Here is a 144,179-nt window from a genome sequence, read left to right as displayed (position 1 = left end):
AAAAAATTTGACTTCCCTGCCGTAGCTGTGGAGACCAGGTCCGAGAGACCCTCCCCAAACAATTCCTCACCCTTGTAAGGTAAAACCTCCATGTGCCTTTTTGAGTCGGCATCACCTGTCCATTGCCGAGTCCACAGGACCCTTCTGGCAGAAATCGACATAGCATTTATTCTAGAACCTAGTAGGCTAATGTCTCTCTGAGCATCTCTCATATAAAGGACAGCATCTTTAATATGCCCCAGGGTCATTAATATAGTATCCTTGTCTAAGGTATCCAGATCCTCAGATAAGGTATCCGTCCATGCTGCTACAGCACTACACACCCAAGCCGACGCGATTGCCGGCCTCAGTAAGGTACCTGAATGTGTATAAATGGACTTCAGGGTAACCTCCTGTTTGCGATCCGCAGCATCTTTGAAGGTAGCCGTATCCTGTGACGGCAGCGCTACCTTCTTGGATAAGCATGTCAAAGCTTTGTCCACCCTAGGGGAGGATTCCCAGCGTAACCTGTCCGTTAGCGGGAAAGGATACGCCATAAGAATCTTCTTGGAAATCTGCAGTTTGCAGTTTTTTATCTGGAGATTCCCAAGCCTTTTCACATAACTCATTGAGCTCGTGTGAGGGGGGAAAAGTTACCTGCGGCTTCTTTTCCCCATACATATGAACCCTCTTGTCAGGGACTGGGGTTTCCTCTGTGATGTGCAACACATCCTTAATAGCTATAATCATATAACGGATAAATTTAGCCAATTGCATCATCGTAATCGACACTGGAGTCAGAATCCATGTCGGTATCCGTATCAATAATTTGGGATAGTGGGCGCTTCTGAGACCCTGTCGGTCTCTGCGACATAGGATCAGGCATGGGTTGGGACCCTGACTATCCTGAGGTTTCAGCTTTGTCTAACCTTTTATGCAAGGAATTAACATTATCATTTAAAACCTTCCACATATCCATCCTATCAGGTGTCGGTGCCGTCGGCAGAGACACCACATTCATTTGCTCCCGCTCTGCTTCCACATAGCCTTCCTCATCAGACATGTCGACACAAGCGTACCGACACACCACACACACAGGGAATGCCCTTTTTGAAGACAGTTCCCCCACAAGGCCCTTTGGTGAGACAGAGAGAGAGTATGCCAGCACACACCCCAGCGCTATATAACCCAGGAATAACACAGTAACTTAATGTTAACCCAGTAGCTGCTGTATTTGTGTTTTTAGCGCCCAATTATGTGCCCCCCCTCTCTTTTTACCCTTTTTCTACCGTGATCTGCAGGGGAGAGCCTGGGGAGCTTCTTCTCAGCGGAGCTGTGGAGAAAAAATGGCGCTGGTGAGTGCTGAGGGAGAAGCCCCGCCCCCTCGACGGCGGGCTTCTGTCCCGCTAAAATACATATCTTTTTGGCGGGGGCTCATACATATATACAGTGCCCAACTGTATATATGTTTACTTTTGCCAACAGAGGTCCATATGCTGCCCAGGGTGCCCCCCCCCCCCCTGCGCCCTGCACCCTTACAGTGACCGGAGTATGTGAGGTGTGTATCGAGCAATGGCGCACAGCTGCAGTGCTGTGCGTTACCTCATGTGAAGAACGGAGTCTTCTGCCGCCGATTTCGAAGTCTTCTTTGCTTCTCATACTCACCCGGCTTCTGTCTTCCGGCTCTGCGAGGGGGACGGCGGCGCGGCTCTGGGATCGGACGACGAGGGTGAGATCCTGTGTACGATCCCTCTGGAGCTAATGGTGTCCAGTAGCCTAAGAAGCAGGACCTAGCTTCAGAGAGTAGGGCTGCTTATCTCCCCTCAGTCCCACGATGCAGGGAGTCTGTTGCCAGCAGAGCTCCCTGAAAATAAAAAACCTAACAAAATACTTTCTTATAGCAAGCTCAGGAGAGCTCACTGAACAGCACCCAGCTCGTCCGGGCACAGATTCAAACTGAGGTCTGGAGGAGGGACATAGAGGGAGGAGCCAGAGCACACGAGAATCTAAATTCTTTCTTAAAGTGCCCATGTCTCCTGCAGAGCCCATCTATTCCCCATGGTCCTTACGGAGTCCCCAGCATCCACTAGGACGTTAGAGAAAATTCTATTACTCTAGGTTGCCATGATTCAGAAGAGTTTTGGAACCATTGGTATACAGTGTTAATACCATTTCTTATTAAGATAACCACAAATTCTACAATCAGTGCTGGATTTCCAGGCTGGGGCGATCACCCTGGGCCCCCCACATAAGGATGGCCCCAGTGGGAGTATTAACAGAGGCCCCTCCTCTGTAGCTGTGCCTGTCAGCGCAATATAGTCTGTGCACTAGAGGGGCACAGACTCTATTGCGCATGAGCAAATCTCCAGGGAAATGGTGTGGTGGACATTTTCCAAGAGATTTCCTTACTGTGCATGGTACCCTATTGCTATAGGTTGTCGGCTTTTTGACAGAATTATAACTAACTCTTAAAATAGAGACATCTGCATCTTAAACACTAACACATGCTGTTTCTAATAATTGAGACTGTTTCACTTTGTCTGGCTTGTAACAGAAATGTAACACCTGACAAAGATAAAGCTGTGGATTTAATCCTGTCTAATATGACAGAATAATAATGCTGCTTTCACATCGCAAAACCTGGTTTTGAAACGGTTCTTTAAACGGTTCTTAAAACGGGTCTGAGCAGTTAAACCCCCTTCACATCGCATGTTGTAACCAGTATATTGGTTCTCATTCCGAGTTGATCGCTAAGAGTCATCGCATCGCAAATGTCCGAAATGTAAGTATCTGCGCATGCGCAAATGCGTGATTACGCATGCGCGAAGACATACGTACGACAACTGTGCAAAATTACTTTGGACAAAAAAAGCCGTAACTGCCAAACGAAAACAAGGAGTGGCGTGGGCGTGGCGGAGGCGAGACTTCGCAATGCTCCGACATGGGCGTGAAAGTGGGCGTACTGTGTGGGAGTATGCAACTTGCAATGGGCGTGTTTTTCGCACATAAACTTTGTCGCTGTTAAAACTAACATAGGAAACCGTAGCAACATTCACGCAGCAGCAGAGTAGGTCTGCAGTTACTCTACATTTGCGAAGTACTGGTACAAGTGTGTATGCAGTAATTAGCAGTTAATTGGAGAGCACATTCATCTGATGTTCAATTACTTGTTAATTACTGAGCCCATGAAAGTTACCAACCAGCAATTGACTGAACACACATTACATGTTTATTCTACTCACATATTAATCTCACACACTGTTAAATAAGGTTGTTATTTGTGTTTAACTTGGTGTGTAAGCATTGTGCAGAAATGTTTGAATGTGTGTTAGACTACTAAATACAAACAAGTTACATTTTTATTTAAAGTTATATAATTTTGCAACATTCTGATCAATTAACCAACACCCACATAATGCCGCATACACTATGATTTATTTTTAAAAGTCACAATAATATATGTTTTTAACATCTGTCAATGTTTTCAATGATGTCATGTTGTCCAAAGATATTTTATCAAGTTGTCGTGTCTGTTTTATTAATATGGACATTAAAGTGTGGTGCAAAACATACCTTTTTTTTTTTTTTTTTTTTAAATCTGAAGGAGAATTAGCAGATTGGTCACCAAGTGTCTATATGTTGACATAATCTTTTTGTAAGTAAGATTTTGCTAATGCATTACCTTCAAGAAATTGCACACATTTTGAATTTATATTTTTTATTTCAGAAATAATATGATCCAACATTTAAACATGGCTCCACATGAGTCTCACAGGCAGAGATAGACCAAGCACCAAGCAGATGGCACTGACAAAAATTATATTGCAGAACTCAGTACTCTGCAAATTTCTGCTTCTGACAAAAGTATCTTATAAATTCATAAATTCAACATATTTCACACCCTGCCACACAAAAATGTGACACAAACTGAGAAATAATTAGTATCCACCACACAAACACAACAATACACAGCACACTAGTGAGAGGAAGATGGCTCTGTTGTTTTTTAAAAGAAACTCACAGGCTACAATTCCTCCAAACAGAAAAAAGACATTTCACTAAGAGGGAGTGATCCATTCTGGCCACACAAGCCAAGTCCAAAATAACATAGAGGCAACTACAAAAACATGGGTGCTGCCCATCTGGAGAGACATCACTTTCTTCTTTTTCGCCCCGCCTGAGGCTGATCTTCTTTGCTTGGTCTGCGGAGTGACCTTCGTTGGGCCTGCCCAGTGTCCTGTTCTTCCTGGGCAGGGGCAGGGGAGGGAGCCGATGTGGTTGGCTCTCTGCCACTGTGGGCAAGGGAGACAGCGATGGCCTGGAGCCCTTGCAAGATGTTAGTTGCAAGGCTTTGGTTTGAGGAGGCCAGTTGTTCTTGGGCCTGCCTGATCTCTGCCAGACTTTGGCAGAGTTGAGCAACACCTTGCTCAACACAGGTTCGGATCTCAGTGAGCCGGACAGTTATCTGGCTTACCTCCCGGATGACCCCGTCTTGAAATGTGTTTAGGCTCTCACCATACCTAGCAATGTCAAGCAGGATCTCCGGGATAGCAGAGGGTTGGGTGGGGGGGCCAGTAGGAACCTGCATAGGTGGGTTTTGTTGGCCCACACTGGCAGACCCACTAGGTCCCTCCACCTCAGCCTCAACCACATAACCGGCCTGTGACTCAAACTGTTCACCCCCCTGTGCTGTGTTTTGTGGCAAGCAAATAGAAGAATGTGTGGGGGAAAAGTTGGAGTCAAAATTAGTTTAAGATTATTAATACAGTTCAAATTTCAGACAAATACATGTGTAAACTTACCTTCCAAGTCATGTCCCGTCAGAATCTCAGGCAGGTCCGTGTCCATATGAGACACCCCTTGGCCCTCCTCATAACTCACACAGGCCATCGCCATCTCCTCCAAGTCAGTATACTCCACAGCGACAGGTGGTCCCCCCCCCTGTTGCCCTTGAGGCATTCCACTCCGCAGCCCTCTTTGCCTTCAGGCGGGATTTGAAGTCGGCCCACCTACATAAATATTGTGAAAGAGGGAAAAAGTTGAGTCTTCTTATTGTTCAAAGTAAATATATAGCACACATGTTCTGCTTGTGTTTGCTAGACATAACATGACATGTAACTACATTTTTTATGCAACTTAGCACAGAAAAAGGATTGTCAAGATGCACTTACCGTCGTCTCACTTCCTGTGATGTTCTGACGACAGAGCCAACTTCATTCACAGATTTTGTGATGTCTCTCCAGATGCGTTCTTTGGAAGCAGCCCCCATGTTTTTGGGGCCCCTATGTATTTTGGACATGGCCTGCGTGACCAAGACACGCAACTCCCTCTTAGTGAATGCAGGCTGTCTTTTTTTCCGTCTGGAGGTAGCCTGTGAGGTTTCTTCAGGTTGGTCATCTCCATCTTCCTCCTCACTAGCAGCTTCTGTCTGCTGTGTTTGTGTGGCTAAAGTCAATTCTCCCTCAGTTTGCTCACTATGTGTGTGTGGCAGGGTATCCACACTCAATTGTTGAGGTTCAGAAGCAGAAATTTGCAGAGTACTAGGTCCTGCATTAACCTCCGCAGAGGCGTATTCTAACAAGCGCCTTTGACACTCTATCCGTTGTTTCTGCAATGCCATCTGCTGCTCTGCAATGCGGTCTATCTCTGCTGCGATTTGCTCACGAGAAGCCATGTTTGTGATGACGTGTGTACGCCGAGGTGTGTGCGCTTATATACCTACGTGCGACTCGTTAATTCACACAGGTGTACACTGTTATTCTGTTGAATGATTGCACTGCTTATTTAAGGGCCTACTGTGCATGCTGTAAGTGTTGGGAGTTTGGCGTTTGAGTTGTTGGCTTGTGCGGGAAGGTGATAGTGGAATTGGCAGAGTGAGTAATTGTCAAGCATACCTTTGTCCTTTTCTTTGCGTTTTGAATATAGACAGTGGCATTTTTTGTGGGTATTTTCGTTTGTGAGTATTCTGTTTTTTTTTTTTTTTTTTTGTGTTGGCAAGTTTTTTTAATACATTTTAATATTTTAATTTTTATAACACATATATATTTTGCAAGTCCATTTGTGAAAATATTCCCGTGCTTCTTTGTTTTGACTGTCATTAGTGTTCTCTTGTAGGAATTTACTTTTTGGTGAGAAAAACCAATTTTGTCTTCATTTTTGGGTGTGGTCCACAAAAACAAGACTTTATTTCTTTAGGAGCAGGTAAGTGTCGTTGGCCTGTGTTGGAGCTTGTTTGTTGGAAGTGTCTGTATGCTGTTTTTGACTGTCATTTGTGTTCTCTTGTAGGAGTTTTTTTTTTGGTGAGAAAAACCAATTTTGTCTTCATTTTTGGGTGTGGTCCACAAAAACAAGACTTTATTTCTTTAGGAGCAGGTAAGTGTCGTTGGCCTGTGTTGGAGCTTGTTTGTTGGAAGTGTCTGTATGCTGTTTTTGACTGTCATTTGTGTTCTCTTGTAGGAGTTTTTTTTTTGGTGAGAAAAACCAATTTTGTCTTCATTTTTGGGTGTGGTCCACAAAAACAAGACTTTATTTCTTTAGGAGCAGGTAAGTGTCCTTGGCCTGTGTTGGTGCTTGTTTGTGTTTGTTAATTTTTTTTTATTTTTTTTTTGTAAAGTTTGCGAAACAAAGTGTTTGGGTTTTCCAGGATTGATCTGCAAAGTAGTGTTTGTCTTTCCTGGACTAGGTACTAAATTTCTTATTTTTTTGGTTATTTTTTTTTATAAAGTTTTTTTGCATTAATATATGTTTTTTATATCCAAATATTAAATTTAGTTTTATTTGCTTTTTATTTTTGCATTTTGGACATGAATTCAACACAGAAAAAATGTACGCTCCTGCAGTAAGTTGACACCACAATTGTAAAAACAGTTATTGTGTAAAATTTTGGAAAACTTTGAATTTTTTTTTTTTTACATTTCTTAACATTCTCTCCAAAAAGTGTGTGATGTCAATACATATTGCGGCAGAAGCCCTACCTCCCCAACCCACGCCAGCACTCCCACCCCAACCGCCAGCCCCACAACCACAGCCGGCTCCTCATCAACCAAGGCAACGGAGGCGTGCTAGGCCACCAATTTTCAGAACCCGTGTCATACTTTTTGGGATGCCAGATGATGTGGTGGTGCGTAGATACCGGCTGCCACCACATCTAATCCTAGACACTCTCTCCATAATAGAGAGTGATCTGGAGTCTGAAATTCGGTATCCTACAGCAATACCACCATTGACACAATTCCTTGCAGTGTTACATTTTTTGGCCACAGGATCATTCCAGCATGTTGTTGGAGACCTGGTTGGCATGTCGCAGGGCCAGTTCAGTAAGGTCCTGCGACGTGTCTGCCAGGCTTTCATCAAGCGTGTTAAGCAATTTATTGCTATGCCTTTGGATGTTGGTGCCCTAGATGTGGTGAAGCGGCAATTTGCGGAAGGTGGTAGTCGCTTCCCACATGTTATTGGGGTTGTGGATGGCACACATGTTGCTATTCAGCCACCAAGACATAATGAAGAAATTTATAGAAACAGGAAACTGTTTCATTCTCTGAATGTAATGGTTGTTTGTGGGCCATCCCTCCAGATCCTTTCCCTGAACGCAAAGTTTACAGGAAGTTCCCATGATGCGTATGTCATTAGACAATCAGGGATATGGCAGAGATTAAGATCAAGTCAACGACCAGACATGTGGTTATTGGGTGAGTTGTTGCTCAAATATTTTAGTTACAAACTTACAAAAATATATGAAATTTGTGATCTAAAATTTTGCTTTTATTCCAACAGGAGACCGTGGATATCCTTGCACCCCCTGGCTCATGACTCCTTACCGTAATCCCAGGCCAGGACCACAGATGGAATTTAACTCCGCGCTTACTGCCACTAGGCAGCTGGTGGAGCGCACAATTGGTGTCCTGAAAGGGCGCTTTCGTGTGCTCCACCGCACGGGTGGCGACATCATGTATTCGCCGGAGATGGCAAGTAAAATAGTGGTCCTGTGCGCAATACTCCATAATATCGCGGTAAGGAGTAGTGTCGAGCTTCCTCAGGCAGAGGAATTGCCTGATGAGGAGCCAGGGGTTGTGCCACGCTTCGGTGGGGGGAGTGTGACACGGAGGGGGAGCCAAGTGAGGGCAAGAATTGTAGCAGAACATTTCAGGTATAGTGTTTTTAACATTTATATTTGCACAAATAATACAACCCAGTATGCTTATGTATTTTTAAACATGATTGCATTTAGTATGTTCTTGTAAAGTGATTGGGTAATGCTGTTGTTGTGTTGGAATGGTTTTTTCTTTTTAAACACAAAAAACAAAAACACGTTAAGCTGACAATGTTTATGTAATAATTTAAATACTGTAATGATAATAAATAGTGTCCTTATTTATTTTATATCCTCAAATCCTGATTATGTAAACAAACAAATGATCCTCAATGTTTGACACTTTGTGACTGTCCAGCTGAATGATCACACGACCTGTGGTGAGTACACAGATATGTTTAGTAATTTTCAGTAAAGTCTGTGTCTCTGTGTGTTTATTCTAATTGTTTCTAACAAACATTTTCGCTTCTGCTAATGCGAATTTCCGCTCGTGCAAAATAACTCTCTGCTCTTCACAGCATTGCAAAGATCAATAAAGTTATTAGAAATGACATATTTTTGGCCAATCACATGCTAACAGACACTATAAATATATGCCCAAATAAGGAAAACGCCATTGCCATGATGCGTGCAGCACCGTTCTCCAGGCGGGAGCTCCGCGTGCTGGTAGCGGTGATGGACCGCCGCGTAGGCCGCGTTGGGCGCTTCATCCCCAATCGGGTGAAGCGCGAGGCCTACGCGGAGGTCCGCCGCCTGCTGCGGACTCGCGTCCGCAGCAGGCGGACAATCATCCAGCTCGAGAGGCGATGGAGTGATCTCCGCAGGCGGACTCCAGATTTGTTGGCGGAGATCCGCCAGCAAATCCGTGCTCTCCATACCCGAAGTAAGTTACATTACATAAGATTTTTTGCTTAAAATGTGATAATGCTTGATCTTCCCAATTTTGAACAAAAGGTTTTTTGTAAACCATTGTGCAAAACCATGTGCACTGCAGGGGAAGCATATGTAACATGTGCAGAGTGAGTAAGATTTGGGTGGGGTGTGTTAAAGCATCTCAATAATTTGCTGTGTTTAAATTAAACAGCCTGTATTTTCCATGCCCATAATTGAAAAAGTAAAACCAAATCTAACTCTCTCTGCACATGTTATATATGCAACCCCTGCAGAGCACATGCTTTTGGACAATTGCAAACTAAATTCCAGCTGTAATCCCCTTTGAATTACCTACATTTTACAGTAAGTGGTAGGCTAATTGCAACCTTCAGTCTCCTTTTTAGGAAATTAGGTCAGTGTGTGTGGTTAGGGGAAACAGTACTGACTGTAGTAAAGTGACACGAAACAAGTGCATGTTTCCAAGAAATAAGAAGCAGCCAGGAAACTGGTCCAAAATACTTGATAAGTGCTGGCTATATAATAAGGGCCCTTGAATAGTAATCTGGTGATGTTGCCTAGACAAATCACTATGACTCAATGGACTAGATTAAGGAATGAGCTTCAAAGTTAAAGTTTGGCTTCATTTTGTTTGCTATGGCCAACATGAAGAGGATCTTAACATGTTTGATTTTCTATTTTAAATTTTTTAAAAAAAAACATGTAACATAACATTTATATTTAAAAATCAATACTATGTAATTTGGCATGATTAAAAAATGTGGACAATATTTTCATTCTAGGACAACAACAACGGCACAACTCCCCACCCCCTTCCCCTTCCCACTCCCCCTCCCCTTCTCACTCCCCCTCCCCTTCTCACTCCCCCTCCCCTTCTCACTCCCCCTCCCCTTCACACTCCCCCTCAGCTTTCCAGTCCCCCTCATCTTCACAGTCCCCCTCAGCTTCCCAGTCCCCCTCAGCTTCCCTGGCCCACTCCACTTTCCATTCCCCTTCTCACCACACCTCTCCATCTCTTTCTGGGACCCCTTCTCCTCCTTCCCATACCCCTTCTCCTTCCACTTCGACATCCCCATCTGAACCCCCCTCACCCTCTATTGCTTTAAATTTCTCTCCGCCCCCCTCGCCCTCTCAATCAGACCACCCCTCTGAAATTGCGGCACTAATCCAGCCTCCTTCCCCCATCCAGCCTCCTGCCCCAATCCCTCCTCCTTCCCCAATCCCTCCTCCTTCCCCAATCCCTCCTCCTTCCCCCATCCAGCCGCCTTCCCCCATCCAGGCAACATCCCCACCAAGTGAATGGGCAGAGGAAGCCCCTGCAGAACATTCCGGGAGTCTGGATGTTTCCGAGGAAAGTAAGTTTATTTAAATTTTATACAATAAGATTACCCACTTACACTTACAATGGCAAAACATGCAGTGTTGTACTGTTTGAATTCTTGGACCCTGGAAAAATATTTAAACATTTCATCATGGTGTACATGTTGCCTTTACATATTTGTGAGTGTCATTATATGTACAGTGTGTATGTGTGCAATGTTTTGTGTGTCCACTCTAGGTTGACACTCATTAGGTAGCCAGGGTTGCCAGGACAACAGGGTTTATATGTGTTACTTTTTCAGTGAAACAGTTAGACCTGAGTGGAGTTTAGTATGTTGTTTGCCTTTTACACTTGGGCCTGTGTAGTCTGAATATTTACACTTACAAATCACATGCTTCACTTTGTTATGCAGCCTAATGACACACTGTTTTTTTGTGTGAAAGTTACATTCTCAAAATTAATAATTGTTCGAGTCAAACATGTTTCCACTTATTTAGTAAGGGCAGCTTTCAGGGAGTGTGGGAATGCTATGATATGTTGGGCTGCTGAAGATGTGTTTATGCAGTGTGATGATGCAGGACCAACCCCCTAAAAATAAAAAATAAAAATAAACAACAAATGGGAATGAATGCCAACATGGTGTCACATTGACGAAGATGGTAGTTATCTTTAACATGGGATGTCGGACATAGCAACCAATAAGATTATACTTAAAAAATTGGGAGCCACTTCTACAATATAATAATCATATTTTGGCTTGATTGCTATGGGCAACGTTCCATCTTAAATATAACTCACATAGTAGTAAATGTAACACATGGTCTGGAACACTTTAAAATCTGAAAAAAAGGCTGAGCAGGCTTGTGTGTTCTGCTAATGATTGTACCATAAAACAGCCAGGATGTAGTAACTTTGCCATTAAAGCAGACCTGTCCAAACTGCGGCACTCCAACTGTTGAGAAACTACACATCCCAGCATGCCCTCACACAGCTTTGCCATTCCCTGACCACAAAACTGTGTAAAGGCATGCTGGTATATGTAGTTTCACAACAGCTGGAGTCCAGCAGTTTGTACATGCCAGCATTTAAGTGTGCTTTGCGCCTTGCTTGGCTAATAAGTAATGTAATTAAGTTATTAATGTTTGTGTTGCATCTTAATTTCAGATGTTGCAGTTGGAGATCCCACAAGTTTTGCAGGGATTCTAAACACCATGCGCCAACACCTGCAAGCAATGCTGGATTGTGTGGACCATTTGGAAAAATTTGCATAATTTAGAATATTTGATTTACCAAAAAAACAAAAAAAAACAAAAAAAAATAAAAAAAAAGTTGTTTAAAGTTAACCGGGTGTTGTGTTTCTTAATGCAAAAAAGGATCAGCAGATTTGCAGGTAGAATTTTTATGACAAAAAAATTACACACATCTAACGTTACATTTTTACCCAAAAAAAAAGGATAATATTGTGTTAAGAAACATGTAAACACCTTCATTCACAAACAACACCTTTAAAAATTAAAAAAGTGAAGAAAAAAAAAAAAAAAATTTACACTTTGACATGTTGATGGGCAATTATGGCAACAAAGTGTTAATCTGGTTTTGTTCACAGACTTAATTGTTTTTGAACATTAACAATCAAAACACTAATTGGGTTCGTAATTGAAAAGGGCTTGTGGTCTTTAAAAGGAAAGGTGTAATTGCACTTAATAGTCCAAAAAAACATTTTTGTGCGTTTTACCTTAAAAGTGTGCACTTTTACGCCAAACTTTGTAAATATACTCAAACTTAGTATTTTTACGATTAAGTATGTGTTATTGCGATGATTTCGCAATGCTGCGATGGTTTTGCATTACTGCGATGTCATTTGGCGTACGCCCACTTTGTGTAATACTGCGTGCGAATTTGCAAAAATACGTTGAGGGCGGAAGTTCGCAAAATTACTACATTAACGCAACTTTGCGAATATGTTGTGCGTCCGAAAAACTTAGCGATCAACTCGGAATGAGGGCCCTTACCATTTCATTACCGTTTTGGTACCTTTCACACTGAACCCGTTTCACCCATAGAAAACAGTGGCTGTCATTATAAATGGACTTTTCTGGCCCACACATTATTAATAATTATTAATTAATTTATTAATTATTAATAATTTGGATAGTCGTACGATGGAACCCAGCAGCTTGAAGCATTTTAACCATGTTTTTATTAGTGATGTGCACCGGACATTTTTCGGGTTTTGTGTTTTGGTTTTGGATTCGGACGCGTTTTGGCAAAACCTCACCGAAATTTTTTTGTCGGATTCGGGTGTGTTTTGGATTCGGGTGTTTTTTTTTCAAAAAACCCTAAAAAACAGCTTAAATCATAGAATTTGGGGGTCATTTTGATCCCATAGTATTATTAACCTCAATAACCATAATTTCCACTTATTTCCAGTCTATTCTGAACACCTCACACCTCACAATATTATTTTTAGTCCTAAAATTTGCACCGAGGTCGCTGGATGGCTAAGCTAAGCGACACAAGTGGCCGACACAAACACCTGGCCCATCTAGGAGTGGCACTGCAGTGTCAGGCAGGATGGCACTTCAAAAAAATAGTCCCCAAACAGCACATGATTCAAAGAAAAAAAGAGGCGCACCAAGGTCGCTGTGTGACTAAGCTAAGCGACACAAGTGGCCGACACAAACACCTGGCCCATCTAGGAGTGGCACTGCAGTGTCAGGCAGGATGGCACTTCAAAAAAATTGTCCCCAAACAGCACATGATGCAAAGAAAAAAAGAGGCGCAATGAGGTAGCTGTGTGACTAAGCTAGTATACTTGACGACACAGAGGTAGGTAGAGCAGTGGCCTACTGTACCGTAATGCTATATATTATATACTGGTGGTCAGCAAACTGTGCAAAACTGAAATGCACAACAGGTATGGATGGATAGTATACTTGACGACACAGAGGTAGGTACAGCAGTGGCCTTCCGTACCGTACTGCTATATATAGTATACTGGTGGTCACTGTGTCAGCAAACTGCAAAACTAAAATGCACCACAGGTATAGAATGTAGATGGATAGTATACTTAATGACGACACAGAGGTAGGTACAGCAGTGGCCTTCCGTACCGTACTGCTATATATACTGGTGGTCACTGTGTCAGCAAACTGCACAACTGAAATGCACCACAGGTATAGAATCTAGATGGATAGTATACTTAATGGCTACACAGAGGTAGGTACAGCAGTGGCCTACTGTACCGTAATGCTATATATTATATACTGGTGGTCACTGGTCAGCAAAACTCTGCACTGTACTCCTCCTATATAATATTATACTGGTGGTCCCCAGTCCCCACAATAAAGCAGCACACTGAGCAGAGATATGGAGTGTTTTTCAGGCAGACAACGTATACTGGTGGTCACTGTCATCAAAACTCTGCACTGTACTCCTGCTATATAATACAGCTGCTCCCCAGTCCCCACAATTAAGCAGTGTGAGCACAGATATATGCAGCACACTGAGCACAGATAAGGAGCGTTTTTTTCAGGCAGAGAACGGATAAAACTGGTGGTCACTGATCAGCAAAACTCTGTACTCCTCCTATATTAATATAAAGCTGCTCCCCAGTCCCCACAATGATATAAGCAAGCACAAATATTTGCATCAACTCAACAATGAATAAACGGAGAGGACGCCAGCCACGTCCTCTCCCTAACATTTCCAATGCACGAGTGAAAATGGCGGCGATGCGCGGCTGCTTATATAGAATCCGAATCTCGCGAGAATCCGACAGCGGGATGATGACGTTTGGGCGCGCTCGGGTTAACCGAGCCATACGGGAGAATCCGAGTATGCCTCGGACCGTGCAAAATGGGTGAAGTTCGGGGGGGTTCGGTTTCCGAGGAACCGAATCCGCTCATCATTAGTTTTTATATATGAGTGCTTCCTTGACTGTCCCAGTTATTTGTCTGCAGATTTCCTCATCCCCTCTGATTCTTAGCAGCTCCCTGACCTCTTCATCACTCCAAGTTGCCCTTGTATAATATATTTGCAGTAAGAAAACGCATCTAAACCCACTCTCATGTGTCTGATGTGTTTTTCCTCCAGCTTCCTGCTTCTGCCTGGTGACATCACACATGGAGACAGCCTATCACCTCCTGTGGCTTGGAAATACCATTTCAGAGCCTTTCACACTGCACAGTGAAACGGTTCTGAACCGGGTAGGACCCTGCTTTTTGACCTTTTCAAAATACCAGTATTTTGAAAACGGTAAATTCAAGGTGGCCCTTTCACACCGCAGCTAGAACCGTTTAGGAAGGCTGAAAAATCGGCAATTTACCGGGTTAAGGCCCTCATTCCGAGTTGTTCGCTCGGTAATTTTCTTTGCAGCGCAGCGATTTTCCGCTAATTGCGCATGCGCAATGTTCGCACTGCGACTGCGCCAAGTAAATTTGCTAAGAAGTTTGGTATTTTACTCAGGGCATTACAAGGTTTTTTCTTCGTTCTGGTGTTCGGAGTGTGATTGACAGGAAGTGGGTGTTTCTGGGCGGAAACTGGCCGTTTTATGGGAGTGTGTGAAAAAACGCTGCCGTTTCTGGGAAAAACGCGGGAGTGGCTGGAGAAACAGGGGAGTGTCTGGGCGAACGCTGGGTGTGTTTGTGACGTCAAACCAGGAACGACAAGCACTGAACTGATCGCACTGGAAGAGTAAGTCTCGAGCTACTCAGAAACTGCATAGAAATATCTTTTCGCAATATTGCGAATACTTCTTTCGCAATTCTGCTAAGCTAAGATACACTCCCAGAGGGCGGCGGCTTAGCGTGTGTACTGCTGCGAAAAGCGGCTAGCGAGCGAACAACTCGGAATGAGGGCCTAAAGCTGCGGTGTGAAAGGGGTATAAGTGGCTTGCAGAGGGCTTTCCTGTTTTAAAATTATACCAAAATGTTGATACCGGCCGGTAATTTTTTATATGTATAATTGCACTTATTTATTAGTGTGTGTGTATAATAAATGTGTAAATGTGCTGATCTACCAGCGATGTCTTTTTCTTCTTTCTATGGGTGAGAAGACATTGGGGAGCATATTTCATGTTTCGCTGTCTGTCCCTTGTCACCTGTTTGTTGTGCATTCTTGCTTTGCTGCTGCATATTGGCTTTACATTTCCTTTTTCTAATGGAAAATCTCTTCCCACATTGAGACCAGTAGCTCTTCACATAGTCTATGCTATTTACAGCTGCCACTAGCTCATTCCACATCTGCCTTTTGTGCCTAGATAAGATGCGTGCAGCCAGCCTCCCCAAAACTTGCTTTTATATTAGCACAACAGCATTTATCATAACCGTGCATTCTGTCCACATTTCAGTTTTACCAGGCACCCTCTCATCTTCAGACTCTGGGGTCAATCCAATTAGCTGCGGAGAGTGCAAAGTGCTGTTGCTGCAGAGTTTAAACGGCAGCAACGGCACCCAATCTTGCACCCTTCACAGCCTGAATTCGCACAAAATTGCACTTTTGAGTGAGTTCAGGCCGACGTAAAATGTGGCCACTGCCATGATGATTAGTTCCCGTGATATCATCGCAGCAAATTGGACTGACTCATCTGACTCCTGCTCCACAGCCTGCATCTGACCCACCCTGTCTTCCTCCCTACCCCTTCTCCTCTTTACTGCTTCATAGTAACAACACAAAGAAGGCAAACAATCAAACACTAATAAATATATAACTACATAAACAGTAAACACTAAACTCTTCTCAGGCACACACACAAAAACCCACTGAGTGACAAGACATTAAAAAAATACACAGCAGACAAAAAAAGTGTAAAACTTTGAACAAGCAGAAAACTACACTCAATAACACAAGACAACTCTTAAGAATCGCACACTAGCTCACCAAATTTGACACCAATCTTCTAGCACCAAACTACAGCTACCTTAAAACTTCTCACTAGCCCCTCACAGCGTGCTTGTAGGAATAACGTGTTGTGTTTTGGCCAATAGAAAACCACTAGGAAGTGCTTGTCACTTTTTTTAATCAGTTTTGGTTGATTTACGGTGGGTTTCATTATTCTATTATCTCCTATATAATAGCCCAGAGTGACTGAGTGGCTAACGCTGGGCGTGGCTAGGAGCTCTCATTGGGTTAGCTCCAGGGTAGATCCTCCCCCTGGTGACGTCAGAGGTCACATCACCAACTTAGCGGCAGTGTCGGATAGCGCCGCTGCGGCTGTGTGTAGGGCCCGCGCCTCCGCCGCCAGAGTAACATGCATGTGCTGTTGCGCTCCAGACCGCCGTTTAGCCTCTGCCGAGCTGCTGCCGATGGCCGGAAGCCGTGCTGTGGAGGGAGTGCTGTAGCGTGTCACTGCGGCTGGCTCAGCTGCATGCCGCGCTACTCCACCATCCGCGTCTCCCCCACACCCGCCACTCCTCCAACCTCAGCACCTACTAGGTGATTCATTGTGCCCTGCGTGCGCTGTTCACACACCGTCGCAAAGGGCTACGGCCCCTTAACCATTGCACGCCCTTTGTCCTCGCAATATTTAACCAATCACAAAATTATGTTTGGAGGTAATACTCCATATAAGCAAAATATTGCACACCCCAAGGCCCTTGCGACGGTGTGAAGAGCTCCCTTAGGGCGCGATGAGCCACCTAGTTTGATATAATTTAGTATCAAAAGCCACATAACTGATGTACTTAACTAATGTAAAAACAGACCAAGATCATTGTTGGTATTTCAATGACATTGAAAACTGCTGATTAGTAAATTTGCATTTTTTTTGAGACACAAACACTCTGGCGATCATCGTCGTTTTCTGTTGTTTTGATTTAGAACCAAAACTGACCATATATAAATTGCCCCCCTTGTCTGCATTATTTTACTTCCACCTTTACCAAACTCAAGACTGCCTAGACCAATGGTTTGTTACTACAGATGAATCTTCTTTCCGCGGATGCTAAGGTTTCTGGAGATCTTCTGGGCGCTGTCCCTTGTACACCTCAGGTTAAGACTCGTAGAACTCTTCTTGACTATAATAGCTGCTTTTTCCATAAGGCTTGATGTGCCTACCAGTACTGGGATGCCACCAGGACTTATGCCACTCATGGTAGTGGATGAATCCTTTGGCCAAACTTTCCTGAATGTATTGATCCATTGCTCGAGTCTCAGGAATAGTCAAGGCATACAATATTCCCTTGGGGTAACTTAGCATTAGGGATGAGATCAATCGGACAGTCAAAATCTCGATGGAGAGTGTCTGCCTCCTTCTTAAAGAAAATATCCTGGAGGAAGATTCTTAAGAACAGTCTGAACAGAATGGACAGGAAGGGAGAGACAGCGAGATTCACCATCAGAGTTCCAGCGGATGATTTCTCTGGACTTCCAGTATACTACTGTACTACTGGGTCGTGCTCTCTCAACCAAGGCAGCCCAAAAACCACAGGAGCAAGGGAGTAATGAACAAGGTAAAAACTCAACTTCTCTGAATGAAGAACACCCACAGAAAGAAGTAGAGGTGGATTACAAAACAAGGTTTTCCCATGGGTTAAAGAATTGCCATCTAGACCACAAACAGAGACAGCCGACTCTAAGGGCACAAAAAGAATATTTAAGGATGAAGCAAAGGTGGAATCCATAAAATTACCTTCCGCTCCACAATCCAGGAAAGCAAGTATAGGAACCTTTTTACCATCCGAAGTAAGTTCCACTCGAACTAAAATAGAAGTCGAGGGTGTAATGGTAAAAGTACCCAAGTGAATCCCTCCAACTTCACTCAGGCTCTGTCGTTTACCTGTCTTTTAGGGCAAACACCAAAGAAAATGGCCTTGTACCTGACAATAAAGACCAAGACCTTTTGGACACTTTTGCTTCTTCTCATCAGAAGTTAGCCGAGTAACCCCAAGCTGCATGGGTTCGGACTGTTCCTTCGAAACTGGAAGGACAGGCAGTGAGTACCTCAAACTCCATCTCATGTTTCCATTCACAGAAATGATGATCAACCAGGATGGCCAATTTCATAAGAGCATCCAAAGACTTAGCAAGTGAATACTGCACTAAGCAGTCCTTAATCTGCTCTGAAAGGCCAATACAGAACTGGCCCTGAAGAGCAGCATCATTCCATTCGGAATCTACTGCCCATCTTCTGAATTCAGTGCAGTATGATTCTGCAGTCCCATGACCCTGTCTGAGAGAGTGAAGATGAGCCTCGGCCAAGGCTGCATGATCTGGATCATCATACAAAAGACCAATGGCCGAAAAGAAAGAATCAATGGAAGATAGTGCCTCAGACTCTGCAGGTAATCCAAATGCCCAAATCTGAGGATCCCCTCGGAGTAAAGAGATTACTATTTTTACTTGCTGGACTTCAGAACCAGAGGAATTTGGCCTGAGGTCATAATATAATTTACAACTCTGGCGAAAAATTAAGGTATTGTTCACTGTCTCCAGAGAACCGATCTGGTAAGTTAACCTTCGGCTCTCTACTTCCATGAAAGAAGAATCCCACTCTAATAGCATCCTCCTGTGTGGCAACTTTCAAGGTAAGCTCCTGAAGTTTCTGAATTAGTCATTGGATTTGATTAGCCAGGACTTGTGCCGGGCTGTGAGCAGAAGGATCCTTGAATCTGGGATGAAAAAGAAAAAACTTTGGCCACCTTCTAGTTCTTTTGGCTGGTCATAATGTTACAACTGATTAATCTTTGCGAGGAGGCTGAGGCCTCCAGAGATCTTCTAGGCACTGACCCTTGTACACCCCGGGTTAAGACTCGTAGAACTCACCAGCAGGTCTTCTTGCCTACAATAGCTGTTTTTCCCATAAGGTGCGATGTGCCTACTGGTACTGGGATGCCACCAGGACTTACGCAACTGGTGGTAGTACAAGCTTAACCCTGAGTGACCTGAATCAAAGCTGATAGGAAGGAAGACCCAAAAGAAGAAAGGAGTACCACTAAGATAATAAGACAAGAGAAAGATAATCACACTACAGTGTCAGGGAAACTCTGGAGAGCCAAAGATATTAGACAGAAGTGTCCCAAAGACAAGACAGAAGTAATATAGGCTGGAGTGAAAAGAAGAAACGAGAGCATGAAAACAGTAACACTGAAAGCTCTGAACCAACAGGAGCAGCTACCGCAGTGGGAGTACTGAACATATGCAGGAGAAATAGATCACAGAGATAGTAAATAGACAAAGGGTGGTATTTGCAGAAATAACTAAATAACAACGATACAGATAATGCAACTGACACAGAGTTGGACACAAGAACTCTGCAGAGGACGATGGTAAGATAGCCAGACAAAAGTATTCATAGGCTAGTGCTAGAACCTAGAAACAAGGGCTCCTGCTGCAGCCAGGAACTTTGACCAGTAAAGAATGACAGGCAGGCAAGGAATATAACTCCGCACCAACCAATCAAAACCTTTGTGCAGCCAGAGCCCTTAAATTAATAATCCTGTGCAGCTGAGTGCTGCACGTCCACACTCCCTCCTGCCTGGCATCCCCATCGCTAGGCAACAACAGAAGCCACCAGACGGAAGCTCTTTGGCATCCCGGTTGCCCAGCAATTACTGGGACACTGGGGACAGCGAGCCGTCAGCTCGTAACATGGTTAGCCTACTCCAAACATCACCTGCCAATCAGATCATTGCTCTCATATATAATTCATTGCCACTGTGCTAAATACAGATGCCATATTTCCTGAAGCTCCTGCTACTGGAGTACCCCAGAACAATTTGGGTAGCAATTCTATCACGTTACCATGAATCTCAAATTTATTTACATTGGGGTTGATTCCGAGTTGATCGCTACTGAAAAATGTTCGCAGCGCAGCGATTAAGTGAAAAAGTGGCACTTATGCGCATGCGGTGCAGTACGCACGCACAACGTACTTTCACAACGGGCAATGTATTTTTACACAAGGTCTAGCGACGCTTTTCAGTCTCAATGGCAGCCGCAGAGTGATTGACAGGAAAGGGGCGTTTCTGGGTGTCAACTGACCGTTTTCAGGGAGTGTTAAAAAGACGCAGGCGTGCCAGGAAAAATGCAGGTGTGGCTGGCCGAACGCAAGGCGTGTTTGTGACGTCATATCTGGAACTGAATGGTCTGAAGTGATCGCAAGCGCTGAGTAGGGCTGGAGCTACTCTGAAACTGCACAATTATTTTTTGCAGCCGCTCTGCGATTCTTTCGTTCGCACTTCTGCTAAGCTAAAATACACTCCCAGTGGGAGGCGGCATAGCGTTTGCACGGCTGCTAAAAACAGCTAGCGAGCGATCAACTCGGAATGACCCCCATTATTATTGAATTTATTTGTATTATTAGGCATTATGAAAGCCCTTAAGTCTCTTTTTGAGTTTAGAAATCAACATTCTATTAATGTAGATAATTTTTTTTTTAAATATGGATCAGCAGGAAACATTTGGAGAGTTTATTTTATCTTAGACAGAAAGCTTCTTATGGAGATTAAAATGTTGTAAAATATCTAAACGATTTTTACCTAGAGGATTGAGCACAATAAAGCACAGGCTTATGGAAGAGAGAATTATGATTCATGGATTTTTTTATATAGTAGTTTGGATAAATGCGCTAATGAATAAATTAGTTTATAGATTTTAGGGCATAATAATTATATGATATGAATGAAGAGAAAAAAAGTGTCAAAAAGAATATTTGAGGGATTTTGGGATAGAAAACATAAGAGAGGATACAAGGGGGGTAATTCCGAGTTGATTGCAGCAGGAAATTTGTTAGCAGTTGGGCAAAACCATGGGGGTAATTCCAAGTTGATCGCAGCAGGAAATTTTTTAGCAGTTGGGCAAAACCATGTGCAGTGCAGGGGGGGGCAGATATAACATGTGCAGAGAGAGTTAGATTTGGGTGGGTTATTTTGTTTCTGTGCAGGGTAAATACTGGCTGCTTTATTTTTACACTGCAATTTAGATTTCAGTTTGAACACACCCCACCCAAATCTAACTCTCTCTGCAAATGTTATATCTGCCACACCTGGGGGTATATTATTTACTAAAATTCGTATTTATGTCGATTTGGTGGGAGATGAATCACAACTGGCATCGAATGTGTAAATTTGCAACTTTTTGAAATTGTTACGCTTCATTTACTATGTTGTCGTATTTTGATTATTTTCATTTTTCGATGTCGATGTCATTCGTGTTTTTCAAAGGTAGAATGCGTCCGATTTTGTGTTTTTGCGGCCGTGTTGTTGTTTTTTTACAAATTTGTGATTTGTTTTTTTGCGGCAGTGTTTTTCCGTTCCCGGACGCGTTTTTTTTCTAACTTTCGTTTTTGTCACTCGTCCGTGATTGGTTGGTTTGTTGATGGAGGAGTGTCTGTGCTCATTACTATAAAACCGCCCCAAACCGACCGACATTCTATTGTCATTGTTTGTGAGTGTGTGTGTGTGTGTGTGTGTGTGTTGTGTGTAGTGGTAGTGGAGGAGTGTGTTTTGTGTTTTTTTTATCAGTGTTATTTGTTGTTTGTCAGGAATATGTCCCAGTCAGAGTTGAGTGAGGTGGCGGAGGTGAGTGAGGTGGAGGAGGTGAGTGAGGTGGAGGAGGTGAGTGAGAGGGAAGAGGTGAGTGAGTTGGAGGAGGTTAGTGAGGGGGAGGAGGAGGGGGAGGGGGAGGTTGGTGCTGTGGCCTCGAGTGAGAGTGACAGTGATGGTGCTGTGGCTCCGCAGCCACGCACCACTACAAAGACTGGGCGCAATGTGAAGTTCAGCTATGCAGAGAATGTTGCATTGGTGCGGGAGCTGATGACCCATCATCGTCAGCTGTTTGGGCCTGATGCTGCCAAGGTTCCTTCACGCAGGAAGAGTGTTCTGTGGGGGAAGGTAGTAGCGGCAGTTAATAGTGAGGGTGTGGTGAGGAGGACCGAGGACACGTGTCGTAAGCGATTCTACGACATCAAGCGCCGTGTCAAGGCTAAGATGGCTAAGGAGGCAAAGTCAGCCAGACAAACAGGGGGTGGCCATCCCTTCAGAGCGTCGTATCGGGAGTGGGAGGAGCCTGTGCGGTCCCTTATTCCGCCAGAAGTGGTTGGTGCGACTAATGTCCGGGATTCGGATCGTCCAAGGCAGGATGGTGAGTTTGTTGTACAATATTTATATTGTTTTAACATATGTGCTTTGTCCTTAGTTGTCTGAAATGTATAAACCTCACACGTCAGATGCATCCACTCGCCACTCACGCAACTTATCTTATAAAATAACGACACCACAACTGTAATTGGCGTGAAAGGGGTCAGCTTTTATTTTCTGACTGAGAGGAAGGCCTATTAAATACTAACACTAAAATGCAGACTTCCCTCTCTAACTAAGGTGGCGGGGAGAAGAACGGTTAAACATTATAAACATAACATGGGTGAAAAAACATTATAATATGGAAAAAAGCAAGCCATAAAAAACATATGTGTGAGGGAGCCTTCTGCCCCCGATGTTCCGGGATCGGCCTCCTGCCTCCATCCCGAACATTGAAAATCAAAAATCCAAGGACAGGGGTCGACCTTCTGCCACTACCCATGCCCACCAACCGTTGTAGGGACGGAGGTACGCTCCGCCCCTACGAGGTAAAAAATTGGGCCACCGGCCCCGATACCAATTATATGGACCCCACTTGGTAAAGTGATGCCCGTAAACTAATTCAATGATTATGAAATTTTCCTAAAAGTACACCCAAACTTCTAACCTTGAACTCATAATTTAAAAATTAATTAACCGTTCCGAAACCGGCCACCAAAAGCCGACACAATTGACACAACTGCAGAACAAAACCAAGTCCCCAGGGTGGGAGGGCGGGTCACGAAAAAGATCTGGAATAGAGGCAGGAAGTATCCGATCAGCTGCCTATATACATGACATGCCAGCCCACTCTCCATGATCCAGCCAATAGGCACCCAGGCCTCTCTATACGTTCCTCCCACCACAAAAACATTAACCCCCTCCAGGCCAAGGTGATGCATCGAGCGGCGATGTGGAAGCCCAAACGGTGCGTTTATGCCGCTATGGTCACATTATGTTCCCGACGCAGTCTTAAACCTCACATGTCAGATGCATCCACGCGCCACTCACGCAACTTATCTTATAAAATAACGACACCACAACTGTAATTGGCGTGAAAGGGGTCAGCTTTTATTTTCTGACTGAGAGGAAGGCCTATTAAATACTAACACTAAAATGCAGACTTCCCTCTCTAACTAAGGTGGCGGGGAGAAGAACGGTTAAACATGATAAACATAACATGGGTGAAAAAACATTATAATATGGAAAAAAGCAAGCCATAAAAAACATATGTGTGAGGGAGCCTTCTGCCCCCGATGTTCCGGGATCGGCCTCCTGCCTCCATCCCGAACATTGAAAATCAAAAATCCAAGGACAGGGGTCGACCTTCTGCCACTACCCCTGCCCACCAACCGTTGTAGGGACGGAGGTACGCTCCGCCCCTATGGGGTAAAAAATTGGGCCACCGGCCCCGATACCAATTATATAGACCCCACTTGGTAAAGTGATGCCCGTAAACTAATTCAACGACTATGAAATTTTCCTAAAAGTACACCCAAACTTCTAACCTTGAACTCATAATTTAAAAATTAATTAACCGTTCCGAAACCGGCCAACTGCCAGGTTACCAACCTGCCACCGCCACCGAACCAAAAAACTAACTAAAAGGACCTAGAAGCAGACAAAAACTAACTAAAGCGACCGGAACCTACCCTAATACGAAGAAAAAAACCAAAAAAACGACTATCAAAAGAGAATAACTACCTAAGGGGACCGCAGAACGTGAATGACGTCATCCAAGAATATCACCATGCTAGCTGGCGACAAATGCACCCTGTCAGACCGGTATAGAGTGGTATCCCGGAAGGAGATACCACCGTGCGGCACAACCAGGCCGCCATGCTGAAGGACAGCAAGAACGACAACCGAATTTACCCGCCTCCGAACTAGGTCAATCGCCCTGGGGTTAAAGGCTCCACGCCAAGACCGCCGAGGGACGATGTCTGACCAGAGGATCAGGCAAATAAGATCAACTCGGAAGGACCCCCAATGTAAATATGCCTGGGCCGCGGCAACTGGACAAATGCCCCGTGCACGAGCCCGACCCATTCGAACCCACTGCCCCCTGCCGACTACGTCAGTCTTGGAGCGCTGAATCCTGCACCACAAACCGTCAGGGCATACGACGACGTGGGCCGCCAGCATGGGCGAGGCAGAAGTCCGAGAGACGGCCACCAGCTCGCCCACTCTGAACGCACCGTGGAAGGCCATCGTAAAGGCCGCCATGAAGAGGCGAACTTCGTATCCCGAGGAGCAAATACTCCATAGGGATCCCAAAATCCGACTCAGCAAAGCACCCGTGATCGGCAGGCGAGTATCCGGGAGGGGCGGGAACGCCCGAGCCCAACCTTTCAACACCCGCCGGAGGAAAAAGGACTTCATAAAATCCGCTTCCCCCTGCAGCTGCAGAAAGTATGAAATACCCGCCAGAATCCTGCTAACAGACGCCCGCGAAATCCGGTCGGAGTACAACATCCAGATGTATTCTAAGAGTAAATCGTGAGAGGTCTTACCATGCTGGCCTCTCTCCAGGAGGAAGCGACTCCACCGCTCCCAGGCGGCCCGATAGGCCGTAAAAGTAGCAGGGGCCAACGACCTGTGCGCTAACTCCTCCAATCCGGGTGGATGACCTGCCACACATAAGCAGGACAGGATTCCCCATGGATTAGCGCTGTAGGAGTCAAGCGCCTAAACCGCTGCCAATCCACCCGAGACAGGGCATCCGCAATTTCGTTACGCACGCCAGGGACATGTTTGGTTCGCAGCGTAATGTTGTTCACCAAACATAGCAAGACTATCTGCGCAAGGACCCGCAGGACCGGCAAGGACGTGGATTTTTGGCGGTTTATGGCAAAAACCACGCCCAAATTGTCGCACCAGAAGATAACCTGTTTGTTACGCAGGGCATCGCACCACAATTCCAGAGCGACCAAAATGGGAAATTTTTCCAGCAACAGCATGTTCGTCGTGAGGCCCTTGCTAAGCCAGGCACGAGGCCAGGGACACGCGCACCAACGGCCTGCGAAATTAGCTCCGAACCTGTAAGCGCCAGAGGCGTCCGTGAAAAGCTCTAGGGATGGGCTAGACACAGGCACCTCCTGCCAAATACAGATGCCGTTGAAACGAACAAGAAATTCATCCCAAATCCGCAAATCCCTTCGGATTTCGAGAGACAACCTAATAAAATGAAGCGGGCGTCTAACCCCCACGGTAGCCCGTTCCAATTTTCTACAGAAAACCCTGCCCATGGGAATCACCTTGCAAGCAAAGTTAAACAGGCCAAACAGGGATTGAGCCTGTTTGAGGGTAAGCTTGCCCGCAGCCAGCGCATATAGGATACCGTCGTGTAAACGCAACACCTTGTCCGCCGGGAGCCTGCACAGACCACCGATCGTATCAATCTGAATCCCGAGGTAAACCAAGGAGGCGGAGGGACCCTCCGTCTTCTCAGGTGCCACCGGAACCCCGAAGTGTGCGAAGAGGGCCAGAGCCCCCTGCAGCAAGAGGAGACAGCGATCCGAGTCTGATGGGCCGATAAAAAGAAAATCGTCCAGGTAGTGCGAAATTCCCCATTCGCCCGTCGCCTGCTCGAGACACCAGTGGAGAAAAGAACTGAATCTCTCGAAGTAGGCGCAAGAGATAGAACAGCCCATAGGGAGGCAACGATCGATGTAATAGCCATCATCTAGCTTAAAACCCATAAACCGAAAGGCGGACGGGTGCAGTGGCAGGAGGCGGAACGCTGACTGGATGTCCAGTTTACACATAACAGCCCCAGGGCCGAAAGCCCGGATGGCGTCTATAGCCGAATCGAAGGATAGGTAAACCACCCTACACTGATCAGAAGGGATGGCATCATTAACCGATGACCCCAAAGGACAGGAAAGATGTTGGATAAGCCGAAATTTTCCCACGGTCTTTTTGGGAATGATGCCTACTGGGGACAAGACCAAATCAGGCAAGGGGGGTTCCCGGAAAGGGCCTATCATTCTCCCTAACGCCACCTCCGCCTCCACCTTCTGCCGGAGCACGTCCGGGAACTCCCGGCCCGAACGCAGGTTCGAACCCGACCCGGGACCAACCCGGCCATGGATCGGCAAGGGGAAGCCCGACGCGAAACCCGAGCGTAAGAAATGGGCATCCGCCGGCCGCGGGTACCGGCGCAGCCAGGGAATGAGCGCCCGGAGTCTAATTGGGGTGGGGGCTGTGGCCAACGCCAGGTGCCGAGGGAGTGCGACTCTGACGGTACTGTGGGCCGGGACCCCCTCCGGTCGCAGGACTGGAACAGTCCTTAATCCCGTGGCCCCCGCCACATCGGATACAGGAGTGACGAAAACGACAGCGGGCGCCCAAATTGCATTGGGCATTATTAAAAGCGAAGCATTTGCCATGCCCCGCGCGGCCCGCACCGCCGCGAAAGCCGGCAGAACGAGAGGCAGGACATTTTGCCCAACGCCTCGCAGTGCCGCCCTCCTCAGCGCCGGCAGAACCCTGGGTCAGTTCCGAGCACAATTCCACATCTTTCTTACCGAAGTTATAGATCTGCCGCCCGTGTTGCTTCCGCCGAAAATCCTCATCATAACGTCGCCAGGCCAACCCTTTGTACTTATGGTACAGAACATGGATGAGGAATTGATATCGAATAAGTTCATGTGCTCGTCCGGCCGGGTCTCTAGGTAACATGCAGCAAAGATCAGCATACAGCGCACCCAATTCGTGTAGGAGCGCAAAGCGTCCTCGCTGCCCTGCCCCTTTTTCTTGGCTGAAAGTAAGGCTTTCCGATCGTCACTAGTAAGAGCGAAAATATCCACATATTGGCCCTTGCAGATACGGTCCCGGACCCGGGGCCTGAGTCCCCGTTGCACGGCCGTATTAGCGCAGTGCTCGGTGTCCGATTCCACCGAGACCTGGGAGGCTGACGAGGTTGAATACCGACGTTCGCGCCGTCTGCGACGCTTAACCCTGTGCAAGCCGCCGTCAGAGGAGGACAGCCCCTCCGAGGATGTGGAGGCAAGGGAAGAGTCCATGCCCCGACGCCTGCGTCTGCGCTTGCTGGAAAGCCTACGCGCACTGCTGCCTGCGCTAGAGGAGCCGGATTGAGTACCCGATCCCAAGCCACTACGGGGTGTAACCGCGCTCCCACGAGACCAGTCGGGGTCCGATGAAGACTCACCAGCACGCGAGGGAACACCGTCTGTCCCATCAGCCACCGGACGACTCGAGGAAGTACCAACAGACTCCATTCCTGGCTCGACATCCGCGGCTGGAGAAAGAAAAGAGACATGGTTCCCCTGCTCCGCCGCCGGGAGCGGGGCAGGCGTGGAAACCGTCGCGCCAGAGGACAGAAGCGGGGTAAGAGATCGCGCAATGCTATCCGCCAAAGAAGCAGCGGGCCGCCCCAGTCCCCCGGGTATGGAGGATAACAAGGGCGCCACTGCCGACACCACAGCTGCACAAATGGCGGACAGAACGTTGGTGTCCACCAAGGGAGCCGCCGCAGGGGCAGGCGGAGGGAGATCAGAGCCGCCAAGCGAGTCGTGCGCCCCACGGGAGGTTGGTAAACCTCCCGTCGGGAGCAAGGACCCGGATGATCCCTCACTGTCGGGCCTAACGATACCGCTGACCAGCTGCGCTGAATCCCGCGCCAACCGCCAGCGCCGTGACCTTCTCCGATCGCGAGCATTGGCCACGGGATTCGAAACCGGAGAGTCCTCACTGCTGGACGGAGGCAGAGCGACGTCGGAATGAAAGCTGTCCGCAGCGACGGTGGCAGGAGACGACAGGACACGGGGAGGGGCAGAACGGTCGCTCACCGACGGCTCACGCCGCCCCCCGATGGGGTGAGTGACCCTGGGAGGAGACGCACGGCCACGGGCGGCGGCCGCAGCGCTACACGCCATGCGAGGCAACCGTGAAGGAGCCGGCGCTCCAGGGCCGTCCACGGCAGGAGAGGGCAGGTGGGCCGCCCCACCGCGGGCGGACGCAGAACGCCCTCGCCTAACGGGCCCTGCCCTTTCTGCAAGCGGCAGAGGGGGACACGCGGTAGTGGAGTGGGGGCGACGCCCCGCCCTGTTGGGGGAGGGTGCAGGCCGAACCCGACTGGGTGACAGGGCAGCCAGTGTAGAGGGGTCTGGCCTCATATGGGCCCCCAAGCTGGCAGGGAGAACTGTGGCACGCGCGCGCTGCCGAGACTGAACGGGTCTGGCAGACGCGCGACCCACCACCCGCCCATCAAAACCCAAAACAGCAGGGGTAGAGGAGGCAAGCCGCGTGATCGGAGCGGCCGCGGTTAGCCACAAGCGGCGGCCTCAGGGACGGCAGGACACCGTCCCCGGCAAGCCGCCACGTGCGCCCGACATCCCCCTGCACTCCGTCACCCGCCGCGGCTAGCAGCGGTGAAGGAGAGCGCAATCGCGGGGAAGCACGGGCGGGCGGCCGAACCCGGCTGCGCGCACCTCGAGTCTCCCGCACGGCAGCCGCAGTAGGCCTTCCCCGTGCCGGCAGGACTTCAGAGGCGTCCAGGAGCCGGGCGGGGAGGCCAGCAGTGCGGCTGGGGCGGCTTCTAACTGCCATAGTGAGGTAAGCTGGGGAAGAACAAAGAAAAGGAAGGAAAAGAGTAGAGGAGATAAAAAGGGGCAAGGGACAGAGGAGGAGAGAGGAAGAATCAAAAAGGGGGGGGGGGGGTGAAGGAGAAATATGAGTGAAAAATAAGGTTTGGAAATATAATAAATGGAGAAGTACTTGCAGGTCTCACGAAAAAGATCTGGAAGAGAGGCAGGACGTATCCGATCAGCTGCCTATATACATGACAGGCCAGCCCACTCTCCATGATCCAGCCAATAGGCACCCAGGCCTCTCTATACGTTCCTCCCACCACAAAAACATTACCCCCTCCAAGCCAAGGTGATGCATCGAGCGGCGATGTGGAAGCCCAAACGGTGCGTTTATGCCGCTATGGTCACATTATGTTCCCGACGCGGTCTTTCTAGCTAATTGTGATTGTAAGTTGGTTCATTGTTCTAATGTGTTGGTGATGTAGTTTTGTACATAAATAGTTATGTTTTTTTTTTCTTTGTATTGTGAAGTTTGCAGTTGTCCTGGCCCTTTTGCTGCATCAATTTATTTTGTTTTGTTTTGTTTGTTTTTGTGTTGTTTTTTTTTGCATTTTTGGGGGGGACTTTAAATGAAGTGTGACTCATGTGTTTTCCTGAATGTTTAGTCCATTTTGTTGAATGTATTTATGGTTATTGTATGTTGTTCTGGGTAGGCCTTTGTGTGCATGATGTGATTATTGCCGCTGAATTTTTTTATTTTTTATTTTTTAAATATATTTGGTTGTTGTGAGTTATTTTTGTCACAAAACAGACTAATATTCTTGTTGTGTTAAACATCCACGGTTGGTTTTGTAGTTGTATAATATCGTTAATTCTGCACCTTAGGGTATGGATTGGTTGGTGTGATTGGTTCATAATTAAAGTATACACACCCAATGAAGTCAGCCAGAAAAGCATAACCAAAGTTTTGTTTAATTCTCATAATGTTCTTCATATGTCCACAATAAGGTTTTTGATTAAATATATAATCACAATATAATGATCATAAGGACAAACTTCATATTTCTACAGTACAAAAGAAAGCCAGCACAGCCAGGACACAAACCACACTGCCAAGAGATGCGGATGCTGGCGATGCAGGTAAGAATTTTGTGTATACACATATTCTGCAAACACATAGAAAGACAGAATAATAATGTTTATTTTATCCCATAGGAACTTCATCATCGCACCACACTCCACTAAGACGACCTTCACAGGGGTCTGCCAGTCTCCAGTAGATGGTTAGCAAGAGACGGCGACTTGAGCCGGTAACTACACCCGCATTCTCTCCACCACAACGGCGCATCTCCACGGTGTTGGCTCAGCAACCAGAAGCCATTTTGGCCAGTCCACAAAGCGAGGAACCACAATCCCCTCAGCTGTCTGGTGAGTAAACATAAAATATTTTAAAAAAATGCATTTTACACAGTGTTTTTGCACACCAAAAAAACATGACCAAAAACACACACTCATCCTTGTACTAATCCACACCAGCAAACACATGGTGGTAACGTTACTAAGATGGGAGTTCTATTTAAGATGTGATGTTGACCATAGCAACCAATCAAATTCTACGTTACATTAATACAGCACCTTCTCGAATATAATCCCTGCAATGTGCTTGGTTGCTATGGACAACATCCCATCTTAAATAGAACTTCCATCTTAGTAATTTGACCCCATGGTAAGCATTATTTCGTGGTTCACATCTCAACTTAACAATATGCGCAAAATAGGTGTGCCCACTTCTGCCAACCATGGGGTAAATTTACTAAGGTGGGAGATTTTTAGAACTGGTGATGTTGCCCATAGCAACCAATAAGATTATATCTATTATTTGCTAGAAGCAGCTAGATAAATGGTAAGTAGAATCAGATTGGTTGCCATGGGCAACATCACCAGTTCTAAAAATCTCCCACCTTAGTAAATTTACCCCCATATTTTTTAACATATTTTTTTTCTCTATAATTGAAAAAGTTTCCTGGCCAAGACTGACAGCCTTTAACAATGTATGAGCGTATTGTTCAACACATTTAATGTATTGTGTTTGTTTGGCAAAAGGAAGCTTCAAACATAATATGTCAATGGTGGAATTTTTAATTGTTATAGCTCTACGTGTTTGCACATTAAGTAAGGCTCATAGTCCAACATTTACCTTTAAAATTGTGGTAATGAGTAGGGTACCTAAGAAGCCAAATGTTTCAAAACTAATGTACAATAATATTTTAAGTTTAGCCCACACTCTATTTATAATTTGCGTTCGGCCAGCCATGCCTGCATTTTTTCTGGCACGCCTGCATTTTTCCGAACACTCCCTGAAAACGGTCAGTTGACACCCAGAAATGCCCACTTCATGTCAATCACTCTGCGACCAGCAGTGCGACTGAAAAGCTTTGCTAGACCTTGTGTGAAAAAACATTGGCCGTTGTGAAAGTACGTCGCGCGTGCGAACTGTGCCGCCTACACATGCGTAGAAGTGCCTTTTTTTGCATCATCGCTGCGCACTGAACATTTTTAGCTAGCGATCAACTCGGAATGACCCCCTATGTTCATTTAAAGGTTTCTTTAGGACCCTCAGAGTGGTTTTTATAGACCAAATTCCACATCCATTGCAGGACACACTAGGACTCCTCTGAAATCTTTTCCAGAACACCTTTTATTCACCAATTTCTTTCTCAAGACGATACCGAGAAAAAGATTTTGCACCAGAGTTCCAAATGCAGGTAAGCATCACATTTATTCGTTCCAAGAACCAAAGAAGATTATAACACAAAAAGTAGCAGCATATAGCTAAAAAAAAAAAAGGCCGTAAAACAATTAAACTATATAAAAAAATCAGGGAATACCAATGGTGTATTCTCTAACTGGAGATTTCCCACATCCACAGCTCAAGGGACAACACATGTGTTTACATGTGAAAACAAAAGTTCTTACATGTCCCTGCTGGAGGTAGCGTTAAGGAGGATCTCCTGTTTCTCTTATGTCCTAGAGGATGCTGGGGTCCACATTAGTACCATGGGGTATAGACGGGTCCACTATGAGCCATTGGCACTTTAAGAGTTTGAGAGTGTGGGCTGGCTCCTCCCTCTATGCCCCTCCTACCAGACTCAGTTTAGAAAGTGTGCCCGGAGGAGCCGGTCACAGCTAGGGGAGCTCTACAGAGCTTCTCTGGTTTTGTTTGTTTTTAGAGTTTATTATTTTACAGGGAGGCTGTTGCTTCATGGGACTAAGGGGGGGAGTAGTGTCCGCCCTGTGGGGTCTGTGCCACTATCTCCGCTGACAGGACACTGAGCTCCTGAGGGGATTGAAAGTTCCCAGCCACAGGGGATTGCTCACCCCCTTACAGAGGCAGAAGATTGGTGGCGAGTTAGTCACCGCCAACCCTAGCAAGCGGGGGGCTGGTGTGAAGATGACGGCAACAGGGTATGGAGGTACTGACCTCCAAGCCTGCCAGGGTCCCAGGATCGCAGCCAGCACAATTCCTCAGGCCAGTATAATCTTCAGAAGAGCGGGAAGACAGCGCCATGAAGGGGGCGGAGCTGCTCCTCAGAGCGGACCCAGCAGCGTTCAGCACCATTTTCCTGCCTGCAGAAGCACTGTCAGTGAGAGCTGTCCCTCCAATTCAACTTCAGCTATCTCTTACGGTACCAGGGGGTTGTAGAAGGGGGGGGGGGGGGGCTGTGTAAAGACTGTGTAACCTATTAAGGTGCACAGTCAGCGCTGGTTGGGGGGTCTCCCTATACCTTAAAAGCGCTGTGTGTTTATTGGCTCCAATCTCTGTGTCTCTCTTGCCATTCTTGGGGGTGAAACTCTGTCTGTCCTCCCCTGTGTGTGTGGAGTGTCTGCTGTGGTCTCCATTAAGCTATGTCCAGGGACTCTGGGGTACATTTACTAAGCAGTGATAAGAATGGAGAAGTGAGCCAGTGGAGAAATTTCCCCATCAACCAAACAGCACCTCTGTGTCATTTTATAGTATGCAAATTATAGATGTTACTTCAGTGCTGATTGGTTGCCATGGGCAACTTCTCCACTGGCTCACTTCTCTGCTCTTATCACTGCTTAGTAAATGTACCCCTCTGTGTCATATGCTGCAGAGGATATGTCCTCTCAGGATGATCCCATTCCATGTAATCAGGATTGCACTGTCTTAGCGCAGATACCAGCATGGGAGCCTGAATGGTTAGCCTCTATTAAAACTAGAGATGAGCGGGTTCGGTTCGTTGAGATCCGAACCCCCCCGAACTTCACCTATTTTACACGGGTCCGAGGCAGCCTCGGATCTTCCCGCCTTGCTCGGTTAACCTGAACGCGCCCGAACGTCATCATCCCGCTGTCGGATTCTCGCGAGATTCGTATTCTATATAAAGAGCCACGCGTCGCCGCCATTTTCACTCGTGCATTGGAGATTGAACCGAGAGGACGTGGCTGCGTTCTCTCCCTGAAAAGCTCTGTATCTGTGCTCAGTGTGCTGCAAATATCTGTGCTCAGTGTGCTGCAAATATCTACGTTCTCTGCCTGAAAACGCTCCATATCTGTGCTCAGTGTGCTGCAAATATCTGTGCTCAGTGTGCTGCATTATGGGGACCACCAGTATATAATTATAGTAGTACAGTACAGTAGGCCATTGCTGTATCTTGCAGCTCTGTGTCAAGTATACTATCCATATCTGTGCTGCATTATTGTGAGCAGTATATAGTAGGACAGTGCAGTATTTTGGTGACCAGCAGTATACATATAGTACAGTACAGTAGGCCATTGCTGTATCTTGCAGCTCTGTGTCAAGTATACTATCCATATCTGTGCTGCATTATTGTGAGCAGTATATAGTAGGACAGTGCAGCATTTTGTTGACCAGCAGTAGTAGTACAGACAATACAGTAGGCCATTGCTATTGATATATTACTGGCATATAATTCCACACATTAAAAAATGGAGAACAAAAATGTGGAGGGCAAAATAGGGAAAGATCAAGATCCACTTCCACCTCGTGCTGAAGCTGCTGCCACTAGTCATGGCCGAGATGATGAAATGCCATCAACGTCGTCTGCCAAGGCCGATGCCCAATGTCATAGTAGAGAGCATGTACAATCCAAAAAAACAAAAGTTCAGTAAAATGACCCAAAAATCTAAATTAAAAGCGTCTGAGGAGAAGCGTAAACTTGCCAATATGCCATTTACGACACGGAGTGGCAAGGAACGGCTGAGGCCCTGGCCTATGTTCATGGCTAGTGGTTCAGCTTCACATGAGGATGGAAGCACTCATCCTCCCGCTAGAAAAATGAAAAGACTTAAGCTGGCAAAAGCACAGCAAAGAACTGTGCATTCTTCTAAATCACAAATCCCCAAGGAGAGTCCAATTGTGTCGGTTGCGATGCCTGACCTTCCCAACACTGGACGGGAAGAGGTGGCGCCTTCCACCATTTGCACGCCCCCTGCAAGTGCTGGAAGGGGCACCCACAGTCCAGTGCCTGATAGTCAAATTGAAGATGTCACTGTTGAAGTACACCAGGATGAGGATATGGGTGTTGCTGGCGCTGAGGAGGAAATTGACAAGGAGGAATCTGATGGTGAGGTGGTTTGTTTAAGTCAGGCACCCGGGGAGACACCTATTGTCCGTGGGATGAATATGGCCATTGACATGCCTGGTCAAATTACAAAAAAAAATCACCTCTTCGGTGTGGAATTATTCTAACAGAAATACGGACAACAGGTGTCAAGCCGTGTGTTGCCTTTGACAAGCTGTAATAAGTAGGGGTAAGGACGTTAACCACCTAGGAACATCCCCCCTTATACGTCACCTGGAGCGCATTCATCAGAATTCATTGACAAGTTCAAATTTTTTGGGTGACAGCGGAAGCAGTCCACTGACAACTAAATCCCTTCCTATTGTACCCAAGCTCCTGCAAACCACACCACCAACTCCCTCAGTGTCAATTTCCTCCTTAGACAGGAAAGCCAATAGTCCTGCAGGCCATGTCACTGGCAAGTCTGACGAGTCCTCTCCGGCCTGGGATTCCTCCGATGGATCCTTGAGTGTAACGCCTACTGCTGCTGGCGCTGCTGTTGTTGCTGCTGGGAGTCGATCGTCATCCCAGAGGGGAAGTCGGAAAACCACTTGTACTACTTCCAGTAAGCAATTGACTGTCCAACAGTCCTTTGCGAGGAAGATTAAATATCACAGCAGTCATCCTGTTGCAAAGCGGATAACTCAGGCCTTGGCAGCTGTGTTGGTGTTAGACGTGCGTCCGGTATCCGCCGTTAGTTCACAGGCAATTAGAGAATTTCTTGAGGTAGTGTGTCCCCGATACCAAATACCATCTAGGTTCCACTTCTCTAGGCAGGCGATACTGAGAATGTACACAGACGTCAGAAAAAGACTCACCAGTGTCCTAAAAAATGCAGTTGTAACCAATGTCCACTTAACCACGGACATGTGGACAAGTGGAGCAGGGCAGACTCAGGACTATATGACTGTGACAGCCCACTGGGTAGATGTATTGCCTCCCGCAGCAAGAACAGCAGCGGCGGCACCAGTAGCAGCATCTCGCAAACGCCAACTCGTTCCTAGGCAGGCTACGCTTTGCATCACTGCTTTCCATATGAGGCACACAGCTGACAACCTCTTACGGAAACTGAGGAACATCATCGCAGAATGGCTTACCCCAATTGGACTCTCCTAGGGATTTGTGACATCGGACAACGCCACCAATATTGTGCGTGCATTACATGTGGGCAAATTCCAGCACGTATGTTTTGCACATACATTGAATTTGGTGGTGCAGAATTATTTAAAAAATGACAGGGGCGTGCAAGAGATGCTGTCGGTGGCCCGAAGAATTGCGGGCCACTTTCAGCATTCAGCCACCGCGTGCCTAAGACTGGAGCACCAGCAAACACTCCTGAACCTGCCCCACCATCAGCTGAAGCAACAGGTGGTAACGAGGTGGAATTCAACCCTCTATATGCTTCAGAGGATGGAGGAGCAGCAAAAGGCCATTCAAGCCTATACATCTGCCTACGATATAGGCAAAGGAGGGGGAATGCACCTGATTCAAGCGCAGTGGGGAATGATTTCAATGTTGTGCAAGGTTTTGCAACCCTTTGAACTTGCCACACGTGAAGTCAGTTCAGACACTGCCAGCCTGAGTCAGGTCATTCCCCTCATCAGGCTTTTGCAGAAGCAGCTGGAGAGATTGAAGGAGGAGCTAAAATGGAGCGATTCCGCTAGGCATGTGGGACTTGTGGATGGAGCCCTTCATTCGCTTAACCAGGATTCATGGGTGGTCAATCTGTTGAAATCAGAGCACTACATTTTGGCCAACGTGCTCGATCCTAGGTTTAAAGCCTACGTTGTATCTCTCTTTCCGGCAGACACAAGTCTGCAGAGATTCAAAGACCTGCTGGTGAGAAAATTGTCATGTCAAGCGGAACGTGACCCGTCAACAGCTCCTCCTTCACATTCTCCTGCAACTGGGGCTGCGAGGAAAAGGCTAAGAATTCCGAGCCCACCCGCTGGCGGTGATGCAGGGCAGTCTGGAGCGAGTGCTGACATCTGGTCCGGACTGAAGGACCTGCCAACGATTACTGACATGTCGTCTACTGTCACTGAATATGATTCTGTTCCCATTGAAAGAATGGTGGAGGATTATATGAGTGACAGCATCCAAGTAGGCACGTCAGACAGTCCGTACATATACTGGCAGGAAAAAGAGGCAATTTGGAGGCCCTTGCACAAACTAGCTTTATTTTACCTAAGTTGACCCCCCTCCAGTGTGTACTCCAAAAGAGTGTTTAGTGCAGCCGGTCACCTTGTCAGCAATCGGCGTACGAGGTTACTTCCACAAAATGTGGAGAAGATGATGTTCATCAAAATGAATTATAATCAATTCCTCAGTGGAGACATTCACCAGCAATTGCCTCCAGAAAGTACACAGGGACCTGAGATGGTGGATTCCAGTGGGGACAAATTAATACTCTGTGAGGAGGGGGATGTTTACAGTGAAAGGGGTGATGAATCGGATGATGAGGAGGAGGTGGACATCTTGCCTCTGTAGAGCCAGTTTGTGCAAGGAGAGATTGATTGCTTCTTTTTTGGTGGGGGCCCAAACCAACCAGTCATTTCAGCCACAGTCGTGTGGCAGACCCTGTGGCTGAAATTATGGGTTTGTTAAAGTGTGCATGTCCTGTTTATGCAACATAAGGGTGGGTGGGAGGGATGGGTGGGAGGGCCCAAGGACAATTCCATCTTGCACCTCTTTTTTTTATTATTTATCTTTGCATCATGTGATGTTTGGGGCTAATTTTTTTAAGTGCTATCCTGTCTGACACTGCAGTGCCACTCCTAGATGGGCCAGGTGTTTGTGCCACCCACTTGGGTTGCTTAGCTTAGTCATCCAGCGACATTGGTGCAAATTTTAGGACTAAAAATAATATTGTGAGGTGTGAGGTGTTTAGAATAGACTGGAAATGAGTGGAAATTATGGTTATTGAGGTTAATAATACTATGGGATCAAAATTACCCCCAAATTCTATGATTTAAGCTGTTTTTGAGGGTTTTTTTTAAAAAACCACCCGAATCCAAAACACACCCGAATCCGACAAAAAAATTTCAGGGAGGTTTTGCCAAAACGCGTCCGAATCCAAAACACGGCCGCTGAACCGAATCCAAAACCAAAACACAAAACCCGAAAAATTTCCGGTGCACATCTCTAAAACTGTGATTTCTCAGATTTTTACTAGGGTTGCACAAAATTAATCTGCAACTCAGGTTTTACAGAACTCTATGGCAGTTTGGTCCGGTTCTGTTACCTCAGGACCCCTACTGTATGTTCCCACAAACGTGCTCTTGCCCAGATTATGCAAGATGACATGGATACCGATTCTGACACGGCAGATGGTGACGTGGATGTGCTGCGGGGGCGGCATCTCTTGCAAAAGGGGTGCAGTTGATGATAGAGGCTATTAGAGATGTGTTGAATATTGCTGATACAACACCTGAGCAGGTTGAGGAGGCTTACTTAACTGACAATAAGAAAGCCTCGCTAACCTTCCCTGCATCAAAAGAATTAAATGCTATATTTGAGAAAGCATGGAAAACCCAGAGAAAAAATTCCAGATCCCTAGAAGGGTTCTGGTTGCTTTCCCTTTCCCTGAGGAGGATAAGAAAAAATGAGAAAACCCACCCATAGTGGACGCGTCTGTATCCAGACTCTCCAATAAGGTGGTTTTACCTGTTCCAGGATCTACTGCCTTAAAAGAGCCGGCTGATCACAAAATTGACACTACGCTCAAATCCATATACAGGCTGTGAAATGCTGCCACCGGAATACCGGTGCCAGTCTTTTCTCCCTCTGTGGGTGTCCATGACACCCATAGATGGAGAATAGAAACTGTGGTGAGCTCAGCGAGCCACCGTGCCCACAGCGTGGCAAATGCAGCGAGCCCGCAAGGGGCTTTCTAGCACTCGCCCTGCTGCTGGCATAGTGGTGGCCGGGATCCGGCTGTCAGGATCATGACATCTGGGATTCTGGCCACCAGTAAAAATGTATTCCCTCCTATCAATACATAGTGGTATGAAGAAGAAAAAAATATATACCTGCTGTTGGATCTGACTCTGGTGAGTCTGGTAAAATGTAGTTAGACTACCTGACACAGGGGACAATCACAATGAGAGTGTCTGAAAATAGGAGAAAAAGTAAAGTGAATTGTTATTTTTTAGGGATCCTCTTCCACTGACCCGTGACCCGGGTTAACAAGGCAATAACCCAGGTTATTCCGGCAGTAGAAAAGGGGTATACTTCATTAAAACATTGAGATGTACAAATATGAATGTGACAAATTAAATAGACAGTTCCAAACGTCCTCTTTTTCTCATGACTGTAATTGTCACATACAGTACTGATGTGTATATAAAGGTATTGGCTGCATCGGTTGTGACAGCAATTGTCTGCTGTAAAGTCTGGAGTCTCTTTCTTGTCTGGCTCACCATTGTAGAACAACCGCATTTGCCGACCAAGGCAGTACTGTTGGAGGTCTGGGAGAGAGGTGCGCAAGAGCATGGGGGATCCTGTCTGGACTCAGGTCCTGTCACAGCGCCGGATATGGGTCATTAGGTCGACAAGACTTAGGTTGACAGTCATTAGGTCGACCACTATTGGTCGACATGCATTAGGTCGACATGGTCACTAGGTCGACGTGGCCATTAGGCCGACATGTACTAGGTCGACGTGGAAAAAGGTCGACATGAATTTTTTACTTTTTTTTGGTGTCGTTTTCTTTGTAAAAGTGATGGGGAACCCCAATTAGTGCACCGTGTCCCCTTGCATGGCTCGCTTGCTCGCCATGCTTCGGGCAAGGTTACTATTCCCGATCGTAGACCAGGGCCAGTATTTACTAAAAATCCGAGTTTTGCCGATTTGTGTTTTTTTTTCTAAGTCCCAATCCGGGAATTCACTAAGCAGAAAACTCGGCAGTGTCTGGTCTATTTGTAATGGTTTGATTGGCAAAGTTCTGAAATACGAATGAATAGACCATCGGTCAAACGCAGCTGTTATTTCATACAATACGGGTATTCACTATTCATTCGTATTTGGGTGTTAGTCTCTGAGTGCTCAAGTGCGGGTCTATTTTTTTTCGATTCGTTAAAAAAAGCAGGAAAAAAATAGACCTGCTTTTTCCAGTCGAGTTTGGATAACCATGCACGGATCAGTGAGATCTGTGCATGGTTATCTATGGGAAAGGGTGTGTTTAGTGTCAAAAGTGAAAAAAAAATTGCGTGGGGTCCCCCCTCCTAAGCACAACCAGCCTCGGGCTCTTTGAGCCGGTCCTGGTTGACAAAATATGGGGGGGAAAATGACAGGGGTTCCCCCATATTTCATCAACCAGCACCGGGCTCTGCGCCTGGTCTTGGTTCCAAAAATACGGGGGACAAAAAGCGTAGGGGTCCCCCGTATTTTTAAAACCAGCACCGGGCTCCACTAGCCAGGTACATAATGCCACAGCCGGGGGACACTTTTATAGTGGTCCCTGCGGCCCTGGCATTACATACCCAACTAGTCACCCCTTGCCGGGGTACCCTGGAGGAGTGGGAACCCCTTAAATCAACGGGTCCCCCCCTCCAGCCACCCAAGGGCCAGGGGTGAAGCCCGAGGCTGTCCCCCCATCCAAGGGCGGCGGATGGGGGGCTGATAGCCAAGTGTAAAAAATGTGAATATTGTTTTTTAGTAGCAGTACTACAAGTCCCAGCAAGCCTCCTCCGCAAGCTGGTACTTGGAGAACCACAAGTACCAGCATGCGGTGGAAAACCTGGGCCGCTGGTACCTGTAGTACTACTACTAAAAAAATACCCCCAAAAAAACTGAACACACACCGTGAAAGTATAAGTTTATTACATACATGCACACCTCCATACATACATACATACATACATACATACTTACCTATGTTCCCACGAGGCTCAGTCCTCTTCTCCATGTAGAATCCTTGGGAGACCTGTGAAAAAAATTATACTCACATAATCCAGTGTAGATTCTGTCCTTTGTATAATCCACGTACTTGGCAAAACAAAAAAACGGAAACCCGACCACGCACTGAAAGGGGTACCATGTTTACACATGGGACCCCTTTCCCCCACTGCCAGGACCCCCCCTGACTCCTGTCAAAGAGGGTCCCTTCAGCCAATCAGGGAGCGCCACGTCGTGGCACTCTCCTGATTGGCTGTGTGCTCCTGTAGTGTCTGTGAGGCAGCACACGGCAGAGATACAATGTAGCGCCTATGCGCTCCATTGTATCCAATGATGGGAACTTTGCGGTCAGCGGTGAGGTTACTTTCGGTCAACCGCTGACCGCAAAGTTCCCACCAGGGTACCCCGGCAAGGGGTGACTAGTTGGGTATGTAATGCCAGGGCCGCAGGGACCACTATAAAAGTGTCCCCCGGCTGTGGCATTATGTACCTGGCTAGTGGAGCCCGGTGCTGGTTTTAAAAATACGGGGGACCCCTACGCTTTTTGTCCCTCGTATTTTTGGAACCAGGACCAGGCGCAGGGCCCGGTGCTGGTTGATGAAATATGGGGGAACCCCTGTCATTTTTTCCCCCCATATTTTGTCATCCAGGACCGGTTCAAAGAGCCCGAGGCTGGTTGTGCTTAGGAGGGGGGACCCCACGCATTTTTTTTCAGAATTTTAAAGACTTTAAACACCTTTTTAAGGTACACAATGAAGCCCTGCACGGATCTCACAGATCCGGCCGGGATTCCTTGTGTTTTGTCAGGCAGTGTTTTACTCATCACTCTCGTAAAACACTGCCTGACATTACGAATCACATCGACATCGGAAAATACGAATTGTGAAAAGTCGGCAGCTTAGTGAATGACCGTATCAGGATTCAAAAAGTTGCAGTAAAATGCACCCGATACCATTCGAGATCAAACACCCTTCAAAACGGCAAAAACACGAATCTTTGTAAATATACCCCCAGGTGGATCGTAAAGTATGAAAAAGTTCAAAAAATGAAGAAAAATGTGAAAAACTCATGTCAACCTTTTTCCATGTCGACCTAGTACATGTTGACCATGTCTACCTAATGCATGTCGACCAATAGTGGTCGTCCTAATGACTGTCGACCTAATGACCGTATCCCCACAGCGCCATATAAGGAAGGCCACACCAAATAATCATTGCTTGCCAATAAGTGTATGTTGCCACTAACCCTGCTCTTCTGTTACTCCCGGATCACAACAGTTTAGCTGTTCTGACAGACACCTTTGTATCGAACTTGGCTGTGATCTGGATTCCAATGTTAAGCCCTTCTGACAGGCACCTGGGTACCAAACTTGACCATCTCCATACATACTTGACACCTCCGTCACACCTTGCTGGGCCAGTCTAGGCCTCTTAGACAACACCAGGGGGCATATGTAATGGGGTCCGAGTATGCCGGAGGTGCGGGATGCTGGCCGATCACTGACTTTTTGATTTTAAAGGGGCATTCATGTACAAACCATGCCCTGTACATGATTGCTGCTTTAAACCTCGGGTAAACCCAGACACTATTGCATACTAATTACTCAGCCTAAGCCTGGGTAATTAGTACCCCCACTCTCGTTAGCCCTGCTCATTGGCCATAAAAGAGATGTATTTCCATGATGTAATGAGAGGTACCTTGAACAGTCAGGACAGTCTTGAACACCTATGTAAATGTATCTTTTGAAGAGTTATTAACAGGGAGTTTGGCTCTAAAATGCCACCTGCTGGCTCATTAAGGCAATGTAGTATTATTTTGCTGTCATTGAAAAAAAGGACCTAGCACAGTATATCAAAATTAAAATAATAATGAAAGTAAAATTAGATAAATCGCTTCCGATCCATAAAACTGTGAACGCTACCTATAAATTAACTAATGACCTGATGTATGAAGCATATTATGTGCATACCAGTACTCAAATGTCGCCAGGACTTCTGCCTGCTTAGTAATAAGATATTTGGGACACAAAAAAAGAGGTATGGGACCAATCAATATAAATATAGAATATAGTAAATAAGAATAAAAGAAAAAACCTCTTACAAGAGGTACTGCAGCTTAATCACAAAGTGAAATGGATATAAACACTATTATACTGTACCCAGATAAATAATGGATATTAAAATAATTAATAAGGTAACAGAAACTAATATAAATACGAGGGTGGAGACAGAAGAATCATCAAGAAAACCGGTATCAGGACAAGCAGCACAGTATCAAAAAAACAATCTGAACTCAACTATAGGAATCGACAGAGAAATTATCAGGCATACAGCTATAAGCGAGTTGGGTATGCGTGACCGGCAGACAGGAGACCAGCAGGCAGCGTACCTACGCCGGGATCCTGGCAGTGGAATGCCGGTGGTGGGGGCGGTGAGCGCAAGAAGCCCTCTTGCGGTCTCGATGGCGAGCTGCGGTCACCGCAGACTTTATTCCCACTCTATGGGTGTTGTGGGAATAGTCCCTGCTAGCTGGCATGCCGACTGCTGGGATTCTCAGGGGGTGGGATGTACGGGAAGGTATTGTGACCAGCGGTCTCCTGACTGCCGATCACATAACTACATCCCCTTATAAGCTACTGAGCAGGAATCTATAGCCTGCACAGGTGAAGTGACATGGCAGTTATATAAAGGTGGAACCTGAATATCAACCTACTACTTTTGCTTTATCAGAGACACATGAGGGACAGTCTAGGGGAGAAAGAGAAGCAGCCTGTGTATCGTAGACAAGCTGCACAGACAGAGGCAGCTCTAGGTTTTACGGTACCCTATACAAAAAAGGAAAAGGGCTTATAAATCAATGTCACATTAAAGAAATTCTATGACAAATTACTACATCTGGCAGAAGTTGATAGTATCACCACTTCTTACCAGTGGCAGATTTTACCTATGGGCTGCAGGAATGTAGCTCCCTCCCTCCCGCCCTCCCCAAGTAAATTTGCCACCCTGATCACTGTCAGTGAAGCCAAATGCAGTCCGAGACTGCACTGGCTTCACTGTGACTGGCAGTGACTTCCTATTGGAAGCCCTACCTGTCAGTCACAGACACCACAGGCAGTCCCATAGGGAGGTGTTTCCTACCTTCTGGGACTGCCAGACCGGGTTGTGTTAAGCAGAGAGCTGGCTTCCTGTAGAAAGCCACTCCCTCTCTTTCATGCAGCCCAATCCGGCTTCTATGGGCTGCAGATGATGCAGTCCATAAAAGCCAGAAATTTGCGCATGCACAGGCACATCCATAGGCGGATCCAGGGGGGGCACTCGGGCCCGTGCCTTCCCTGTCGTTTCTGACTTCTTCTTTTTTTCAAAAGGAGAACAGCAGCAGCACTACTGCTATTTCTGTCAGTCGTATTTGATAAAAGAGCCGGCAGGCACTAGGACCCACCGCGGCTCTAACAGCAAGCTGCAGCTCCAGCCTCCCCTTACTCACACCGCAACCTACCTCCCCCACTGCCAGCCGGCCAGAGTCCAGCCCAGGTGCGGGGTTCAAATGCCAGTATCGAGTAAGACTGTTACTTATGACGGCGCAGAAGGCTTCATTAGCCCTCACTGCACCGTACAGTTTCCCAGCGCTTCCTCCTTCCTTTACCACCATGCTAGGTGCAGTCAAACTCAGCCTCAGCTTTGAGAAGGCGGCCCGTGTGATTGTGACAGAGCTGTCCTGCAGATGTGTTATGCTGCTTGTTGGAGATCCAGCCGGCTGCTTCTGCTAATCAAAGATGGGCAGTTTGTGTTCTGCAGTCTGAGACTCAGTGCGGTGCTCAAAACAAGGTATGCTGCACCTGCCACCACCAACTAAAAACTATAATAATTATATTGTGCTGGGGTGCCTTCCAGGCTCCCATAACTAATGGAACAGGTGACCAACATTTCAAGGACCAATCAGCCTTTTCATCAGGGTGAAACATTGGCAATAAACCAAGATGCGCTCCTGCAGCCAATCATTACCTGATGGCGTATTCTGTGAGGCCACGCCCCCTGTGATACCACACCCCTTATCTGAGAGCACGCGTGCCTTAGGTGCATGTAAATATAACTATTACCGTTCCCCTATCATGGTGCCCCCCCCCCTTTCATTTTCTTCTGGAACCGCCCATGGGCACACCGCAGCATGTGCGCATGTGCCATTCCCGCACCTGACAGATCCATTACACATGTGCCGGGACCCGGTGCTGGCTGTCTCCTCTCTTCTGAAGGCACTGTGGTAGATCTCACGGGAAGAGAATTGTGATCAGCAATGTTGTGATGATACATAGGGTTCCTGTAGTTTAAACATAAATATCTGGGACACATCAATTGGGATCCCGCCAGTGCAATCAACCCTCACCGCTCCCTATTACATAAGCCCATTAATATGGTAATAATATTGCCTTGAAGGCAAAATACAGGCTTTACATAAAGTGTTTGCAGTACATTTCGACCACATTTAACGTTCACAATTTATATGCATTTTCATTACAAAAATGTGTCCACTGAACAAATAAATATTTAAAAAATCCATAGTATGATGTAGATGATGATGTTCCCTCATTTTCATATTGGTTTTGAGAGTAAGAGACTTATTATTGCCTTTGACAGGTGTAAATAAACTGGTTATCTTCCTTGGGATGCGTTCAAAATACTTGCAGTCGGGATCCTGACAGTCAGAAGACAAATCCCAGAGGTAAGTACAGGAGTTGTGGTTTGGGTAAGGCACTAAGAGGAGGATTAGGGTTAGGTTGTGGGGGGATGCGGGGGCGTTAGGGTTAGGGAGGGGGAGGCTAAGGTTAGGCAGCGGTGAGGGGAAATTAGGGTTAGGCCGTGGGAGGGGTGGGTTAGGATTAGGGGTAGGAAGAAAATACTCACGGAAATGCGTTGGGATTCTGCCCGTCGGGGCCCTGCTGTCATTTTTCTGTCAAGATCCCAAATACCAATCTAATATATGGCCCGATTCAGACCTGATCACTTGTTGTCCAAATTTGCAAGGTGGCCGATTATAGATTGACTGTGCATGCGTACGGATCGTAGTGCTGACAATGTCTATAATATTTGTCCTATTAAAAACACGTTAAAGGTTAAAGAACACAGTACGCAATTGGCGCAAAAGGTACCGCAAGGGTACGCCCTTAACTATACCTTAAGGAATGTACTTATACTGTAAACATTTGTGCAGTGATAATGTGTAGATGTAATGCAGTGTAACCTTGTTAGCTTAAAAGCTGTATGAGCGACTATGACGCTCTGAGAACCCCTTAGTAATACAATAATCAACCAAATACCGGTCTAAGGTTCTAACGCCTTTAGTGAGAGAATGAGAACGTTCACTTTGCAAAAGAATACACTTTACAATTTATACACTACCAAGATAACATAGAATATCTAACCAAGTAACTACACATAAAATACAATAAAGACACAAGTACGTTTAAGGGGGAGGGGAGAGAGAGGGGGAGAGAGAATGGCTAACAATAACAATAAGACAATATGGTTGCAGAGAAACTTACACATGTGAGGAACAATTGCTGCGCAGTTAGTCAATGCTGAGAATCTTTGTGGAGAGAATACTTGAGCTTACCCATACTGGCTGTCCCTATATACACAACACCCAGCAACAACACAATGGTACCGCATGGGACAGAAGCTAGACTCCATTTTGGGAAAACTCCCATGATTCCAAAGACTGCAACACATGGTTCAAAGGGGGAGGGGAAAACACCCAGCAGCAGCCATTTCTTACAAACCAACTAATCTTATTCCACATTCCAATCCAACTTCCTAGAACCATCTTATTCAATTTCACATTCCAAACAAACTCAGTATTTCAATAACCAGAGCATATGGTATGCTGGCTATGCTATATGAATCATCACAAGAACCACACATATCAGCCTGCCATTGCTACAAGCACATGACTACAGTAACAAAAGGAAGTATGCTTTGACTTTAAACCTTCAGCAAGATGCATCATGTAAAACTACTATAATCTGTTATAAATCACCAACCATAAATGTATACCAGGAATGCTATGCTACAGATTGTCTATTGTTCCAATCCTTTACAGATTTCATAGAGTATTATCACCAACACATAACAATCACACAACTGCACAAGCCTCATTAACCTTAAGCCATTTGTATCTCCACTAACTATTCAATACCAATCATTTCACAACTACTTTAAACTATTCTATGCCAATCAGCCATGTGGATTCAATACTTAGCCTTTCGCTTGGAGCCTGGTGATAAGCAAGCCATTTCTTCTGGATGCCAGCTTGGTTCTGAGTGTAGCTACAGTACATCTGTTCTCTGAGATCTCAAGCAACTGAACTCTGACCTCTTCTCTTAGCCAGGAACTACTTTCCGGTTTGACTAGTTCCTGGGGGAGGGGTCTCTCTTGCTTTGTATATGCTGATCAGGTTCAGCCCTGAAATCTGCCAAAAGGGTTGTCTTCAGTTCCCTGTTCACTGCATTGTTCTAACAAAGTGATTTTTAGCTTTTATACATATAATCATAACTATCCGCAGCAATGTCCCACAACTTCACAACAAGTATCAAATTAATCTACACACCAATCTGCTTGTTTCAATATTAAACATGACGGGTGTATCTGGTTCTGTTCAAATAATACACATTCATGACATTAATTCATTAGCTAATTTTAAATCTCCATGATGTCTGGTGCTTGATATTATTATAATTATGTACTGTATGAAATAAGTGTCAAATCCATCTCTGTGCCACGTCCGTGTAAATGCGTGTGTTACCATATATTGCTGTGCTCGCTACGCATATTTGCAAGTATAGCGACTTAAATGTGTGCAGTTTGTATGTTCTCTCTATGTAATATTTTTGACTTTGACAGTCCACCCTTTGGCAGTCACCAATAACTGCCACTTCCTAAAACAGTTCAAAAAGAGAAAAATATATGTCATATGTAAATACATTTCTATGATTGGGTAAGGGAGGAGAGAAGAAGGTGGGAAAAGGGTATGACCTAGTGAAATAGTAAAAGTATGTATGTATGAATCCGTGTTTGGGGGGTCATGTATCATCGTGCCGTACGTGTTTTAAATCAAGCTTCGAGGTATTGCGAAGTATACATTTGAATTCCTTCTTATCCCGTATTAAGGGTCTGTGGATGGGCTGTCAAACTTTACCGAGCTCTTTTCGGCTTTTGATTGCAACAAAATGGGGGAGCACATTTTAGTTGATGATACATGAATGGGGGGATATGTGAGTGCTGATATCTGTGCCTGTATTCCCTATCGACTATGTGTGTCATTACCTGAAGGTTGTAGAGATGAAGATAAAGAACAATTATGGAAAATGCAGTCATATTCTATGTGAGGTTAATGTACATTTGTTGATTGAAGTCTTGTCTTGATGTACATGTTGACTGCAGTCTTCTTTGGGCTTTTGTCAAAAGTGCGAGCAAAAGCTTTGTCAATGTCCATAGACTTACAAAAAGTGTTGGGCTAGCGTAATTTTAACGTTACTAGGGATAAGGGGGTCTATGGCATAGTCCATCTGTTGTCTGTGTACAAGGTTGTCAAAACTTCTTCTTTAGTCTATCTGCTGTCTGTATACACGGTCGTCAAATTCCTCTTCCAAGCGGGTCTTTTTACCTTGGAGAAAAACAAAGGAGAAACAGGTGAAAGAAACGGACCGTGGAATCACATTTTCATTACAACAGTGTCTCTATCGTTGGGTCATAAATCAAATCAATTTTGTTATGCGATACAGTCATTACCTCAGGCAGTACTTTTCCAATATAACATAATCCTTCTGAGTTTGGGGCAAGCCGCTCATACGCCTTTCTCCCGCATATGAAATATGCATCATCGGGGAGAACATATGGGACGGAGTAGGACATAACCATATTACACATTTTCCATATGAAATCTCCTAACCCTAATTCTCCCATCTGTCTAGTACACGTATCTGTTTGTATGATATGTGCACAGTATCCTGGTGATACCTCTCCAACTCTCATGTTCCTACTTCCTAGGGTATACCTATATCGGAAAGATTTTCCACTACCGGCTATGTGGCGTATAAGCTCTGTATCTGTTGGCATTCTATCTGCTCTATATGAAAAAGGTCATGGTTTGGTTACTCCATGACACTTCCCAATTTCCCGGCTTTCGGGGATTGGATATGTTAAAACATATTAGGGATCTATCCACATGATATTGGTGGAGCTTCAAACTAGGAGGACTAGAGATATTAAACCTCCTGTCCACCGGCCTCCCACCCCTTAGCTCAAGTACCTCCCTTATCGTTAAAAGGAAATGGTACTAGTCCTGGCTTGCTGTGGCCTTGAGGTACTTGAGAGCATACCCAACAATCTGTCTGATTTAACACTTTACCCACTAAGGAGTGATAGTCACTCAATGGGTGCCGGTCCATGTTAATGTTAAAACTGGACTGACATTTCTTGATGCACCCATCCTCTACTACACTGTCACAGAGTCTACAGATACAGTTCTCTTTTCAGCTAACAATCCTTCACAATGTTTACAAATAACATGGCTGCTAGATCGTTTCCGGTAATCGCCTTTGCTCAGTGATTGTGTTGTTATTGGAAATTTACACCTCCGTCTCAGTCATCAGAAACCCATTCTGGATCCTTTCTCGACCTCCATGGTACTCTCGCCGGAACAGACTGCTCGGGTCAACATCATGGTCAACAGGAAAATCCGGATCACAGTCTCTTGGGGCAAGTCCATCTTACAGGAGGAGAAAAGGAGAAATTTGTAATGGGGGTACAGGAAAACAGTTTGAGGGGGAGAGAAACTTGTTACGATAATTAGTTCTCTAGTCTTGTCGTCCTTCTTGTTCTGCTGTCATCTCAAAGGTGCTGTCTCTCAGTCTTCCAAACGAACATTCCGGTGATGCAATATTCCTTCCAAACCAGCGATCTCTCTGTACGGAGCAAAAATCTTGCATTACCATTTGTCTAACTGATGGGTGACATACCATCTTTAAAACATGAAAACATGAGTGAGAAGAGAGAAAACAAAAAAAACAAAAGAGAGAGAGAACAATTCATATATATATATTACATAAACCAACAATAAACAACAACAGGGGAAAAAACTTTTCAAACATTTTTCAGGAGAGAAAAAAAAAACATTGTCAGATCTGCCGTTCATCATCAGGCTGTCATATCTACATGTCCAATGGTATCCTTGCGCAGTCCCTCCCACCAGCACCTCCATACTCCACCCTTTGTATCTGGCCAGGATACATTGATGCGGGTAGGTCATGCTGGGGTTTGGTAGACTTCTGCAAAGACCAAGTAGCTATGCAATGTTTGAGTCCTGCTGATGACCGTCAGAGATGGGGAAAAAGAAAACATTTCACAGATACATTACAAATTTTACCCGGTCATTCCTGTGTCCTCAAGGAATGACCTCCCAACTTGTTAACAATAACCTCAGGCTTACCATCAGTCCTAGTGATCACCTTTCCTGACTACATATCATGAGTGTGGGCCAAAATTCTTCCTATCTGATCCCTGGTTACAATTTGGTGTGTCATAACTTTTGCTCATTTTCATGTCTAGGGGGTTTATATGAATTTGGTCTACTTCTTGATCTACAATCTCTTGCAAAATGACCTTGCTTCTGGCAATTATAACACCTTTTCACCTTTGACTTACCCACAGGGATCTGGGGCTTCTTTGTTTCCCTGTGCTTGATGATGTTTTGCTCATGCCCAACAGCGGAGTTCCTTAATGCAGTTACTGAGTTATTTCTCCAGTTAGGTAGAGAGGCTTGTATACTCGTTCTTAATACTTCCTTTAAACCATTTATTAACACCTAAACTGCTACTTTCCTGTAGTGTACATTTGTTTTAATATATTGTGTTCACCCTGACAGGATTTTGTTCCATTATGCTATTTTGTGTTAACTCTTTGGTGTAAGATGCATTTGTCTGTGAGTAACATACAATACCGTACTTACCTGTTGACACGACCTCACCTGACCCTCCGTTAGGGGGTTCTGCTATTGCCTTTACCAACTTGGCCGTGTCCCTCTGGGTGTCTCGTATGATGACTGCTGGGTAAAGTGTTGACATCGTGTTGGTTTCACCTTCTCGCTGGTAATCCTGAGGGAAGTTTGACATGGGGTGCGACTTGCACAGGTTAACATTTGTAATTTTTACACTTTCATTTTCATAAACATTATTACATTTGTTACTTTCATCCTTAATACAGTTACTAAGTGCATTTTTATCGTACAACATTGTGCCTTTCTCCGCAACCATAATCCTCTCCATTGCCATGTCTCTCCTCCCAAGATGAGAGTCAGATATGTCAGTTAAACTTCTTTGCATTTCACTTTCCTGTTGCCACAATTTTAAATAGTCATAATGTTTGATCCGTCTCTTTGCTGATTTAATGAGACCTATCCTTCTCCTTAGATTTGGTAACACATCTGGGCTAAAGCTACCTACCCGGGGAAACTTCTCCCCGTCATGCACAGTCATTCTTTCCCATTCATCACATAAAACCTGTGTGTGTGAACCGTATTTTTCACACATTACATACCTTGCTGACCCGATTGGTCGGTTTACTGAATCAACCTGAACCAAGGTTGATCGCCCCCTACCTGAACAACTGGCCCCCATAACTTGCAGGTGTTGCTTTCACTACCTCTGACCTTCAATCAGGGTCTTCAGCGAACCCTTACAAAAACCAAGATGTTCAAGATAGGCCGACGGTGGCGGTTTACCGAGTACCCCACTCACTCGCCCACGCCGACCAATACGCCCACACACTGCCTTAGCGCTGGCGTACTCGACCCAGGGCCCCTGCGACCTGAACCGCTATTTACTGGAACATGCGAGGGTGATCCGAAGAGCACTTACTCTTTCCAGTAACTATTGGTTGCTGGATAGTTCCTGAGTGACCAGCGAACCTCCCTTAAAATAAAAATTTTTTTACACAAATCACGTTAGAGTGTACAAATAGCGTTTATGACCCCTCTAGCGTACGCAAATGATACTGGGTCAAATTACTAACTAATGCACACAATTACGTGCGGTACAATCATTCGGCACATAAGCAACTAATCTTATGTGCGGAGCGACCAGTGGAATCGAAAATTGCGGCTGCGAATTCCTTCAGCCAGAGCTTTAATGGCCTATATGGGTTCTGCACCAACCCCCTGGGTTGTGCTCCTTTCTCTATAGCGGACTTCTTAGTCTGCTGTACCTAGACCTCCTGGTCTGTTCCGGACCTCCTGGTCTGCTGCTACAGTAGACCTCCTGGTCTGCTATACTCTAATGCTCAAATTTATGTTTAACAAGGGATGCCTCCCCAGCCACCATGCACGTCACTTACATGTATGTACCTCACGAGAACTCGACTTCTTGTGGTTCAACCCAAAAATTGTAAAAACATATATATACAAACACTCACTCACCACATGTACACCTTACTTTTGTTTCTATTTCTGCGCAGAAATTTCTTTCCGTTAGACCAGATGAGTCGTAAATTTAGAGAAGGATCTATTAGTTTAAATTTCGGACACTAAAATTGACTTGCGCTATTTATCACGTTGCCACCTTTTCGCCTGTTAAAATAATACTATAGTGTGATTTGAGTTACGTGGGCGTACCCAGACGCTCCGTTGTAATATACGCTGCGTGCGTCGGCCTTTACGTTGCGTACACTAGTCTAACCCTTTTGTTAGAAACACGTGTATGCCAGCCAGATATGTCCACAGAAATACAATTAACACGTTTATCAATGTAGATGGTCTTCAATCATCTACCGAGCACCACCCAGGTCTTTCCTTGTATCTTAGGCAAAGCTGTGTGCGTGCTTTACAAATTACCCTTAAATATTACTTCTACTCTTTAACTACTAATAGCAACAAATCTTTCTTAGCACGTTATCAATGCAAATGGCAAACAGGAAGGTGAGATGTGAAAATTACACAAATGAACATGCAATTCTAAATTTAATCTAATAACATACATTGATGTAAGCACACGCATATAGATATTACATATAAGTACCAATCACTATTACTTATGATTGACTATGATATAGATTAAATGAATGCATTAAAAAGAACTCATTAAATGATGATTTCTTTTTGACAATGGATGGCTGATTATTTTCTGAGTCAACTGAAAATCAGCCGCTTAGGGGAAAAAAAATAAAAATGTGACCTTCCCAAAATGGCCGCTGCTCCTCCCCCTTCCACCTCCATGAGGGTCACACAAAATGGTGGACAGACCATGCAGCCTCTTGTCACAAAGAAAGTCATCATGCAAGCTCCTAAAGTTATCACGCTATGCAGAGCGATTAAAAATAATTTTAAACCTATTTAAACAGACAAACCATCCAATCTGCGTGTGTAGTTGGCACCAAATAGAAATAAAACCAGATTTACAAAGACAATAACGTACTGTTCTTACCTTCCAGTTCCCGAATTCCCTCAGCACTTCTTACTAAGTGAAGCAGGCGCTTATCTGGTCAGCACTGCGAGGGATAGCACCTTCCCGCCTTTTGCTGATCGATAATGTCTGCTAAAGTTACCTAGTGCAGATATGTGAAGACCGGAGGACGAGCTCCCAATTGACAATGTCTATAATATTTGTCCTATTAAAAACACGTTAAAGGTTAAAGAACACAGTACGCAATTGGCGCAAAAGGTACCGCAAGGGTACGCCCTTAACTATACCTTAAGGAATGTACTTATACTGTAAACATTTGTGCAGTGATAATGTGTAGATGTAATGCAGTGTAACCTTGTTAGCTTAAAAGCTGTATGAGCGACTATGACGCTCTGAGAACCCCTTAGTAATACAATAATCAACCAAATACCGGTCTAAGGTTCTAACGCCTTTAGTGAGAGAATGAGAACGTTCACTTTGCAAAAGAATACACTTTACAATTTATACACTACCAAGATAACATAGAATATCTAACCAAGTAACTACACATAAAATACAATAAAGACACAAGTACGTTTAAGGGGGAGGGGAGAGAGAGGGGGAGAGAGAATGGCTAACAATAACAATAAGACAATATGGTTGCAGAGAAACTTACACATGTGAGGAACAATTGCTGCGCAGTTAGTCAATGCTGAGAATCTTTGTGGAGAGAATACTTGAGCTTACCCATACTGGCTGTCCCTATATACACAACACCCAGCAACAACACAATGGTACCGCATGGGACAGAAGCTAGACTCCATTTTGGGAAAACTCCCATGATTCCAAAGACTGCAACACATGGTTCAAAGGGGGAGGGGAAAACACCCAGCAGCAGCCATTTCTTACAAACCAACTAATCTTATTCCACATTCCAATCCAACTTCCTAGAACCATCTTATTCAATTTCACATTCCAAACAAACTCAGTATTTCAATAACCAGAGCATATGGTATGCTGGCTATACTATATGAATCATCACAAGAACCACACATATCAGCCTGCCATTGCTACAAGCACATGACTACAGTAACAAAAGGAAGTATGCTTTGACTTTAAACCTTCAGCAAGATGCATCATGTAAAACTACTATAATCTGTTATAAATCACCAACCATAAATGTATACCAGGAATGCTATGCTACAGATTGTCTACTGTTCCAATTCATTACAGATTTCATAGAGTATTATCACCAACACATAACAATCACACAACTGCACAAGCCTCATTAACCTTAAGCCATTTGTATCTCCACTAACTATTCAATACCAATCATTTCACAACTACTTTAAACTATTCTATGCCAATCAGCCATGTGGATTCAATACTTAGCCTTTCGCTTGGAGCCTGGTGATAAGCAAGCCATTTCTTCTGGATGCCAGCTTGGTTCTGAGTGTAGCTACAGTACATCTGTTCTCTGAGATCTCAAGCAACTGAACTCTGACCTCTTCTCTTAGCCAGGAACTACTTTCCGGTTTGACTAGTTCCTGGGGGAGGGGTCTCTCTTGCTTTGTATATGCTGATCAGGTTCAGCCCTGAAATCTGCCAAAAGGGTTGTCTTCAGTTCCCTGTTCACTGCATTGTTCTAACAAAGTGATTTTTAGCTTTTATACATATAATCATAACTATCCGCAGCAATGTCCCACAACTTCACAACAAGTATCAAATTAATCTACACACCAATCTGCTTGTTTCAATATTAAATATGACAGGTGTATCTGGTTCTGTTCAAATAATACACATTCATGACATTAATTCATTAGCTAATTTTAAATCTCCATGATGTCTGGTACTTGATATTATTATAATTATGTACTGTATGAAATAAGTGTCGAATCCATCTCTGTGCCACGTCCGTGTAAATGCGTGTGTTACCATATATTGCTGTGCTCGCTACGCATATTTGCAAGTATAGCGACTTAAATGTGTGCAGTTTGTATGTTCTCTCTATGTAATATTTTTGACTTTGACAGTGCGCATGTGTGAGGCCAAACTGCAAAAAAATGCTAGGCGTATGCAAACTGATTGCACTGTAGGAGTAGGTTCTGGGCTATGCACAGACTGGAAAAATCATTAGATGGTGAGTGAGTTGCGAACGGTTTTGCAGCTGATGAGCGTTCGCAGAGATTTTCACAAGGCGTACGCAGACTTGCACGGGGCGGGTATTCACTCTGTCTGGGCGGCGACTATCTAATCGCAAACCTCTGCAAATTTGCAGAGGAGTGATCAGGTCTGAATTACCCCCCCAGGGTCCGTAATGTCAGACCTCCCACCATGGCCAACTGAACGCACAACACTGCATATTGGGCACTATTTCACTTTTTAGGGGTCCTGGGAAGCTGATGAATACTTACAAGCAGAATTCAATGTTTAGATGTCAATAAAATGACAGGAGAGGAGAAAATGTTATTACAGTAATAACAAAACAAAATGTGAAAGCACTGGGCCTGACAAATTGAAACAAATGAGACTTCAGTGGCTTTGGCAACCAAAGCAGTAGTGTACTAGGTAGCCCACATTACTTTCTACACTGAGTCATATATCTATAAGCGGATCAGGCAGTGTGTTCTGCATACATTACACACTGCCCTATGCATCGCGACTGACATCGAGAACTGGGTGGGCATTTACATGAGCCCGCCCAGTTGATCCATCAATCACCGTTGGCTGGTGCAGGAAGTGTAAAGGTGGTCGACTGAAGGATGTACACACAGAAGGCTGTACCAATATATCTGTGGATATATTGGTTACCGGCTGTGCTGCAGGACTGATGCAATATGTCTGTGAACTATGGCATTCACAGACATATCCCTGGTACACATTGGCCAACAGACCTGCAATATACCAGCTATTCAATTGAACAGTAATATATCAGCCAGTGTATAACCAGCATAAGTGACCTCTGCCACAGAGAGCCATGAGGCATAAGCCCTGATGTTAAGGGGAGTATTAACCAAATTAAAAACTCCTTCTATTACCATATGTAACAAACCCAAGCGCACACTTCCAATGGGATACATACGATATCCCGGCATATGGGATGCCAGCAGTCATATGACTGACACCAGCATCCCGAAGTAGAGAATCCCTACCCCCCTAACCCTAACCCCCCTTACCCACAGCCTAAACCAAACCACCCCACGCGGCTTACCAATGACGAGTACCGGCATACCTCGTTCTGGATTCTGACTGTCGAGTTGCCGAGCGCCGGTATACTGAACGGATCCCCTGCCAACTTGTTAAACATGTGGACACACTGTAGTTACATAATAGCTTTATGAAGTTCCTAATGACATTTAAATAGTAATAGTTGGTTAGAAAGTTCATCATAAAAAAAAAAAGATCGCTCCATCCTTCATTACATCATTCTAGAGTGTACCGTGGTAACGATATGTCGGCCTGTCAGCCGTCATATCGTCCTGGTACACATCGCTCCAGTGTGTACCAGATGAACATGAAAGTAACTGAAAAGCTAATCACCTATAACTTGGGGCCTGATTCAGACCTGATCGCAGAGGTTTGCGATCAGATAATCGCCGCCCAGACAGAGTGAATACCCATCCTATGTAAGTCTGCGTACGGATGCAAATCCATTCGCATCTCACTCACCATTGAATGTTTTTTCCAGTCTGTGCATAGCCTGGGACTTACTCCTACAGTGCGATAGAAACAGGCTGTTCGGAGCCAGAGCTGACGTCACACACCCTCCCTGAAAACACTTGGGAACGCCTGCGTTTTTCCTGGCACTCCCAGAAAATGGGCAGTTACCACCCCCAAACATCCTCTTCCTGTCAATCAGCTTGCGTACACCTAGCGATAAAAAAAAGCTGGATTCTTTCGCAGTTTTGCCATGCGCGTACGCACTATGATCTGTACACATGTGCAGTCAATCGATAATTGGGCGCCTTGTTAGTTCGCACAACAGCGCTCAGGTCTGAATTAGGCCCTTGAATTGATTACACTATGGGTTGTTTTTCTTTTTAAATACTTTTAGGTACTTTTTCCTGCACTGTTGATTTAACTCTATAGAAGACACAGAGGAAAGAAAGATTGTTTGATGAGCACTATAAACAACTTCCTCTGGTACACACAGAAGAATTAGTTTCTTTGTCTCTGAAATTTCTAAATCTAAATCACATTTGCTTAGTCAGCACTGTCTGATTTGTTATATTCACACTTGATGGATTTTAATATTGTGGTTTAAATAATCTGGTTTAAAATCTTTGTTACAACCATGGAAGTACCATGGACAGCGGCAATGGTATGTCAGATAGCAGTCCAAAACTTATGTAATATTACAGCAAAACTGTTAAGAATAGACAATGTATAGCTCAAGCTCAAGAAAACGGCACTAGGACCAAAGGGACATTATTGCTATTATTGTAAAGTCAATAAAAATGACTGCATTAAAAAAAAAATCCGTGATGCAGATGTATGGAGGCCTTAGACAAGATTCAATTGTTTATCACTCCTAATATCCTTTCTAATGTGACGGGAGATCAGGGGGGCAATATTAAAAAAAAACATTTTATCATGCTCATCGCATCCAGAGAGGTTGGGTTTAGCCACGTAAAGCAGCTAAACCCGACCAAAGTAATGGGTGCAATGCAAAAAGTTTGGGAGCCCAAATGGGTTAATTTTCTCGCTTATTTCAGCTCACCACCCACCAGGTGTGATGAGCTAAAATGCAGGTGCCAGCAGCTGAACCCTCCTGAATGGAGCAACAATTGAATAGCTCCACTGGTCGCCATCTACTGGCTGCCAGCGCTGCAAACAACTGAACCTCGCCTTTTAAGTCTTGTAGCAGGTGAGCAGGAGGACTTGTGCACTGAACAAGCGCAGTTGGAGGATCAGTTATTAATGACAGTTGGAGAGTGGATAGGAGTGACAGTTGGAGGAGAGACAGTGGGAGACCATTGGCAGTGACAGCAAATCCGACTGCACCTGAATGACCCCCAGTGAGCCAGGACACTTGCAGGCACAGCTCATCTCAAATTTAGAAGGGTTCTGAAGGGTGTTGCAAGCAGACACAGCAGAGAGTGACGGCATCAGGAGAAATGTGACTGTGAGTAAAAAAGACTTTTCCTGATTTTATAGTAGTATATTGGCCCTGGCCAGGTCTATAGATCTTCCCACCCCTTCTCTTACACCTTACAGCTTCCAGCCATCTCCTGGCCTCGCCATAGTTCACCCTTTCACTCTGTCCCTGGCTGTGTGGAGGCTGCTCCCACTGCACATGTCCAGCTCAGGACATATCATACTCAAACTATTATATAGATAGTAGTATACTCTAACAACTAGACAATTATTATGCGGAGTCTGAAGGGTCCCTTTAAATTAAAAGCACCTTAAGCCAATTAAGACAAATTGCAGTTATGACTCCTCATAATGCCCCCCCCACACAAGCTTCATAATTAGTACTGTAATAATAGTCGCTCTTCTCAGGTGCATAACCAGAACTTTGTGGGCCTCATAGTAACATATTCAAGGGGTCCCTGTCCCAATTATTCTTGATAAAGACCTCTCCACAGCAGTTATAAACTATTTGCCCCATAACAGTGCCTTAGTTCATTTTCTGAATCATAGTAGTGCAATAGTTAATATTATGCCCCATAGTAGTTCCCTAATTTACATTATATCACATTGTAGGGCTGCCAGTACACAATACATTGCCACACAGTATCTACAATTCACATTATGACATAGTGTCCCCAGTGCATAGTGTCCCCAGTGCATATTATACCACATTACACATATACCAGCTGCCTCTCCGCCATCTCCCCCTGGATGTCTGAATGCTCTCTGAAGCTCAGCATGACCAAAACTGAACTCATTATATTCCCCCCAGCCAGAGCAACTCCCCCTACCAATATCTCTATCACTGTTGACAACACCATCATCTCCCCCGTTCCCCAACTCCATTGCCTGGGCGTCACTCTTGACTCCTCCCTCTCCTTTGCACCCCACATCCAAGCACTGGCGCAATCCTGTTCCAGCTATGCAACATTGCTCGCATCAGGCCATTTCTCTCCCAGAGTGCAACTAAACTTATCATCCACTCACTGGTCATCTCACGACTCGACTACTGCAATGTTCTCTTCACTTGCCTCACTTGCTCCCATCTCGCTCCCCTCCAATCTGTCCTCAACTCCGCAGCTAGGATTATCTTCCTCTCTTCCAGCTCCACATCTGCCACTCCCCTTTGACAAAATCTACACTGGCTCCTATTCCCCTACAGAATCCTCTTCAAACTCCTCACCCTCACATACAAGGTCATCTCTAATTCCACTGCTCCCTACATCTCCAACCTCCTCTCCCTTCATAATCCCTCCCGCCCCCCTATGATCGGCTTATGACCGTCGCCTCTTTTCTACCCTGGTCACTGTTTCCCATGCACGAGTTCAAAATTTTGCCCGTGCTGCACCCCTTCAGAGGAACTTGCTCCCCCGCTCCATTAGACTCTCCCGACCTTGCAAAGCTTCAAACGGGGCACTGAAAACCCACCTATTCATCAAAGTGTACCCTTCCCATGCATAACCTAGTCCTGAGGCTGCTCCTCAATCCCCCTGCCTCATGCCTTGAACATCTCTGCTTTGCTTACATACTGCCATCACAGGCTACCTCCAGCTTGCTTGCACCTCATGTCATCTGTCTGTCACCCCTTCCCACTAGATTGTTAGCTCTTCAGAGCAGGGCCCTCTTTCCTCTTGTTGTCAAAGCCCTCTTCTCGACACATTTCACTCACAGCTCTCTCCTACTCAGCGACCATCTTTACCTGCTTTTTCTCCTGCTGGTAAAGGCTCACCTCTATCTATGGCCACCAGCCCCAAGTAGTACGATGATTACTCCCTCACTACTTACATCCTAGCTGTATTATGTTATGAGAATTGTGGTGCTCTTTGATACCTGTTCTCTATTTTTGTTATTTATTTACTGTAATGCTAAGTTTTGATTCCCTGTACTGTCCTTTGTACAGCGCTGCGAAACACTTGTGGCGCCCTATAAATAAAATTTAATAATAATAATTACAGTGCCTCCTTTTCATACTGTGCCACATTAAAGTGCCCTCCCATTCAGATTATGCCACATTGCAGTGGCCCAGTTTATATTGGACCTGGTTACTGATGCGATTGCTGTTGCTATTTTTTGCTATCCGCAATTGCGAGTCTGTACTAATATGGGCAGAAGCTAACCTGAGCATAGGGACGGCCACTGCTGTCTCCTCATTTCTGTCAGATGGAGTTTAAATGCTGAATATCAATACCATTGTCATAGATCAAGTATCTGGGTGCATCTGAAGACGTGCAGGCTGAACAGCTCTCCTGGGATGCAGAGGGCTCCTCAGTAGCAGGTGACATCACAACTGCTAATTTATGCGTGTCCAGAAAACGCCATCTAAACGGCCATGACACACCTGCGTTTGGCAGACCACTCTCCGTTACCAAATCCAAACGCTGTCTGGCTGTCACTCACTTGCGACTAAAACCTAATTGCGAGCGCTAACGTAAGTCAATTACTGCTCGTGTGCAGTGCAGCTCAGATGCATGTGCGGTAAGAAAACATTGACCAACTTGTGTACTTTGCCCGCTTTGCGAGCGCATCGGAATGAGGCCCATTGTGCCACATTACAGTGGTCTCCAGTTTAAATTATGTCACATTATAGTGCCCCATTACCATTATAACACCCACTACACACTCCTCTCACTGAAAATGTAATGTCACACAATTGAGGCTGGGAAATGGATCAGACGCAGTTGTTTAGCAGGCAAATCTGGGAAACTGGTATGCAATTTTATAACCTGGGTCCTGGCCCCGCTAAGCCTCTGGGTCACATAATAATAGCACCCCTTCCACCCACTATAGTTACGCCCATAACTCTGCTCAAGTATACAATTTTACAAGGCAATTCAATTTTACATGATGCAATATCAGATACCCTCAGGTGAAGTATAAATTCCTGAATACCCCTATGCAAGGTAAAATGTATGATGTTGGGTTGAAGCTGGAGCAATAATCGTTTTCATTATCAGGGATCAAATGTTGTCCTAGCAGCACATCACAGGGAACACTGCAACATCACTTTTAATTAAATCAGCCCCAATGTGTTTCAGTGGCCATAGACTGAAAGCAAATCATTTAACCAATTATGTTATGCACTGAACTTACCTCGTACGCTGGAAGCCTACCTGGCTGAGATTGGCAATTAAAGTATTCTAACTGGTAGTCAAATAAATATTGGACTAATCTCCCTCGAAGCAAAGGTACAGTATTTTGCCTTTTTTTTTTTTTTTAAGATGAAATGCTATTAAGATCACTATAATGGACAAGAGTTTTCGTTAATACCTTTTAGAGTGTTTCCAGATGTGGAGCGATCCAAACTTCAGAAGCAAAGTCTTTTAAGCAAGGTTTATTAGGTTGGATCGTGTGATTATTATACCTCAAATCAACGCTTTGTGGACTTTCTAGACTGTAGGCATACAGGTACATGTGTCATTGCAATTATCATGGACTCTGGGATTGTTGTTTGGAATCTGGAATTTTCACCATGGTCTCATTCAACATATATGAAATTCTAGCACTTGGGAAGATCAAGGGGGAGATGTATCAAGCCTTGGAGAGAGATAAAGTGGAGAAGTTTCACAAAGCAACCCATCAGCTTCTGTAATTTATCTAGAACAGTAATGTAGAAATGGCAGTTCGTAGCTGATTGGTTGCTTTGGGCAACTACTCCACTTTATCTCTCTCTAAAGCTGGGATTTAACATTGCGACCATCTGTTCGGATGTTCATGTGAACAGCCAGCTGAGTAAAGCCGAGTATACACTAGACGATATATCGCCGGATCCCGTGGATCGGAGGGACTTATTGTGTGTACCTATTATACGTATGGGTGCTCCTGTGGGTCACTAGTGACATCCCCCAACAGGGGAAAGTCGCTAGTGATTACTTGCTGCATTATGCAGCATGTCACATGGTTCCCCCCCTTTGGACCCGGTATCAGCAAATGTGTATGGACTTTACACACGCAAGGTCCAGTCAGCGGTGATGTCAGGCTGGGTACACATCGCTAAGTGTCTACCTAGTTTAAGCCTCAGTTTACGCAACTGACCAATAGAAAAGTTATATGCAAGGCCAGGAAGTCTGCATCTTGCGCAGCGCAGATTACCAATAATCGGAAATGTGCTTGCTGCAGGACTGCATCTATCTCTGAATTAAGCCCTAAATCCATAATGTTAATATGTATATGGTGTCCCGTGATGTATGTGAGAGGGAAGTGCAAATTCCGGTTTGATTCGTCAGATTATATAGTTACGAACAAACTTATGCTTAAAGAAAACCCTTGGCAAATATCTGTATACAGAAAAAAAAGGCGAGCAGCATTATCTGAAAATAATAATAATAATTATTGTTATTATTATTATTATTACTACTACTACTACTACTACTACTACTACTACTACTACTACTACCTTAAACGCTGAAAATACCCTACAGACAGACAAATACAACCTCCAGAAGGGAGACTGTCTGCTCCTAGGAGCGAATGACACTTGAGAGTACTGTACGTCTTTAAGAATGTATAGAGGATGGGCAGGGCTGGGATGGAGCATTAGTGTCCTATCCTCATTTCCACTCACTCACACACACAGGGCTAGGGAGTAAGCCACAAGGAAAGGACCTCTCCATGCTGTACTGAGAGTCTGGTGAGCTGTCAGTGAGGATGTCTCTGGCACAGGTAGAGTACCCTCATATAATAATATCATTACTGTATTTATTATGTATAACCAGGTATAATGTTGCAGTGTATTAAGCAAATAAATACCCCCAAGTTTTTTGAATGCAGAATTATGCTCAGTTTTACACACAAGTAGATGTTGCATTTTGCACTTTTATTAGTAATATGCCTTACTCTATTACCATTAAAGCACACTTTACTCACATTGGTTACTGACCCATTACTGTGTTATTTTCTTGCACATTTAGTAGGGACCATGAGACTGTTTTTATTGATAGGACTGTGTTGTGTGCGTTTATAAGCATATAATTAACACTTGTTAAATAATAATTTTTAGGATAGATTCCCTGTCCCTGATAACATAAGTATTTGTCTGTATCTGGGTTACAGCAAGATAATGAGTTTATCCAACTGCATGATGTCCAAAGCTGGGCAGGAAAGAGCCTAAGCTCCTCAGCCTGAGTTTCAGGTTCATGGGGAGATTGAGGCTCTGCTGCTTGACATAAAATCCAGCATGTATTACAATGTAATATAGCCTGCAGCCTGTCTCATGGCTTCTGGCGTCTTATTACTAGATGTTGCTGTCACTGCAGAGTCTCCTCCCAGCAACTAAATAATAGCATTTTATTTCTATACCATCTGCCCAGCATCAGTATTCCCACTAATTATACCACATAATCCAGTGACAACTCAAGAAGTGGAGAAATAAATGAGGTAGTGATTGTGGTCATTTCTTATGTCTGGACTTTGAGTACACAATTACATTTCTGTAAACCACATGTGTGTATATTGTACAATTATATATATCCTGAAATATTAGCTTTATCTTTAGTATTCTGTGCCTATGCTATACAATATGTATTGTGTGCTTCTTTGGTGTTACGCAACACAACGCAGCACTGGAACTTTATAGATAGATAGATAGATAGATAGATAGATAGATAGATAGATAGATATAGTAGCTTAATCCTGAAACTGGTTCCAGAAACAGGAAGAAGTCAGTGGGAATTAATAAATTAAGTGTCTGAGGACTTATCCTAAGTATGGAAGCTGCTTTAAATCTCGTATCACCATGTAATCAACATGTACCGTTGTCTGTTTTCTGGGTACCAGTAAATATAAAAAAAATGCACTGGTATTAGATTAAAGGTATGGCGACAGATGTGTACTGTATACCTTCCCTGACACACACGTTATCATTTTATACGTATAAGTATTTTCATACACATTTGATATTTAATTAGCAGTTAAACAAATGAATAGAAATAAAATTGCGTATATTATATGTTATCTATGTATTGGCATCATGTGAAATTGGTCCTGGGCTCCTGGCACTGTATTTTCCAAAGTCGCCACTTGTCTTGTTCTCGCCGCGGAATTGAAACAATGCAAAACACTTGTGGATTTGTATTTATTATATCCAGATGCCAGAACCGCCGACAAGTGAAGGCATTGAAAAGCCACCATTTTATAAATAAAAGATATGTATTGAATAAAAATGAAAAATTGTTTAGCAGTGCTCCTCAAAGTAATAAGTATATGATCATTGCCCTTTATATCCAGAGTCAGTTCCATTTCATGTATCTAGTATCTAGAACACCCCCCCCCCCCCAACACATATCAGTAAATAACTTAGTTCAAGGGGCCTATGTACTAAGCCTTGGAGAGAGAAAAAGTACCAAACAACAAGCACCTGCCAATTTTCAAACACAGCCTGTAACAGATCCGGTATTAAATATCTGCAGATGGAATGCCTGCTGTTAGTATAGCGACAACGGCATCCTGTCTGGCGGAATTCCGGCAGTGAGTCCCCTCGCGGGATTGCTGCGTTCGCCATGCTTCGGGTTCTATTCCCACTCAGTTGGTGGCGTGGACGCACCAACCGAGTGGGAATACTGGGCGTTTGTCGGGATTCTGACCGTCGGTAAAATGCTGGCTGTCGGGATTCCGACTTATTAAATGCATTCCCCTGTATCATGGCAATTAGGAGCTGATTGGCTGGTACTTTAGCTTTCCTTTTTATCTCTCTCCAAGGCTTAGAACATAGGGCCGTCCTTAATATCAAGAAGTCTGCAACATGCCCATTTCTTGCATAATTGCTCAAACATAAAAGCAAACATCTGATATGATACTGTAGATTGCAGTTACAGCATATTATCCCAGTGCACCAGTTTTCATGAATATTACAGACTATGTAATATTTGTACAAGAGGTAAGTAGTAGTGGAGCACAGGAGTAGTGGAGCACAGGACATCACACAGTGGATGAGTCACAGTGGGTGAATGCAAAGGTAGGAGTCTATGGGAGCATTTAATTGGGCATGAGGTTTAGGGAGCAAAGACACCTTGTAGTCCTCGCAACCAAATTTAGAATTATGTGGTTATGCGTGCTCCTGATACCCGCGGTATCCAATTTAGCAAAAATGCACACGTCACGAGTAAAAAACAATTTAAAATTGTACATACCTGTCGAGTGGTCTCTGGTGGTCTCCACGGCTCCCGGTGGTCTCTCCTCCATCTTCCCACTGGGGAGGGGAGGTGGCAGCTGTGAGATGTAGTTCTCCCTGCTGCTGCCTCCCGGTGTGCAGTCACACACACACACGCAGGTGAACCATACACTGCAGGGGTCACACACACACAAACTTACACACATTAACACACATACATTACATACACCACTGCAGCAGTAGTCTAGATCCTGACGCTGGAAAAGACACCGCTTTGGAAGGTGAGTAATTCCGATTGCTTAATTAGTCCACAGGTGGGGAGGTGGGGGAGGGCGCAAGGGTGCCAGACCAAGTCCCAGTGATTTTTACTAAAAATAATGATTTTAGGAAAAATCAGACTTGCTCTGGGAGAGCATGAAAAAAGATGCAGTGATTTCTATAGAGATCACAGTGGCTCATTTTCTCTCCTCCAATTGAATAGCAAAACCCTGCGGTTGCATCTCACCACAAACAAAAGGGGAGACAGTGAGATAAAAAGGGAGACACAGGAGAAGGGCAAGAGGCTGGCACAGACAAGGTACAGTAATCAAGAGACCATCAAAGAAAGGAGATTGCGGGTACACACTATGATATGTAGACAATATATCATTCCGATCTATGGGGGTCATTCCGACCCAATCGCACGCTGCGCTTCTTCGCAGCCATGCAATCAGGTCGGAACTGCGCATGTGTGGTGGCCACATTGCGCAGGCGCATCGTTGCCCGGTGATGGGCGTCGCCAGGCAGCGATGCTGCTAGCGAGGAAAGCGGTCACAGCGGCGACCACAAGAAGATTGACAGGAGGACGGCGGATCCGGGTGGCAACTCACCGTTTTTGGGAAGTGGTGAGTCCAATGGCTAGTTTTAGCAGCTGTGCAAACGCTATGCCGCCGCCCACTAGGGAGTGTATTTTAGCTTAGCAGAAGTGCGAACGCATGTGCAGCCGAGCTCTGCAAAAAGTTTGTGCAGTTTCTGAGTAGCACTGAACCTACTCAGCGCTTGCGATCATTTTAGCCTATTCGTGTCCGGATTTGACGTCATACATCCACCCAGCGAATGCCCAGCCACGCCTGCGTTTTTTCAGCCACGCCTGCGTTTTTGCAAACACTCCCTGAAAACGGTCAGTTGACACCCAGAAACGCCCTCTTCCTGTCAGTCTTCTTGCGGCCGTCAGTGCGACTGAAAACTTCGCTAGAACCTGTGCACAACCACAACAGGCTTTGTACGTCGCGCGTGGGCATTGCGGTGCATACGCAGAAATGCAGATTTTTAGCCTGATCTCTGCGCTGCCTTGCGATAGTGTCCATAATTCATATTACATCATCCCACAGTAGTATCACTTTACCTTATAAACATTACTCCTCACAGTAGAGCCCCTTATTCACATTACATCACACTGAATTGCTCCTTATTCACATTACACCACACCTGACCTTATTGCTCTTTATTCACATTAGACGACACAGTAGTGCCCTTTCTATTTGCAACGCCACATAGTAGAGCACCTTATACACATAATGCCACGCATTAGTAATGCATTTATACACAATTCCACACAGTAATGCCCCTTGCACATATGAGACACATTAATGTCCTTATAAACATAATGCACCTTACACATTATGACAACCTTTATTAATGCCCTTTTACACATAATGTCCCTTACACATATGCCGCACATTATTAATGCCATTATACACATAATGACACACATAGTGCCCCTTTACACATATGTTGCACATTATTAATGCATTTTTACATGACACACGTAATGCTCCTTACACATATTCTGAACACTACTGCACAACCAACCCACTCACAGCACTCACACTTCCACTAACACTGTGACCTCTGCCTCTGCTTGGATACAGATGTGTCCTCACAAATCTTGCATCAATGCTAACGTAGGGCACTTTTTTTTTAAATGAAAATGCATCTTATTTGCATTGCTATGTGGCTAGGATGCACAAGCAGCTTCTGCTGATTAAACGGATATGCAGCATGCCAATATACTGTGTGAGACTGTGGCTGTATCTGCATATGAAATGCTACATACAGAATATAGGCATGCTGCATATCATTTTAATCAGCAGAAGCTGATGATGCCCCTAGGCATATCAAATGCCCTAGGCAACTGCCTAGTTTGCCTAAGCCTATGGCCGGTTCTGCATGTACACACATACATGCTAGGGTTAGTTTGTTGTTAGTCAATTAACCTCCCAGTATATTTTTGGATTGTGGAGGAAACCAGAGTATCCAGAAAGAACCCACGCAAGCACGGGGAGAATATACAAACTCCACATAGTTAGAGCCATGGTGGGTAATTGGGTGGTATTCAGTATGCCAGCTGTTGGGATCCCAGTGCTCAGTATACCAACACCTGGCATACCGACAACTATTCTCCCTCTTGGGGGTTCATGGCCCCCCTGGAGGGAGAATAAATAGCGTGGCGCGTGTAGCGCGCCACCATGCCCGCAGCATGGTAAGCGCAGCCAGGATCCCGACCGCCGGCATAACATACTACACCCATGGGAATCAAACCCTCAGTGCTGTGAGGCAGTAATGCTAACCATTGCACTGTCCGTGCAGCCAATGGTATTGAGAGGCCTATTCATCAACATTATCAGCCACACACATTATGCTATAATGGCAGGATTCACATGATTTTTCTATTATTCCTATGTTCCATATGCTTAACTTGTGAAATAAGAAAAAAACAGGATCATGCTGACCCCCTCCCCCCCTTCCCCATTGCAGACAGCGGGCAGACAAGGGGAGAGGACTGCTGTGTGCTGATCTAGGGGGAGAGCCAGCAGTCAGCCTCTCTCCGATGCGATCGCACCTGCCCCCCCGCGCCCCCCAGTGCACCTACCAAATCTAATACAGGCGGTGCCCCACCTCCAGTTCGTGGCCGCACATTAGAAGTTTTTTTTTCTTATTTTGCAAGGAGGGGGCCTGGCCACACCTCCCCTGTTGACCACACCCCCTCCCATTACTTGGGCCCAGCAGAACTGTCGACGCCTCTGGTCAGGGCCGGTGCAAGATCTCTCTGCACCCTAGGCAAAGCTTCAGCCTAGTGCCCCCTAACCTGTAAACCCACCACCTCTCAGAGGGGAGATGCAGATGGCCACTAGGTGACCTGGTATGAATTGCATCATTATACATATACAGAGAAAAGGGACAACACTCAGGGACAAGTGATAGAGTATATTGTAAACAAACGGGGGAAAAATGTGACTTTGGGGTTATTCGGGTTTGTTTTGTACCAAAAAAGCACACTAATGGGCAAAATTATGCTGCCCTGCAGGTGGGGCAGATGTAACATGTGCAGAGAGTCTAGATACTACTATGTGGTACAGCCTGATAGCGGCAGCTGCACCTTATTAGATCTGCAGCAGCAGCCAGCATAGTATAAAAGGAGGAGGCCCCATACAGAGACATCCTTTAGATTTTGCTAGATGAATTCAGCAGCGCTCTCCAGGAGCTGGCGCCCCTAGGCAGCCGCCTAAAGCTGCCTAATGGTAGAGCCGGCCCTGTCCTCTGGCCCAGACCACATTAATAAATAGCCCTCCAAAAATTCTAACTGACGCAATATGCAGTAATAAAGTAATACTTTTCAGGGCCCCCACCACCACCAATATTAAATAGGCCCCATAATACAGGTGTGTCGTGTTTATGTCCACTGATGATGTTAAATGAAGGTAGAGTACTATTTAAGAATGTGCTCAGTAGCAATCTATCCCAGCAAACTGGCAGTAAAAAAATAATATTACAGGCTTTCTACATGAGACTGCTGTATTTGTATAAATGGAAGCGTTTCATGCTACATGCTTCGGGACAAAGATTATATTGATTAATAGGGCTATAAATCTTATTTGTGTTGCAGATTCTTGCTGTGCCTGGAAGCAGGGTGACAGGGCCCATACATCCCTACACTTACAGTAATTGATACTAACCAGGTTTCCTTTTTTGATGCAGGGAGTGGTCTGTTCATTATTTGATGCAGGGAGTGGTCTGTTCATTGCACTCTGCTCAGTGTCCCTGGAGGATGTATATATAGACCTGCATCCAGTGCAGACAGACACTAACATTACATGGTGGTTAATACTGTACATAACTGTCCCTTTACCTTACTAATACGGCTGACAACCTGGGCTCTAATTACAAATTGTATTGACTTATTATACTGTTCACCTAATTCCTCTCTCGCTCTCCCTGCCTGTCTCTGCCCAAATTCTCCCTCTTGGCATCCCCTTTTCATGTCTCTGCCTAGCCCTGCCCCATTAGGTTGTAAGCTCTTCTGAGAAGAGATCTCCACACTCACCTTGCCCACCTGTGCACTCTTACAGCATGCCTCTTTCATTGCATTTTCGGTAATATGTTTTACAGTATATGTGACCTACATTTGCCAATTACGTCTAATGTATTATGCAGCATTTCTTGGTATAACTTATACTTCTTTCGTGTTCTGCATTTTACCTTTCGTTGTTCCGTAGTATTCAGCTTGTTGGACCTCTAACTTGCATGGTAAAGGGGAATGTAATGTAGCTGCTATTTTCCCCCTGTTCAGTGCTGCAGAATTTTGTGATGCTATAAAAAACATAAACACTAATAACTATTCTTTTGTTTACATAATACCAACATATTATAGACTGATTGTAAATTGCATGTGATGTCAGTGCTTTTACTTTGTATGCAGCTAAGTCGCACCAAGCATCATGCATCATGCATACCAACCAGGGGCGCATCAAGAGAAGAGGAGGCCTGTGTGCAGTTTTCGTCCGGTCTCCCTCCTCTCTGGCTGGCAGAGCAATAGACTCTGGGCACTAGGGTCACTAGGTGACCCTAGTGCTGTCCCAGAGTCTACTGTGCATGCGTAAGTCTTCAGGGAAATGGGGCAGGGGCAATTTTCCAGGTGATTTTCCTACTGTGCACATGCAAAACACCAGAAAAATGGGCGCCACACCAGTTTCCTAGTGGTTTCTGCATTGCTGCTGCTGGCGACACAGATCTTCGGAGAGTACGTACTGAAAAAAATGGGTGCAGGTATGCGGTGTGGGCTTCACACACTGCACCCAATATAGATACGCCAGTGGTCCAAATTCTGTGTGTGTCACAGTAGCGAACTCAGACATGTGTAAACAGCCGTGTACTGGAAATGTATTGGGCGTTGCTGGACGGTGACAGGAAAGACAATGTAGTTCTCTTGTAGACGAATGTTCATGCACATTCCCATGCCTGCGCCGACCGAGTGTCACGTAGCCAAGCAGCATGACATCCGACTCCGCTCCAACATGATTGAAGAGGGGAGGACCTGGGGGACAGCTGCACTATGGGCAAGAGCAGAAGGAGATATTACTCTTCTCTGTTCTCTCCTGCCTATAATGCCATCAAAACTTGGCGTTCCTTTTTGGCCTTAACTTTGGACATTTTTTCCAAAGACTGTTATCTAGCAGCCCCTACTGCAGTTTATAGGGGTTGCTGCAGTAGTCAAAGCATTATGAAACCAAATGCTGTGCAGGACTGGGCCATATCACTATATTAAGAAGACTGATATTTACCCACTGGAAACCATATTCCTCAAATGAATCCCATACTTCTCAACTAAATTGGCCTGTGAGTGTCACAGCTTCCTACTGATTCACAGGCTGCATTCTCAGTGATATCGCTGGTTCCTCTGGAATATTGGTTGAATCCACACTGCACTTTAATCATCTATAGGAATGGCCCTATCAAACCAAACTATACCTAAATTAAGTTTTAGAGATATTAATCTGTTCTTTGCTCAGAGCATCTGCTTATATTTTAGGTGTTATGTAACTAGTCTTGTTAGCTTCAACAGAGAACAATGTGTTCCTTTCTTACTATAACTGAAGGTAGTACCGCAATGTACCTGACCAATGAGGCTATATTTATAGTCCATTTGCTATTATTTTCAAACATACATATAAATATGGCATTGTGCATTTCATATGAAAAGTGCTGCACAAATTAAATCTACAAATTGATTCACTTTACTTTCAAGGCGAGGAGCAATTGTCAGTAGCACTTAGCATTTAGGTCATGTCTTAGTAAGTGCTGGGACTGAATGTTCCACATCTACTCAGATAAAAATTAAGAGTCAGACAGAGAGTTGGGTAGCAGCCTTGAGTCTCTTTCGCCAATCTCCATCTTGCCGTCCTGTTTATGAGAGTGCAGATTATTTATATCGGCCAAACAGAAATGTGCCAAAATTATCTAAATAACCAAGCAGACATTCTCGGATTATATAAACAGCCATCAAATCTAGGTGCCCAGATTATGTGACGGCATACCAGGAGAGATAATATACCAGCAAAGGGATGCCCAGACAATATACTAGCAATCCAGGAGAGGTGTCCAGATTATATACAAACAAACCAGGAAAGGTGTCCAAATTATATACCGACAAACCAGGAGAGTTGTCCAGATTATATACAAGCAAACCAGGAGAGATGCCCAGATAATATACCAGCAAAGGGATGCCAAGACAATATACTAGCAATCCAGAAGAAGTGCCCAGATTATATACGAGCAAACCAGGAAAGGTGTCCAAATTATATACTGACAAACCAGGAGAGTTGTCCAGATTATATACCAGCAAAGCATGAGAGGTACCCATATTATATAAGAGCAAACAAGGAGAGGTGTCCAGATTATATACCAGCAAAGCAGGAGAGATGCCCAGATAATATACCAGAAAACCAGAAGAGGTGTCCAGATAATATACCAGCAAAACAGGAGAGATGCTCAGACAATATTTCAGCAAAGCAGGAGAGGTGCCTAGATAATATACCAGCAAAGCAGGAGAGATGCCTAGATAATATACCAGCAAAGCAGGAGAGATGCCCAGATAATATACCAGCAAAGCAGGAGAGGTGCCTAGATAATATACCAGCAAAGCAGGAGAGATGCCCAGATAATATACCAGCAAAGCAGGAGAGATGCCCAGATAATATACCAGCAAAGCAGGAGAGATGCCCAGATAATATACCAGCAAAGCAGGAGAGGTGCCTAGATAATATACCAGCAAAGCAGGAGAGGTGCCCAGATAATATACCAGCAAAGCAGGAGAGGTGCCTAGATAATATACCAGCAATGCAGGAGAGATGCCCAGATAATATACCAGCAAAGCAGGAGAGGTGCCTAGATAATATACCAGCAAAACAGGAGAGATGCCCAGATAATATACCAGCAAAGCAGGAGAGGTGCCTAGATAATATACCAGCAATGCAGGAGAGATGCCCAGATAATATACCAGCAATGCAGGAGAGATGCCCAGATAATATACCAGCAAAGCAGGAGAGATGCCCAGATAATATACCAGCAATGCAGGAGAGATGCCCAGATAATATACCAGCAAAGCAGGAGAGATGCCCAGATAATATACCAGCAATGCAGGAGAGATGCCCAGATAATATACCAGCAAAGCAGGAGAGATGCCCAGATAATATACCAGCAAAGCAGGAGAGGTGCCTAGATAATATACCAGCAATGCAGGAGAGATGCCCAGATAATATACCAGCAAAGCAGGAGAGGTGCCTAGATAATATACCAGCAATGCAGGAGAGATGCCCAGATAATATACCAGCAAAGCAGGAGAGATGCCCAGATAATATACCAGAAAACCAGAAGAGGTGTCCAGATAATATACCAGCAAAACAGGAGAGATGCTCAGACAATATTTCAGCAAAGCAGGAGAGGTGCCTAGATAATATACCAGCAAAGCAGGAGAGATGCCCAGATAATATACCAGCAAAGCAGGAGAGGTGCCCAGATAATATACCAGCAAAGCAGGAGAGGTGCCTAGATAATATACCAGCAATGCAGGAGAGATGCCCAGATAATATACCAGCAAAGCAGGAGAGGTGCCTAGATAATATACCAGCAAAGCAGGAGAGGTGCCTAGATAATATACCAGCAATGCAGGAGAGATGCCCAGATAATATACCAGCAAAGCAGGAGAGATGCCCAGATAATATACCAGCAAAGCAGGAGAGATGCCCAGATAATATACCAGCAAAGCAGGAGAGATGCCTAGATAATATACCAGCAATGCAGGAGAGATGCCCAGATAATATACCAGCAAAGCAGGAGAGATGCCCAGATAATATACCAGCAAAGCAGGAGAGGTGCCTAGATAATATACCAGCAATGCAGGAGAGATGCCCAGATAATATACCAGCAAAGCAGGAGAGGTGCTCAGATTATATACCAGCAAAGCAGGAGAGGTGCCTAGATAATATACCAGCAATGCAGGAGAGATGCTCAGATTATATACCAGCAAACAAGGAGAGGTGCCCAGATAATATAATAACAATCCAGGAGAGATATTATATACTAGCAAACCAGAAGAGGTGCATAGCAAACCAGGAGAGGTGCCCAGATTATAAAACAGCAGTCCAGGATAGGTGCCCAGATTATATACCAGCAAACCAGAAGAGGTACTCATATTATATGCTAGCTAGGGTGGCTAATCCTGGGATCGGCGGGATCCCGGGATTTACAGATGGAGCCTTCTTTATTTTACCCTGCATAGCCGTAGGTCTGTAATTTCCATCATAGGTACACTTCAACTGTGAGAGACAGAATCTGAAGAAGAAGAAAAAACAGGAAATCACATTGTATGATTTTTAAACTATTTACTTGTATATTCTTGTGGAAAATAAATATTTGGACACCTACCAAGCAGCAAGATTTCTGGCTCTCACAGACCTGTTACTTCTTCTCTAAGAAGCTCTTCTATCCTCCACTCATTACCTGTATTAAAGACACCTGTCCACACCCTCAAACAGTCAGACTGCTACTTCTCCACCATGGCCAAGACCAGAGAGCTGTCTAAGGACACCAGGGACAAAATTGCAGAGCTGCCCAAGGCTGTGATGAGCTACTCGACAATAGGAAAGCAGCTTGGTGAAAAGAGATCAACTGTTGGGTGCAATTATTAGAAAATGGAAGAAATACAAGATTACTGACAATCTCCCTCAACCTGGGGCTCCATGCAAGATCTCATCTTGTGGGGTATCAATGATCTTGAGAATGGTGAGGAATCAGCCCAGAACTACACGGGGGGGCCTGGTCAATGACCTCAAGAGAGCTGGGACCACAGTCACAAAGGTTACCATTAGTAACACACTACGTTGTCATGGATTGAAATCCTGCAGCACCCTAAAGGTCCCCCTGCTTAAGCCAGCACATGTCCAGGCCCGTCTAAAGTTTGCCAGTGACCATCTGGATGATCCAGATGAGGCTTGGGAGAATGTAATGTAGTCAGATGAGAGCAAAATTGAACTTTTTGGTATAAACTCCACTCGCCGTGTTTGGAGGGAGAAGAATGATTAATGGCATCCCAAGAACACCATACCCACTGTGAAGCATGGGGGTGGAAACATCATGCTTTGGGGCTACTTTTCTGCAAAGGGGACTGGACGACTCATCCGTATTAAGGAGAGGATGAATGGGGCCATGTATCGTGAGAATTGGGCAAAAACCTCCTTCCCTCAGTAAGAGCATTGAAGATGGAATGTGGCTGGGTCTTCCAGCATGACAATGACCCCAAACACACCGCCTGGGCAACTAAGGAGTGGCTCCGTAAGAAGCATTTCAAGGTCCAGGAGTGGCCTAGCCAGTCTCCAGACCTCAACCCAATAGAAAATCTGTGGAGGGAGTTGAAAGTCCATGTTGCCCGGCGACAGCCCCAAAACATGACAGATCTAGAGAAGATCTGCATAAAAGAGTGGGCCAAAATACCTGCTACAGTGTGTGCACACCTGGTCAAGAACTACAGGAAACGTTTGACCTCTGTAAATGCCAACCAAGGTTATATTACAAAGTATTGAGTTCAACTTTTTGATTGTCCAAATATTTATTTTCCGCAAGACTATATAAATAAATTGTTTAAAAATCATACAATGTGATTTCCTGTTTTTTTTTTCAGATTCTGGGGTATATTCAATTAGGGTCGGATCCATTCCGACATGCATTTGTCGGAATGGATCGAACAACCCCTATTCAATCCCATCTCAATTCGAGTTTAAAAAAAGTCGAATTGAGATGAGACCTGTGAGCGGAGGAGAGGGGGGAGACCAGCGGGGACAGCCGCGAGCAGGCGGAGGAGAGCAGCGCTGCAGAAGGATGTCTCACAGCCGCCAGACCTCACGGCAGTGTCCACCTGGCTCCAGCAAGCGTGACCTCACTTGCTGGAGCTGGGTGGACGCTGCCATGAGCGGCGCGGCTGTGACACATCCTCCGGCAGCGCTGTGCTGTAACGCTGCTCTCCCCTGTATGCCCGCGGCTCTCACCGTCTCCCCGCCGCTCTCCCTCCTCTCCTCCTGTAAGGTCCCCCATCTCAGTCCAACATTTTGTTATGTCGGACTGAGATGGTTGGAAACGGGGCCAAATCCTGTCGAATTTGGCCCCGTTTCCCTCAAAAGTACATGAAGCGGCAGCTATACCGCTGATTCACGTACTATTCGACAAGTCGAATTCCCTGACTTGTCGAATAAAAATAGCGGGGACTGAATAGGTCGAATCACAATTCGACCTTAAAAAGTCGAAAACTGCCGTCTTTTCGACAGACAGCAGCTTTCGACCCCTCTGTCTCTCACAGTTGAAGTGTACCTATGATGGAAATTACAGACCTCTCTCATCTTTTTAAGTGGGTCAACTTGCACAATTGGTGGCTGTCCAAATACTTTTTTGCCGCACTGTATTATATGACAGCAATCCAGAAGAGGTGCCCAGATTATATAACAGCAGTCCAGGATAGGTGGATAGGTGTCTAGATAATATATCAGCAAACAGGAGAGCTGCCCAGAATATATAACAGCTGTCAAGGATAGGTACCCAGGTAATATACCAGCAAATCAGGAGAGATACCCAGATTACAAAACAGCAATCCATGAGAGATGCCCAGGTAATTTATCAGCCAACCAGAAGAGATGCCCAGGTTACACAACAGCAATCTAGGAGAGATGCCCAGATTATATACCAGGAAAATAGGTGGGTTTTTTTATTATATCAAACAAACCGACAGATTTACCATTATGCAAACAAACCACAAGAAGCACCATGTTATACTGTATATAATGTAATCATTTGTTGTGACAATATTTTATATATATATATATATATAAACAAACCAACCTAGTTTTGTGAAGAGGTATTGTTTGTTTATGCCATACCATATTAAAAAAAAAATACTGATAAAATACATTACTTTCCTTTATGCAGGTGAAACATGGCAGAGGTTGGATATAGGAAGCTCTGTTGTCATCAAAGAGGGTGGGTACAATTAAAAAGAGGGCCAGTCTAAATAAATGGTGCAGTAGTAATCCTACTAAGAAATGCACAGGGTGCCTGATATTGTGGAATGTCTGCATAGGATCCATGATCCATTAGTAGTAACTATAATGTTGGGTCTCCTGTCCCAGTGCTCCCTGGGTAAACACCTATTTTGCAGTTTCCTATAACATCCCTGATCACATTGTATCAAGCTGTTTGTTTTTCATCTTGTCAGGTGGTGAGGCTGAAACTGGAGCCCTCTTTCCACTAGACCTACTATGTTACTGTGTAACCTTGTAACTGTACAACGAGCCCATCAATCAGCGAATCGGGGTATTCCCTAAATTCATTCTCGGCAAGAATCCTGCTGGATGTGAGTTTTCCATCTCCTGCTTGTTATTGTACTTACAGTGCTGTTATATATCTCCTTCCAAGGAAGACACATTCTACCATGGCCCACTTCCTAATTAAGTTATAGACAAAGGTAGATGTGATGCAGAAAGCTCATTAAGCTTCTGTTTATTGGAGCGTTGGATACATGATCCAGACGGAGTCCTGATACCTGGGAGGAAGCCAGCTCCCCTTTCTATCAGGTCAGTACACTGCAAAGAATTGTATTATCTGTAGAAAGTAAAGGCAGTTACACCACTTACAATGTAGACACAATACTAATAGAGCTGGGACACAGAACTGGTTGGGCATCTTATATGAGCCTGTCCTGTATTTCTAGATTCACAGGAGGTGCTTAGAAAACTATTAACCTTTTGTTAAAACACCAGCACAATTAACTGAACCTACAGTACATTAGTAGAAAATACCCTTATGAGCTTAGCGATGCAACCTCCACAATTAATCTCTGGCCTAGATTAACCTTTTGTCAAGCATTGTAATCTGTAGCCAGGTAGGAATTACTGAACGTAGATCTTGTTTTCTTAAGGGAACTCTGTGTGGGTGGGAACTGAAATATGGAGCCTCCACTGTCAGTATCTGTCATATGTGAAAGAGCAATATTTTAAATCTGATGCCTTAAAATCAAAATTTCTATCATGTTTGATTTATATCTAGAAAAAAAAAACACAAAAATGTTAGGTTTCCCCCCCACATATTTTCCAACATGGTGCACCTAATTTTTGCCCTTAATCGTACTATGTAGAATAAGGGATATAATATTGATTATTTTTTTTCCAGGTTTTTTTTTCATGATAAATATTGCTATATGTCTGACATCGGGATACTGTACATTTCACCTTCATCAAGGGCCAGCTCTGCTGTTAGGAAAACCTCATTGGTTGTCCAAAGCCTTAGGATGTTCCCACAGCACCCCCTTCACCCATCTAAACTGAGTGACACTCACTGACATGGAGGAGCAGCAGCAGCAGGCAGCTTGTTACCTGTGCCGGCTCTTTCATGTTTGGGAGTGAGGGAGTGATTTGCTGGGAGTGAGGCAATGGGCTATAAGTGTTACAGCTCAGTGCCATATTCCCAGAACTCGCAACACCGTCCAGCTGGTAAGGAAATAAGTGTCAGTGTGTGGGAGAAGCGCTCCAAGGTTGGTGCCTCTAGGGCGCACACACAATTTCTGTCATCCCTGCCTTCATTCCATTCAGTTCTTCAATATTTAGCTCCTTCAGCAGTGAAAATAGGACTTGTTATACTTCTCTATATGAGAGAGGGCTCAGTGAGACCTAAAGAAAAGAATATGGTCTGACAGATCGTAAAGTAGGAAGGAGCTGGGGGCTGCAAGTGATGCTAGCCTGTTGCATATCACTGGTTTAAGCCAGGTGGAAAAGTGGAAATGGATGATGGGTGTTGCTTGTACTTTTATGGGACTTTTCCACTGTATCCATCTTACACATTAATTTCAAGTGTATATAGTTATATATAGACCCCCACAACACAGTATGATGGTGTGTCCAGAGATTGTGATGTGGGCATGAACCCTGTAATGCTTTTGGCACATAGAGAAGGTTTATAGGCTCACAGAATGTGTGGTTCATAAATGTCCCCTAATAATGTCATAAATATGATTAAATAGTCTCTGGGCTAAGTGACCCTGAGATGTCTCCAAAAAACCTTAAATGACAGCTCTCCTCATGTTGGACTGAATGTATTAATCTAATCATTCATACCATATATAAAACTATATATCTCTGCTATACAGAGTATGACCATTACGCCTTATATAATACATTTATATTTATACAATATCCTGATCAGTTTACTAACTTCTCTAGAAATCTGAGCAACACAGAACTGTTCAGTGACCCCCAACAAGTGTTATTTTGTGAATGAAACCATATCCCCCCCCCACCCCCCCACCAACTAGTGGGACTGCAGTGTTCCCATATCTGGAAGATATACCTTGCCTGCTCCTATAATGATGCTTCAGTCCTCACTGCTGGGAGTCTGTACCTGAGCGCCTACATACAGATACATCTCCATACACACCCTATCCAATTAGATGCATCTGCAAGAGCTTACATACAAACTCCATATTATGAATGTAAGAGGTGCAAGTTCCTGGTGCCAGGAGGGGATTTATTTTTCCTAAATCATAAAAGTACGGGAACAGTAGGACTGTTGTTATTATTATAGTTATTTCAGTATGTTTTTTTTATCCTTTTGGTACTATTGTGTTTATTAATATGCTGTCCTAAATAAGGGTGGGCGGATGAGTGCTTTGAAAAGTAGCACATTTATCTAGAGGAGCGCTAATGTCCATATTACTTAATTACTCTCATGTTTACACATTGAAGGGATTACACCCGTTTACTCCTGAGAGAATTAGTTCCGAAAAATTAATTGAATGTAGCCTCTCTAATCTCATTTAAATACCATCTAAATCTCTATTTTGTATGTGGGTACAATACCATATGTATGAAAGCACCTAGCCCACATGTAATTAGGGATTCCCAAAACCACACATGTCCTCCCATCAAGAGATCCAAAACTTTGCACCCGCAGCAACGCTTCCAATAAGACAAGGAAACCCATGAGCTTTATTAATGACCTTTAATGTCTTCTTTAAAGGAAAACAGTCTCTTGTCAGCAGTTGACGATAATCATTTGTTTTACAGGTAAATATATACTTTATTTGGATGCAGGGTTTCTTCAAATTTGTTTCTTTTTAGGCAGAAACTCTTTTTACAGTATGTTTTTTCTTGTCAATTTTCTACAGGTTAATGTCCCTTTAACTTGTCTTCAGATGCCGGGACCATTGTGGGTATAAGACGTCATGACCTCCCCACGCTCCGCCCGTAAGTAACAGGAATGATCATACTGTGTAAGAGGACATTAAGGAGCAGTATGAGATGAAGGGGCATGTCTCTGTATGCATGGTGGTCATGGCTGGGTTTGGTTGGTCTTTGCAGGCCTGCAGCTGGATGAGAACCTGCAGCTCATGCAGGCCGGGTCTGTGATGAGAAAAGTCAAGTCACGCAGCTGGAAAAAACAAAGGTACTTCAAACTCCAGGAGGACTGTATGACAATCTGGTATAAATCCAAAAAGACGGGCAACACTAAGTCTACATGTAAGTGGTGTAAAATGCAATGTGGAATATATTGTTTCCTTAGGAATAATAATAGGCATCTTTCAGGTATCAGTCAGTCATTAAGGGGTTGATGTATCAAGCAGTGAAAAGAGCTGAGAAGTGGACCAGTGGAGAAGTTGCCTATATCAACCAATTAGCTTTAAGGTAGCATTTATCACATACATTCTATACAGGGGCATTTTAAGAGAGGAGGAGGCCTGTGTGCAGCCTTCTGCTTCAGGGTCCCCCTCCTCTCTGACTGATGCAAAGGATTTAATACTTACCTCTCCGGAGTCCCCCAGCGGTGCCATCCGTCTCCACGGCAGCGGCAATAGAGTCTGAGAACAGACTCTATTGCACATGCGCAAACCTCTGGGAACACGGCGCGGCTGACATTTTCCCGAAGATTTTGCTAATGCGCATGCGCGAAACTCCGGAAAAATGGCCGTCGTGCCATCTTTCCGGAGTTTTCAGCAGGCGCAATAGAGTTTGTTACCCCTAGTGTTCAAACTCTATTACGCTGCCGAAAAGGGATGGTTTCGACGGGGGACTTCTGAGAGGTAAGTATTAAACAAATGGGTGCAGTGTGTGCGGGGTAGGCCCCCCTGGACCTGGGGGCCCGTGTGCCTCGCACACACTGCACCCATAATAGAAACGCCAATGATTCTATAAAATGATAGTTAGAAGCTGGTTGGTTGCTGAGCGACCTCTTCACTGGTGCCACTTCTCCACTCTTTCACTGCTTGATACATCACCCCCTTAATATTGGATCTTACTGTCGCTAAAAGCAACCTTGCAAAGTTTATCCTCCATCATTTTGTACTTTTCTCCTGAGCTCTGTTTGCTGTACGGTATATGGAACAAGAAATATGTTGGGGATTGTCATCCAATGGAGAATGGCCCAATGCATACTCAAACATTTATAGTTGTCCGAGATGCACCACACAGTATGCACTTGCTCTCCATAGGGATTAGTGATCCATTTCCCATTCCCTGTTTATGCTACTATTTCCATACCCTTAAGAGTGTAAACTCAACCTAGCACACCCGCTACGCGTACATACCCTAATACTCATTCGGTCTGCCAGAGAAACCATACTAATGCCCCATTTATCAACGGGTTTTTGCTATCAAAAACTCTCTGTCAGTCATATTTATCTGCTTTGCTTATTTAACATGCCCCAACAACGCTGTTTTAAGTCTTCAGTATTTGATAATATCTGCATCATAGAAATGACATGTATAAGTTTAACAATAAGCGGTATTCCCCACTTACCGCTCATTTGCCCTCATTTATCAATGAGTGATAAATTTCACTGTGAGTGATAAATTGCACCAGCCAATTAGCTCCTAGCTTCCATGTCACAGGCTGGGTTTGAAAAATTACAGTTAGGAGCGGATTGGCTGGTGCAATTTATCACTCACAATGAAATTTATCACTCATAGATAAACAAGGGCAATTGTGCTAAATAAAGCTCGCCAGGTTTTGCTGTCTGTTAAATAGTGCTCACCGGCGCTGCAGTCCCTGAAGCAGCAGGGACAAGGTACTGGAGACGGGAGAGAGAGAGGAGAAGGACGGTAGTAGGTCCCAGCTAGCTAGGCTGCTGCCTCTCTCCAGCTCACTCCTTCTTCCAACACATGCACGGCATCACAACACACACACACACTCACACTCACACACTGACACACAGCACGCAACCTACAGCACACACACACATACTGATAACATCACCATATAGCTTCATAAAGGGTCCCTCCTCTGTTATACATGGATGTAATTCATTAGTCATTTTACTGACAGTTAAAGTATATATAGATTTCCAACCACCCATCATTAAAAAAAATATATGGTAGTAAAATTGTACCTTGTTTTTGTTCCAGACATAAATTTACTGCATAAAGTATGAAACAGATTATTTTAGACACTTAGGGGGTTATTCAGAGTTGTTAGCAAACCTACAAAGTAAGCAATTGGCCAAAATCATGTTGCACTGCAGGTGGGGCAGATGTAACATCTGCAGAGAGAGAGAGTTAGATTTGGGTGGGATATATTGTTTCTGTGCAGGGTAAATACTGGCTGCTTTATTTTTACACTTCAATTTAGATTTCAGTTTGAACATATCCCACCCAAATCTAAATCTCTCTGCACGTGTTATATCTGCCCCCAGTGGCAAACGCAGGATTTCTAGAGGGGGGTTTCCAAATGCCTTATACAATCTCGCACTCTGCGAAACATTGAAACAAGTGCGGGAGTCTAGGGAAACGGTAGAAGAACCTAGTAACAACATTGATCTTTTTATACACTGTATAGTGTATAGAAAACAGTATTACTATTTAACACTATAGATGGTCCATGTTATAGGCTGTAGCAAACATTTAAATAATATAAATAAGTGGTCAGGAAAAGGTTAAACATACCATAATAATAAATACACAAACATAATAGAACCAGTACTGCACTTTCTAAGCTCACATTCTCCCACCTCATGGTAAGGCTCCTGTCTCTTCTTCCTGGTAGCTAGTGCTACCCTCTAGCCCGGTGCATTGCTTGAAGACTCAGATCCATACACACAGCAATCTTGGTAGAAGAAGCTGCTTCCACTGGGCATGTGCAGCAGCTCTGCTCTGTCCCTTACACTGCATGATATGGTGGCAACTCTAGTAATCGTATTTATATACCATTGCTATTGTCATAATATGAGCCACTTGCCCAGAGAGGGGGGTTTCCGGGCAACCGGAAACCCCCCACCACCCCCCTTCATTTGCCTATGGCCCCACCTGCAGTGCAACATGGTTTTGCCCAATTGCTAACTTTTTTGGTTTGCTAACAACTCAGAATAGCCCTCTTATGTTTATAAACCCTCTTAGTTTCCATGACCCTCATCCTCTTCTAGATGTTACTTTTGCTTTTGGGTACTTCTGATGATTATAACAATACAGTATGCCAGCAAATGTTTTACACTGTAACTTGTTGATAAAACTATTAGGTCAGGGGCTATATGGTGGTCTTGCTCGCTAAAGGTCTGGGGGTGGGGTTGTAAAATAACATAAATTCAATTTACCCCAATCTTTGATGATATCATAGCCTAGCTTAAATGTTGGAAGGAGACATTGGCTGATTCTTTGACAATTCCCAGCAGTTAGGCCATAGTGGAAAGACTTTGATTTATAATATTTTTTTAATTTTAATGATTATGGCTTTTCTGGATGAAGTTTAGGCTGCTAATTACACTGATTGTCCTCAGCGGTGGAAGCGTGATCGGTTTTCTGCCATTGTATTCTACATTGCAATTTTCCCATTAGACCAATGGCATCAAAACAGTGAGCCCTTGGTATGTGAAGTTTCTCAGAGATGCTGGCCCGGGTTTCCCTGTATTTCCAGTAATCAGGCTTCTGGAAAGTAGGCGGTCAGACAGTTCTAGGGCTGAGGTCGGCAGGGTTAATGCATTATAGCAGACCGTCCATCAATCTGATTCGCTTTAACGCCAGCTTTGGTTTTCCAGGGGAGTCAGACACATCTTTTGTGATAGACCGTGGCTTCAAGTCTATTTATGGACACACAGCTATTGATCTATTTACATCTCTATGTCTTATGTTTCGTTAATTTACATGCTAGCTGGTTCTAGTACTCCAGCAGAGGCATAGGATGTGAGCGGGACATGCCCCATTATAATTTACCTGTAATAATCCTGTCCAGGGGAAATTACCCCATGCAGGCTCTCTGTTTAATATTTCTAATTACAAAAACATTATATGGCAAGAGAACCTATGATTGTATCAATGTATTTATATTAAAGTGAAATATATTGCAGCTTTATATGATAATAGACAATGCAGACATACATTGATAATACAGGAGCATACACGTATGTTGTGAGCAGGGCTTAAAGTGGTCCTGGTGAGGTGGTGGAACTCATGGAGGAGGACCATGGAGGCACCAGGACCTGAGGAAGGAGTAGGTGGCTGCAGCTCATCAGCAACACTAGTGCCGTCTGTATCATCGATTGACGCAGATGATGGGGTGGGCTTTTCTGTTGGAATTACTGTGCAGGGCAAAGGAGGAGGTGGAACTAGTTCCTCCTACCATTACAGGTGGTGGAACTCAGTTCCACCTCGTCCCCCCGCCCCACTTTAACCCCTGGTCGTGAGTGTACCACTACTAAGAGGCATATTTATCACCATATGCATTTTTAATGCAGATATGATAAATATAATATAATGTGATACATATTTTTCACATAAATTTGCACCGTAAAAATGAATATTTTCACAGGAATTTACAATTATGTTCTTGCTAGTAGATGGACTCAGATAAAAGCCTGTACCAGTGAAGAGATGGAAGCAGAGTGATAGCTTATGCCAGTGGTTTCCAAACGCAGTCCTCAAGGCACCCCAACAGTCCAGGTTTTCGGGATATCCATGCTTAGGCACAGGTGACTTAATTAGTACTGTATCTCAGTCAGTTTGATTACACCACATGTGCACAAGCAGGGATATCCCTAAAACTTTGACTGTTAGGGTACCTTAAGGACCATGTTTGGGAACCATTGGCTTCCAGGCGCAGCGTCCGTGGACTTACTGTGCACATAGCCCCTAGGCTACTATAGCCTAACACCATCTTGGTAAATCTGACAGAATAGTAGCCCCCATGGAAACCTATGTGGGCTGATTTGCAATTGGAAATGAAGGGGTCATGGACAGAATGATTTTCAGAAGGAAGCTTCAAGGTCCATCATTATTGAGTGTGAATAAGAGAAATTTGCTACAGTACTTTAAGTTAGTAAAGTTAATTTACTAATAAATTGCAAAACTGCAGACTGTATGAGCCCACAGCAACTAAATTATGATTAGATGACTAAAGTTTTTTATGATTAGTTGGCATTGGTTACTTACTGTACATTTGCACTTTACTAAATCCACCCCACTTAAGTTGTATATCCACCACACTTAAGTTGTATATTTTAACCCTCAAAAAGTCAAAAATTATTTTATTTTCAAATTAACGTTTGGAGGAAGGTTTCAGGGTAATGGTATACAAATTTGGCATTATTTATCATACTATTATCTAAAATGTGGAATCTAAATTTTTCCATTTGAAAATTAGATTTAATTTTGTTTTGTAGAATTGTTACTATATTTGAGAATGCATGTTGTTATTGCAGGGTTATTTAGTGTGTAAGCTATGTAAAGGGTATATCCCTTTTGGGGACATTTTGCACTAAGTGCTCTCTCCCAGTGACAGTCCCTCCCGAGAGTGCCTGCCATTAGCACTAATGAACTAGGAGGAGGAACCCTGCCAGACTACAAGTTAGAAAGGGATGGGGAGATGTTGAAAACTCTTTCCAAAGTCATAAACTTTTAAAGAACCATAAATACTAACAGTATCAGTGTTTTTAATTACACTCCCATGATGCAAAATAGCCACCTACGTTCTCTTTTCCCCAACTGTGCATTTTGCCGCAGTTATTTAGTACATATTAGTTTGTAGTAGAGATGAGTGGGTTCGGTGTTACTCGGTTCTCAAAACGGCATCTTATTGGCTCACGGATGTCTCTTGTTTTGGATAGCCAATAAGATGCCGTTTTGAGAACTGAGTAAATCCGAGTAAAACCCAAACCCGCTCATCTCTACTTTGTAGTGAATTGATAGTGATACACTCTTCTTATGAATATTGGGTCAGGCCACACAATTGCTGTCTCTGCTATGTGAAGTCCAGAGAAACACATTAATCTGTGTCATAGTGACTACAGTTCTATAATGTATAGCTATTACAGGGTATTTACAACTGGTTTATATAACAACACAACATACTGTATGGCCCTCTTGTGTATACTCAGCTGGTTTCTATAAACACACAACATATGACCCTCTTGTGGCTCCCTCATTTCTGTATACCATCATCTGTATTCTCTTTTCTCTCTACACACTTTGCTTATTTAAGAGCTCATACTGTATATTGGTTACTTTGTCTAGTTTCCATCAGTGACATTGAAACCGTACGAGACGGACATCAGTCAGAGGTTCTGCAGAGCATCGCAGATGAGTTTGAGCCTGAGCTTTGCTTTACCATTGTATTCCATGGTCGGAGGGGTAACCTTGACCTTGTAGCAAGTACCCCAGAGGAGGCCCAATGCTGGATCCAAGGCCTAGAGAAACTCATAGAAACAGTGACCAACATGGACCAGAAGGAGCTCCTTGATCAGTATCTTTTCATTGTGTAAATATGATGTATCTAATGTTCTGTGACTAGTGCAAGCTACACCTGCCACAATACCTGCCAACATTCAATAGGTAGAACCATTGTTACAAAAATTAACTATCTATCTGGCCACACATTTATCCATCTGTACGTAGGGTTACCACCTCATCCCTTTAATTCTGGACACATATTAACCTTATCTGTATGCGAAACAAGGTATGCACCAATATCAGCATGCCCTATCCTGCATTAGCTCAAAAACAATGGGGGGATTAATTACTGGTGTGTTAATTTGCTATAGATTTACTTCCCCTAATATCCCTTCTTAAAGGAGTAGGAAAACCTTTGATGGATTGCAACAAATAGTTTGCCCCTTGATTAGATGTGAGCTGATCATGTAGAATATCCAATCCTTAGAGGACCTCTTCAGCCAGGTATGCCATGGCTGTCCACTCGCATTGCTGCATTTTAATACACGTTTAAATGTGGCAAGGTCTTTTCTCCAAGTATGTGTACATTTATCTGTGGTGTGTCAAACTCAGAGATCTCTCTAGTGGCCCCTGAATACCCTATCTTGCTGTAAAAACAGAAAAAAATGGTTTTACCTTGACTGGCCACTCAGATGGATCTGTGACTGGTTCCTTAAGGCTGACAAGAACAGAGATGGGAGGATGAATTTTAAGGAGGTCCAGGATCTGTTGAAAATGATGAACGTGGATATGAACGAGCATCATGCGTTTCGCCTCTTCCAGGTGATTAATGCACTATATACAACATATTCAAGGTGGTTTGTTGATTGCATCACTAATTAGCACCTATTGTATGAATACCCATATTGACATTGCTATGAAAGTGGTGTAGAGAATAAGTAATTTCCTATTAAGGATGATACTGTGGAAATTTGTTTTACAGTACATTAAAAGCATTTTGAATTAGCATTTAGTGAAAATGTGGTTTAAAAAGCTATTGTATACTCAGCCCTAGAGAGTGATTTAAGCGTTTAATTAAACAGTAATATTGCAAACCTATATTTCATCTTAAAATAACGGATTTGCAAACAGCCCATTTGTTAAAAAAATAAATAAACATTTACAGCATAAACGTTTAAATACATATCCTCTAATTTTCAGGACTTTATAAAGTAATTTTTACTGAAATAGAGGGGCAGATTTACGTATTAAACCTGGTGAAGTGCTAAAGGGAAGGAGATTAAGCGCCAGCTCCTGTCATTTTTCAAACCCAGCCTCTGACATGGCAGTTAGGAGCTGATTGGTTGGTACTGTATCACCTTCCACTTTAAACACTTCACCAGGCTTAATAAATCTGCCCCAGAGTCTTTTAAATGCAGAAATGCAAGTTCTAAATAAAATCAGAAACATTACATAATGGGGATTGTAGTGCTCCCAGTTATACCGAGACAGTATCACGTGGGTCAGAAGTAGAGAGTCCTTGGAAATGATTTGAAAATGTTGGCAGCGGTGTACCCGAGTACATGGGAGCATAAACTGATCGACTCATGTGACACCTTTTGGTCAAGTATTCTCCACTGCTGCAGTGCCCTCTGTAGATTGCAATTAATAATGTGATTCAAATGCCTTTTAAAGTGACCTTGTAATGCATTATTGTAAGGCCTGAGTAATAACCTAATTGCAATGTACATTTATTGACACATGTATCTCTAGCGAGAGAAACCTGTTATAAAACCATACCTGTCCCAAGTAGCTGTTAATATGGGAAGACGTTCCTGTAATGCTGTGCTCATGTGATTATTTAGAACCAAAGTAGTAAGTGAAGGTTCCGGAGGATGTCAAGGATGTTTCTCTGGGGCACACTGAGCATGCTCCTGCCAGTACAAAAACTGTTTACTCTCTCATTAATATTCATAAATATTAACAGGTGACCAACAAGAGTTGGCTGCAGATAAGGTAAAAGTTAATCAGAGAAGAAACATTACAGCTGTAACACAAAAATGATAATGTATACAGACATGGACACATTTATTGGTACCCTTACAGCTGATTGAAATAATGATTCTTCTTGAAAAGTGATGAAATTAAAAGATATTACCTCATGTATGCCTGCATGCCTTTGGTATGTCATAGAATAAAGAGCAGGAACTGTGAAAATAGATAAATTATTGCTTATTCTCCAAATATATTCTAATATGGTCTGGACAGATTTGTTGGTACTGTTGGGAATGATGGGTGTGCAGGTGCTGATTTTGATGTTAAGGTCTGTACGCACTAGGCGATATTGTAAACAATATCGCTCATTTTTACCATCCTAAATGATATTGTTTACAATATCCCCCAGTGTGTATGCTGCGGATGATGATCGATGCGCAGTCCCGCACATCGTTATTGTCCCCCTTCCTCATCTGTGCATGCAGCTCAATTTGGACTATCGTCCAAAAGCTGCATGTTCAGCCCGTCCGTGGCATGATATCACTGTGCAGTATCGCTAGCGATATCGCATAGTGTGTATGCACTATATTTGGCGGCCCAGGCCGGCAGGGGAAACACTATGCTATATCACTCCTGGAGCGAATTGCCTAGTGTGTACGGGCCTTTTACTGGATATAGGCACACATTAGTTGAAGACTCAAACTATGAACAGCCTACTAACTTAACCAGTGGTGTTGGTTCATTCATAGATAGCAGGAACAGTTGTACTCACTTTTATATGCACACTGGTGATGGAGCATAGCTTGTGCGGATTGGGATTTCATACAGCTCACCAACTGCTGAGTGTATACTCCAAATGGGTAGTATTTCAGGGATTCTGCAACTGCTTTATATGTAGATATTAACCAGGTCTCTCATAGGAGCTAAGGAGGATACCTCTGTCTCCCACCATGTCACTATACACAGTAAAGACAAATTGGCCCATGCACATGCTCCCATCTTGATCTCGGCAGCCATCTTGAGATAGGGCATGACGCCTCCCTGGAGGAAAGGAAGACTGCAGTAGCGCACTCCTCTTTCAACAGGTACCCCTTAATTGGATTATAGTCATATTTCAAACTAATTGCTTTCCTGAACACGTCTTCAATCTTATAATCAGTCATTTAGTCTATTTAAATGGAGAAAAATAGTCACTCTTGTTTGGTATCTTGCTGTTTGGTATCATCATGTGTACCACACCGAACATGGACAAGAGAAAGCAAAGAATGAATAGTCTGAGGAGATCAGAACGAAAACTTTAGACAAGCATGTTAAAGGTAAAAGACTGTAAGAACATGTCCAAGCAGCTTGATTATCCTATGACTACAGTGCAAATATTATTAAGAAGTCTAAAGGCCATGAGATAGTAGCCAACCTTTCTGGATGCGGCCGAATAGAATCGACCTCAGATTAAACTGACGGATAATAAAAATGGTAAAAAAATAAAAAAAAAGAGCCAAGGAAAACTTTCAAAGTGATACAAGCTGGATTCCAAGGTCAAGATATGTAAGTGTCTGATCACACCATCTGATTCTTTTTGAGTGACAGTGGTCTCCACGGAAGAAGAAACAAAAGGACTCCACTTAAAAAAAAAAAAAAACAGGATAAGAAAAAAAGACTGGAATTTTCTAAAATGCATATTGACACAATGCTTCTGGGAGAATGTCCTTTGGAAAGATGAGTGAAAATCTGAGCTTTTTGGCAAGTAACATTAACTCTATGGCCATCATCCAGATGTGGTAGGAGGTACTGCATCCATCGCAAAGTACTGATTATCAATACTTTGCACATGTGCAGGACCCGTTCCTCACATGTGCAAATGGGTCCTGTGACAATGGACGTAGATAGGCATCAGACTGTAGGTGATGGACTGTATTCTGATGCCATTTGGGGGCAGGCAGGAGGTGGCGATGGCCTCTGTGTCTAAAAATAGGCATGTCGCCGCCATTGCAGGAGAGGAACAAGGCCAGGATCTTCATCAAAGGATGGAGATTTCCTGGCCTCTTGGTAGTTCCTGCAGCGGCTTGTTTGCTCAACCCGATGGGTGTCGGGGATGATCAGATACTGCGTCCTAGGATTGGATCTGTAATGCAGCCATATTAGTGCTATCACTGCTGCTTCTATGTAAGCAGCAGTGATAACACCTCCAACTACATATGAATGATTGCCAATATTCAAAGATTAAAAAATTAGGCTGTATAATAAAAGAAAACCATACCTACTATGAGACATGGAGGATGCTTGGTTGTGTTTTGGGGCTGCCTTCCTGCATCTGGCACAGGGTACCTAGAATATATGTAGACCACAATGAAATATCAAGACTATCAAGGCATTTGGAGTTAACCATACTGCCCTGTGTCAGAAAGCTCTGTCTCAGTCACAGGTCCCACAGGATAATGACCCAAACTACACAACTAAAAGCACTATAATGTATAAGAGCAGAACATTGGACTATTCTGAAGTGGCCATCTATGAACCCTGATCTAATCCTATCGAACATCTATGGAAAGAGCTGAAACATGCTGACTGGAGCTGGCACCCATCAAACCTGAGACAGCTGGTGCCATTTGATGAGTGGGCCGAACTACTTGTTGACAGGTACGTAATTCTCATTGAGAGCTACAGAATTCAACTGATTGCAGTGATTGCCTCTAAAGGCTGTGCAACAAAATATTAGGTTAAGGGTCCTATCATTTTTGTCCATGCCATTTTGTTTAACTATTTGAATCAAAAATCTTATTCAAAGTCTGATTTCTATTAAATAGGAAATAAACACTACTGGATGCCAATTCCTCTTGTTACTTTCAAGTTATTTCAGTTCTTCTTTTTTTCATGGAAGTGTACCAACAAATTTGTCTACATCTGTATATTAATACTTTTTGGTCTGTGTCTTCCTTTGGCAACCTGAGAATTTTCAAAAAATAAACAATATGTAGATAATTACACTGTATACTTCCCTGCTGCTGTAACATATTGTGGCAACATTATTATTAATATTACCAGTAATTTATATAGCGCACACATATTCTGCAGCGCTTAACAGAGAATATTTGGCCATTCACTAATTTCACTAATTTTATTGAAAGCCAATAATCCTACATTAACCTACCAGTATACAGTATTTTTGGATTGTGGGAGGAAACCGGAGTACCAGGAGGAAACCCCCGCGAGTACGGGGAGAATATACAAACTCCGCACAGTTAGGGCCATGGTGGGAATCGAACCCATGACCTCAGTGCTGTGAGGCAGTAATGCTAACCATTACACCATCCGTACTAACCATTACAAAATGTAATGAATTAGTCTCCACAAGTTATGGCCGAAATATTTGGGGTTCATGTTACGGCATTGCCAAGGGAGGTCTTCCTTGATCTAGTGGTGACATCATACATTGATGGAACTGGTGACAACATACATCATGACAGGATATTTACTATACTTACATGCACAGTTTTATGTCCTCAGATGGCAGATAAATCAGAGTCCAGCACCTTGGAGGGAGATGAGTTTGTGCTATTTTACAAAGCTCTGACGCAACGTGACGAGGTCCTTAAAATATTCCAGGATTTCTCAAAAGATGGCAAGAAGCTAACACTTCTGGAGTTTGTAGACTTTCTACGTCAGGACCAGCTGGAAGTAGATAATACGGAGGAGTTTGCAATGGACCTTATTGCTCGATATGAACCATCAGAAACTGGTGAGATGATAGAGAACTCCAGGTTATTTGCAGGATCCAATTATACCTCTGTCATAATATTTTCTATTGAATTCTTAATAACTAGTTTTATGATGAATACTTTATAGTATGTTTATGCCGGTAGCCTTGTTTCCTCTACAAATCTTGTGAATATCTATCTATCTATCTATCTATCTATCTATCTATCTATCTACTCTAATTGTATTTGCAGCACCTTGCACTTATGGCCTCTTGTGCTCAGTGGCATTAACATGGTATACAGATGCAAGTTAAGGCCACCTCTTTAAGTTGTGTCTTAATTTGAGTTACATGAGTGAGCTACTGCTACATATAAACATTTGCAACTCATACGTGCAGATGTTGAAAGTGTACAGACATGTTTGTGCTCATTTACAAATGACATCTTTATGTTTAATATAAGCTCCTAATTTCAGTTTAAATGATTAATATAAGTTTTCTGACATCTAGCAAAGAAGCTTCATGCTCTGAGCATTGATGGTTTTCTGACATACCTGTGCTCTCCTGAGGGATCCATCTTCAACGTGAGCCATGATCTTCTCTACCAGGATATGACCCAGCCCCTGTGCCACTATTTCATCTCTTCATCCCATAACACCTACCTTATGGAGGACCAGCTGCGAGGGCAGAGCAGTGTGGAGGGATACATCAGGTGAGTGCTTGGACTCCTGATTTGTGCATGTGGTATCTATTGGGGCTGCACACGTGTGCTGGCTCCTGCTTGTGTTTTCACTCTCCAACAACTTACACCAACACCAGATGAGGACTGTCAGTCACAGTGTCACCAGGCATGTGAATGACCAATGGAGAACCCAGCTGTTATGCAGAGGAGACAAATGTCTCATTCTACTTAGCAGTGCTCAGGGACAGTTGTAGACAGTACAGCCCCAAGCAGAAATTATGGTGGAGCCTACCCAGTAAAATCTGTAGCTGTGTACAATTTCACATGCCACATTGCTAAGCACATTGGGGCAGATGTATTAAGCCTGGAGAGGGGATAAAGAAGTGATAAAGTAGTGATAAGCGCAAGGTGATAACGCACCAGTAAGTCAGCTCCTAAAGCCCCGTACACGTGGGGAGAGATGTGTGCTGAGCGATCTGTCACGGACCGCTCAGCACACATCTCTCCCCCGCTCAGGGGGTCATTCCGAGTTGATCGCTCACTAGCAATTTTTTGCAGCGCTGCATTCAGGTTAAAACTCAGCAAAACTGCGCATGCGTATGCCCCGCAATGCATAGGCGCGTCATACAGGTACAAAGAGGATCGGTGCTGGACAATGGATTTAACGAAGAATCCATTTGCACAGTAGATCGCAATGTGATTGACAGAAAGAGGTCAGTTATGGGTGTCAACTGACCGTTTTCTGGGAGTGTTTGGGAAAACGCAGGCTCGTGATTTGTGCTGAGCGCGGGGGGCACTCATTTCACCCAGAGGCAAAATGAGCGACCTGCTCGATTGTGCCTGCATGCAGGCCAATCTAGTACCAGCAATAGCGACGTTCGGGGCCACGCATCGCTTTCGCTATGGGCATACACACGGAGAGATCCTTGCTTAATCTAGTCAATTTAAGCACAGATCTCTCCATGTGTACCCCCCTTTACTGTCATTTTTCAAATCCGTAATGACTGGCTGGTGCGTTATCACCTTGTGCTTATCACTTCTTTATCCCTTACATCTGCCCCAATGTGTAGCTCATTGTAAAGCTACATTGCACATATCACATTTCCAGTTTTATTAATTACATCCAACTGCATAAAAACACCATTACACATACTCAGTGGTGGGCTGCCTTTCCCTTTCACTCCACTGAATTTACAGATGGTTGCTGCATTAAAAAATGATTATCACAGACTACTGCACATGCACCCAACTATCTCTCAGTGCCACTTGGAGCTGGTTTGCAATGTGTTCACTTAATCAGTACCCACTTCAGCCACCCCTGGTGTAACTCGCCTTCAGTTACAGTACCTGCTAGCAGGAGAGGAACAATTACAGAATGGGTTGCCAGGAGAAAGCAGAGGTGGAAGGCACAATCAACAGAAGCTAACGATAACGTCTTTATAGTGCTACTTTTTTGTATAAAAAAGATGTTCAAGCTTGTGCCCCCAGATGCCAGCATGGACAGCATTAAATCCAGTATAATCTGTATCTCATACAATCAGACATACAGTACCTGCTGCTATAAATCCCAGATTACAATGGAATTAATCCACAAAAGGGTCCATTACAATATGTCATGTAATTTACCATTAGTTGGTGGAGCCAGGGCCGTCTTTTCATATGGGCTCAATGGGCTCTTGCCCAAGGGCCCCAGGAGTAAAAGGGCCCTAGACTGATAGCTGAGGGTCCCCTCTTTCCAGAGGTACCAGATTTTTGAAAATCAGCCCAGGGGAACCAGAGATATCCGACTTCAAAGCAGTGGTCTCCATCCAAGCCTGTTAATTGTTCTTCCCAGCCAGATATCTCAGGTTCTTTCTTAATTAGTGTTTTTCTGAGGGTATAGTCCAAAAGCTGGGACACTCCCCAATCAGTGGACACTGGCAGCTTGTCTCTACTATGCCCAGAACCAGTGATATCAGCCTTCAAGCAGCTGGTCCCTGCTCCAGCTCCACACGCCTAATATGCAGTTTTATATTTTTGTTGGTGGATTGCTCTGGCTACTGAAGTCTGATCCCCAAGTCCCCAGTACCTCCTGAAAGGTGGGACTCCCTAGGTTTTTTTTATCCCATTAAAGCTAAGAAATCTATTTCCAGGAACTGGAGATATCTGCGGTAAAGCAAGCTGTCCTGACCCCCGGAAAATGATGAATATTAAGCCCACTCCACTATCCACCCCTCCCCTGTGTATTAAACACCCCCTACCACCCTGGAAGTCATGTACCAGGGCCCCTTCATTCAGCACAATGTCCCCTTCTACAGTTTAGTATTCTCCTTCCCGCCCCACCTGTACAGTAAAGGTGTAATTAGCAGAAATTATTTCTCCAGGTCCTACATGCTGGGCAAAAGATAGAACCTCCCTAACCCCTGCGGGACATCAAAGCTGCCACTGATAGCACCCCCTACCCCTACCACTGATGGGTGGGTAGGGGCCCCAGTACATTGCTGTGCCCAGGGGCCTACACTGCTGTTAAGACAGCTCTGGGTGGAGCTTATGATGAATGTAGAAACAATGTCTTAGATGTAATTTACCTGATGGGTTTAAATGCAGAGTATCAGTGTATAGTGGAACATTTAGGGTGTGAGGTTCTGGCTGACTATAATCTTAAACTGTATCTCATACAGGGCACTAAAGAGAGGATGCCGGTGTGTGGAGGTAGACATCTGGGATGGCCCTAATGGAGAACCGATTGTGTATCATGGCCATACTTTCACCTCCAAAATCTTTTTCAAAGATGTTATATCAGCCATCAACAAGTATGCATTCAGGGTGTGTAATTTATAATGAGAAGAGCCATTTTCTATGTCGTTGGGGGATTTAATGTTAGAAATCAGGATTACAAAATCTTTGTGGCTTTAAAGGGCATTATACACAGTATTTGCTATACATTGTCCTGGGAAAGTATGCACTATACTGTACAGTGTCTAGTGGCAGTATACGCTATACTGTACATTGTCTGCTGACAAAATACACTAAATATTGTCCTGTGACAGTCAGTGGTGTAGGCACAGGAGTGACTGCTCTCCTAGGTGAAAAATCAGCAATCTGTTCGGAGTGGTAGCACTCCGAACCACGCCTAAGCAGTGCTGACCACGCTTAAGCAGTGGCCTTTGCTAGGGAAAGTTCCGGAGGAACCCTCTGCCGGATACTTTTGCGATCTGTAGCCCATAAGCTACAACGGGCTAACCCCATCTTCAGATGGTGCTAGCTCTGGGGCCCAAACTCCAGAATGCTTCCCATTCTGGAGCTTGGTAAATCTCACAGCATCACATCCCCCACAGGTGTTTTTGTGGAGTATGGCGGAAATATTTAATGATAAATGTGCCCCATTGTCTCTGATTGACTTAGCTGAGACTGTTGATTGGCTGCGCTCCTATAAGACTGTCTGATTGACTGCAAATACTCCCGGAGTCAGGACTTGTTTGCAGGATACCATCAATGGAAAGTGTGAGCCTGAGACTGACAAATCTAGGTAATTTATCATCCATATACAGATATGTCCTCACTCCTCAATCATATTTCCTGCTGTCACACCAGACAGCCCCTCTTGGGCCATGTGAGACTCTTCTTGAGCCTGTGTGTTTTCTACTTTATTTGCCGAAAATGCACCTTTGTAGCAATATAATATGACTACTCTATGCGGGAGGGGAGGAATGTCGGTGCTGTGTATTTCTGTCTATGGGGAGGGGAGGAATGTCGGTGCTGTGTCTGTCTATGGGGAGGGGAGGAATGTCTGTGCTGTGTTTGTCTATGGGTTGGGGAGGAATGTCGGTGCTGTGTCTGTCTATGGGGAGGGGAGGAATATGGGGAGGGGAGGAATGTTGGTGCTGTGTCTGTCTATGGGGAGGGGGGAATGTCGGTGCTGTGTATTTCTGTCTATGGAGAGGGGAGGAATGTCGGTGCTGTGTCTGTCTGTTTATGGGGAGTAGAAGAATGTCGGTGCTGTGTCTTTCTGTCTATGGAGGGAAGGAGGGTTGCTGGGGAGGAAATTATGTTCCCAGGTTGTCTGTCGGGTGTAGTATGGTATGCTGGCGGTCGGGCTCCCGGCGACCAGCATACCGGCGCCGGGAGCCCGACCGCCGGCATACCGATACCGTGGCGAGCGCAAAGGAGCCCCTTGCGGGCTCGCTGCGCTCGCCACGCTATGGGCACGGTGGCGCGCTACGCGCGCCACACTATTTTATTCTCCCTCCAGGGGGGTCGTGGACCCCCACGAGGGAGAATATGTGCCGGTATGCCGGGTGTCGGGATTCCGGCGCCGGTATACTGTGCGCCGGGATCCCGACATTCGGCAAACTGAAGACCACCTTGTCTGTCCTATGGAGGGGGAGGGTATTCAGAGCCAGTTAACCTACCAGTTTATTTTTGGATTGTGGGGTGAAACCGGAGTACCCAGAAAAATCCCAAGCAAGTACAGGGAGAATATACAAACTCCACACAGTTCCCATGTTGGGATTCGATCCCATGACCTCATTACACCATCCATACTGCTGTACAGTCGACAGAGGGTTGACATTGGATATTGCTAATGTGTCTTAGCACAATGGTTAAAAATACGTAAATCACGACAGCGCTGAACCTAATAAGTTGCAGCTAAATAATTCACTTTAATCACTACATGGTTCCACAGTATGCAACTACATTATAAAATAATTCCTTTTAGCGTATACCTTATATAATTCCCATAAAGTAATACATTTTTACATTGGTCTGTAACCAATTATTTGGAAACCCCTGTTTCAAAATCCTGCGTTTGCCACTGACTAGGACGCACCAGGAGACTGTGCTGATTAATTTGAATATACTGTATCTCTCTCTCTCTTTCTCTCTCTCTCTCTCTCTCTCTATATATATATATATATATAACACTTGTATATATGTGTGCAGCTGAGTCTTTGAATCTGTATTCAAAGTGCAGTTTTTTTCCAATACAATTTCTGTTCTGTTCCATATACAGACTGAGTAACACACAGTCAGGGGTGTATCTAGGGGTCCGAGTGCCCCTGGCAAAGTAAAAACTGGTGCCCCTTCCCCCCCAGATTTGATGTTCGGAAGACCAAAAAAGGCGCATGGCCACACAGTAGTACCCCTCACACACATTACACCGCACAGTAGTACCCCTCACTCACATTACACCACACCACACAGTAGCGTTCATTCAGTGCTGTATAAACTATACTTGTAGCAGGGACAGAAGCAGGGATAGCAAGCACTACAGGGCATGTGCCAAAAATAAAGGGGCGTGGGGGAAGGGGAGTGAAAAACAATATAGTTCCAATTCACATTACACTGCACAGTGTTACCACTTGTACACATTACACCTAACCATACAGTAGGGACACCACTGTCTGCCTGCAAGAGACACTAATCACCCCCCCCCTTTTCCCCCGCGGCTGGCCACCCGCCCCCGCGAGAGACACTAACTTTATCCCTCTGCGGCTGCCCACCCACACAAAACACTAACTTCCCCGTCGGCTACCCGAAAGGGACACCCCCATCCGCCCGCAAGAGACATTAACGCCCCTCCACGGCTGCCTGCAAGAGACATCCTCCCCCCCCGCAATAGACACACTGGGGTGGTCAGTCAGCGTCGCTCACGGATCTCCTGCTGTAGCAAGGACTTCACTTGAGCGGCCAGCAAGTACAGCATGTCACTGGCTCACGGGATCCCCCTTCACTGTCCCGCGAGACTACCTGTGATTGGAGGAGCTCCTCACGGCAGCTGTTACTGAACAGCTGAGCCGCTGGAGGGAGAGTTCTCCAATAGACAACGGACAGTGTGGGGCCCCGGGACTGCCGCCCCTGCCTTAATTCGCCCATGCCCATAGGCAGTACCTGTGTAGCTCAGCAGATAGCAGCCACTGAAACTTGAGCCGGAGTCCAGCACAGCGACCGCACTACAGTGAGGAATGGAAACTCTAAATAAACTACTGTTCCCAGCAGTCATTGCTGCCAGGAGGTCCCGGCAGGAAGGGGAGCTGGGAACTGTAGTTAAAATCGAGTTTCTTCACTGTAGTGCGGCCGCGGCGCCGGACACCGACTCAAATTCCAGTGGCTGCTATCTGCTGAGCTACACAGGTTCTGCCTCTAGTAATTGATTCTGCACCCTGGCTGTGGGTGGCACCACCGGGCGGCGCCCCTCCTCTGCCGGCACCCCTGGTGAGTGCCATCCTGGCCAAGGCGTAGATACGCCCCTGCACACAGTATACAAGTGTCATATATCAAATTAATCAGCACCTCCTGCATCCTTAGTCACGTTGAGACTAAGATGCATTTTTGGCAAAAGATGCTCAGTGGTGCAAGTGTGTGGGTATGGCCGGGTACGGCGTACCCTTAAGAATTTGGCAGTGGGTATGCCGTACTGCCATCCGCACACATTGCAGCGCACCCGTGACCCACCCCACCATTACTGCCGCCTCACACTTTCGCTGCCTTGTAGGGAGAGAGTGTTGGAGATAGGAGAGCGCAGCATGCCCCTATCCTCTCCTGCACCCCTCCTGCCTGAGACAGTCCGGTGGCCGCAGCGTGCACTGAAACGCCAGTTTGTGAGCCAATCAGGGCTTGCGGATCAGCAGCCAATCAGGAGCTGCTGCTGCCAGACCGCGAGCCCTGATTGGCTCGCGGACCGGCGCCAGATCTAATATACAGGATGCCGCCGCCGCAGGAGGATGCGGAGACCGGACTGAGGGCAGGAGGGGCGTGTACTGTGCTCTCCCCTCCCCAGCAGCAGAAGACAGTGCCAGCCCCAGGCAGCAGCAACAACATTGAGTTGTACTGCTGGGGCATATCTGGCACTCTGGGGGTATGTGTATCTGGCAAAGTGGGAGCATATCTGGCACTGAGGGGGCATGTGTATCTGGCACTGTGGGGGCATATTTAGCACTGTGGGGGCATATGTATCTGGCAAAGCGAGGGCATATCTGGCACTCTGGGGACATGTGTATCTGGCAAAGTGGGGGCATATCTGGCACTGAAGAGGCATATGTGGCATTCTGGGAGCATATCTAGCACTGTGAGAGCATGTGTATCTGAAAAAGTGGAGGCATATCTGGCACAGAAGAAGCATATGTGGCACTCTGGGGGCATATCTAGCACTGTGGGGGCATGTGTATCTCGCACTGTGGGGGCATGTGTATCTGGCAAAGTATGGGCATATCTGGCACTCTGGTGGGAATATCTGGCACTCTGGTGGGAATATCTGGCACTCTGGGGGCATGTGTATCTGGCACTGTGGGGGCATATCTGGCACTCTGGGGGCATGTGTATCTGGCACTGTGGGGACATATCTGGCACTCTGGGGGCATGTGTATCTGGCAAAGTGGGGGCATATCTGGAGTGTTTGGGCATAACTGGCACTGTGGTGGCATGTCTGGCACTGTGGGGGCATTATGTGTATCTGGCACTGTGGGGGCATATCTGGCATATGTGTATTTGGCACCGTGGGGGCATTTGTGCATCTACAACTGTGGGGCATTTGTGCATCTGGCACTGTAGGAGCATATCTGGCATGGTGGGGGCGTATCTGGCACCGTGGGGGCATATGTGTATCTGGCACTGTGGGGGCATATCTGGCACAATGGGGGCATTTATGTATCTGGCACTGTGGGGGTAAATCTGGCACTGTGGGAGCATTTATGTATCTGGCACTGTGGGGGCATTTATGTATCTGGCACTGCTGGGGGCATGCCATGTGTATCTGGCACTGCTGGGTGGCATGCCATGTGTATCTGGCACTTCTGGGGGGCATATCATGTCTATGTGGCACTGCTGGGGGCATGTCATGTGTAGCTGGCACTGCTGGGGGGCATGTCATGTGTAGCTGGCACTGCTGGGGGCATATCTGGCACTGTGGAGCATATCTGGCCCTGTGGGGGCATATGTGTATCTGGCACTGTGGGGGCATATTTGGCATATGTGTATCTGGCACCGTGGGGTATCTGTGCATCTGACACCGTGGGGCATTTGTGCATCTGGCACTGTAGGAGCATATCTGACACGGTGGGGGCGTATCTGGCATGTGGGGGCATATGTGTATCTGGCACGATTGAAGTCATATGTGTATATGCCCCCCCATATATGTATCACACCCCCATTTTCATTGGCCACACCCATTTTTGGGCGCGCGCACACAGTACCTATGACACATTTTTTCTATTTGCCCCACTGCCCGTGCTGCATAGCATATTAAGGATAGATGTATGAGGACACATCTGTATATCAGGGTGGTATTCATGTGACCGGCGGTCTGCTGACCGACAGTCACATGACCTCCTCCACCATCCCGCCGGCTCAGTATCCCGATGGTCGGCATGCCGACCAACAGGGACTATTTCCACTCGTGGGTGTCCACGACACCCATAGAGTGGGAATAGAACCCGTGGCGACCGCAGCGTGACGAGCGCAGCGTGGCGAGCGCAGCGAGCCCGCAAGGGGCTTGCTGCACTCGCCCCTCCCCGCCGGGATACCGGCGTCGGTATGCTGCCGGGATCCCGGCGTCGGTAAGCTGACCGGCGGTCAGGAGACCGCCGGTCAGCCATACTACACCCGTATATCATATATGTGGCATAATCTGAACTACTGGGGAACTGCAGTGTGGTAGGGCCCAGCAGAAGTAGGTAAATTCACTCAATGCAGAAATGAAATGGCTCTGGAGGACATGATGACGCCCACTATGACACAATCACAATTCCACCATGATGTAGCAATAGCCCTGCAGTGGCTATTTCTACCCAATGCATTCCCTCACTTCAAAACATGGCTATGCCACTGATGACAGTATACATTGTTCTGTGACAGTATACACTATTCATTGTTCTGTGACAGTACAGGCTGTATATTACCCAGTAACATTGGGGGTAATTCAGAGTTGATCGCAGCAGCAAATTTGTACGCAGTTGGGCAAAACCATGTGCACTGCAGGGGTGGCAGATGTAACATGTGCAGAGAGAGTTAGATTTGGGTGTGGTGTGTTCAAACTGATATCATTATCTACAGTAAATTGCAGTGTAAATATAAAGCAGCCAGTATTTACCCTGCACAGAAACAAAATAACCCACCAAAATCTAACTCTCTGCACATGTTATATCTGCCACATTTGCAGTGCACATGGGCCCTCATTCCGAGTTGTTCGCTCGCAAGCTGCTTTTAGCAGCATTGCACACGCTAAGCCGCCGCCTACTGGGAGTGAATCTTAGCTTAACAAAATTGCGAACTAAAGATTCTCAAAATTGCGAATAGAAATTTCTTAGCAGTTTCTGAGTAGCTCGGGACTTACTCTGCCACTGCGATCAGTTCAGTCAGTTTCGTTCCTGGTTTGACGTCACAAACACACCCAGCGTTCGCCCAGACACTCCCCCGTTTCTCCAGCCACTCCCACGTTTTTCCCAGAAACGGCAGCGTTTTTTCACACACTCCCATAAAACGGCCAGTTTCCGCCCAGAAACACCCACTTCCTGTCAATCATATTATGATCACCAGAACGAAGAAAAAACCTCATAATGCCGTGAGTTTAATACCAAACTTCTTAGCAAATTTACTTGGCGCAGTCGCAGTGCGAACATTGCGCATGCGCAGTTTGCGGAAAATCGCTGCGATGCGATGAAAAAGAACGAGCGAACAAATTTGCTAATGCGATCAACTCTGAATTACCCCCATTATACACCACATACCCTCCAACATTTTACACATGAAAACCGTTACAAATTAGGAAAGGGGGCGTGGCCACAGGTAATATTTTTAATGTTAATTTGGAGAGTAAAAAATCGGTACAAAGCCCCTTTTGGCTGGTACAGACTATAAAAAAAAGGTACTGTACCTGCCACAAAGGTACAGTTGGTGGGTATGTACACTACTGTATATATTATCCTGTAACAGTATAAACTACACATTGCCCAGTGACAATCTACATTACACATTAACCTGTAGTATAAACTATATATTGTCTTATAACAGTATATATTATACATTGTCATTTCACAGTATACATATTTCATTTTTTTCTGTGACAGTATAGTATACATTATATACTGACAAGTGAGATAATACAATATATATTGTTTGGGTACAGCATAGACTATAAAATGTCCTGTGACATTATACACTACATACATTATTCAGCCATTTGTCTGATGACAGTATACACTGTGCATTGTCCTGTGACTGTATTCACTATACATTAGTTTGTGAAAGTATACACTGTACATTCTCCAGTGACAGAATGCACTGTATAAAGATAATACACACTATATATTCTCAGCTAATGAATATACAGAATATGCAGCTCAGTGACAGTAAGCACTAGGTAATGTTAGTATATAGTGTACATTGTCCAGTATTTGCTTATACTATACATTGTCTGATGACAGTATACACTGTACATTTTCCAGTGATAGTGTAATGGGCAGACAATAGTATACAGTATACATTTTCTGGTGGCAGTATACACTAGGCATTTATGGGTGACAGTATACACTAGATATTGTCTGGTGTGTACTGCACTTTATGACCATTTTTACAGGTGTCTACTGTCTTCAGTGACTCCGCTCAGGTGATAGTAAATACTGTGGGATTCCTTTCAGACCTCTGTTGCTTCAGTCTCTGCATACAGTGGAGTTGTTGCCAACTGATACTGTATAATGGGAGTTATGCCAGACTTCCCTACCACAGACACAGAGTCTCCTTCACTGACACTGACATTGCTACTTATCTACGGACCTGCAGCTCAGACTGGGGAAAGCTAATACATCTTCCCAATTAATATTACATTGGCTCCTTAAAAGTGAAATACAGTAAATGAATAGGTGGTGAAAAATAATCTGAGGAGTCAGAAGATTCCTGTAGCAGGGACACAAGTGTAATACGACATGACAGATCTGCTCTAGTACTCAGGGGTTTTGGCGCTGAGTCCACAGGTATCTGAGTTTCCGGTCATTCTGTCTTTGGAGAACCACTGCAGCGTGGAACAGCAAGATACAATGGCTCAACACGTGAAAAGCATTCTGGGAGAGAAGCTTGTGACCAGCACACTAGATGGCCGGATCCCTGTCTCTTTACCCTCCCCTGAGGTATTTTCACTGAATTTCAGAGCAACAAAAATCCATCTAAACTGTATAATGTCTCTGCTTTGTTTTATTACTTTTACAGTACTACCCCATGAATGTCTTCAGCCCTTTCCTTGCAGTCTCTCTGTAGTATCAGCACCATCTTATATAACTAAGAAGGGGGTGACCGGTACAGCAAGAAATTACAGCCTTTACCTACCCACTTTGGCGGCCATTTATTATGTGCACTCAATGCAAACTGCAGAATGTCTTGGTGTGGCCTGGATTGTCCATACAATGCATTTCAAAGTGCAAGCATACCCTGTGCTCTGGAGAGACACCTCCTAAGCCTTATTTTAGTATTTAAAGAAATAAAGACAGTGGGGGAAGATCATTACTGTCTGTAGGAGCATGTGACAATGGTATCAACAGTGTTATCATATACAGTCACTAGGTCGCCACCAGAATGCCGACAGGGTCATTAGGTCGACAGTGACTAAGGTTGAAAGGATTAAAAGGTTGACACAGTCACAAGGTCAACACAAAAAAAGGTCAACCCATGTCTTTTCATGATTGTTAGGGTTAGGCATTGGGGTAGGGTTAGGTTAGGCTATGGGAGTAGAGGTTAGGTTTATGCATTAGGGGGAGGGTTAGGCTACGAGAAGGGATATTAGGGTCAGGCACTTTGGGGACGGGTAGGGATAGACTAAAATATAGATAGAAATTCATGAAAAACCACGCATTCACTTTTTTGTGTCATCCTTTTGTATGTCGACCTTTTAACTGTGTCAACATTTTAACCCTTAGTCACTGTCTACCTATTGACTGTCGACCTAATGACCCTGTCTACCTATTGCATGTTGACCTTCTGGTGTCAACCTATTGACTATGCAGACATTGGCCAGTATTTACTAAAAATCCGAGTTTGGCCGATTTGTGTTTTTATTTTCTAAGTCCCAATCCGGGAATTCACTAAGCAGAAAACTCGGCAGTGTCTGGTCCATTCGTAATGGTTTGATTGGCAAAGTTCTGAAATACGACTGAATAGACCATCGGTCAAACGAGGCTGTTATTTCATACAATACGGGCATTCACTATTCATTCGTATTTGGTGTTAGTCACTGTCTCTGAGTGCTCAAGTGCGGGTCTATTTTTTTTTGATTCGTTAAAAAAAGCACCAAAAAAATAGACCTGCCTTTTCCAGTCAAGTTTGGATAACCATGCACGGATTAGTGAGATCTGTGCATGGTTATCTATGGGAAAGGGTCTGTTTAGTGTAAAAACAGAAAAAAAAATTGCGTGGGGTCCCCCCTCCTAAGCACAACCAGCCTCGGGCTCTTTGAGCCGGTCCTGGTTGAAAAAATATGGGGGGGGAAATGACAGGGGTTCCCCCATATTTAATCAACCAGCACCGGGCTCTGCGCCTGGTCCTGGTTCCAAAAATATGGGGGACAAAAAGCGTAGGGGTCCCCCGTATTTTTGAAACCAGCACCGGGCTCCACTAGCCAGGTACATAATGCCACAGCCGGGGGACACTTTTATAGTGGTCCCTGCGGCCCTGGCATTACATACCCAACTAGTCACCCCTGGCCGGGGTACCCTGGAGGAGTGGGAACCCCTTAAATCAAGGGGTCCCCCCCTCCAGCCACCCAAGGGCCAGGGGTGAAGCCCGATGCTGTCCCCCCCATCCAAGGGCGGCGGATGGGGGGCTGATAGCCATATGTAAAAAATGTGAATATTGTTTTTAGTAGCAGTACTACAAGTCCCAGCAAGCCTCCCCCGCAAGCTGGTACTTGGAGAACCACAAGTACCAGCATGCGGTGGAAAACCGGGCCCGCTGGTACCTGTAGTACTACTACTAAAAAAATTCCCCCAAAAAAACAGGACACACACACACCGTGAAAGTATAAGTTTATTACATACATGCACACCTCCATACATACATACTTACCTATGTTCCCACGAGGCTCGGTCCTTTTCTCCATGTAGAATCCTTGGGGGACCTGTGAAAAAAATTATACTCACATAATCCAGTGTAGATTCTGTCCAATGTATAATCCACGTACTTGGCAAAACAAAAAAACGGAAACCGACCACGCACTGAAATGGGTCCCATGTTTACACATGGGACCCCTTTCCCCGACTGCCAGGACCCCCCCTGACTCCTGTCAAAGAGGGTCCCTTCAGCCAATCAGGGAGCGCCATGTCGTGGCACTCTCCTGATTGGCTGTGTGCTCATGTAGTGTCTGTGAGGCAGCACACGGCAGAGATACAATGTAGCGCCTATGCGCTCCATTTTAGCCAATGGTGGGAACTTTGCGGTCAGCGGTTGACCGAAAGTAACCTCACCGCTGACCGCAAAGTTCCCACCATTGGCTACAATGGAGCGCATAGGTGCTACATTGTATCTCTGCCGTGTGCTGCCTCACAGACACTACAGGAGCACACAGCCAATCAGGAGAGTGCCACGACGTGGCGCTCCCTGATTGGCTGAAGGGACCCTCTTTGACAGGAGTCAGGGGGGTCCTGGCAGTCGGGGAAAGGGGTCCCATGTGTAAACATGGGACCCCTTTCAGTGCGTGGTCGGGTTTCCGTTTTTTTGTTTTGCCAAGTACGTGGATTATTAAAAAAGGACACGACACACTGGATTTAGGTGAGTATATTTTTATTTTCAGGTACCCTGGAATCGACATCGAGACGTGGGCCGAGTCGGCATCTGAACATAGGTAAGTATGTGTGTGTCGGAATGTATGTAATAAAGTTGTACTTTCAAGGTGTGTGTGTCCTGTTTTTATTTGGGTATTTTTTTTGCAGAAGAACTATAGGTACCAGCGGGCCCGTTTAATCCCCGCATGCTGGTACTTGTGGTTCTCCAAGTACCAGCTTGCGGGGGTGGCTTGCAGGGACTTGTAGTTCTTGTGCAAAAAACAATATTCTTTTATTTTACACTTGGCTATCAGCCCCCCATCCGCAGCCCATGGATGGGGGGACAGCCTCGGGCTTCACCCCTGGCCCTTGGGTGGCTGGAGGGGGGGGGACCCCTTGATTTAAGGGGTCCCCACTCCTCCAGGGTACCCCGGCCAGGGGTGACTAGTTAGTGATTTAATGCCAGGGCCGCAGGGACCTATATAAAAGTGTCTCCCGGCTGTGGCATTATCTCTCTGACTAGTGGAGCCCGGTGCTGGTTCAAAAAATACGGGGGACCCCTATGCTTTTTGTCCCCCCGTATTTTTTGCACCAGGACCAGGCGCAGAGCCCGGTGCTGGTTGATCAAATATGGGGGAACCCCTGTCAATTTTTTCCCCATATTTTTTCAACCAGGACCGGCTCAAAGAGCCCGAGGCTGGTTATGCTTAGGAGGGGGGACCCCACGCAATTTTTTTCAGATTTTTAAACACTTTAAAAACCTTTTTAAGGTACACAATGAAGCCCTGCACGGATCTCACAGATCCGGCCGGGATTCCTTGTGTTTTGTCAGGCAGTGTTTTACTCATCACTCCAGTAAAACACTGCCTGATATTACGAATCACATCGACATCGGGAAATACCAATTGTGAAAAGTTGGCAGCTTAGTGAATGACCGTATCAGGATTCAAAAAGTTGCAGTAAAATGCACCCGATACCATTCGAGTTCAAACACCCTTCAAAACGGACAAAACACGAATCTTTGTAAATATACCCAATGTCTGTTTTTCAATCCGCAGCCAAGACAATAGTGTGGCAATGTTTCTTACATTGGGGGTCATTCCGACCCGATCGCTCGCTGCAGTTTATCGCAGCACAGCGATCGTGTTGGAACTGCGCATGCGCCAGCGTGGCCGGACCGTGCGGGGGGCGGGCCGCAGTGGCTGCATGATGTCACACACAGCCGCTGCGACCAGGGTCAGCGACGAGTAACTCCCGGCCAGCCGCAGGAGCTGCGCTGGCCGGGAGTTACTCAGCAAGTACAAAAGCATCGCTGCTGTGCGATGCTTTTGCTCTTGTGCGGGGGGGCGGACAGACATGTGGGGCGGGCTAGCCCTGTGCTGGGCGTCCCCCCGCATGTCTGGGAACATGATCGTAGCTGTGCTAAATTTAGCATAGCTACGATCAACTCGGAATGACCCCCCATTGTTCGGTGTGTGCCACCATAATGCAATACCAAGGTGCAAAACAGGCAACAGTAAAATATAAATTGACACCTTAACACTTCCATTGAGCAGAGCTGGGGCATAATTATAAGTGACATACATAGAATTGGTTGCGTGCCCTCTTTATAGCAGCGAGCAACCCTAAATGTTTTCTCTCCATCCTTTTTTTTCTAATAAAAATGTCTGCAGAGCTATACAGAATGTGGCACCCAAGTGTGTATACTCCATAATATGCAATGAACACCTTTATTCCACCCAACCTCTTCCCTCAGCTCTTCCACAATGCCAGTGCACCATGGCGGAAATCTAGGCTCCTTTACGTCAATCAAGGAATGAAGAGGGTCCAAAGCCAGCATTGCACTTTGCATCAGACATTTTGCACTTCATAAACAACCTCAAGAGTCATTTCTTAGCTAAACCAATTTTTATGAGAATGGTGCTTATCAATTCACTATGAAGTAGGGACTTTAATGAAATACATCATGACTCACAGTGTATCTCAGTGGTGTAACTAGCTACTGGTGACATGATAGGCTGCAATCTCATACACATTGGTAAAGCATACAGAATGGCTGCCTGTGCTTTAAAAAGAAAGATGTCAAGCAGCTTTATAGTTGCTATGGACATCACTGTATTTCATAATTGCCCCCACTGTTACTTTTGGGGGAGGAGTGAAAGTTTGATAAAATCAATAACTGTTACTAGACAATCCTATTTTATTGTTCTGTAACATCCTTTTGTCATGTGTTGTTCCCAGGAATTGCGTGGGAAAATTATTTTAAAAGGGAAGAAGATTGGGAGATTGCAGGATTGTTCTGAGGAACGTCCTGAAGATTCATATTTGGGAGAAATTTCTGAAGAAGATGACGGTGGAGAGATGGATGAAGAGAACATCCGTAATGAAGATAAAAAAAGGTCCAAGGCAGGTCTAAGCTTTGTTTGTCTTGCATTATCACCAGCTATAATAAGCAATTGTGGGATAACTTAAGGCTCTGGGGCATCTGTGCATAGCTGGAGCAAGGGCCAGATTCACTGCAACTGTCATTAAGATTGTCAACATTTGTCGAGATCGTCAACAAAGTGACTTCATCCCCAATGCACAAGGGGGGGTCATTCAGACCTGATCTCTCGCTAGTGTTTTTTTGCAGTTCTGCATTCGCATAGTCGCCGCCTGTAGGGGAGTGTATTTTAGCTGTGCAAGTGTGCGATCGCATGTGCAGCCGAGCGGTACAAAAAAAACTTTGTGCAGTTTCTGAGTTGCCCAGAACTTACTCAGCCGCTGCGATCACTTCAGCCTGTCCGGGGCTGGAATTGACGTCATGGACTCTCCCTGCAAACGCTTGGACACGTCTGCGATTTTCAAACCACTCCCTGAAAATGGTCAGTTGCCACCCACAAACGCCTTCTTCCTGTCAATCTCCTTGCGAACGGCCGTGCAAATGGATTCTTCGTAAAACCCATTGTACAGCAGCGATCCGCTTTGTACCCGTGCGACGAGCCTGCGCATTGCGGTGCATATGCATGCGCAGTTCTGACGTGATCGCAGCACTGCAAAAAATGGTAGCGAGCGATCAGGTCTGAATTACCCCAAGAGAATCCTGTGCCTTACCCTACCTCTTTGAAAGATGTCCTCCTTTGCAGAGAGACCTCTGAGTCCTTACCCTCCTTTGCACAGTATGAAGTCACCATTCCTCGCTTTCATCTTTCTTCCACAGTATAAATTCTCCTTGTCCACCATGAACGTATGCTGATGCTTCCCTGTCCGACTGCTGTAAAATGGGCATGGAGACATCTGACATCTTGCAATAGAAGTGCTAGCTAAATATGCCCACTAACAGAGTACCAACATGAGTCACCTATTCCATTGAGTTAACTCCTGTTACTTCCACCACTGCACATCAGCACAGACAGTCGGTAAAACCATTATATAAATTCTCAAGTCTTTTTCTCATTTTGCAGAAGTCCAAAGATCGCCTCTCCCAGGAGTTATCTGACTGCATTATCTACTGTAAGAGTGTCCCCTTTGAGAGCTTCAAGCACTCAAGAACACACTACAAAGTGTATGAACTGTCTTCCTTCACAGAGTATAAGGCTCGGAAGCTGGTCAAAGAGCCAGGTGAGCTGGGCCATCAATGGGTGATACAACTTAAACCCTAAAGTATCTTTATAGATTACAGAGAATTAGTAATACCTGCAAAACAAGCCTGATTTTGCATGCATTACTTCTGGCCATTTAAATCCAGCCCTCAAAGCTGTGGAAAAAAACAAATCTTTAGTAAATATTAGAGATGAGCGCCTGAAATTTTTCGGGTTTTGTGTTTTGGTTTTGGGTTCGGTTCCGCGGCCGTGTTTTGGGTTCGAACGCGTTTTGGCAAAACCTCACCGAATTATTTTTGTCGGATTCGGGTGTGTTTTGGATTCGGGTGTTTTTTTCCAAAAACACTAAAAAACAGCTTAAATCATAGAATTTGGGGGTCATTTTGATCCCAAAGTATTATTAACCTCAAAAACCATAATTTACACTCATTTTCAGTCTATTCTGAATACCTCACACCTCACAATATTATTTTTAGTCCTAAAATTTGCACCGAGGTCGCTGTGTGAGTAAGATAAGCGACCCTAGTGGCCGACACAAACACCGGGCCCATCTAGGAGTGGCACTGCAGTGTCACGCAGGATGTCCCTTCCAAAAAACCCTCCCCAAACAGCACATGACGCAAAGAAAAAAAGAGGCGCAATGAGGTAGCTGTGTGAGTAAGATTAGCGACCCTAGTGGCCGACACAAACACCGGGCCCATCTAGGAGTGGCACTGCAGTGTCACGCAGGATGGCCCTTCCAAAAAACCCTCCCCAAACAGCACATGACGCAAAGAAAAAAAGAGGCGCAATGAGGTAGCTGACTGTGTGAGTAAGATTAGCGACCCTAGTGGCCGACACAAACACCGGGCACATCTAGGAGTGGCACTGCAGTGTCACGCAGGATGTCCCTTCCAAAAAACCCTCCCCAAACAGCACATGACGCAAAGAAAAAAAGAGGCGCAATGAGGTAGCTGTGTGAGTAAGATTAGCGACCCTAGTGGCCGACACAAACACCGGGCCCATCTAGGAGTGGCACTGCAGTGTCACGCAGGATGTCCCTTCCAAAAAACCCTCCCCAATCAGCACATGATGCAAAGAAAAAGAAAAGAAAAAAGAGGTGCAAGATGGAATTATCCTTGGGCCCTCCCACCCACCCTTATGTTGTATAAACAAAACAGGACATGCACACTTTAACCAACCCATCATTTCAGTGACAGGGTCTGCCACACGACTGTGACTGATATGACGGGTTGGTTTGGACCCCCCCCAAAAAAGAAGCAATTAATCTCTCCTTGCACAAACTGGCTCTACAGAGGCAAGATGTCCACCTCATCTTCACCCTCCGATATATCACCGTGTACATCCCCCTCCTCACAGATTATCAATTCGTCCCCACTGGAATCCACCATCTCAGCTCCCTGTGTACTTTGTGGAGGCAATTGCTGCTGGTCAATGTCTCCGCGGAGGAATTGATTATAATTCATTTTAATGAACATCATCTTCTCCACATTTTCTGGATGTAACCTCGTACGCCGATTGCTGACAAGGTGAGCGGCGGCACTAAACACTCTTTCGGAGTACACACTTGTGGGAGGGCAACTTAGGTAGAATAAAGCCAGTTTGTGCAAGGGCCTCCAAATTGCCTCTTTTTCCTGCCAGTATAAGTACGGACTGTGTGACGTGCCTACTTGGATGCGGTCACTCATATAATCCTCCACCATTCTATCAATGTTGAGAGAATCATATGCAGTGACAGTAGACGACATGTCCGTAATCGTTGTCAGGTCCTTCAGTCCGGACCAGATGTCAGCATCAGCAGTCGCTCCAGACTGCCCTGCATCACCGCCAGCGGGTGGGCTCGGAATTCTGAGCCTTTTCCTCGCACCCCCAGTTGCGGGAGAATGTGAAGGAGGAGATGTTGACAGGTCGCGTTCCGCTTGACTTGACAATTTTGTCACCAGCAGGTCTTTCAACCCCAGCAGACCTGTGTCTGCCGGAAAGAGAGATCCAAGGTAGGCTTTAAATCTAGGATCGAGCACGGTGGCCAAAATGTAGTGCTCTGATTTCAACAGATTGACCACCCGTGAATCCTTGTTAAGCGAATTAAGGGCTGCATCCACAAGTCCCACATGCCTAGCGGAATCGCTCCGTGTTAGCTCCTTCTTCAATGCCTCCAGCTTCTTCTGCAAAAGCCTGATGAGGGGAATGACCTGACTCAGGCTGGCAGTGTCTGAACTGACTTCACGTGTGGCAAGTTCAAAGGGCATCAGAACCTTGCACAACGTTGAAATCATTCTCCACTGCACTTGAGACAGGTGCATTCCATCTCCTATATCGTGCTCAATTGTATAGGCTTGAATGGCCTTTTGCTGCTCCTCCAACCTCTGAAGCATATAGAGGGTTGAATTCCACCTCGTTACCACTTCTTGCTTCAGATGATGGCAGGGCAGGTTCAGTAGTTTTTGGTGGTGCTCCAGTCTTCTGTACGTGGTGCCTGTACGCCGAAAGTGTCCCGCAATTTTTCTGGCCACCGACAGCATCTCTTGCACGCCCCTGTCGTTTTTTAAAAAATTCTGCACCACCAAATTCAAGGTATGTGCAAAACATGGGACGTGCTGGAATTTGCCCATATTTAATGCACACACAATATTGCTGGCGTTGTCCGATGCCACAAATCCACAGGAGAGTCCAATTGGGGTAAGCCATTCCGCGATGATCTTCCTCAGTTGCCGTAAGAGGTTTTCAGCTGTGTGCGTATTCTGGAAAGCGGTGATACAAAGCGTAGCCTGCCTAGGAAAGAGTTGGCGTTTGCGAGATGCTGCTACTGGTGCCGCCGCTGCTGTTCTTGCGGCGGGAGTCCATACATCTACCCAGTGGGCTGTCACAGTCATATAGTCCTGACCCTGCCCTGCTCCACTTGTCCACATGTCCGTGGTTAAGTGGACATTGGGTACAACTGCATTTTTTAGGAGACTGGTGAGTCTTTTTCTGACGTCCGTGTACATTCTCGGTATCGCCTACCTAGAGAAGTGGAACCTAGATGGTATTTGGTAACGGGGGCACACTGCCTCAATAAATTGTCTAGTTCCCTGTGAACTAACGGCGGATACCGGACGCACGTCTAACACCAACATAGTTGTCAAGGACTCAGTTATCCGCTTTGCAGTAGGATGACTGCTGTGATATTTCATCTTCCTCGCAAAGGACTGTTGAACAGTCAATTGCTTACTGGAAGTAGTACAAGTGGGCTTACGACTTCCCCTCTGGGATGACCATCGACTCCCAGCGGCAACAACAGCAGCGCCAGCAGCAGTAGGCGTTACACGCAAGGATGCATCGGAGGAATCCCAGGCAGGAGAGGACTCGTCAGACTTGCCAGTGACATGGCCTGCAGGACTATTGGCATTCCTGGGGAAGGAGGAAATTGACACTGAGGGAGTTGGTGGGGTGGTTTGCGTGAGCTTGGTTACAAGAGGAAGGGATTTACTGGTCAGTGGACTGCTTCCGCTGTCACCCAAAGTTTTTGAACTTGTCACTGACTTATTATGAATGCGCTGCAGGTGACGTATAAGGGAGGATGTTCCGAGGTGGTTAACGTCCTTACCCCTACTTATTACAGCTTGACAAAGGGAACACACGGCTTGACACCTGTTGTCCGCATTTCTGGTGAAATACCTCCACACCGAAGAGCTGATTTTTTTGGTATTTTCACCTGGCATGTCAACGGCCATATTCCTCCCACGGACAACTGGTGTCTCCCCGGGTGCCTGACTTAAACAAACCACCTCACCATCAGAATCCTCCTGGTCAATTTCCTCCCCAGCGCCAGCAACACCCATATCCTCCTCATCCTGGTGTACTTCAACACTGACATCTTCAATCTGACTATCAGGAACTGGACTGCGGGTGCTCCTTCCAGCACTTGCAGGGGGCGTGCAAATGGTGGAAGGCGCATGCTCTTCACGTCCAGTGTTGGGAAGGTCAGGCATCGCAAACGACACAATTGGACTCTCCTTGTGGATTTGGGATTTCAAAGAACGCACAGTTCTTTGCGGTGCTTTTGCCAGCTTGAGTCTTTTCAGTTTTCTAGCGAGAGGCTGAGTGCTTCCATCCTCATGTGAAGCTGAACCACTAGCCATGAACATAGGCCAGGGCCTCAGCCGTTCCTTGCCACTCCGTGTGGTAAATGGCATATTGGCAAGTTTACGCTTCTCCTCCGACAATTTTATTTTAGGTTTTGGAGTCCTTTTTTTTCTGATATTTGGTGTTTTGGATTTGACATGCTCTGTACTATGACATTGGGCATCGGCCTTGGCAGACGACGTTGCTGGCATTTCATCGTCTCGGCCATGACTAGTGGCAGCAGCTTCAGCACGAGGTGGAAGTGGATCTTGATCTTTCCCTAATTTTGGAACCTCAACTTTTTTGTTCTCCATATTTTATAGGCAGAACTAAAAGGCACCTCAGGTAAACAATGGAGATGGATGGATTGGATACTAGTATACAATTATGGACGGACTGCCACGGTTAGGTGGTATAAAAAAACCACGGTTAGGTGGTATATAATACAATTATGGATGGACGGACTGCCTGCCGAGTGCCGACACAGAGGTAGCCACAGCCGTGAACTACCGCACTGTACACTGGTTGATAAAGAGATAGTAGTATACTCGTAACAACTAGTATGACGACGGTATAAAGAATGAAAAAAAAACCACGGTTAGGTGGTATATATTATAATACAATTATGGTTGGACGGACTGCCTGCCGAGTGCCGACACAGAGGTAGCCACAGCCGTGAACTACCGCACTGTACACTGGTTGATAAAGAGATAGTAGTATACTCGTAACAACTAGTATGACTGACTATGACGGTATAAAGAATGAAAAAAAAACCACGGTTAGGTGGTATATATTGTAATACAATTATGGATGGACGGACTGCCTGCCGAGTTCCGACACAGAGGTAGCCACAGCCGTGAACTACCGCACTGTACACTGGTTGATAAAGAGATAGTAGTATACTCGTAACAACTAGTATGACTGACTATGACGGTATAAAGAATGAAAAAAAAACCACGGTTAGGTGGTATATATTATAATAATACAATTATGGATGGACGGACTGCCTGCCGAGTTCCGACACAGAGGTAGCCACAGCCGTGAACTACCGCACTGTACACTGGTTGATAAAGAGATAGTAGTATACTCGTAACAACTAGTATGACACTATGACGGTATAAAGAATGAAAAAAAAACCACGGTTAGGTGGTATATATTATAATACAATTATGGATGGACGGACTGCCTGCCGACTGCCGACACAGAGGTAGCCACAGCCGTGAACTACCGCACTGTACACTGGTTGATAAAGAGATAGTAGTATACTCGTAACAACTAGTATGACACTATGACGGTATAAAGAATGAAAAAAAAAACACGGTTAGGTGGTATATATTATAATAATACAATTATGGATGGACGGACTGCCTGCCGAGTTCCGACACAGAGGTAGCCACAGCCGTGAACTACCGCACTGTACACTGGTTGATAAAGAGATAGTAGTATACTCGTAACAACTAGTATGACACTATGACGGTATAAAGAATGAAAAAAAAACCACGGTTAGGTGGTATATATTATAATACAATTATGGATGGACGGACTGCCTGCCGACTGCCGACACAGAGGTAGCCACAGCCGTGAACTACCGCACTGTACACTGGTTGATAAAGAGATAGTAGTATACTCGTAACAACTAGTATGACTGACTATGACGGTATAAAGAATGAAAAAAAAACCACGGTTAGGTGGTATATATTATAATACAATTATGGATGGACTGCCTGCCGACTGCCGACACAGAGGTAGCCACAGCCGTGAACTACCGCACTGTACACTGGTTGATAAAGAGATAGTAGTATACTCGTAACAACTAGTATGACACTATGACGGTATAAAGAATGAAAAAAAAACCACGGTTAGGTGGTATATATTATAATACAATTATGGATGGACGGACTGCCTGCCGACTGCCGACACAGAGGTAGCCACAGCCGTGAACTACCGCACTGTACACTGGTTGATAAAGAGATAGTAGTATACTCGTAACAACTAGTATGACTATGACGACGGTATAAAGAAAGAAAAAAAAATACCACGGTTAGGTGGTATATAATTATACAATTATGGATGGACAGACTGCCTGCCGAGTGCCGACTGCCGACACAGAGGTAGCCACAGCAGTGAACTACCGCACTGTACTGTGTCTGCTGCTAATATAGACTGGTTGATAAAGAGATAGTATACAACAATATACTACTATACTGGTGGTCAGGCACTGGTCACCACTAGTCACACTGGCAGTGGCACTCCTGCAGCAAAAGTGTGCACTGTTTAATTTTAAATTAATATAATATTATGTACTCCTGGCTCCTGCTATAACAACCTGCAGTGCTCCCCAGTCTCCCCCACAATTATTATAAGCTTTTATACATTGATGTGCAGCACACTGGGCTGAGCTGAGTGCACACAGACTGAGTCACACTGTGTGACTGCTGTGTATCGTTTTTTTCAGGCAGAGAACGGATATAGCAGAGAACGGATATATTAAATAAAAGTTAACTTAACAACAACTGCACTGGTCACTGTGGTAAACTCTGTCTGCACAATCTCTCTCTCTCTCTCTCTCTTCTAATCTATTCTAATGGAGAGGACGCCAGCCACGTCCTCTCCCTATCAATCTCAATGCACGTGTGAAAATGGCGGCGACGCGCGGCTCCTTATATAGAATCCGAGTCTCGCGAGAATCCGACAGCGTCATGATGACGTTCGGGCGCGCTCGGGTTAACCGAGCAAGGCGGGAAGATCCGAGTCGCTCGGACCCGTGAAAAAAAAAGTGAAGTTCGTGCGGGTTCGGATTCAAAGAAACCGAACCCGCTCATCTCTAGTAAATATACAGCCAAGACTCCTTTATAAAAGTACAAAACGGCAGCAGGAATGTGCTCTTGTGATGCCACGCGTCTTCCTTTGTGCAAATTCAAATGCATTTGTGGATAAGGACACGAGTCTGCAGCAGTTCGTCATTTGCAAATATGTGGGAAATCACTTTTGTTGTGTTCTGTATGTCTGTCACTGGGTTTAGTACAAATTGTAACCACTAATCCTAACCTTAGCCCACCACTCTCGCAGCCTGACCCTAACCTACCCCTCCCACAGCCTAACCCTAACCACCCCCCCGGCATCCTAACCCTAACCACCTACCCTCCCCCCAGCCTTATCCTAACCCTCCCGCCTAACCCTAACCCCACCTCCTGTACTTACCATCAGGATGTATCAGGATTCTGTCAGGATCCCACTGTCGGTATTACCCTAACCCTGATCCTAACCCACCGCTCTCGCAGCCTAGCCCTAACCTCTAGTCCCTGCAGCCTAACCTTAACTGCCCCCCCCCCCCTCTCCCCCTACCACGCAGCCTAACCCTTACTCTCCCCCTAGTGGCTAAACCCCCAACCCCAGTACTTACTGTGTGTCGGGATTCCGACTGCATCCCCTACCTAACACTATCACAAGAAATATCACTCATGCTAGCTAATGAAAGAGATGCTGTTATAAACATTATTGTAACATAAAGGGCACTTACAGATCGCCTTGCTCACCGGCAGTGCTGATAAATGTCTACGGAGAGGTACACCACCACTTTGCTTAAAAATTATTATAACAGTATAGAAAATAAAAATGCACAACCTTCCTACTGACATTTTATTGTTCTTCTTACAATTTGTGTAACTGCACAGGTCCATGTCTACAAACTAATATTTTGATATTTTTCGTTAAAGATTTGATTGTTTTACAGTTCCTGTTATTTTTATAGGTAACGAGTTTGTTCGACATAACACTTGGCAGCTGACACGTGTTTACCCTACTGGGTTGCGCACAGACTCCTCCAACTACAACCCTAAAGACATGTGGAACGTTGGGTGCCAAATGGGTAAAGTTTGATTTATTGTCAGCGTTTCCTGGACCTAAATAGGTGCATGGGTGTCGTCATGGTCAGGCATGAGTTTTGGCTACAGCTGTATAATACATGTTCCGTAAGGGTCAACTAAGGTGGATGGTTAATAGTAGCTAGACCCAACTACAGACAGTTCTGTAGGGGAAAATATAGACAAGGCATCCCATACCTCAGCAAGTATTCATATTGTCTCTATTGATTTGTCAGTGGCGCTGAATTTCCAGACAGCAGGAGTAGAAATGGATCTCAATGATGGACTGTTCCAGCAGAACGCTCGCTGTGGTTATGTCCTAAAACCTCTGTTCATGAGAAATGTGGAAACCAGTTTCAATCCTGACCTGCCTCAAGACACTGATGGTTACTCCCCTGTGAACCTCTCCATACAGGTAGCACACTTCATATAACAGAATAAAAAAAAAAGTTACTTGAATCATGAAAATAGCCATTGAGAGTGGACTTCACTAATGCCTGAGCCTAATAAGGACACAGACTATTAGGATAAAGTATAGCTGCTCTTATCTCTAGAGGTACAGATCTGTAATTACAGGGGCATTAGTAAGCATACTAGTGATGCAATGTGCAATAGCATGGGTCTACAGCCATATCTCAGTGCATCGCTGATCTTGTACCGCAGCTCCTCTCTGTTCTTTTTGGTAAATTGCAGCAGTATGATGTGTGTATATTATAATATAGAAGAATTAGAACTGGCTCTTCTCTGAAGACTTTATACAGGGGTGACATTTTCTACAAGACACCGATTTGCAGAGAAATAGGAGTCACTGTGTGTGCAGTAAATGTATTATAGTCTGTAAGGAATGATGGTGAAATTCAAGGTTGATTGCAAAAGCAAAATCTTCCTCTAATGGGCAAAACCATGTTCAGTGCAGGTGGGGCAGATATAACATGTGCAGAGAGAGCTCACCCAGTTATGCCGCCTTGGAGGAAACGTCGCCCAATAAAGGGGATACCCGTCCCGGGCCCGACATTGTAAAGGGACCCCAAGGTCCTGCTGTGCAGTGGGGCCTGAACAGGAGACATGCACAGCAGTCACTCAGTCAGTGTAATTAGCGTCGATGTCCGGTACCGCACATCAGTGAAGCAGCTCTAAAACTACAGTTCCCATCAGCCAATGCTGCCAGGAGCTCCCGACAGGAAGGGCTTCTGGGAGCTGTAGTTTTATTTATTGCTGTTTCACTAAAGTGCAGTGCCGGACATCGGTGCTAATTATTACACATGACTATTGCTGGGCATGTCATGTGACCAGCGGCTCTGGGGGTGACAGGAAGATGGCGGCATGTGGGGGGTCGCGGTGCTGCTGCTGTGGAGACCGGAGCAACTGTTAAGAGGAGCTTCTGTTTATTAGACCGTTCCAGCCTGAGGTATCCCCTATCCCAACATCCCCGTCCTCCCCACGCATTACACCCACATAATGGCTGGTGCAGGGGGATGTGGTTAAGATACCGGCGTTCGGCATCCCAACACCAATTGTAGTGCCAGCGCCGGGTTGCTGAAAGCTGCAGATGGGGGGACTTTGGTTGAGGTTGTGAGGGGAGGATTAATGTTAGGCTGCGGGTAGGGGGCAGTTAGGCACCCCAGGGAGGGTTAGGCTGCAGGTAGAGGGGGTTAGGCACCCTAGGGAGGGTTAGGGTTAGGCTGCGGTTAAGGGGGGGGGGGGGGGGTTAGTGCTAGTCTGTGGGTAGGGGGTTTAGGCACCCCAGGGAGGGTTAAGGTTAGGCTGCGGGTAGGGGGTTAGGCACCCCAGGGAGGGTTAGGGTTAGGCTGCAGGGAGGTGGGGTTAGGCACCAAAAGGGGGGTTAGGGTTAGGCTATGGGTAGGGGGGGTTAAGGTTAGGCTGTGGGTAGGGGGGTTAGGCACCCCAGGAAGCATTAGGCTTAGGCTGCGGGGAGGTGGGGTTAAGGTTAGGCACCACTGGGGAGGGTTAGGTTTAAGCTGCAGAGGGGGGGAGGTGGGGAGGTTCAGGCTGTGGGAAAGGTGGGTTAGAGGGAGGGTGAGGTGGGATCAGGGTTAGCTTAGATTTTGGGTACTGTTGGGATCTTCACCTCCGGGATGCCGGTCCGTATTGTGACAGTCAGCATCCCGGGCTCAGGGATATTGTATGTATTCCGATGCTGGCAGCTCAGCACACAATATAAGTCTGGCCACAGGTATGGAGGGAATTATACTGGGAAATGAAGGCCAGAGTCAGATTCTGGTAGTGTTAATTTTGGATTGGACATAGATTGGGATGAACACATCAGTCAGTGGTGGGGAGGTGCAAGTGAACTAGGCTTCAGAAAGGAGCTGTATAAATATGGACTGTCCTCCACGAAATGTAGTTGGGATCCTAGCGTTCAAGATCCTGATAGTCACAACGCCGGCTCTGGAATCCTGACACCGATCAGAATCCCAACTGCTGGAATCCCAAACGTAAATATGCCGGGGAGGGCTAGGGTTAGGCTGCGGGAAGGGAGAGTTAGGAAGCATGGTGCTAGAGGAGGAAAGGATGGGGCTGGAGGACTGAAGCGATACAAGCGAGGAGTGAGGGTGATGAGAGACAGGGAGGGGTGTGTGTTTGTGAATAAGCCAATGGCTGACTTGCCTGTACCTACCCTGGAGGGATAGGGACATTAGGGAGCCCCAAAAATATGAGTGTACCGGGACCCAAGATTGCCGACCCTGAATTCAGGAAGCAGGGATGGCGACGCCAACGGTACTGCACACCAGTGGCGGATCCAGAAAAAAATTACAGGGGGGGCACCATAAGTGGTTGGGCTATCAAGGAGGGGTGGAGTTAGAAGTGGAGTAGGTGTGACCAAGTTTCAGTGGGTGTGTCCAATTGTGTGAGGGGTAACCGCAAAGACACAGTCACTATCCATGTGTACAGCAAAGTCTAAAGGGCCCCATACACTAGGACGATAGAACCCGATTTCATCCGATATCGGACATTCGGCCCAATATATCGGATGAAATTGGACATTTTGGAGGCGTTTCCAATACGATCTGATGCGCGTTCCCGTGAGCATCAGATCGGATCCTCCAGATTGAATGTGCTGCACATTCAATCTGGTCCGACCCCGCAGGCGTGGCTGGGATCGGCCAGGATCGCCCAAGATACATCGTATGCAAAAGGACAGCATACGATGTATCTTGGCCGATCCTGCACCCCCCCCCCCCTTCCTCTACCAGGAGTCTGCCGGGGTGATCGCGAGGGACATGTCACAGTAGTGTGTGGGGCCCTTTACACAGAGGTAGCGTAAATCAAAAAACATAAGGAGTGTCAAGTCCAAAGCAGAGGTCAGGAACACGCAGGCAATAATGCAATAAATAAGGGTCTCAAAACATTGTTACATCTCCAAAACCAAGGTCTGGGCAGGCAGTAAACAAGAGTCCCAAAAGTAGCCATGCAACTGTAGAATACCACCCAACAAATGCTCATCATTCTCTAATGTGTGCTCCTGACTAATTATGGATTATACACAGCAAGGTCCTCTACCCAGATTACATAATTTGCAATAAACAGTAAACTGTATCAATTGCGACAAAATCAGGGCCTATTGCTAGTTACGTTATTTTGAGGTTCAGTTATATTTCTGCCCACAAAGATAAATACGGGTTTCATTCAGTGAACCTGAGAAGGAGCTTATGTAGTCACCCAGTAAAACACAGCGACACTCACCAGACAACAGTGACGTGCGGTGAGGTCCCTGGCTGGGGAGGCACTGAGATTTATATATATATATATATATATATATATATAAAAATAATTTTTATATATATATATATATATATATATATATATATACACAGTGGTCGAAGTGGAAATTTTTAAGTGGGGGTATGGAAAAGTGAAGGTTGCAATTATGTGCGCACCTCCGGAAAGGGGGTGTGGCCACTCAAACAGGGGTGTGTCCTTCAATGTAGTAGGACCCCTTATACTATCTAGTACTGGTGCCCCTTTCACCTGATACCACACAGTATGAGCCGAAATTCACATTACAGCACACGGTATGAGCCGAAATTCACATTACAGCACACGGTATGAGCCGAAAATTCACATTACAGCACATGGTATGACCCGAAATTCACATTACAGCACATGGTATGAGCCAAAATTCACATTACAGCACACGGTATGAGCCAAAATTCACATTACAGCACACGGTATGAGCCGAAATTCACATTACAGCACACGGTATAACCCACAATTCAGGGACAGGGAGAGAGAGTGACAGCAGGGACTGAGAGAGTGACAGCAGGGACTGAGAGAGTGACAGTAGGGACAGAGAGAGTGACAGCAGGGACTGAGAGAGTGACAGCAGGGACTGAGAGAGTGACAGCAGGGACTGAGAGAGTGACAGCAGGGACAGAGAGAGTGACAGCAGGGACAGAGAGAGTGACAGCAGGGACAGAGAGAGTGACAGCAGGGACAGAGAGAGTGACAGCAGGGACAGAGAGAGTGACAGCAGGGACAGAGAGAGAGTGACAGCAGAGACATAGGGAAGCAGGGGAACATTACCTGATATGTGCAGCGGAGATGCGGAAGGGACTGTGGTTGTCGGTGGCGGATGAGCCCATGGTCTGCGGGGGATGCGGCGGTACTAAGCTGTTCTTTGTTGCTGCGGCCCTCTGACCACCGCCAGTTGTTGTCTGCGCTGGTCAGCTTTCAGTGGCGGTGCAGCTTGCGGCAGTGAGCGCTGGTCAGCAGTGAGCGGCGGGCAGCTGTGATACAAATATATCTTTTTTTTTACATTTTTTTTTTTTATTTTTCCCTGTCCCTGCAGTCCAAGTGATCTGAGGGTGAGCTGCAGTCCAAGTGATGTTGCCCAGATCACTTGGACTGCAGCTCACCCCCAGATCACTTGGACTGCAGCTCACCCTATGATCATCTGGGGGAGAGCTGCAGTCCAAGTGATCTAGAGGTGAGCTGGCCAGACCCTTCCCACTGCACAACTGCCCCCCCACACCCCTCGCCTGGGTGGTCAGGCACCAGCGCTGCCTGGTGCCGCAGCGTGCTGACCCCAGCTCTGGTGCTCCCGTTATCTCTGGAGCTGCCACTGCTGTAGGCAGCTCTAACAACTGGTCCCACCGCCGCTGCCCACACGCCGCGCTCCTGTAGTTGTGGCTCTACTGTAGCGCCGGGTCCCGCGGCCCCCCCCCCCCCACTGCTAATAGTGATTAAAAGTTTTAAAATGCATAGTATAATATAAAGAGATTACGTATGACACAGAAAATGTGTCATAAGTATTTTCTTTATATTATTTTAATCATTAATGGCTCATTAATGGCGGGGGAGGCACTGCCTCCCCTGACTGCACGTACCTGCCAGACACACACTCACAACCAGTGCAGAATGCAGGGCCAGGATCTTCTTGGCCTGGGCGTCCAGACCCTCAGCGGCGGATGGCGGTGTAATTCCAGGGGCTGGCGGTGCGCTATCCCTCGTTGGCGGTGGTGCGCTGTCCCTGACCCCCGGCAGCAGTGCGCTGTGTGTGGGTGGGCTGGCGGTGCGCTGTCCCTCGTTGGCGGTGGTGCGCTGTCCCGGACCCCGGCGGCAGTGCGCTGTGTGTGGGTGGGCTGGCGTTCCGCTGTCCCTCAGCGGCGGCGGTGTGCTGTCCCGGACCCCCGGCGGCAGTGCGCTGTGTGTGGGTGGGCTGGCGTTCCACTGTCCCTCAGCGGCGGCTGCGACGGTGTGCTGTCCCGGACCCCGGCGGCAGTGCGCTGTGTGTGGGTGGGCTGGCGGTGAGCTGTCCCTTAGCGGCAGTGGCGCTGCGGCGGGTTTGAATCTGGAAGCTCCACCTCCAAACATGCAGGAAGGTGGAGCAGCTGACAGGGGAGGGATGACAGTGGCTGACTGTGACTGACATCCAGCAGCCTCATAATTGATTCGGGCAGGTGTGCGGACATTATTTGACTGCACAGTAAAAAAAAAATGACAGGGGGGGCACGTGCCTTGGTGCCCCCCCCCTAAATCCGCCACTGCTGCACACTGACTCACTTCAGTGATCAGGTTAAATTAAAAATACACTGCCACCGGCACATTGAGCTCTCGCTCCTATGACTGCGGCGCTACTATTTCAAATCTGCCGCGGACCGCCAGCCAATCAGGAGCGACTGCTCCTGATTGGCTGCCGGTCCACGGCAGATTTGAAATAGTAGCGCAGCGGTCATAGGAGCCGCAGTGCCGCCATCAGACTCCTCCTCCTTGAACCACCGCCGCCCTCTGTCTCCTCCTCTGCTACACTGCCGCCGCCCTCAGTCCTTCTCTGCACCTCCGCACCATACCGACCACAGCCTCCACATCCACTGCAGACCACAGCATCCTCAGCACCGCCGCTGCTAAATAGGTAATCTTACCCTGCTGCCTCTCTCCCTAGTCCCTACTGTATGCCCTTGCTGTCACTCTCTCTGTCACTCTCCCTGTCCCTATGTCCCTGCTGTCACTTTCCCTGAATTTTGTCTCACTCCATGTGGCATAGTGTGAATATTTACACCAAAATATACGGGGTAGTCCACAAGCGCTGCCAGTAACTGATCAATTGTTATCCTGAGAAATAAGTGTGCACAAGAAGAATCTCTAAAGAAACCTTTTGACGTACATATCCCGCGTTGAGGAGGTTAGTGAAAAGGTGCGAACCTTTGAAAAATCGTGGAGCGGTACAAGTTGAGAAATCTTTATGACCAATGAAGTTGAACATGAGAATATGATTGTGATGAACTGATAACAATTGATCAGTTACTGACAGTGCTTGTGGACTACCCCGCATATTTTGGTGTATATATTGTTTCAAGGAGTAGTGCTCTTGGGGGTTGGTACTAAGCTGCAGCAGGGGCGCAGGTTACTTTTTTCTGTTGATCGTGGTATATAGGGTGAATTTTGGCTCATACCGTGTGCTATAATGTGAATTTCGCTCATACCGTGTGCTATAATGTGAATTTTCGGTTCATTCTATGTGCAATAATGTGAATTTTTGGCTCATACCATGTGCTATAATGTGAATTTTGGCTCATTCTGTGTACTATAATGTGAAAAGGGCACCAGTACTAGATAGTATAAGGGGTCGTACTTACTACACTGAAGGACACGCCCCCTTTTGAGGGGCCATGTCCCCTTTTCCGGAGCACGCGCATAATTGCACCCTTCACTTTTCCGTACCCCCACTTCAAAAATTCCACTTCAACCATTGCACTTACATCTATACATACACATCCTGACATCTTTATATACAGTGACACCTATTTGTGCAGGAGATGATGATAGTAAGGTGCATGTAGAATTGAAAAGAATGTTCCCAGTATGACATGAAACAGCTGGCGTGTCATGTTGGCACATCCCACTTTCAGTGTCCACGCCACCTTCTGATGTGTGGCCATGGCCATTTTTTTCAGTGCGCGCCGGTGGCGTGCGCACATACTTTCCTTTGTAGATGGTTGTTTTTTTCTCTCTTTTTTGGGGGGTTGGGGGGGGGGCGCATTATTAATCTTGCCCATGGCTCCAAAAACCCTAGTTACACCACCGAGTAGGTTGGCACAGCCACTTACAACAGGTAGTACAACGTGTGAAAATGGCTGCACGCTGCTCTCAAAAGGTAACAGGCAGCACACTGCCCAGCCTATAAACATGCTAGCTCAAATAATTTTATTTGGGACCAGACCAAGGGGGTAATTCTGAGTTGATCGCAGCAACAAGTTTGTTAGCAATTGGGCAAAACCATGGCCCTCATTCCGAGTTGTTCGCTCGCTGGCTGCTTTTAGCAGCATTGCACACGCTAAGCCGACGCCCTCTGGGAGTGTATCTTAGCATAGCAGAATTGCGAACGAAAGATTAGCAGAATTGCGAATAGAAATTTCTTAGCAGTTTCTGAGTAGCTCGAGACTTACTCAGCCATTGCGATCAGTTCAGTCAGTTTCGTTCCTGGTTTGACGTCACAAACACACCCAGCGTTCGCCCAGACACTCCCCCGTTTCTTCAGACACTCCCGCGTTTTTCCCAGAAACGCCAGCGTTTTTTCGCACACGCCCAGAAAACGGCAAGTTTCCGCCCAGAAACAACCACTTCCTATCAATCACAGTACGATCACCAGAACGATGAAAAAACCTTGCTATGCCGTGAGTAAAATACCTAACTTTTGTGTAAAATAACTAAGCGCATGCGCACTGCGAACCTTGCGCATGCGCAGTAAGCGACTAATCGCAATATAGCAAAAATCGTCAACGAGCGAACAACTCGGAATGACCCCCATGTGCACTGGAGGGGGGACAGATATAACATTTGCAGAGAGAGTTAGATCTGGGTGGGTTATTTTGTTTCTGTGCAGGGTAAATATTGGCTGCTTTATTTTTACACTGCAATTTAGATTTCAGTTTGAATACACCCCACCCAAATCTGACTCTCTCTGCACATGTTATATCTGCCCCCCCTGCAGTGCACATGGTTTTGCCCAATTGCTAACAAAATTGCTGCTGCGATCAACTCAGAATTAGGCCCCATGGCCCTCATTCCGAGTTGTTCGCTCGCTAGCTGCTTTTAGCAGCATTGCACACGCTAAGCCGCCGCCCTCTGGGAGTGTATCTTAGCTTAGCAGAATTGCGAACAAAAGATTAGCAGAATTGCGAATAGAAATTTCTTAGCAGTTTCTGAGTAGCTCGAGACTTACTCAGCCATTGCGATCAGTTCAGTCAGTTTCGTTCCTGGTTTGACTTTACAAACAGACCCAGCTTTCGCCCAGACACTCCCCCGTTTCTCCAGACACTCCCGCGTTTTTTCCAGAAACGCCAGCGTTTTTTCGCACACGCCCAGAAAACGGCAAGTTTCCGCCCAGAAACACCCACTTCCTGTCAATCACAGTACAATCACCAGAACGATGAAAAATCCTTGTTATGCCGTGAGTAAAATACCTAACTTTTGTGTAAAATAACTAAGCGCATGCGCTCTGCGAACCTTGCGCATGTGCAGTAAGCGACTAATCGCAATATAGCGAAAATCGGCAACCAACGAACAACTCGGAATGAGGGCCCATATGCGGCAACCAGTTTGGAAACTACTGATATAAGGGCAATAATGTGTTCTGTAAGGCATGGTATAAGAAATGCAATGATTATATAACCCATCTAACTAAGAGAAGATATAAGGAATGGTATATATGATACAAAGCATGTGATATCCATTTTCTGAAATTAACATAAACTTAATTACAGCTATAATCAACGGGAAAACATTAAGTCTTCTTCACTACATAAACAAATTCCTGTAAGTCTTTTCTGTTTGCGCAAGAGTACCCACTAATAGCATTTTAAGGTGCTCCTCTGCTTCATATATTTGGAATCTGTACTTACACTTAGGGGTCCAACCAGCGGCGTAACTCCCAGAGGCAATGGAGATGCCTGCCTCCAGGTTCCAAGCCCTAAAGGAGCACAGCTGCATGTACAGCAGCACCTGTGTAGTTCACAGCGGAATACAAGTGTGACCACTTCCAATGTAGAGCTGTGTGGCACACCCGCTGTTGCTACAGAGTTAATCGGCTCTGTCCCAGGAGCCCTGCTAACATCTGCAAAAAGGGACAGGATGGCTTCTGCCCGGTACCGCTCAGCCTGCACTGCAACAAGCGATGGTGCACCCACCACTACTGCTGGACTATGGATGGGGACCACCAGTGAATGCTAATTCTGCATGTTGCATGTGGCTGAATCCATGAGTCTGACCCTGACTCACCGGCCGTTGTCACAGTGTAGAAGAGCCGTGCCAATTCACTGCAGGCTTCGGTCCCTGTAGGGGGGGGGCACCAAATTCCAACTTGCCTCTCGGCGACTGGGATGAACTTACGACCCTGGGTCCAACCTATGACCACCTCTTTCATAAGCAAACTTTTATGGTGGCTAAAATACTACTATTTAACTGTTTAAAGGGATGGGATTAGATTTTTGGGTCTTTCACCAGCGGGAGGACTGAAGTCCTTATGCGGGGAGGAAAAGGCTGCTCACTTACACGTAAAATAGGTATCACCTCCATGACTTCATGTTCTACATTCCTGCTAAACTATATATATTCTTACATGCAAATTACTTCCATAAATTCACCTTCTACACAAGTCATTTACATTCAAAAGTAGGCACCTAATCCACACTTAGCAAGGCAAACCCCCTGATTCATACAAAAATGTGAGGTCACAAAAGAATAATTGTCCTGTGGGTTTGGAAGGTTGTAAATATCTCTTATCATGATGGGTTAAACAACTTTATTAATGTTTCCTAGTCCTGCATATATCATACTATATTTGTGACACTTGATATATTGGCCCTCTAGCATGTTGTTCCATAGCTGGCTTTATTTGTAACATTGAAATATAATTGTGTTTAGGTAATCAGCGCCCAGCAATTGCCTAAAGTCGAAAACAGTAAAGAGGGTTCTATCGTAGATCCCCTGGTTCGAGTGGAAATCTTTGGGGTTCCCATCGACCAATCAAAGCAGGAAACAAAGTATATAGACAATAATGGTAAGTTGTTATATTAATACCCTCTCATGCTTAATCAGACTGACACCTAGCCTTCAAACCTTTTAATCATATCTCCAAATATTTATGAGGTGGTAAGAGGCCTCGCAGCACACCCTGTCTCCGTCACTCTGGGGGCATGTCCTCCCTGAGCTGCTGGGCAAGCCCCAGTTCCCAAGACTGTTTCATTGATGCCTATCACCCCCTTCTGAGTCTCCAGCTTGGATGCTCCACAGCCCTGCCCACTCTCCCTCTTTGTGTCCAGCCATATTCCCTGTTGAATGTAAGTTCTCATGGGCAGGGTCCTCTCTCCCATTGGGAGTCATTCCGAGTTGATCGCTAGCTGCCGTTTTTCGCAGCGCAGCGATCAGTTAAAAAAAAATGGCAAATCTGCGCATGCACCGCAATGCGCACGCGCGATGTACAGGTACATCGAGCATCGTGGTTTTGCACAGGTTCTAGCGACGCTTTCAGTCGCACTGGCGGCCGCAAGAAGATTGACATCAAGTGGGAGTTTCTGGGTGTTAACTGACCGTTTTCTGGGAGTGGTTGGAAAAACGCAGGTGTGGCCGGGCGTTTTCTGGGCGGGTATCTGATGTCATTACCGTGTCACTCGTCCCAGCAATCATCGCAAAGGATAAGTAACTACAGGGCTGGTCTTGTTTTGCACAAAATGTGTTTGCAGGCGCACTGCTGCACAGGCATTCGCACTCCTGCAAAGCGAAAATACACTCCCCCGTGGGCGGCGACTATGTGTTTGCAGGGCTGTGAAAAACTGCTAGCGAGCGAACTACTCGGAATGACCCCCATTGTCTCCACTATGTAACTATTATTGGCAGAACCTATGGTGCTGAAAGGTGTCAGCAGTGTATGATGGAGGTCAGGCCACATGACGAATAGCTTAACCAGGGATTGGCTTATTAACCAGGTAGAACACCGGATGTGAGTCAACGCAATGCAGCAAGTATACAATGCAAAAGAGGGGGAGGGTAAAAATACTTACCACCTCCAATGACGGATCTTCAGTGTCGGGATGCCATGGTCGGTCATGTGATCGCCGGCGTACAGACCACTGGTATTTCATACCGAACCTGCATACAGAGCGCACCAGCGGCCCTTGTGCTGCTAAATTGTACTGGCCCAGGAGCAAATGCCACCCTAACCCCCGACTGCCCCTGAGCAACAGTAACATATGTCTGGTTAATGTCAGACACACATCCCAGACATTTACATCCCATTTGTGCCCATTTTATAAACCATTTTATGTGCAACAAATTCCGCAACTTTGCTCAGAACCAGGGTTATTCACTGGTCCAACACGGGCCTGTAGTGTGAACAGCATTACCCCGGTCACGATAACCCGGTTCATGCCTAAAAGGAGCTGATTGGTGGACACAATAGCGCTTGGAGATGACATTATCTCCAAGCGTCCACTGTAAGCTGGAAGACCCAGGTCAGGTGTAAATGAACGAGAATCACATTCATCATCGATCAGTGAAAAGGGGTAAGTACTGAAACCCCAGCTTCAACCCATGGTCAGTGTACCGGGTCAGAGCTGGGTTAAAGCCGGGGTTTAGGTGGGAAAGAGGTATAAGTAATTTAGTGGTGCAGCAGGTCCAGATTTAGAGAATGACTAGAGAAAAGCGTAGGTTGTCTACTTATAGCAAGTTTGAACCGGCCTGCAGAGACAGATGAGAGGCCATATGCTTCTAACTAACAGTGGCATAATCTGGTTCCGCCCTTAGACACTATGGGGGCAATCCAAAATCCAATTAGGTGCAAGCAGCTCATTGGGGAGCGAGTTGTCGTTGCAACAGCCTGTTTACATCAGTAATAGCCCCCTAACTCACCCCTCTTGCAACCCCTTTTAGTGCCGGACTCGCACATTTTTGCTTGCAGACCTATGCGGCCACACTTACTTGCGGGTGCAAGCTGCTTACACTTAATTGGATTCTCCCCTACCTTTGGTGTTAAGACCTAATAGATCTAAAACTTAGAGCTGAGACAACTAGGTAGAACCCAAAAGCAAGAGTACTAGTTAAACTCATGAATATGAGAAAAGTTCTCATGAAATTGCACCCAATTAGATGCTTTAGAAGGTTATGTTTTGTCTAATCTGTGTGCATGAAACGTGCAGATTGTGGATCCTCATGTGAGGTAAATTGACAGCTCAATACTCCCATATGCTGAGATTCTAACTATCTGTAACTTTTTGTTTAGATTGTCATCCATTTATTTGTCCTTACCAGCTGGAAAATATGGTGGATGTATGTTGTCATCACTTTGTATACTTGGAAATATTTGGTCTGCGGTTTAGTGTGAATTGTGGTACATTGGGCCTAACTCATGTTTGAAAGCAAATGTAATTGCAATTCTCTAGACTATGGAGCAGCTAATGTTAGCAAAGAATGAAAAGAGATGCCCACTAGATCACAAACTCATTCGCAATTGCATACACATTAGCGGACTATACTCAATTACAGAGAGCATTGAAGCTAAAGGTTGTTCTATGGCTACGCAGACTGACCATAGCAGTAATGACGCATACTCTAGGTATTTACACGTACGATCACATAGCTATCAGAAAATACCCTCCCCGAAAGCGGCCATGACACGCCTGCGTTTTCCCAACCACTCCCCATTACCACTTCCAAACGCCCACTTCCTGTCAATCAATCTGCAATAAAGTTCTCAGTCCGAATGGGATGGCAGCAGCACCCTAGCACATGTGCATTGTGATATTTACTGTATTTCGTAGTAATTGGCCATTGCGTACAAACATGAATTAGGCCTAGTGTTTTGATATGATGGAAGAAACGCTCTGGATCCACAACAGCAAAAATGGGGACCATCAGGGAATAATTTCTTAAACCCAAGTAATAGCTTGTTTTGTAGTAACTGGTTTTTCTTTTAATGCGCATATGTGTTTTTTTAGCAATGCTTAAAGACAAAAAGTTGCTTTGCGTCAAACTAGAAAAAGTAAATTTTCTCTAACGTCCTAGAGGATGCTGGGACTCCGTAAGGACCATGGGGAATAGACGGGCTCCGCAGGAGACATGGGCACTTTAAGAAAGACTTTAGACTCTGGGTGTGCACTGGCTCCTCCCTCTATGTCCCTCCTCCAGACCTCAGTTTTAGACTGTGCCCAGAGGAAGATGGGTGCACTGCAGGGAGCTCTCCTGAGTTTCCTGCTAAGAAAGCATTTTGTTAGGTTTTTTTGTTATTTTCAGGGAGCTCTGCTGGCAACAGACTCCCTGCATCGAGGGACTGAGGAGAGAGGAGCAGACCTACTTAAATGATAGGCTCTGCTTCTCGGCTACTGGACACCATTAGCTCCAGGGGGAGTGGAACACAGGTTCGTCCTGGGCGTTCATCCCAGAGCCGCGCCGCCGTTCTCCTCACAGAGCTGGAAGAAAGAAGACTACTGAGGCGGCAGAAGCCCTTGGGTGCTTCACTGAGGTAATGCACAGCACTGCAGCTGTGCAAAATTGCTCCCATACACCTCACACACTCCGGTCACTGTAAGGGTGCAGGCTGCAGGGGGGGCGCCCTGGGCAGCAATAGAATACCTCTCCTATGGCAAATGACTATATACATGTACAGGTGGGCACTGTACATGTATATAAAAGAGCCCCCGCCATATTTTCTTAAATTTGAGCGGGACAGAAGCCCGCCGCCGAGGGGGCGGGGCTTCTCCCTCAGCACTCACCAGCGCCATTTTCTCTCCACAGCACCGCTGAGAGGAAGCTCCCCGGACTCTCCCCTGCTTGACACACGGTGAAAGAGGGTTTTAAAGTAGAGGGGGGCACATAATTGGCGATTATACATTACAGCAGCGCTACTGGGTAAACATTCTGTGTTTTTCTCCGGGGTCATATAGCGCTGGGGTGTGTGCTGGCATACTTTCTCTCTGTCTCTCCAAAGGGCCTAAAGGGGAACCTGTCTTCAGAAAAGTTTCCCTGTGTGTGTGGAGTGTGTCGGTACGCGTGTCGACATGTTTGACGATGAAGGCTCGCCTAAGGAGGAGGGGGAGTGCATGATTGTCAGGTCGCCGTCGGCAACACCGACACCGGACTGGATGGATATGTGGAATGTCTTGAATGCTAATGTAAATTTATTGCATAAGAGATTAGACAAGACTGAGGCTAGGGATCAGTCAGGTAGTCAGACCATGCCTGTCCCAGTGGAACTGGGACCTTCTGGGTCTCAGAAACGCACATTATTCCAGATCACTGACACAGATACCGACACGGATTCAGATTCCAGTGTCGACTATGAGGATGCAAAATTACAGCCAAAAGTGGCTAAAGGTATTCGTTACATGATCATTGCTATTAAAGAGGTTTTGCATATTACTGAGGAACCCCCTGTCCCTGACATGAGGGTACACATGTATAAAGAGAAAAAGCCTGAGATCACCTTTCCGTCCTCATTTGAGCTAAGCGAATTGTGTGAAAAGGCTTGGGAATCTCCAGAGAGGAGACTACATGTTCCCAAAAGGATTCTTATGGCGTATCCCTTCCCACAAAAGGACAGGATACGATGGGAATCTTCGCCTAAAGTAGACAAGGCATTGATACGCTTATCCAAGAAGGTGGCACTGCCTTCCCAGGATACTGCTACCCTCAAGGATCCTGCGGATCGTAAGCAGGAAGTTACCATGAAGTACATTTACACACATTCTGGTACTATTGTTAGGCCGGCTATGGCATCGGCCTGGGTTTGTAGTGCTGTCGCAGCATGGACAGATTCCTTGTCTACGGAGATTGAGACCCTAGATAAGGATACCATTCTAATGACCCTAGAGCATATCAAGGATGCTGCGTTATATATGAGGGATGCTCAAAGAGACATTTGTTTACTAAGCTCCAGAATAAATGCTATGTCTATTTCTGCTAGGCGACTCTTGTGGACCCGACAGTGGACGGGGAATGCCGACTCAAAGCGGCATATGGAGTCGTTGCCTTACAAGGGAGAGGAGTTGTTTGGAGAAGGCCTCTCGTCGGACCTTGTCTCTACTGCTACGGCTGGTAAATTTAATTTTTTACCTTATGTTCCCCCACAACATACTAAGAAGGCACCTCATTACCAAATGCAGTCCTTTCGTTCAAATAAAAGCAAAAAGGTACGGGGATCTTCCTTTCTTGCCAGAGGTAAAGGCAAGGGAAAAAAGCTGCACACAGCTAGTTCCCAGGAGCAGATGTCCCCCAATACGTCTGCAAAATCCACCGCATGATGCTGGGGCTTCCCCGGGGGGGCCAGATCAAGTGGGGGCACGTCTTCGATTTTTCAGCCACGTCTGGGTTCACTCACAGGTGGATCCCTGGGCAATAGAGATTGTTTCTCAGGGATACAGGCTGGAATTCGAAGAGATGCCTCCTCGCCGGTTTTTCAAATCGGCTCTGCCAGCTTCTCCATCAGAAAGGGAGTTAGTGTTAACTGCAATTCAAAAATTGTACCTGCAACAGGTGATAGTCAAGGTTCCTCTTCTCCAGCAAGGAAAGGGGTATTACTCAACCCTGTTTGTGATTCCGAAACCGGACGGTTCGGTCAGACCCATTTTGAATATGAAATCCCTGAACCTGTACTTGAAAAAGTTCAAGTTCAAGATGGAATCGCTCAGAGCGGTCATTGCCAGCCTGGAGGGGGGGGGGGGGGGGGAGGGATTGGATGGTTTCTCTGGACATAAAGGATGCTTACCTTCATGTTCCGATTTTTCTTCCTCACCAGGCGTTCCTGAGATTTGCGGTACAGGACTGTCATTACCAATTTCAGACGTTGCCGTTTGGGCTTTCCACGGCCCCGAGAATTTTCACCAAGGTAATGGCGGAAATGATGGTGCTCCTGCGCAAGCAGGGTGTCACAATTATCCCATACTTGGACGATCTCCTCATAAAGGCGAGATCTCGAGAGAAGTTACTGGACAGCGTGTCACTGTCAGTGAGGACGTTGCAACAGCACGGCTGGATCCTCAATATTCCGAAGTCCCAGCTGGTTCCTACAACGCATCTGACCTTTTTGGGCCTGATTCTGGACACAGAACAGAAAAAGGTTTTTCTTTCGATGTAAAAGGCTCAGGAGCTCATAGCTCTGGTCAGGAACCTATTAAAGCCAAAAAAGGTTTCAGTGCTTCACTGCACCCGTGTCCTGGGGAAGATGGTGGCATCGTACGAGGCCATCCCGTTCGGCAGGTTCTATGCGAGGACTTTTCAATGGGACCTACTGGACAAATGGTCCGGGTCTCATTTACAAATGCATCAAAGGATCACCCTGTCTCCCAGAGCCAGGCTATCTCTCCTGTGGTGGCTGTACAGTGCTCACCTCCTGGAAGGCCACAGGTTCGGCATTCAGGACTGGATCCTGGTGACCACAGACGCGAGCCTCCGAGGTTGGGGAGCAGTCACACAGGGAAGAAATTTCCAAGGACTTTGGTCAAGTCAAGAACCTTGTCTTCACATCAACATCCTGGAACTAAGGGCCATATACAACGCCCTACGTCAAGCGGAGATCTTACTTCGCAATCGACCAGTTCTGATCCAGTCAGACAACATCACCGCAGTAGCTCATGTAAACCGCCAAGGCGGCACAAGGAGCAGAGTGGCAATGGCGGAAGCCACCAGAATTCTTCGCTGGGCGGAGAATCATGTACGCACTCTGTCAGCAGTGTTCATTCCGGGAGTGGACAACTGGGAAGCAGACTTCCTCAGCAGACACGATCTGCATCCGGGAGAGTGGGGACTTCATCAGGAAGTCTTCGCGCACATTGCATGTCGGTGGGGACTACCCCAAATAGACATGATGGCATCACGTCTCAACAAAAAGCTACAAAGGTATTGCGCCAGGTCAAGAGACCCTCAGGCGGTAGCTGTGGACGCCCTAGTGACACCGTGGGTGTTCCAGTCGGTATATGTGTTTCCTCCTCTTCCTCTCATACCCAAGATGTTGAGGATAATAAGAAGAAGAGGAGTGAGAACAATTCTCATTGTTCCAGATTGGCCACGAAGGACCTGGTATCCGGATCTGCAAGAAATGCTCACAGAAGATCCGTGGTCTCTTCCTCTAAGGCAGGACCTGTTACAACAAGGTCCCTGTCTGTTCCAAGACTTACCGCGGCTGCGTTTGACGGCATGGCGGTTGAACGCCGGATCCTAGCTGAAAAAGGTATTCCGGATGAGGTCATTCCTACGCTAATAAAGGCTAGGAAGGATGTGACGTCTAAACATTATCACCGAATATGGCGAAAATATGTTTGTTGGTGTGAGGCCAGGAATGCTCCTAAGGAAGAATTCCATCTAGGCAGTTTTCTTCACTTCCTACAAACTGGAGTGAATTTGGGCCTAAAATTAGGCTCCATTAAAGTTCAGATTTCGGCCATAACCATTTTCTTTCAAAAGGAATTGGCCTCTTTACCTGAAGTACAGACTTTTGTGAAGGGAGTACTGCATATTCAGCCTCCTTTTGTACCTCCGGTGGCGCCTTGGGACCTTAACGTGGTGTTAAGTTTCCTTAAGTCACATTGGTTTGAACCACTTAAAACAGTGGAGTTGAAATATCTCACTTGGAAGGTGGTCATGTTGTTAGCCTTGGCTTCGGCTAGACAAGTTTCGGAATTGGCGGCTTTATCACATAAAAGCCCCTATCTGGTTTTCCATATGGATAGAGCGGAGTTGCGGACCCGTCCTCAATTCCTACCTAAGGTGGTCTCATCCTTTCATATGAACCAACCTATTGTCGTGCCTGTGGCTACACGTGACTTGGAGGATTCCGAGTCCCTTGATGTGGTCAGGGCTTTGAAAATTTAAGTGGCCAGAACGGCTAGGATCAGAAAAACAGAAGCACTGTTTGTCCTGTATACAGCCAACAAGGTTGGTGGCCCTGCTTCAAAGCAGACTATTGTTTGCTGGATCTGTGACACGATTCAGCAGGCGCATTCTACGGCAGGATTGCCGTTACCGAAATCGGTTAAGGCCCATTCCACTGGGAAGGTGGGCTGGTCTTGGGCGGCTGCCCGAGGGGTCTCGGCACTACAGCTGTGCCGAGCTGCTACTTGGTCGGGGTCAAACTCTTTTGCAAAGTTCTATAAGTTTGATACCCTGGCTGAGGAGGACCTCCTGTTTGCTCAATCGGTGCTGCAGAGTCATCCGCACTCTCCCGCCCATTTGGGAGCTTTGGTATAATCCCCATGGTCCTTACGGAGTCCCAGCATCCTCTAGGACGTTAGAGAAAATAAGATTTTACACTTACCGGTAAATCTATTTCTCGTAGTCCGTAGAGGATGCTGGGCGCCCGTCCCAAGTGCGGACTTCTTCTGCAAGATTTGTATATAGTTATTGCTTACATAAGGGTTATATTATAGTTCATCGGTTTGGACCGAGACTATGTTGTTTGTTCATACTGTTAACTGGGTAGTTTATCACAAGTTGTACGGTGTGGATGGTATGGCTGGTATGAATCTTGCCCTTGGATTAACAAAAATCCTTTCCTCGCACTGTCCATCTCCTCTGGGCACAGTTTCTCTAACTGAGGTCTGGAGGAGGGGCATAGAGGGAGGAGCCAGTGCACACCCAGAGTCTAAAGTCTTTCTTAAAGTGCCCATGTCTCCTGCGGAGCCCGTCTATTCCCCATGGTCCTTACGGAGTCCCAGCATCCTCTACGGACTACGAGAAATAGATTTACCGGTAAGTGTAAAATCTTATTTTAAATACTCAAACAGTAGAGAATGACCCAGTGATATATTTTTATTCAGTATATTGATTAAATAATTATCACAAATGGGGGTGCTACACCTAAACTTATAACTTGAAAACAGGAAAAGTAGTACAGATGGAGCCACGCTCATTTGAGGCGGCTCCATCGCAGCCGTGCACTCCCGGCATGACTAGGCGATCCGTCCGCCTTTTCACGCCTGCGGTGCACAGAGAGGCTCCCAATCTGAGCATCTCAGTCTGGGTGCGCGACGGAGACACTCTCCCATTCTAGTGAATGGGATGCGTCTCCGTCACGGGCACGCGCGCCCGGCCGGAGATGCTTTCAGCGTTAGGCATGTCCAGTCACAGACAGAGCCACGACTAGCGTGGCTCCATCTGTATATAATGGAGTGGACTTCATAATAACCTACATTTCCTGTTCCCAAGGTTCTGTTAGCAATACTTGTCATTTATCCATGGTGACCAGGTGCCAGTATGGGGGTCGGAGGTGACAAGTCGATATGGCCAAAGTACAGTTAGGGGTTTATTTAAACCTGACGCTTCCGATTGTTTTTATGCCAGAAATTTAAAAGGACAATGATTTTACTAGCATAACACTGCTGCTTCAGGCACACAGATATAAGTTTCACAAGTTACATTGGGATACCGGCTGTTGAAATACAGACGCCGGAACATGTCACGGATCAGAATGCCTGCACCGGCATCCCAAATGAGATCACAATGCTTACGCCTACATCCTGACGGCCGGGGACCCCGATCGAGTAACTGCCAGGCCAACAGAGAGGTAAGCCGCAGGGACGGGGGTCTATGTTTAGGCACCCCAGGGGAGGGCTAAGTTTATGTTGTGGAGAACAGGATGGTTGGGTTTAGGCACCACCGGTGACTGCTAGGGTTAGGCTGCAAGGGAGGGGGAGGTTAGGTATAGGCTGCAGTAAGGGAGGGTTAGGGGGTGAGGGGGATTCTATGCAGCGTGATGCCGCATTCTGTATTGTGACCGCCGGCAATTCAGCCCCTCACATGTTAACCTGGGCTGTGATACCGTACATGAAAATTATTTATTTCTGTTCACAGGATTTAACCCTATGTGGTATGAAACATTGCAATTTAAGATTCATGTCCCTGAACTGGCCCTTGTAAGGTTTGTGGTAGAAGATTATGACAAAACCACAAGGAATGATTTTATAGGACAATATACTCTTCCATTCAAGAGTGTCAAGTCAGGTGAGCACATTTATTTGAAAGTAAAAAAAATAATAATGAAAAAATAATTAAAACGGACATTAAAATATTTTACAGAAAGGAGAAATGCCAGTGTTAGGTTAATTTCAATAGAAACCAAGGATAGCCGAGTGATGCCCATGTTATAAGGTTGTGGGCTTATAAGACTGCAGCTTATGCAGGGGCATTTTATCAGAGGAGGGGGCCCTAGTGCAGACTCCAGGTGGGCCCCGTCCTCTTCACAGCTCAAGAGGCTCTGGCACTGTATACTGTGCATGTGCAGGTCTCCGGAAACATGGCACCCACAATGTTCTGGAGACAAAAACCCTACTGCGCATGCGCAACGGGCATTTTGATGGCAATTGTTTGTTTAAACGCGGATGCAGCTCCGACACGGTAATTCTGAAGGTAAGTAATAAAACACGAGTGTGCGATGTGGGCCCCCTTGGACCCAGGGACCCGTGTGCACCGCACCCATTGCACCCACTATAGAAATGCCAATGAGCCTATGAGGAAATATAATAGCTCCCAAACTGATTATACAGAAGAAGCACAATATCACCAGGCTGTCTACTACACCACTTTAGAACAAATGTCAAGCCAAATATGGAACATCTTATTTACTCAGATATTATGCATGTCAGTCGCAACTGCGCCTCTGTGCATACGTGCTAAGGGACTTAGGGGGCTATTTACTAAGTCTTGGATGGAGGTAAAGTGGACGAAGATAAAGTACCGGCCAATCAGCTCCTGTCATTTTTCAAACCTAACCTGTGACATGGCAGTTAAGAGCTGATTGGCTGGTACTTTATCTCCAGCCACTTTATCTCCGGCCAAGACTTAATAAATAGACCTACTAGATGCACGCGCAGTTGAAAAACATTGAGTATTTGCGCGAATATCACCACTGTGTGCCATATGTCCTGGAGTGTAGTCACTATTACCAGACAATCAAAATAATGACATTTCCGTGTCAGAAGAATCACGTGACATAGACTAAACATTCACATTAAAATGATAAAACAGCAGTGAAATAAATCCAGTAATAACATGTGAGCTAAAGACAATTTAATTGTTACAACAAAAATAAAACATACAATTAAAATGGAGTAATTATCACAATTAATAGAAGAGCACCTCTGCATATTCAGGTTATTTATGGATAATATTTGGACCGACTATTGGGTGTCTAGCTGTGAAGGGTGATTAGGAGGGCAGTCAGAGAAGGGGTGGAGCCTGAAGTCAGCTGTCCAGATAATTTTGCATAAAAACAAAGCTTGTGACATGCAAACTGGTAAATGATAATACAGATCTGTGCAGCATAGGAAATATGATTTTAAGTTTAAATGGTTATATTGTATTTCACACAGGTTACCGCCATATCCATCTCCTTTCCAAAGATGGCACCAAGATTCCGCCAGCCACTGTGTTTGTTTACATCCGTGTTACAGAGACAGCAAATCCTGCTGAAGAAACACAGGGGTAAAGGCTTGGACCCTTCTTGATTACTCTAGCCGCCTCCTTTATGCACAGCCGCAGCGTCAGTCCTAAAAGCCTGGCTTCATTGCTGTTTGTATGGCTGTATTTTGCACGTCCCTACAGAACACTGATTTGTTTATAGATGTATAAATATATTTGATTATTTTTTACATATTTATTGTACAGGTATATATTCTGGTGCTATTCTGTTTAAAATGTTGCTTTGCTGATTAGCATAGCAAGTGTTACTGCTGTAACCCAAACTGTGTACAATGTGGTAGTGCTGCCCCCTGCAGCATGAACAGTGTTACTGATTATAATACAAATTCCATGAAAGGAAAGTGTTGGGAGAAACCCACTGATAACTAATAAACAGTATTCTAGAGCTCTCTATTTTGTAGTGGGCTTTTTTTTCTGTGCTATACATTTCCTTATGTGCCTGATAACAGAATGTTGCTCACAGTACAAGGAATGCCGGACCCTGAGGTATATATACGCACGCAGACGACTGTTCGTTCTCCTGAGGTCTGTCTCAGCTTAAACACATAAATGTAATTTAGAAGAGATTAATTATTCCTATGAAAAAGAACTGATAGTGGTCTCCCCAATGATGCAGTGTGTACTACTGTAGACATATATTCATAGGAATGAATTATCCTTAGTCCCAGTTTACAATAAAAGCAACTCAGTTCAAAACATACCTCTGATTTGGCCATAGTGATTACAGATTTAACATATGCAACCTTTATCTATTTTCAGTGGCGTAACTAGAAATTTTTCTCCCCCAAGCTAAAACATTCTCTGACGCCCCCACAATTGCCACTAGCAAAGTGACGAATCTGCATGCGCCCACAAAAAGGGGCGTGGCCTTGCGAAAATGGGTGTGGGTGTGCATAGAGGGGCGTGGCATTGCAGGAAAAGACTACCTTATACCCCAGTTTTGCAACCTGTACGCCTAGACGTTGGCCATCACAGAAAAAAAAATTATCCCGATTCATGCCTCTTACATTATTTGTCATTTTTCCTCCTTACAGTAATGCCCAGTATACATTATGCCACATACTGCAATGGCCCTTAGACATTATGCCACACACAATAATGCCCATTACACAATATGCCACACACCGTAATGCCCCTGACACATTATGCCACACACCGTAATGCCTGTGACACATTATGCTACGCATTGCAATGCCCGTTACATTATGCGACACACTGCAATGCCCCTGAGACATTATAGCACATACAATGACCGTGATACAGTACACCACACACATCATGCCTGTGACACATTATGACACACACCGCAATGCCAGTTATAAATTATGCTACACACTGCAATACCCCTGAGACAATATACCACAATGCCTGTGATATAGTATACCACACACCGTAATGCCTGTGACACATACCGCAATGCCCATTATACCCTATGCCACACACCGCAATGCCCGTTATACATTATGCCACACACTGCAATGCCCCTGAGACATTATACCACATACCACAATGCCCGAGATATAGTATCCCACACACCGTAATGCCTGTGACACATTATGACACACACCGCAATGTCCGTGATACATTATGTCACACACCGCACTGTCCATGATACATTATTCCACACACCGCAATGCCCATTACACATTAGGCCCTACAGTAAGGCTTCTAATTACTTTTAAATGACCTGCTTGTTGCCAGGGGTTTCATGCTCTTGGTTCCATGCACGGTGCCAGGGGTTTTCATGCTCAGTGTCATGCTCGTTTCCAGGGGTTTCATGCGCTAGGTGTTATGCTTGTTGCCAGAGGTATCATGTGCTGGGTGTCAAGCTCGTTGCCAGGGGCTAATATTCGTTTCCAGGGTTTTCATGCACTGAGTGTCATGCTCGTTGCTAGGGGGTAATGCTTGTTGCTAGAGTTTTCATGAGCTGGGTGTTGTGCTTGTTATCAGGGGGTAATGCTTGTTGCTAGGGCTGTGCTCCCAGTGCCACATATGCCCCCAGTGCCAGATATTCCCCCACAGTGCCAGATAAAAATATGCCCCCATAGTGCCAGAAACACATATGCCCCCAGTGCCCCATATGCCCCCCCCACCCCCCCCCCCATTGCCAGGTACACACCCTCCCCCGCTGCTGTGAGTCCGGGAAGGAGCCTGAGCACACAGCGCGCGCCTCCCCTGACTGTGTCCGTCCTGTGTTTCCAGCAGTGTGTCTGTCAAATGTGCCGGTTCATAAGCCAATCAGAGCTCGCGGACCGGCAGCTGCGGCTCCTGATTGGCTCACGAACTGGCACTTCATGTAACAGACATGCCGCCACCGCCGGAGAACCAGGAGGGACACACAGGAGAGGCGCGCGCTGTGCCCTCCGGCTCCTTCCCGAACACACATAGCAATCAGTGACGGCTCCCCTGCAGCCCTGTGCCTCTAAGCCTCCGCAGTGGCTGCTGGGGCGGGAGTTATGCCACTGTCTGTTTTTAAAGGTTAATATTGTCTATCTGCAGTGAAGGCATTGTGGGCCGAAGCAATGTTCATGAGAATACAGCCTATTACTGCTGAGTACTAATGACATCAAGAAAATGTCCCAGATAAATAAATACTGAAAACGCCTTAGGCGCTGCTAGACTAGCAATTTAATATGTCCCTCTTTTTAGATGAAAGCAATCAAGTGGTCATAAAAGTTCCCCAATTTTTCAGTCAAAACAAAATCTTTCAGTAATAAATTAAGCTTATCCTTGTCTCCAATGCAAAGGTATACAGTGGGTGCGATGTATCCATTCTCTCCACCAAATTTCCCCCAAAAGAGAGTAAAACAATATAGAGTAGAGTAGATAGTCTCACATGATATCTGATTTATGAAGATTCATAAAAATAAGTGGCTCTTACATAAAATAGCATATGAAACGGCTCCAGCAGAAAAAGTTAGTATAAATGGAACTTTACCATGTTCAGCTCCTAGCATGGAGCAAAAAAGTGAGTATTAATGGAGGTTTCGGATACCTTCCCTCCTCCCAAATCACTGGAGTATCCATGGACTGGTTCCTTTACTTTAGGTAAGTGGCAAACTCAGCCAATTCATTTCAAGTCCTTGGACTCTTCCTCAGGGCTACATGGCTTAACCTGCCATGGGTCCATCTATTTAAAGGTCCAATGACCCGAAAGTTTAACAGTCTTATTATTATTATTACCATATCCTTAAAAACATTCTCCTTTTTCCCTCAACATACATAATTCATAATGCAAATACAGAACCATTATACATAACATAGTATCATACAGATATAAAAGGAGTGTTATGGTAGACTTACCATGGTTAACACTCTTTCAGCCAGGTACATTGGGTTCCACAGGGAAACATCGGAGGTGTAGAGTGGATCTTGATCCAGAGGTACCAAAAGGCTAAAGCCTTAGGCTGTCCCAAGATGCATTGGGGCCTCCTCTATAACCCTGCCTCCAGGCACTGAGAGGTCCGTTTCGTTAACCAATCCAATGCAGGAGCAGGCAAGAGAAGGCAGATGTTAGTCACATAGAGCCACATTCTCACGACAGGAGAAAGTACTAGCGGCTAATGCCATACAAACCCATATAAGCTAGTTGCATCAGGGTGGGCGCCCTGTGGAACACAATGTACTTCGCAGATAGAGTGTTAACCATGGTAAGTCTACCATAACACTCCTTTTCTGCAGCAGGGTACATTGGTTTCCACAGGGAAATATCGGGGATGTCCTAAAGCAGTTCCTCAAGGGAGGGGACGCGCTTTAGCGGATAAGAGAATCCGGCGTCCAAAGGAAGCATCCTGGGAGGTGAAAGTATCAAAGGCATAGAACCTAAGAAACGTGTTCACCGACGACCACGTAGCTGCCTTGCACAATTGTTCTGTGGTTGCGCCACGGTGGGACTCCCAAGAAGGTCCAACAGACTGAGAAGAATGGGCTTTAATAGCAGCAGGAGCTGGGAGACCAGCCTGCGCATAAGCTTGTGCAATCACTATTCTAATCCATCTGGCAAAGGATTGCTCATTAGCAGGCCAGCCACGTTTGTGGAAACCGAACAGGACAAAAAGGGCATCTGACCTCCTGATAGAGGCAGTCCTCTCCACATAGATATGGAGAGCCCTAACCACATACAAAGAACGTTCTTTGGGAGACAAATCTCTTCAGATAAAGGTAAATAACCCGATCGAGTTCGTAGAACTGCCTGGTCATGGTGAAATATCAAAAAGTGTGGATGACAGGACAAAGCACCCAAGTCTGACACCCGTCTTGCAGAGGCAATAGCCAGCAAGAACAGGACCTTGGCTGTGAGCCATTTAAGGTCCACCGACTCAAGAGGTTCAAATTGAGACTCTTACACGGCATTCAGTACAACAGTCAGATCCCATGGAGCCACAGGAGGGACATAGGGAGGCTGAATCCGAAGGACACCCTGAGTGAAAGTATGAACATCAGGTATAGACGTAATTTTTCTCTGAAACCAAACCAACAAGGCAGATATGTGAACCTTGAGGGAGGCCAGACAAAGATCTAAGTCAAGGCCTTGTTGCAGAAAAGCCAGAATTCGGGAAGTTTTGAACCTAGACACATCAT

At 45.5% G+C, this 144,179-nt stretch overlaps 1 protein-coding gene across 8 annotated transcripts; it reads left to right on the top strand.

The window, feature by feature from the left end:
• Positions 1 to 57,771: 57,771 nt before the first annotated feature.
• Positions 57,772 to 139,979, top strand: PLCD4 (phospholipase C delta 4). 8 transcript variants are annotated; one of them, XM_063933905.1, is made up of 21 exons: positions 57,772 to 57,943; positions 61,229 to 61,359; positions 62,528 to 62,613; positions 76,349 to 76,399; positions 76,635 to 76,772; positions 79,430 to 79,476; positions 79,578 to 79,656; positions 79,771 to 79,929; positions 85,903 to 86,131; positions 86,751 to 86,880; positions 91,537 to 91,768; positions 92,237 to 92,438; positions 95,069 to 95,213; positions 103,355 to 103,507; positions 108,371 to 108,535; positions 109,573 to 109,729; positions 117,566 to 117,682; positions 117,914 to 118,092; positions 128,061 to 128,196; positions 137,973 to 138,122; positions 139,490 to 139,979. In XM_063933905.1, the coding sequence occupies exons 7-21, from the start codon at positions 79,635 to 79,637 to the stop codon at positions 139,603 to 139,605; spliced, it is 2,292 nt and encodes a 763-aa protein (XP_063789975.1). In that variant the 5' UTR covers positions 57,772 to 57,943; positions 61,229 to 61,359; positions 62,528 to 62,613; positions 76,349 to 76,399; positions 76,635 to 76,772; positions 79,430 to 79,476; positions 79,578 to 79,634; the 3' UTR covers positions 139,606 to 139,979. The 8 variants fall into 8 exon arrangements, 7 of the variants coding, with proteins under 7 accessions (XP_063789975.1, XP_063789973.1, XP_063789974.1 ...); XR_010181994.1 differs by lacking the exons at positions 76,349 to 76,399; positions 139,490 to 139,979 and adding an exon at positions 137,510 to 137,685 and having other exon boundaries at positions 137,973 to 138,047; XM_063933903.1 differs by lacking the exon at positions 76,349 to 76,399.
• The last annotated feature ends 4,200 nt before the right edge of the window (positions 139,980 to 144,179 follow it).

Source organism: Pseudophryne corroboree, chromosome 7, assembly GCF_028390025.1.
Source record: "Pseudophryne corroboree isolate aPseCor3 chromosome 7, aPseCor3.hap2, whole genome shotgun sequence".
Lineage (NCBI taxonomy): Eukaryota > Metazoa > Chordata > Amphibia > Anura > Myobatrachidae > Pseudophryne > Pseudophryne corroboree.
This window is presented reverse-complemented; position numbering and strand designations above follow the sequence as displayed.

Excerpts from the sequence above, each read along its gene's own strand:
- PLCD4 (XM_063933908.1), top strand. The coding sequence starts at position 79,635 with ATGACCTCCCCACGCTCCGCCC. Across the intron at positions 117,683-117,913 it reads GAACGTTGGGTGCCAAATGG|TGGCGCTGAATTTCCAGACA; the intron begins GTAAAGTTTGAT and ends TTGATTTGTCAG. Across the intron at positions 118,093-128,060 it reads CTGTGAACCTCTCCATACAG|GTAATCAGCGCCCAGCAATT; the intron begins GTAGCACACTTC and ends AATTGTGTTTAG.